The following is a 144,179-nucleotide window of genomic DNA, read 5'->3' as shown; positions in this document are numbered from 1 at the left end:
ATCACCTGGCCAGACCACTGCCTCCCCTTCTACTTCTTCATCCTCTTCTTCAATAAACTAACATCTAGTATTATTATCTCCTATCAAAATACAATAGGCTTGCGTATTGAATTCTTATGGCCTTTCCATTGCATCCTATACCATTGTGTTCACAGAGACTTGATTAAAGCCAGAGATACTTAACTGTGAAGTTTTTCCAGGTATGTACATAATATAAAGACACGATCGTCCCTCCAGGTTGGGATTTGGAGTCTTAATTGCTGTTAAGAATGGAGGCGTTTATACGGACAGACAGACGGATTGACGGACATGGCCAGATCAACACGGCTATCGATCCTGATCAAGAATATATATACTTTATATGGTCGGAAACGATTCCTTCTGAATGTTACATAGTTTTCACAAAATATAGTTCACCATTTTACTCTACGAGTAAAGGATATAAAGACACAATGGTCACAAGACCATTCGTTTTGAAGTCAGAAGACTAGCTTTTATTTGCAATGTCTAGCAGAATTACTATTTGAACTTGGTAAATATCAATCAAATAGCTCAAAATAATAACCCTCAAAGCTAGTACATAATATAAAAAAATTACATATTTATTTAATATGTAATAATTGCTGTTAAGAATGGAAACGGTTATACGGACAGACGGACGGATTGACAGATATGGCCAGATCAACTCGGCTATTGATCCTGATCAAGAATATATATACTTTATATGGTCGGAAACGTTTCCTTCTGAATGTTACATACTTTTCACAAAATATAGTTCACCATTTTACTCTACGAGTAACGGATATAAAGACACAATGGTCACAAGACCATTCGCTTTGAAGTCGGAAGACTCTTTTACTTGCAATGTCTAACAGAATTACTATTTGCACTTATGAAAATATCAATCAAAGAGCTCAAAATAATAACCCGCAAAGCTGGTACATAATATAAAAAAATGACATATTTATTTAATAAATATTAAGCAGCTAATTGACTTTATGGAGTCACCAAAGAACTTTTATTTTTTATTTTTTTGTCGCAGCTGCTAGCTCTCTAATTTTGTGTATTATTCCAACCAAATTCTGTGTGGCGAACCACCAGTTGGAAAACGGTCTGTCTCACCGCTTATGTCACAGGACTTGAAACAAGCCCTCTGCCATCTCTTTCACCCAACCTGCCACGGTGGCAGCCTCGATTTTGGCGTCTGTGGCGTGGCGAGCTAGTGAGCAGAACGCGGAACGATAAATAGTTCATAACAGAACATAAGAACACTTGTGGATATAGCAGAGGAATCCCATATTCGACAGAGCGTGGTAGTTCTTGTCTTTAGTTTTACCATTTGCTCGCTTCATGGTCTAGCTTTGTACCTTGATGTGGATGCCCATTTTATATTCTCCACTATCTGTTACGTCTGCTTATTTGTTAAGTAACTGGCAGAAGGCAGTCATTTGGAGGAATTTTCTAGCTCCTCCTAATTTATACCAAGTAGCACTGTTTGCCACTATATACTGTAACTCCGAATATTAAACTAGTTAAATAGGACTTTATCCCGTCCTGATACTGGATGCTTAATTAACGATTTTATCACATATGCTTTTAATTATAATCTATATTTTTAATTATTATACTTTGACTATTAAAATGTTATGATTCCAACAAAGTTTTAAATATTTTTCTTACCCTTATAATAGATATGCGATCATTTTTCTGTATGTGACGACGTTACAATAACTGTAGAGGTTCGTCGATTGGAAATGGATGGTTCAGATAACACTGTAAAAGGAGCCCTATCTCAGGCACGGCATTGGCTTGAATATGCAGATTGGCAAAAAGCTTTCTTATTATTATATCAAGTAGCGAAGTTAATAAAGTCAAAAAAATCTCAATCCTGTCTAAACATTGATAACTTTAGAAATAGACTTGAACAAATGTCCACTCTAAAACCTCAAGGTTTAGAGTATATTAATAACTGGTTACATGCTCATTGGAAGTTAAGCAGCTGTCTATTTTATATGGGAATGGGCACAGCACGCCGTCTTCATCCTGAGGAAGGTCCAAAACTAATAGAGCGATCAACTTTTACTATGCGTATGGAAAGTTTTGACTTAGACCAAGATAGAAACATAGAATTTGAATCTGCCGACTCTATGCATACGCTTGTTTTTACTGACAAACTTCTTGAAGAATTAAAACGACGACTTCGAACTGACGAAGTTCTTATTTCTATACGAAGTCACAAGCAGAGCCCATATTGGTGGTATCCAGAGCAGGAGTCCCACACTCAAGTACTCGTAGTTAATGCATATACAATAAATAATATTTGGAAAAAATCTGAAGAGGTTGCCGAACCATTTCAATATATTTCAAAATTGAAAATGAATTTTTCGGCAGGTGATCTATTAAATGAGGAGCCATCACGACAGTTCTCTAATCGTGAAATAGACTTTGACGACCCTGAGGAAGATGTCGAAAACGTCATTCATGATTGTGTGTATACTCCATTAGAAGTTCGTATGTATCGAACTGAGCTATATGGACATTCAGTTCTCGGAGTTACTTTTACCCAAGCGGATATAGATTATTGCGTACTAATACGGATGACTAATATACCAAAATTAATTGATATGGAAAGAGAAGGCTCTACTTGTCTAGTGAGAGCTAGAGTTCTACAACCAACCACTTTATTGTTAAGGAATCGCTGTGAGAAATCTCGACCGGTGTATATTTATCTTCGCGCTGCTAATTTATCTGAACCTTGGGATAACTTTTACCACTCTGGAGCTTTTTTTACTTTTACCACATACGTAGTTGTCGAATTTGGAATTATGATCGACCTGAACCAAGTTGGCAAAACTTTGCTTGCATGCCTGAAATGAACAAAAGTTTATATTTTGGAATACATTGTCGTTGCAATTATATCAGTGACTTTGATGCAGATGCTATGCCAATAATTGCAGTCCCAATGAATTTAAAATGCCACTTGGAACGGCATATCTTGGCACATAGTTATCAAACAATAATATTCTTTTTCTCTTTATCATCATTTGGAATAATATATATATTTCATAGCATGCAAGCCACTTTTCATTGGGATAAAAAGTTATATACTGAACTATATCCAATAGGTGGAAAATGTTACCGAGGTGATCTTATTTTAAGGTGTACTTTCGGGGGAAGATAAAACGCTGGCTCATTAGCTAATATTATATTTTCCTTTAAATTTTCAAAAACAAACAAGGCATATATTAGTATTTCAAGACCCAGTCTAGAACATTCAACAGGAATAGTACAATATCTATTCGATTACAACAAAAACCTTTCTGTATACCAACTGCAATTGCAATTCGGCACGATAATTCAGGAATTTATCCAAATTTTTTTTGTAGAAATGTTTTGGTATGCGATTTGCATACTAATGAAGTGCAATTCGCATCAATTCAGCAATGGGTTCAAGGTTATAAAGTGCATACTGTTTATAAAACGGGAAAAACATTTTCTCTGACAAATACCGATGAAAAAAATTTCAGACCGGCAAGCTTCGTTTCTTAAACGCTATGGAAAATTATATGGGAAACTGGTATCTATTTCAACCAATTATTGGACCATGGCGTTTTGGGACAGAGAGGATGGCGTTTTGAAGATGGGAAAGAAGTTGCATTTTTATAGGAAAACTTTTTGTTGCTATTACCTTTGTAGTAATATTTTTCGAACGCACTGAACCAATAACATGCGATCCCAATCCAAAAAAAAAAAAAAAAGACTTCGACGTAGTATTTTGGCTCTACTATATTGTTATATACTAGATAGTATATATAGTATATAGTTATACAAGCTTTCTTGGAAACAGCGTTTAGAGTGATTGGAGCTTACGATTTTATTTAAATATAATCCTTAAAACGTCGTGAACATTTCCCTCTAGTTTTTTATTTTGTGTAACTAGGCAATAATTTAATATATTTAAAAGGCGTGATTGTTCTTAAGGCCTGGAAGTTTGCATACTGCTTTCCCAATGCACTAAGGGCATTAAATTCTAGAGAATCTACGACGGTCAGACAAGGAGCACTTAGCTTGATGCAGTACTACAACAAGGTAGAATAACGGTTGACACTAGTGACAAATAAAATCATTATGACATACGAACCGGACAGCGCTGCTCTGTTCAATACTGGGGTCAGAAATTATGCACTCTATGCGTTCATTTCCGATATCATGAAACCGTTGAGAGCCAGCTCAAGGGAAGGATTTGCCCTCAGCCTTGGCATTGGCTAGGGAATCCAAGGCGAGCATGGAGCGCACCGCATTTGCGGCTACGTACAATGTATGCTGTGGAAGAAAAGGCATTCACCTCCTGGCAGCGAAATCACCAAAACCGTTCGCAGGAAAATCAGGGAAGAAATAGCAGGCCGAAGAAGGCCAAGGAAAAAAAATATGTTCCCACAAAATAATGCGGTCCATAACGATGGCCCTACCCTGTCACCTGAGCCCATGGAGGCTCCACTAGGGCACATTACAGGCAGCCCACCGCCTTCGGAAGCGGTCAGTATGCCTATGCCAGGGGCGAAATGGCATGGATCTGCACGCGTGACGGATCAAAGACGTCAAAGAGTGCAGAACCGCCGAAATAGATAACGAATCCGACGATAATGATCAGATATATTTTTTAGGGAACGCTTCCGGCTGCCGTTCATTGAACGCCAGTGGCATGGGAGGCAATTACAAATTTTAATAGACACGACGAAAAACTACATCAAGCCCGTAAAGGAGCTTAAAAATGTGTTTTTTTTTTAAATGAAGAAGACCATACTAGGCACATAGATTGGGTTTTAAAGAGCCTATGTGATGCCAACATGAGTCACACTATGCCACGAACGAAAGACATTGTTGGCCATAGTGTGGGCGTTAGGGAAATTGCAGAACTATCTGTACGGCACTCGCGATATCAACATTTATACAGACCACCAACCTTTACTGTGTCTGATCGGAATCCGAATTCGAAGATAAGAAGATGGAAAGTGTATATCAACGGTCATAACTCAAAAATCCACTATAAGCCTTACAAAGGGAGCCACAGTCTGACGCTGCGACTGTTCAGGGTGAGCTTTCGCTGACATACACGGGCGAGGTGACAGAGCAACCATTAAACTGCTTCAGAAATCAGATTGTTCTAGAAGATGCACGTTTCAAACGTAATCGAAGCTTAGTGTTGTTTCGTAGCAAAACCCACCACATGATCAGTTTCGCTGACAAGAGCAATATTCTAAAAGTGCTTAAAGAGGTCGTAAAAATTGAAGTAATGTAAGCGATACGCTGCGACTTGCCCACTCGGGCAAGCTTCCAAAATAAACTGATTGTTTAATAAAATAGGACAGCTTAACGAAAGAGCTGGTTGTAAATTGCAGGGTTTGTACCAAGGCGAAGTATGGCAAGCACCCAAAAAAGCAAGAGCTCGGGGAAACGCCCATGCCTACTTACATAGGCTAGATGTGGCACGTTGATATTTTTTCGACCGATAAGAAGAAATTCCAAACGTGTATCGACAAGTTCTCTAAATTCGCAGTGGTATTACCAGTGCAATCTAGAACGATCGATAATGGATATCTAGGGCCTTTGCTTTAACTAGTAAACTTGTTCCCAAAAATCAGAACAATATATTGCGACAATAAAGCGCCTTCAATTCTGAGACCATCACCTCTTTACTAAGAAATAACTACAAAATTAAAATCGCTCATCAAATGGTCAGGTGGAGCGTTGTCTCACGGTACTTTAAAATATACAAGAAAATCAGAGATACGGTAGAGTTGGTTCTAAGGGCAACGGTAGAGTAAAACAAGACTCTACACTCGGTCACTCGAAAGAAACCGATTAAGGTTCTTCACGCGGGGACCGAAGAACGCTGCCTGGACATTAGGCAAAAGTTAAAAACAGCCCAAAAAAAACTAATTTCCTACGGCTCAAAAAATGTTTATTTTATTAAAATCAACAGAATTATTTTTTAGTGAAACCTTTGTCAACTTTCATTCTATTTCCTGCGCAACGTAATTTCGTTGTCTCGAAAGCCGACCAATTCTCAAGGAGTTGGGAAAGTGAATATAGAAATATCAAAGTCGAATACGATAGTGACTAAAGTGCTGGGATTAGTGGTGGGATTTAGAAACACAAGGCTTTCCTCCTACTACGACAGATAACACTACAGACAAGAAATTATATCTGGAGCCGTAGCCCAGACCATAGCCCAGCAATAAGCTAGATTGGCACAGGTGAAACGACAGATGCAATGCTTGTACGTGGAAGCACCACAAGTTGAATAACAAGAATAACCATATACCCAAACATTCGATGTGAAGTTTGACATTGCTAAAACCATGCCAGATCTTACAAGAGAACAAGGTAACTATATGTCATGGCGACACGGCCGTAGAAGGATGCGAAATTTTCAAACCATATCATGCTAGCGAGGCACGCTACCAAGCCATTTCGATTATCACAAATAAAATCAGGTGATCTGTAAGAAGTCTATTAACACAGTCTTGAATTTTGATACCATTATTGCTCGATTAGACTTGTCTTACGCTGGGACTTGAGCATTTAGGCACGGAGAACTTAGCCTAATGCAATACTACGACGACGTAGAAAAGCGATTAATGTTAGTAACAAATACGATTATTATGACACACGAACCGGACAGTGCTATTCTATTACTAATGAGGTTAGAGAAGATGCCTTCCATGAGTTTATTGCTGGTCTTAAGAAACTGTTTAGGGCAATAGTCCTGCCAGCGCAGCCCAAGGACTTGCCCTCAGCTTTATCTTTAGTTAGGAAATCCGAAGCTACCATAGAACGCACTACCTTTGCTGCCACATATGCAAAGGCTTTGGAGGATTGGTCACTCACGCATGAGCAGCGAAGAAATCAAAACCGCTCACAGGAGCCACAGGGAAAAAATAGCAGGGCCAAATATGGCCAGGGGAAAAACCATCATTTCTATAAAAAACAAAATAGGCCCCAACAGAATAATTCTGCCAATAATACTAACAACTACCGTAATCAGGCACCTGAGCCTAAGGAGTTAGGCTCCACAACATAGACAACCGTCTTCCTTCGGAAGCAGTCAACCTACAAATGCCAAGAGAGTATTCGGAGCCATAAAAGATTTGGTTCCACACGCATGACAGGTCAAAGGCGTCAGAGATTGCCAAATACCATACAAAATCACAGCGAATACGAAAGCGCGGCCGCTGCGGCTGTTATTGAAATAGGCGACGAATCTGACGATAATGATCAGATAAATTTAGGGAGCGAATCACAGCGAATACGAAAGCGCGGCCGCTGCGGCTGTTATTGAAATAGGCGACGAATCTGACGATAATGATCAGATAAATTTAGGGAGAGCTCCCGACTGCCGTTCATTGAACGCCACTTGCAAGGGAGGTAACTAAAAAATTCTAATCGACATAGGGGCGGCAAAAAACTACATCAAGTCCGTAAAGGAGCTTAAAAATGTGGTGCCGGTTGACTCCCCTTTCACAGTTAGTTCCTTTCATGGTTCTAACAGGGTTCGCCAGAAATGTTTAATTGACATTTGTGGGAACATCTGCCTTCTTTCTTTTAGACGCGCTGACTCCTTTTTATGGTATTATAGGGTTTGACCTTCTAGTTCAACCGTTTGACTTGACTAGTTTGAATTAGGGTTATGTTTCTGAAAAGCTGCAGCATCACAATTGCGACAATATAAATTTTACTGACATAAGTGACATCGCCGTACCAGAATCTGTAAAAGTTGAATTTCAAAACATGATCACAAACAGATCTAAAGTATTTTCAGACTATAACGAGGCACTGATATTTAAAAATTTTGTTGTTGCCACAATTCGCACAAGCGATGATAAGCCGGTATACTCCAAACTTTACCCGCATCCCATGGGTGTATCTGAGTTTGTTAAGCGAGAAATCGTAGATTTATTGCACCAAGGCATTATTAGAACTCCAAGGTCGCCGTACAACATCCCAACATGGGTTGCAGACAAGAAGGACATGATGATCTAGGGAATAAGAAAAGCGTTTGGTCATAGACTTTAGGAAACTTAACGAAAAAACTATCGCTGACAAGTACCCACTTCCAAACATTCCCATGGTACTGGCAAGTTTAGGAAAAGCTAAATACATTATAACGCTAAAGTCCGGCTATCACCAGTCATACTTGGCCGAGCATGACCGCGAGAAGACATCTTCCTCGGTAAATTGCGGAAAGTATGAGTTTTGTCGATTACCGTTCGGTTTGAAGAGTGCGGGAAGCATCTTCCAAAGAGCGATCGACGACGTCTTACGAGAACAAATTACGCTGCCCTGGTGGCTATGATCAAACATGTTACAATTGTGATGCTTCCCAATATGTATACAATGGTGAAGTTCGTAGTCGATACTTTTTTCAAATATATTATTTCGTTTTGATCTTGAATTGTTTGTAGATTAAGTTTGTGTAAATTTAAATCATCAATATTATCTGTTACATTAATACTCTGTATGCGGGTGAAACTTAACTTAGTTTTTTCCTCTTTGGTGTACAACTGTTTCTCGTAGTTTATTCCATTAATGTACAGTGTAAAATTCTTGACCACTACGATTGCTGATCCTTTTATGATTATAGGTGCTGAACAATTTGATTCAATCGTTGCCGACAGCCTTACTTAGACAATGAGCAGTTTTGTTATTTAGAATATCCGTTAGACAAGTGGGTTCAAATTATTTTAGCTAAGTTTTTGCAGAAAAATAGATTTTGTATTCTTAAGCATCTCTTGCCAAAGTTCTTAAAATTATTTGGGTGGTGGTCTTTTATTAACAGGTAGAGGGATAATGTGTAAAAAGTCGTAATGAAATTTGCTGAAGAGTGTTATTTTACCTTTAAATATAATCTTTTTGTTCTGTATAAACGTTTCAAGTTCTATTAGTTTAATTATTTCTTCATTATTCATATTTTAAATTTATATTTCTGTTTTAATTAATTCAACTTCCTGTGTTGATAGAATGGATTTAGGTGTAATTCTTAATTTTGATATGAGAACGCTTTCTTCTATATTATTTAAAAAATTAGAAAGAATGTCAATGTTCATACTTATTCTAGATACATATGGTAGAAGGTGTATTTGTTTAAATTCGGTGTTTATTGTCTTAAAAAGCGTGCTTTCATATTTATTTATAAACGTATTAATGCTTTATTGTTCTTCTCGCAATAACTTTGTTATTGAATGCCATTTGTTTATTCGAGTTATCTACCAGCTCTTTTTTGTTTTCTTTAATAACTTTGAAATTATCTTCGATTCGTTGACCATCTGATTCAGCAATTTTTCCCGTAACTGTTTTTATTATACTTCCAAAACCATTTATCAGAATATTTACTCTATATTAGTTTATTTAATTTTAGAAATAGACTACCTAACGCCTCTCTGGAATAAGATATTTCTTTTAGATCATGCATGGCTCTATCGAATTTTTCTATTGTATCTTTGATTTTTTCAATTTGATGATTCAAGCGTTTGATGGTTAAGCGTTTCGTGTTGACGAAACTATGGTTATTTTTTGTTATTTTTGGCTGAGTTTTGGTCTTCTATTGTTGTAATGTCACTAAATATAAGCTTGCATCTAATCACTGTGTACGTATTCAGATTTTTAAAATATTTTTACTTGGAAGATCTCCTCAGAGGCTAGAATTGCAAATGTTTTATGGTTGTAAAAAGTTTTTAATGATTTTTATGACGTTACCCAAATTGAAGTTCTGTTCAGATATAGTTCTTCTGATCCGATTTTTGAATAAAATTGCGACTTTAGTTTTACTTTGATCACCTAGTTCGAATATATATTTTAGTTTAAACTCGTTAATAGGTCTATCTGAAGTGATTATAGTTTTTGGAATTTTTTGCCTATGGGTTGTGTTAGTTAGTGTGTACATTTTGTTGTCCTTTCTTGTATACAACGTCATAGTCGTATTCTAGAAGTATTTGGAATTTGGTTCCTTAAAATTCATCAACCATTCATTATTTAAAATTTGTTATCAAACAAATAAGGGAGAAAGTATTTTGTTGCCCAGATAATGGCTAACATTTCTTTTTCCGCTGTAGAATAATTTGTCTCCCTATCTTACAGTGTTCTGCTAGCAAGTGCCACAGGTCGGTCAGTTCGTAAAGTACCTTGCGATAGCACAGCACCAAATGCTACATTACTAACGTCGGTGGTTAAGATGAATGGTTTTTAATGCCAGGGTATTTTAATATCGGATCATTGCAAAAGTGGGTTTTGGCATAATTCGAAAGTATTTTTGGTCACCATCACCTGTAGTGATGGTGAGAAAATGATGTCATCTAAATATAGTAAACAGCATTTGGGGTTAAGATCTGCCAGTACATTGTCCATTTCTTTTTTGAATGTCGCTGGTGCGTTTCTCAGACCGAATGACACTCTAAGAAACTCATAATGCCCGTTTTGTGCCATAAAAGCCGTTTTTGAAATTGCATCCTTGGGTTGCATTTCTATTTGGTGATACCCACTCGCAAGGTTTAAAGCTGTAAAATTCGCCCCGCTCTAAGCATGAATACGGCTCATTCGTCTGTAATGTTAATTTCATGTTTGACTTGATTTGAAAACGATAATTCGTTCCCATCCTTAAAAATGATTTGTGAAAATTATTTAAGTAACTTGAATAATTCTTTCTTTTCTTCTTTGCTTAGATGTTCGGTATATAATTTTGTTCAGATTCAAGATTGTGAATCAACACTTTAATAAGTTCATAAAATTCCGTAAAATAAGTTCACTAAATTCTGTAACATTTAATTTTGAATCGAGAAAACCTTTTGACCCTTTGTGGAGAAATTATTAATTTCTAAGAGACTGAAATTATTATTTGCGTTATAAATTCCGGAGGTTATGAATAAATCAATATTTAGTACAATTTGGGGACAAAAGAATGGGCCATTTTTAACAGGGACTGGTAAATTTATTAGCGATTTGGATTCTTCTTGAACCGAATTAATTGCAGAGGATGAATTTGAAATTCATTTTTGGTGTACAAAATAACCCTCTGCCCCTGTGTCCACTAGAAATTTTTATTTTGATTGGTCTGTAAGGCACACCGTAATGTAAGGTAGCATAGACCCTAAATTAAATTTACTCATGTATCCTGTTTGTTATGAAGTTCGGGAATGTTGTTATTGTTTTTAACTGTAAAATACCTTCTGTCAAATATGTTATAAGGACGATTATATCTTTCGTTTTGGTATTAATCCATTCTTTTGGTTTGGCCTGCTTGCGTTCTCCGAGAAATAGGTATTACGTCCCTTTATTGCCAAATCGTATGCTTCTTCCAAATTTTCTGGTCTCATAGCCCTGACTGTACTCCCTAGCGTTCCCCCAATTCCGGTGAGGAACGATTTTAGACGGGCCTGCGAGATTGGCCTCATTTTAACCCTCATCTCAATTAATTCTGTTTCCTCTGAGTCATCCAGCCTAAATAGAGTGAGTTTAGTTATCATATAATTTCTGCAAGGGCAGTCTCTTTTGAGGTAAATTAAATAAATCAGCCATCAAAGTAACCTCATCTCTTTTACGTCGGCAATGTACAATTAAAGCTTTTTTAATTTCATCCCAGTTCAAAGATGCTTCTATTATAACTGCCTCATTATAACTCATCATTATAATTTACCCTCAATTTTTTGACGAATTGCCCTCAGTAACATTTGTCCATATGGTGTTTGATCTGTTCCCCAGATTAATAATACAATCTTCTCCACACTGATGATGAATCATTTAAAGTGAAGGAAGCTTAGGAATCATGACGACTTCGGCGCGTTTCCATGACGATGGGAAGTGGCCCATCAGCAAGCACTTGTTGATTATGCTCGTGATTAGCGCCTTGCTGACGGGTGGTAGGAGTTTAAGAGCAAATGCATTGATGCCATCATCGCCTGGTACCTTACTCTTACCCATTGCCGCTATAAGGTTGGTGATCTCCCCTTCGGTGACCTGGGCTATCGGCTAGGAGTCTGCGAGTGGTTCAGTCAAGAGCCTGGCGGTTTCAGTAGCGACATAGAGGGAACACCGATTGATTGTCGTGAAGACTTCCTCCAAGTGCTCGGCGAAGGCGTTGGCTCTATCGATCTCTGTTGTGCATCATGTGTTATCCGTCTTTTTAATAGGTGGAATCCTCTTCAGTGGCCTCTTTATGCGCTGTAACAAAGCCACAGGTTATGGAGAGAGTCACCCGGTGCTAGATTTCCTACGAAGCTATCGATGGCCTCATTCCTCAGCCTAGCCAGAGTTTCCTTGTCCCTAGAGAGAGAGAGAGCTGTCTTGTCCCTAGGGTTCCTAGACAGAAACCAAACTCATCGGAGACGCCTTTTTTCTGTCTTGAGCTGGACCACCTGCGGATTCCAGAAGTGGACGTCCCTCCTGTAGTCTCTCGGCTGGCTGCGGAGCCTTGGCGTAGCATGTGTTGCTGCCTCTTCTCTTGAATTTGCGTTGTGAGATTGCCTACGGCCGCATCGACTTCTTCAGGGGTCGTCGTATTATTACTAGTTATGGTATCGGCTGATGTCGGACATTTTGTAGATCAGCCTTTTGCGGGCGGATCGTAGCATGGCTGAGGGATAGACGGAGACGAGAGAAGATCTTCTACCTCTCCGGTTTCAATTCTTGACTGATCCAGGCCGCCGGATATTGCAAAGTCCAAGACGACTGGGATTTTAGCTGGATCGGTGGGCTAATAGGTCGGTGTTCCAGTGCCGTGGCAATTGAAGTTGTGGTATAGAACTTGCCTGCATAGCGCTTTCCCCTTTGGGTTGCACAGTCTGGACCCTACCAGGTGTGCTTGGCGTTGTAGTCTGCACCAATAATAAATTTGGTGCCAAGGCTATCAAGAAGAGTGCAGAAATCCTCCTCCGTGGCTCTGTGCCTGGGAGGGCAGTAGGCAGCGGCTAGAGTGATGTCGCCGTGGGTGGTGTTGACCGAGATTCGGGCGCATTGCATCCATTCCTCCTGGATGGGCGGTTGAGGCACGAACTTTATGCTGCTGCGAATATGAATGGCGGCTCCGCCGTGGGCTGAACCATTGGGGTAGTTGGCTGTGATAAGGTCATACCCCCTTAATGTGCGGTAAGACCTGTCTGAGATATGAGAGGATGAGTAGGATGAGAGGATGATATGAGTAGGATGTCGGCTTAGTTGGTCTTGCAGTATAGCTCGACCTCAGGCCTGTTGTTAATCAGGCCGTTTGCTTTCCAAATGGTAATATCTAATCCCGTTTGCATAATGACATACGGTGGTAGAAAACGGATTACATCCGGGATACGCATAGAATTAAATAAATCAAATGGATTTACGCTCGGATTTTAAGAATGTGTCGGTGAACCACACATTACTGTCTTAGTACTGGTGGATATTGTTGACGTATTTGGTCGTAGAGAAATTAGATTAGAAGATTCTTCGTTGATATCCGATTGTGCATATCCGAGTGGCGCTGTTTCGGGATGTTAGATATAATCATGACGACTCCCTTAACTCGATTCGCAAACATGCACAAAAATCAATGCAAAAGCAACACCAGCGAAATGAAAATACTTACAACTTCCATAGACGCGAAGAATCATTTCATGTGGGACAGGAAGTGTTTAGGCGAAATCATCAACTAAGTAATTTTGCTAAAGAATTCCCGCATTCACATTCACATTCAAAAAAGCCAGAATTAGAAAGAAGGTTGGAAATAACTGTTACGATCTTGAGGATATGCAAGGAAATTTCATTGGAAAATACTAATGCCAAGGAAATTAAACGTTGATCACCTTGGGAAACACTCTGCGCTCTAAGCATTTAACACCCATGACTAAAAGCATGCATATAATTCCCCTGTAGGGAACTGCGCACGGGTATTACATAAAGCTTTAGGTACGATTAATTAGTAGCTGAAAATAAAAAAAACCGTAGAAAGGCCCAACAAGAACCGGAATACTCCCAGAGGGTATATAAGACCCACCGCAGCATGCAGAACCGGCAGCACCACCAGCTGCATCAATAGCAGTTGCCACCGCCTTTCAAGCAGAAGCCCCATTGCAGCAGCAACCCCATCAGCAGCTCCAGCAGCGGAAGCATCACCAGAAGCAAGATCAGCAGCAGCATCTCCAGCAGCAGAAACATCAGCAGCAGCAAGATCAGCAGCAAAAACGGCTGCCATGAGCAGCGGCAGCCGCAACAGCAGAATCAACATATATTTTTTATTTTTGTGAGTCAGGGAAAGAGACCCATAAACAAGCAATTGCAGAAATCGTAATTTTGCAGAGTACAAACGAATTTAAAAAGTGTTTAAAAACGAATTTAAAAAATAATAGACGGCCCAAAATTATAAACTGAAAATGCCTTAATAATTTTTATAATTATTGCTAGTCTCATTTGAATTTTCCCGAGAACTAAGAACAATTTAATATATAAAATGAAGCAAATTCTCTATGGAGCTCTTATCTTTAAATTGTATTTTGAAATCGAACCTTAAAACTAGTATTAGTTTTCTACGTTAATTATAATTAAATTTAGCTAGTTATTTAAAATAGAAGATCAGAAGATCAGTTTTTAGTCTAATCTAGATAAATAGTAATAGCCTAATGCAGGGGAAAAGCTTCCATTCTTTTGGTATCTGTTTCCAGATTTATTTGCAGAAAACGTAGACATCGCTTGCTGCTTGGCGCGTGGGAGTTGCATCCCAGTGAGTTATTTAACTAATTTGAATCAGAGTTCAGGTAATAAATAAAAGCTTAACGTAATGGAATTTTGTCTGCCAAGCAGCATTTGTTAATTTTTTAAATATCTCGTAACTTTTACATTTAACTGAATCTACAGTTAAAATACCGAGTATTATAGATTGACCACTTGTTCATCACTCGCAGCCAATTCTTGAAAGTTACAACTTAAAGTAAAGACAAAAGGTAAAGGAAATTGGTTCAATCAAATCGATCAAGCAGGTCTGTTTCACTATTTCTAACAGAAAGAAAGGGAGAGTAAGTTGCAAAGTCGGCATTGAAATAAGCCGATTCGCGAAGTAACAAAGCAAAAGTAGAAGGTTCATGCAATTTTGAACAGCAGAAAAAATGTAAGATGAAATAAAGCACAATTTGAGCAGCACCCTCAGAAAAATCTTTTATTCTTTTTGCAACCATCAAGGGACATTACTAGTTCAAGAAGGAAGACTACTCAAAGAAATCGATGGTGGTCAAGGAAGGAAAAATTCCAACCATGAAATTTGCATGCAACAAGCGAACAACTGCAGCTCTTACCTGCTGCCTCAGCTTAGCAACAATAGATGCGGAATGGGGAACGCCTTTCATTAAATTTCTGCCAAACACATATGCAAGCTAATTTATTCGGAAATGTTTGAGCAGCGCAAATAAACGAGCGAAGCTACACGACAACAATTTAATGAAATTCCCAGGCTAATTAAATAACCACGCCCACTTCAGCGCACCTCGAGCGTAACCTTTGCCATGCCACGCCCCCCTGCGGATATTTCCACCCACTGACCTGCCAGGGAATGGTTAACTTTATAACTCGGGCTAACTTATTTTTTGCTACTCGAACGCTTTGCTTTGGCTTCGAGCACCTGGCCAAAAAAATCCTAAACCCACTTGAGTTCGAAACTTTACATCTCGTAACGAGCGGTGTCCAGTAGGATATTTGAACTTTAATGGGGACTAATTTTTAGCGAAAATAGTTTTCAATTGTTTTGATGGGGGCGAAATGTAAAGTTTAAATGTTAAGTTGAATTAACTTCATGTAAATTAGTTAACGCTAGCACTTTGTTAAAAAACTTACGCCATGGTAGGATCATATTTAAATGTAGTCCTGATTAATTGTTAGAAACAAGTTAATATAATTATTTGTTCAAATCTAATTAATAAAATGTCTCAGATACTGTTTCCTATGGACAATCAAATGCCTCAACTTTTCATTCCGAATACCTGACAGCCCATTAAGCATCACCTGTCTGAGTATTATAGATATAAATATATATGAGTAGTAAATATCTCCACTCTAAAATTATATTGTTTAAATTATAATCTGATAGACCCTTTTAGAATTGTTCGCATTGACGAAAAAAAAACTTTGAATATTTTTATTTGTAAAATAAATTAAGGAATTTGAAAATGGAATAAACAATTAAAATTGTTTGAATCCAGAAGTATTGCAATGCCATGGCCCAATTAGGCTTAACCTTTCGGGGGATTTCTGATTGTTTTCGGTCGAGCAGAGATCTAGGCAGTGTGGGGGCGATTTCTTCAAAGTTATGCGAAAACAGTAGGAAGGTTTCCCGATGTCAACGTAGTTCCGTTTCTTTATCGCCAGCTTCCTCATTATGCTGACGTGAATAGTAAAGCCTAGTCCTCCCCTCCATTTTCCACAGTTTTATTTTAAATAATTATTTTTATCGCTGGAGAGCTTAGCTAGCTGAACTTAACCTCACAGCCATACAGCCGGAAATGCAAGCGTCCACCTGCATGTCCACCATGTTGTCTCTGAAACTCTCGCGATGTCGCTTTCCTTTGCCTGACCTGCTTCGCCAGCTTTGTCATGAAGCCTCTGGGCAGGAAGAATTCCTGGAAGCTCTGTATGAACTCTGACGATGTCTCCCAGAACCTTTTGTTGACAGGAAACCATTTCAAGTCCCTGCCTTTCAGCAGTTCTGGCATAGCTCTTGGGATTAGGTTGATGTCCAGTCCATATGTCATCGCCGACCATTCCGCCTTTTCCAGGAATTCCAACGGCTTTTCGGGCCCGTTGTAACCTCCCGGCTGGCCTCCTGCCTCTCCTTCCTTTCGCGGCTGCTTTCCGGTCGTTCCTGTCAGAACTCCTGCCTCTCGGATCTGCTCCCGCTGCCCTCCATCATGCTAGCAAAGTCGAATCTCCTCACCAGGCCTGTCATCTACGGATGATCTTCCGTATTTCTTCTCTAACGCGACCGTATCGGGCCCCTTGTGGTCTGTTCGATGAATTCGGACTGCGTTCTTCTCATTTCTTCCAATCCCTCCAGCTTGATCCCTAGGTCAAGCTGTATAGCCATGACTTCCCCATATTTTTCTGTTCTTTTGGTCAAGACAATCACATTTGGCGCCAGATCTAACGCACTGTTTTTCTTGGTTCTGCTCGCTACGAATTGCAACGGCTAGCTCAGAGAGTTTGTTTTTTCGTCAACAAAATGTATGATTTGTGGGAGGAAACAAGGATCCAGATTAAGTTAGCCTTATTGTTGCACCACTCGTTAATGGACTCCTATAGTGCTTCCCGTCTGATGAGCGCCGTTGCTCCTTCGTCGTCATTCCCTTGCGCTCGACAAATTTCCCGTGCCGACGCGACTGGTCTAAAGATATTATGGTGAGGACGTATCTCGTCCGTAGGTAGAGTCAACGCTCTTCTCCGAACCACCGTTGCCGACCAATGACTTCACTGTCTCTTCTGATCGCGCCAGGTCCTTGCGCACTGACTGATGTCCTTCGTCGTCCTGCGGTGTCCTGCTGCGCTTGCGCTGTCCCTTCATAAACCACGGGGATCGCGTTATTTCCCCTTTTGCGCACGACCTGTTGGGGTACAAGGTCCAACCAATGACACTAGTATAATGGAGCAAAAAATGAGCGAGGGTAAAACCAAGTACAATAAGATAATAAGATGCGTAAGGCCATACTATTTTTTTGCACACGATTTTTTCGTGCTGGCTCTAGAGCTGGCTCCAGGCTATCTCGAATTTTCGTTCAAGAGCCAGAGAGAGTTCTAGAGCCAGCAGATCTCTTGTACGCATACAGCGATAGTCGATCACTGCATGTGTTCACATAGAGTTTCAATGTAAAAAAATCTAGTTATTATAATTATTATAATATTAATAGGTGAATGTATAATAGGTGTATTAATAGGTGGAAGTATACATAATAATAACTAATTCATTTCATATATTTGAAGTTAGTGATTCTTAGGTGCGCTGGACCTGCCTCAAGAATTCAATTTTGTAATAAACAGGATGCTTAAGAAGTTTTTTAACTATTTAGTATATTTATTAGTAAAAATTATATGTATATTTATGTAAATGACCAATTTTCAGTATTTGAAATACAAATATTTTGTTGAATGTTTTTGTTATATTCTAATTTTATATTTTTAAAAACCGCCAAATTTTAAGTGGGTAAAGAGACGGGCAAAAATTATTGTTTCTTTTTTATGCTCTCAAAGAGTGTGCACTTATTTATACAAAGTGGCGCTCTGCTGCCCAGCGGCCACGCGGCCAGTGGCAGCCAACCGCAGCCAAAAAAGGGCGACGGGAGAGCTACTACAGCATCCGATGGACACCAACACCAACACCGAAGCCATCCTCAAGTCGATGAGTGATAGCATCAACTCCCTCCGGGCGTTCCAAGAAAAACAGATGGAGATAATTATGATGTTTCTAAAGCAGCAGCAACAACAGAAACAGCAGTAGGGGCAGATATTTTAATCTGCTCACTGTCCTCCATGCACAGCAAGCCTCATAATGATGCCGATGCGAATCCTAAAGAGGTCTTGCACTAGCGAATCTCGTCCTAAACTCGGAGGTAAACTTGCTAGCAACAGGAGGACCAACAAGATACCCGTACGGCAGTAGAGGCTCTCCAGGCTATATTGATTTTGCGCTGAAAAGGGGTGTGCTGGGCATCCACGCTAGCATAAGTTCGGTTGTTGAGCTTAGCTCTGACCACCTGCTTCTGATAATTACGCTAGATGCGGGGGCAATATGCTACCATAAAATAGAGGTGCAAATCACTAGGCGCACAAGCCTAGAGGTATTCAAATCGGAACTGTAGTCCAATCTGCCCCTTAACACTGCCATAAACTCCGATCAGGACGTTGATGATGCAATTGATCTGTTCACCAACAACATATAGACAGCAGCTGGATTGGCAACTCGCAGCATATCTCGGCAGCCCGCGGCAGATCGAAACCCAATAACCAGGGAGATCCTGCTGCTCATATCTGAGAAGAGGCGCTTATGCACTAGGTTGATGTCTTCTTGCCACCCGCTGGACAAGACGGAATGGAATCGAGCGAGGAGTAGGCTATTTTTCGCGTTGGTCCTGCACAAATCCACATGGTTGGACGAAAGGCTTTCAAACACTGGAGTCGAGAGAGAAGCGACGCATTCACTCTGGAAGACCACGCGCGAGTTACCACCCCACTCCCTAAACCTCCACACCTCTAACTCTGGCGGACACCGAACCGGGAAGACGAACAACTGGAACACCGCATCCGGCCCAGTGCTGACTTCACGTACAAAGTTGCACAGCAACATTGTGTGCGAGGGACCCGGCCAGCCGAATGCTGAAGCGGCACAAAATATTATGTCTATGTTTACATTAAAAACCTATGTACTCTTAAGAACGTCACACTTATGTATAAACTCGAAAACAGAGTAACGGAGACCTAGAGGAAACTTCTCTGAGGCAATAAACACCACTCTGGTTTTAAACTCGAAAGAGCTCAGTCGCATATTTTTATTCATCGTCGAAATTCAACCTCACCAGCTTCCCCCTTTGGACATACCGATAACTATATCCAAACTCATCAGCTTCCCCCTTGGACACACTGATAGCTGGCGCAGCCGGTAGGATGTACTAAACTAAACTATTAAAACTACTAACACACACCATTAACGGTACAATAACCCTAAAGAAAATCATAATTCTAAAACCAAGTAAGCTTTGCCCTACTAAACAAGTTTTTTATATTCATAATTTTTCGAAAATTACGATATGATATTAGGTACAGGGTTCCTAGAAGACGCCAACGCCCAAATAAACTTTGGCAAAAGAAGTGTAGTTTTAAACAAAAACAGTTTCTTAATGGACTACCTACCAGAACGAGAAGGTAGCCTAGAAGACAACCCTGACTATTTGAATGTTTTACAGCCACTGATGATGAAGCCACAAATTATGCAATAGGAAACGAGATAAGGGAATCAAATGAATTCAGGCTTGACCATCTAAATAAAGAAGAGTCAAATGCCCTTACTAAAATTCTTCAAGAATTTAGGGACATACAATACAGAGAAGGTGAAAATTTGACCTTCACAAGTACTGTAAAGCATTTCATCAAAACTAAACATGAAGACCCAATCTATAGGAAACCTTACAAAGGCCCCAGGCCTACGACAAAGAAGTCGAGGTACAAATCAAAGAAATTATTCAACAAGGCATTGTTCGAAAATCGAACTCACCCTACTGTTCTCCTATCTGGATAATACCGAAAAAAAGCGATGCTTCTGGTAAAACAAAGTTCAGGATAGTAATCGACTATCGCAAACTAAACGAAATTATTATTGATGATAAATACCCAATTCCTGTCCTGGATGAAATACTAGATAAGCTAGGTAGGTCTCAATATTTCACTACCATAGATTTAGCAAAAGGTTTTCATCAGATCCAAATGGATGAAAGCTCGATTCAAAAAACAGCTTTTTCCACAAAAAATGGACATTACGAGTTTCATGTTTGGTTCCTTGATATTATCGAGCCAAACTAAAGGTTGATGATCAACTAAATTAAACTAAATGAGTTTGATTACCATATAAAATATGTACCAGGAAAAGAAAACTATGTCGCCGACGCACTTTCACGTGTAAAAATAGAAAACTTCTACGGCGAATCTCCCACTTCAGCTGCTACCATACATAGTAGCCATGAAGATAACCAAAAATACTTTTCCTTTACGGAAAGACCAATAAACTACTATAATAGACAAATAGAATTTGTCAAAGACGACAATAACAATACAGAAATAAGAAAATATTTTCATAAAGTTATGAGAGCAACCAGTAAATTAATAGATATTGAAACATATTCAGAATTTAAAGAAGTAATAATAAAAACCCACAGAGAACTCTAACAACCAGGTATAGAAAAACAAACCACAATTTTTAAAGAAAAATATTACTACCCAGACTATCAAAAGTTAATACAGAACATTATCAACGAATGTGAAGTATGTAACATGTGCAAAACAAAACATAGAGACACTAAATTAAATTACGAGTTAACGCTAGAAATTTTCAATCCTAGAGAAAAATATGTTATCGATTTTTATTTAATCGATAATAAAACATTCCTGTCATGTATTGACGTTTATTCCAAATATGCCGCCCTAATTGAAGTCAGCTCTAGTGATTGGCTCGAAGCAATAAGAGCTCTACTTAATGAAATGGGAAAACCGTCCGAAATAAAAGCCGATGAAGACAGCATTTATGTGTGCTGCATTACATTTATGGCTAAAGTCCGAAAATGTTCACATTAACGTCACAAGTAAAAATGGAATTTCTGACATTGAGAGATTTCATAAAACTGTCAACGAAAAGTTAAGAATTATAAGCACTGAGTCCGACCCAGAGAATAAAATAACAAAATTTGAAACCCTACTCTATGTTTATAACCATAAAATTAAACATAATACAACAGGTAAACACCAGCAGATATTTTTATATATGCAGGAACTCCTGCACATGACACCCAGCAAGAGAAAATTAATAGAATAAATAAATTAAACGAAAATAGACATAGTTATGAAGTAGATACCAGATATAGACAAGCACCATTAGTGAAATCAAAGACAACAAACCCATATAAAAAGACAGGAGAAATTACACAGATTGACGAAAAACATTATGAAGAGAAAAACAGAGGCAGGAAAATAACACATTATAAATCAAAATATAAAAAGAAAAAGAAATTTAATGAAACTAAATATAACAATAATTCCAGCACAACCCAAAACGACCAAGGCAATCCAACATAATTACACAATTTTGATGATCCTTTACTATTTTCTATTATGTTTTATCCAACATGTCCAAGGACAAAATCTTGAAGTTAACCCAATTCATGCCAAAAATGGCTACCTTATATTTAATACTGGATCAATAAGTTTACCAATCAATTACGAGTATCACTACTTATCTGTAAATATTACAAAAATAGAACAAACATATGATAACTTAGTAAAACAATCAGAAGAATATGAAACTTTATCCCAAGTTCAATATTTAGTAGAGAAATTAAAAAGAGAAATGAATGGCATTAGAATAGCAAAGCGCAGCAAACGCGGCTTAGCTAATTTTATGGGCACAATTTATAAATACCTTTTTGGAACCTTAGATCAAGCAGATAAAGAAGAGCTAGAATATAAAATTCAAAATTTGTCCGAAAACAGCGTCCAAGCTAATGAACTCAACGAAGTCATAAAAACAGTAAATGAAGGCATAAAATTAATAAATTTGTTAAGTGCATTACATGAAAGCGATCAAAGATTAAACATTTTATTATTTAATTTACAACAGTTTACTGAGTATGTAGAAGATATTGAACTTGGCATTTTTAATCCTAAATTACTAAAACATGATTATCTAACAAATAAACAAATAATTAAAAACAAAACAAATAAATAAATTAAAACTTCCACTTGGCTGAAAACGGATACAAATGAAATTCTAATATTTTCCCATATTCCAAAAGAAATAATTAAAACCCCAGTCTTTACAATAATTCCATATCCAGATAGTAATCAAAACATTTTAATAGAAAATGTACAAAATAAATTTTATGCAAAATAATCAAACTTATTTGGCATCTTCAAAAACTTTAATAATAAACAAATGCTTAACGGGCATACTTAACCAATTTAATACAGAATGCAGATATGTAAAAACTCGTATTGAATTTGAAATCAATTATGTCGAACCTAATATAATATTAACTTGGAACTTACCAAAAACCATACTTAACCAAAATTGCATAAATAGAGATATAATAATAGAGGGAGACAACATAATAAAAGCTTTTAACTGTTCCATACAAATCGAAGACATCTCAATATCAAACACTATGTTAGATTACACACAAACGATTTATGTTAACAACAATATCACTAAATTAAAAGCCCTTTCTTATATATAAGCTAAAGATATTTTTGAAATCCATAATAAAGCAAATAATAAATTTCAAATAATTACATTTACTTTTTTAATAGTTGTCATAATAATATTCTATTATATCTACAAATATAAGAATATACCTAAAAAAATTATAATCAAATTCAAAAGATAAGTACCCACTCCTATTGAATCAAATATTATAAACAATGATGTAACAGAAATAGAAAATAATGTAAATCCTGTCTTGTATTCTAAATTATCCGCCTGAGGACAGGCTAATTTCTTAAGGATGGGGAAGTAGCATATGTACCATAGTATAACACTTTGTCACACACACACACCACACACACACAGTACATATGTACCACTTGATCACACCCACCCAATCCATTTACCCCAACACATAAGTCAGATCCCAAGCTCTTGGCGACAATAACAATTTCGGCCGCGTTAACATAAACAATTGATTCATAGACATAAACATCCGCCGATGCCGAAATTCGTTATTCCCACTAAGCAACCAAATAGCTTACGCTGCACAAATCCTGGTAATTTTCCATGCGCAACTCTCTTAACGAGCGCAACCCATTTGAATAAAGAGGAGAGCCTTCAAGCTCATATAAACAAAGTCGAGCAAGGGTTTGCTAAGCGTTCAACTCACACTCCAGATTTAGTTCTAATTCATCCGCTATACCATTAAGACGTGAATTGACTCCGATTCAAAGTTGTATTTTTATCTTGAAATAAAAACTTATATTTTTTTTCAATACATTAGGACACATAATATCAAATATGACACAACGTACTCATGCACCACGTTCCCGCGTCAGTGGGGAATCAAACGCTGATCACCACACTGACGACGAGTACATATGCATGCAAAGTGGTTTATCATATTTCGAAACAAACAAAGTCTCATTCGACGTATTATGGTAACAACAAAGCTGCATGTGTGACTGCAAACCCATGTCCAGGGAGTCGAAACAAAGAGTGAATGCTTGAGTATCGTCAAGATATCTCGCCTTTTCGCTCCCTTGCGAAGTGCCGCTATAATTATGAAACCACACTCCAAATAGTAAAAACAAAAAAAAAAAAAAAGGGGGTCGACATACAATTATACTTTGTTCTTTTCGTAATATAATTTTACATATAAACAAATATTAATACTCATAACATTGCAGAGCATAGAGAAAAAGGGACGTAATACAAACGTACACACAAATCAGTAAATACATACAAAATTCAAAGTACTTACCCATACACAAGTGGAAATATATCATTACATGTAAAAAAATTTTAAAATAAGCACACCATCTACGTTTAAACACTCTATATACACATACACCCACTCTTAAATAAGAACACAAATTACATCTAAATACACTATATACACACACATACTTAAATAAGTACACAATACTTGAGATACATTATAGGCATACTCACGTATTTCCCTGAGGTAGACAACTTGTTCATTGTTTTCCGTTCATATACGATAAATCGAGAGACTTAAAATTTAATGTCAAAAAAGCCGGTCTATAATCTTAGGAAGACTACGCGTTCCGTTGTCGGGGCTTCACCAACCACTAATAAGCTTCTGCACCCTACTAAACGTTCTGATCCTCTTCCTCGGATTTCAGAAGAACCCAGATCAATTCCCCTCCAAAAACCTACAATGGACTCAGGTAATGGTTCTAACCACCCCACTCCACCTCCCTTAACACCCACTGTCAGTGGATTTGGCTCGGTAATCTCAACGACTTTCAAGCCTAAAGACATTATGGCTTTCGTTGAGCATTTGCCAACTTTTGACGGCACTCCCCGTCAACTAGACAGATTTATTACTAGCGTAGAAGAAATTCTAATGCTAATAAGGGGGCGGATCAAACGCCATATGGCCTACTTACCCTGAGGACCATTAGAAACAAAATAATCGATAGAGCCGACGAAGCTCTAGAGCTCGCAAATACTCCCTTGGTTTGGGACGAGATAAAAAACAATCTCATCCGACTCTATTCGAGCAAGAAAAGCGAGGCCAACTTGCTAAGTGAGCTTAGCACATTTTCTGACAACCAGACTTTGGGCCAACTGTTCTTTGGAATATCAAAAGTGAGAAGCCAACTCTTCTCCATACTCAAGAACAGCGAGCACAAGAACACCGTTATAGACGCCAAGAAAGTTGTCTATAACGAAGTGTGTCTCAACGCTTTTATCACAGGTTTGAGAGAACCTCTCAAGACGTTCGTCAGGCTTAAGTCCCCTTATACTCTCGAACAGGCATACGAGCAATGCCAAATAGAGCAGACCTAGTATAGGGCACAAAACAATCAGCCCAATAGAACAGAACAGAGATCCAATGAATCGGACGGTAGAAATCTACGAAATAATAACGACAATAACAACCGCAATGGACGAAACGACCGTAGAGTACCATATTCTAATTCTAATCAGAACAGATCATCTAACTCGTACAACCGTACACCTCAATCCGGTAATAACAATAACCAAGCCAGTACTTCCAAACCCCTTCCGAACATAGTCGCATAGTCTGAACAACATAGAGGAGAACCCTCAACCCAACCCAAATTTTCAGAAACCCGCCGGAAACCAACAGGGTACATAAAGCCGGCCACACACAGTCCCTCTCTTCCTTTCATTAGAATCAAACTACCCCATACAAACCCCCTGAAATTCTTGATTGACACAGGCTCTACACACTCCTTTATCGACCCAAAATACGTAGATTCTCAAAACTGTGCGACCTTACAAATGCCTATAATACTTAAAACGGCCATAAATAATTTTACAATCCACCAACATGTACCGTTCCCACCCGAATTTCAAACCACGGGCGAAATGACCGTCCTTCCTTTCAAATTCCACTCCTACTTTGACGGCTTGATAGGAATGGACGTATTATCTTACTTAAAAACAGAAATAGATTTGCCTAACTTAAAACTAAAAACCCCAAGTACCACTATACCCTTATGGATCCATAGTAACTTAACTTCGAACATATTTAATATCTCTGGGCACACAAAAGTTGTTTTGCCACTACGCGTAGAAATCAAACAGGGCGATTTCTACATCAACTCAATTTCAATCAATGATGATTTAATAATATCAGACGGCATTTATAACTCCCAAGATAATACTGCCAATTTCGTTATCACAAACTACAGCGATGTAGATCAGTTGTTGTACCTCGAAACCCCGATAGAAAATACGCCGTACTCCACAGCTGATAGCATCGAACTTTTCAATATCAGTTTAGATCCCCTACAACCCCAGGATTCCGCAACATCTCTACAAGCCCTTTATACCGAAAACCTATCCCCTGAAGAGAAACAAGGGTTACTTTCACTTTGCAAGAAGTATTTAGATATCTTCTACAACGAAGACAAACCACTTACCTTCACCAACAAAATTACACACGCCATCAAAACTACATACGAGATCCCCATTCATACAAAATCCTATAGGTACCCCTACATCCATAAAGAGGAAGTTAAAAAGCAAATAGAATCGATGCTAAATCAAGATATCATCAAATCTAGCTATTATCCGTGAAGCGCCCATGTTTGGGTCGTTCCTAAAAAACTCACTCCTACGGGAGAACAAAAAAGGCGTCTTGTTATCGATTATAGAAAACTCAATGAGAAAACCATATCTGACATTGCAGGCATTTTAGACAGATTGGGCAAAGCTAGATACTTTTCTACACTTGATGTGTGCAAGTGGATTTCACCAGATAGAAATGAACCCTGATGACATACCCAAAACTGCATTTATAGTAGGAGGAGGTCATTACGAGTTCGTTAGAATGCCGTTTGGCCTCAAAAATGCTCCAGCCACCTTCCAAAGGGTGATGGACAATATTTTCGGGGACCTCATCGGAACCATCTGCCTAGTCTATTTAGACGATATCATAATCTTCTCAAGTTCTTTACAAGAACACCTTGTACACTTGAAACCTATTTTTGGAAGACCGCTAACTTTAAAGTACAACTAACCAAGTCCAATTTACTCAGGAAGGAGACGGAATTCCTTGACCATATCGTCTCACAAGAAGGTGTGAAACCTAACCCCAATAAAATTGAAGCCATAAAGAATTTTCCATTTCCTCATAGCAAAAAAACAATTAAGTCTTTTCTCGGTTTGTTAGGCTATTACAGGAAATTCATTAGGGATTTCGCAAGACCTACCCAACCCATGACGAAAAAGTTAAAAGGCAACAATAAATCAATCATAATAGATGACGAGTTTAAAGAAACCTTCGAATCATGTAAAACCCTACTTTCTAATGACCCAATCCTCCAATACCCGGACTTTACTAAACCTTTCACATTGACCACAGGCGCAAGTAATTTAGAAATAGGAGCTGTCTTATCACAGGGTCCCGTAAACAGTGATAAACCCGTATGTTTTGCTAGCAGAACCTTGTCAGCTGCGGAAAAACTATTCCACAATCGAGAAGTAAATGCTGGCCATTATATGGGCGGTCCAATACTTCAGACCTTACCTCTTGGGCAAAAGATTTACTATAGTCTCCGATCATAAACCATTGACCTGTTTAATGAACTTCAAACAACCCAATTCAAAAATAATTCGGTGGAGACTCCAGCTTCAAGAGTACGATTTTGAAGTTGTCTATAAAAAGGCCCTCAGCCGACCAGAGGTTTCTATCAACCATTCCGAAGTATTACCGACCTCCCAAACTGTTTGCCCTATATCAGAAAAGCCTCTTAATGATTTTAACATTCAGCTCCTTTTCAAAATAACCCCAGATACAAACTATATCACATTGACCCCGTTTAAACCATAAACTTAGGAGAGAATTTTGTAGACCCGACTTTCAATACGACGACATAGTTAACATTCTAAAACCAAACAAAACATGTGCGACATTTGCCCCCGACCACGTATTTCTAATGGTGGAACAAGCCTACCAGACCTATTTCTCTACGAACAGTACATTCACACTTATTAGATGTTTGAGTTTCCTCCCTGAAATAACTGACAGCACAGAAATCGAGAAAATTATAACTGACTATCATGTTAATAGTAATCATCGTGGGGTCGATGAAACATACTTACACTTAAAACGCCATCAATTCTTCCCTCATATGAAGGAGAAAATTACTCGGTTGATCAGGGAATGTGAGACATGTCTGAAATTGAAATACGACAGACAACCCCAAAGGACTTTGTATCAAATACCGGAAATACCCTCAAAACCATTGGACATTTTACATATAGACATCTATACGATTAACAAAAATTACAACCTTACCATTATGGACAAATTTTCCAAATTTGCATCTGCATACCCTATAGCTAATAGGAACTGTATTAACGTAGTTAAAGCGTTAAAACATTTTATTTCCCAATTTGGTATTCCTAAACAACTAGTCTATGACCAGGGAGCAGAATTCGCTAGCGACATGTTCAACAAATTCTGTACTCAATTTAATATTGATCTACATGTTACGTCTTTCCAACAATCTTCTAGTAACTAGTAACTAACTGAACGGCTACACTCAACTCTAACTGAAATCTATAGAATAGTACTTGACACCAGAAAACAACAGAAACTCAACTCCGAACATGACGAGATAATGTTTGAAGTTCTAATTACATATAATAACGAAATTCCTTCTGCGACTAAACATACCCCCTTTGAACTTTTTAACTTGACAAAGTTAAACGAATTCCGAGAAAAATTGTACCCTATCGTTGCAGAAAAACTTTCAAACGACGTAACTAGGAGAACCTTAAAACTAAACGAAATTAGAACCCTTCAACCCGACACCCTAAAAAACAGAAGAAAACAGACGGAACAAAATTACACCTAGGTTTTCCATACACAAAGTTAAACGCGACAAAGGTAGTAGTGTAGTGATTACTGCAAAAAATCAAAAACTGCACAAATCTAAAATTCGTAAGATTGTCCTGAGAAAAGAAAAAAGTAAAAATTTATCTAACACTGACGACAATTGACCCCATGCCCTCTTAATTTACCATTTCAGATTCACCTTCGGGTCGATTAATGCAATCACTATCCGTCACCTAAATGATAACACCCCTATAGCCAGATTTGTACTAGGTAAAGCTTTACTAGTTGACAGATATAAAATGATCAGTCATGTTAATAATTTACAAGACTATGACAAATGCATGGAGCAATTCTACTTGACTATTAATTTCACCTCGACACTAATTTGGTGGACTCTGTCACTATCCTAAAGGCCAAATTAACCCAAGCTCAGGCCAAGCTCAAAGCCTTAACGCCGGTTATTAGAAACAAACGTAGTTTGGTTAACGGACTAGGCAGTCTTGTTAAGGTTGTGACCAGAAACATGGATGCCAGTGACGACAAAGAGATCCATGATGAATTAGACCATATAAAGAAAAATTCTAGAATCATTAATGATAATTTCCTAAACCAAGAACTGTTTAATAATGAAATTCTTACACGGTTTGAGAACATTACGAATCATATAAACAATGAACAAATTCTTTTTCTTGAAAACTCTCAAAATAAGATTTATAAACAATTAAACATACATGATTCCCTTCTGGAAGAAATGCAGTACTTGAACAGGATTAATTATAACGTAGAACTATTTATCAATCACTTGAATGACATAACGGAAAGTATGTTATTAGCAAAACTAAATATAATTCCCAAGTTCATCCTAAATGAACAAGAAATAGACAAAATAAAAAACATTTTGGAAAAACAAAATATTACAATAAAGAATGAACAAAATATATACAACTACCTACAAATTAACACGCTAAGCTACGAACAAAAAATAATTTTTAATATCAAAGTACCAATATTTAAACAGCCTGACTATGCCCTTGCAAGACTAGTTCCATTACCCATAAATAACACTTATTTTATCTTTTATTTTATTTTTAAGAAATATCATATGACACGGAAATGCCCTAAGCTGGATGACACATTCTTGTGCGACGAAGATCTTTTTATCGACACACCGCAAAATAATACATGCCTGACCAATCTTTTAAACGGCGAAAACAGTTCCTGCAATGTGCGAGAAACCGGCCCTATAACCGATGTCTTCGAAGCAGAGACAGGTTACATCTTCGTGTTCAATGTAAACAACATGAAAATATCACTAACTTATGGCTCTGAGCTTTCCATAACGGGGTCAGCCATCATCAGATATACAAATGAAACGATACAAATTAACGGTATCGATTACGACAGCACGGCTGAGACCTTTCCCGAACAACTGGATTTTGCCCTCCCCCCTATGCGCGAAATAACCAGGAATACCACCATTATGGTACTGGAGAAACTTCATCTCGAAGCCGCTTAAACGAGGAGTAAAATCCTGGCCGCCCATTACAATACCATACGGCACACCTGGACACTCTATATTCTGCTCGGACTGGTAACATGCTTGGCAATAATCTTATGGCTACACCGACGAACGAAGCACATCGTCCACGTCCACGAAGATCATCGGCCGCCAATCTACGCGCCGTCCATACCTTCGCTATGGCCATCGCTTCGAATTGGGAGGGAGGAGTTACCACCCCACCCCCTAAACATCCACGCCTCTAACTCTGGCGGACACCGAACCGGGAAGACGAACAACTGGAACACCGCATCCGGCCAAGTGCTGACTTCACGTACAAAGTTGCACAGCAACATTGTCTGCGAGGGACCCGGCCAGCCGAATGCTGAAGGCACAAAATATGATGTCTATGTTTACATTAAAAACCTATGTACTCTTAAGAACGACACACTTGTGTAAGTTAACAACAGCGATACATTAAATTACTAGTACTTTGCTTGCAAGAATTGTGCAACAAAGTATTCTAAGAAAACAAGAGTTCAAAATCCTAAAACAACAATATTGTAAGCATCCGCCGCGACGAACCCACGCAACGCCGAAATTGCAGAGATTGCAATTCGATCCAGTTCAACCAAGTTCAAACCACTCCAATTCTTCGCCTAGCTGCCGATCACGCCATCAGAGTCGACGCCAATGTTCTGCCGACGCCGCTGCCAGCACGAACAACTAGCCGAAATCATTCGCCAGATTCTGGCTGAACAACTCCCAACTCTCTTGCAGCAAAGTCAAAATTCTAGCTTCGATTTCGCAAATGTAGAGAGCCAGGGTATTAACCCAGAACACCTAAATAATTTACAAGATTTAGACAAAGTCCCCGATATTGTAAAATCTTTGCATGATTTTTCCGGTGACCCAGCTGAATTCGGTTCCTGGAAAAAGAGCGTAGATAGAATAGATACTAGAAACTTATGCTCACACCATAGGTACAGCAAAGTATTTTGGTATTTTGCACACAATTCGAAATAAGATAAAAGGCAACGCTGACATTGCCCTTGATTCTTACAATGTCCCGTTGAACTGGGCAGCAATCTCAAAGTGTTTAACACTACATTATGCAGACAAACGGAGATCTTGCCACTTTGGAATATCAAATGACAACAATATTCCAAAAGCCCAATCAGACAGTTGAAGAATTCCATCAAGTCGTTTACAGACGTTTATCTTTAATACTCAATAAAATAAGTTGCATGGAATTGGGCAGGGAATCAGAATTGCTTATGACCAAGTTGTACAGGGATAAAGCCTTAGATACCTTTTTCCGGGTCTCCGGGGCGACCTCCCACGTTTGCTGGGCATAAAAGAACCCACCGACTTGCCATCTGCTTTGCACCTGTGCTTGAAGTTAGAAAACCAGACTTACCGTACCCATCACGCTTCAGCCAAACTTCAACAGAACATCTTTAGAAGCACACCTCAAGGGCCGCTTCCACGACCACTACCTATACCCAATAATATGGGTTACCAAACCAGACCAATGCTACCCCCCAGAACCATACCAGTAGGAGTGTCTAATGCTAACTTTGGACACCCACAATACCGACCAGCACCGAATAATCTTGGGCAACAATTTCGACAAGCCCCATCGCACCAACCGTATCCACCACCTCGTCCGATCGCAACAAAACCCCAACCACGACCAGAACCAATGGACGTGGACAGAAGCCTTCAGTCTAGACAAATTAACTACATGAACAGACCTCAACGACCCCCAATACCTATCACAGATCCAACCAAAAGGCAAAGAAATTTTAATATCCAAACAGAAATCGAACAACAAACTGGGGCAGAACAAGAAGCACCGATAATGACCGAATACGAACAGACTTTGTCAGAACAAGATGAACAAACGGACTGTGAACAAACACTCGGTGAATACACAGAAGCGGTTGACAGCAATGACCAAGAACCACAACCTGACTATTCCTATCTGAGGAGCGGAGAAATCTTAAAAATATTAATTGACACCGGCTCTAATCGAAATTATATTCAACCAAGTCTCAAACCCGTTACCAAACAAAACCATATTCAATGCTGTCTCTGTAGGTGGCGATATAAAAATAACTCATCACAAAAACACAAATTTGTTTAATGATCTAAATACAATAGTTAAATTTTTCCTATTACCAACTCTTAAAACTTTTGACGCGATATTAGGCAATGACAGTTTAAGGGAATTAGGCGCAGTCATTGACACAAAAAATAAAATAATGCACTTAAAAAATGGCACAAATATTCCCATTAAAGAAAAAAAATTTGAATCAGTCAATGTAATAATACCAAGGTCGGATCACCTTACACACAATCAGCGAATCGAATTAAGTCGCTTACTCAAAAATTACCCAAACTTATTTGCCGAACCGGATGACAAACTGACCTACCTCACAAACGTGAAAGCCGAAATACTAATAACTACTGAGACACCTGTTTATTCTAAATTTTATCAGTACCCAATAAGTAAAAGCTGAGGTTGACAAACAGGTTAAAGACCTTTTAGAAAATAACATAATACGACCATCACGTTCCCCATACAATTCACTTGGGTGGTGCTCCCAATGTAAAAAAATATAGAATGGTCATTGATTATAGAAAACTGAATAGTGTAACAATACCCGACAAATACCCTATACCTGACATAAACGGAGTCATTGCACAGTTAGGTAATAACAAGCTTTTTTCCGTTTTAGACCTTAAAAGCGGATTTCACCAAATTCCATTAAAGGAAAAAGATATAGAAAAAACAGCATTTTCCGTAAACAATGGCAAGTACGAGTTTACCAGGCTCCCCTTTGGTTTAAAAAATGCCCCTTCAATATTCCAACGCGCCCTTGACGACATCCTTAGGGAACACATAGGAAACATTTGCTACATTTATATCGATGACATTATCGTTTTTAGCAAAGACGAAGAGTCTCATTGCAAAAATCTGAAAACAATTTTTGAAACACTAAGTGCAGCAAACGTTAAATGCCAACTAGACAAGTGCGAGTTCTTTAAGAACAAATAGAATTCTTAGGATTCGTTATATCGGATAAAGGAATAGAGACTAACCCAACAAAGGTGGAAGCCATAGCTAACTATCCAAGACCAAAGACCTTAAAGGAATTAAGATCCTTTCTTGGGTTATCAGGATACTACAGGAGATTTATACTGGGCTATGCTACAATGGCCAATCCACTGACTGATTTGCTTAGAGGGGAAGACGGACGCATTTCAAAAAGAATGTCGTCAAAAAAATTGATTCACCGAGACGATAAAGCAATAAGAGCATTCGAACAGTTGCGCAGTACACTAATATCCAAAGACGTAATACTCCAATACCCAGACTTTGATAAAGAATTCACACTAACCACAGACGCCTCTGACTATGCGATAGGAGCAGTATTATCACAATCCAACAGACCAATTGCATTTATATCTAGATCACTTTCTAAAACTGAAGAACAATACGAAACGGCAAAGAAAGAAATGTTAGCCATACATTGGGCTGTTAATTTCTTTAAGGGATATCTTTACGGTGGTTCAAAGGTAAAAATCTATACCGATCACGAACCACTCACACACGATTGCAATTGGAAAGGCGGGATAGCTATTAGAAGGTGGAAGTCTTATTTATATGAATATAATAAAGAATTGCTCTACAAGCCAGGGAAAGAAGACGTAGTAGCAGATGCACTATCGAGAGCACCAAGGCAAGTTGAAATTAATTCATTGACAGCAACTCAACACAGCGCTCAAAGTTCTAGCCACAATCTGATATCAAGTGTTGAATCTCCGATTAATGGTTTTAAAAACCAAATTTTTATACTTAAAGAAGAACCACCTGACTACAAATTTACCCTTCCATTTCCCACATTCCATAGGCATACAATTACTCAGCTGACATATTCGGACGACGATATAATACAAATTTTAAGAAAACACCTTTACCCCAAAGTCATTAATGGCATTCATACAACAGAAGATATAATGGGTCAAATACAAAGAATTTACCCAGACAATTTTACATCTTTTAAAGTCAGATTTAGCAGAAAACAAGTAGAAGATATAACTAATCAAACAGAACAAGACGAGCTTATTCTAAAAACTCACAGTAAGGCACATAGAAATGCTGAAGAGAATAAAATTCAGTTAGCCGAAAAATGCTACTTTCCCAAAATGAAATCTAAAATTGTAACCTTAGTAAAACAATGTCAAGTGTGCAAGGAAGGAAAATATGATAGGCATCCCACAAACCCAGAAATAATGGAAACCCCAATTCCTGAGTTTCCGGGACACACAATTCATATAGATATTTTCTCTACAGAAAAAAAACTGCTACTTACGGCAATTGACAAATTTTCGAAACTTGCGCAAGCAAAATAAATAAATTCAAAATCAATAGAAGACATAAGAAAACCTTTACATGACATCTTATTCTATTTTGGCGTACCAAAATACGTCGTAATGGATAATGAAAAATCTTTTAATTCCGCTACAATAGCTTTTATGATGAGAGACCAGCTGGGCATACAAATTTTTAAAGCACCCCCTTATAAAAGTTCTGTAAACGGACAAATAGAACGGTTTCATTCCACCCTCGCCGAAATTATGAGATGCTTAAAAACCAAACAGGTACACCGAACTTTTGAAGAACTATTAGAATCAGCTGTCTACGAATACAACTTCACAATTCACTCTGTAACAAAAAAACGACCATTAGAAATATTTTTTGGTAGAAATATAGCCACTGACCCAGAAAACTATGACGAAAGCAGACAAGACAACATCGAAAAACTGAAATCAAAACAGGCAATATACTTAAGAAACCATAACGAAAAACGCAATAAGATCAAGGAATTTTATAAACAAAACACAAGACTAGGTTCTAAACTGTCCCCACGGTACAAGAAAGAAACAGTAAAAGAAAATAGACATACAACTATTATCACAGAAATAGGTAGAATTGTTCACAAGAGTAACATAAAACAAGAGTAATAATAACATTTTTTTTCTAGTCCGATACTGCCTAGGGAACATGTCCATATTCGTCTGAAGTAAGAAACATAAAATGAAATGAAAATTTTATACAAACTATCCTCTAACTCACAATTGTTGTCCGCGTGCGGGTATCGATCCGATCGTGAGGGATCGACCCATACCCTCAAAAAAACTAATTCGTTCACCGAATAAATGATTGTTTTTTCTTCCTCTCCTCCCTTTCCCCACTACAGGATTTTCTTAATTTTAATGCTTCTGCCATTATCATTGGCAAATATGGAAATCACTAATTACACAGATGCTCAAACCATCTCAGTGTACAAAGGATTAGGAAAACTACAAATATCATCAACTAAACTAATCCATATAATAGACCTAGAACAGCTAGAAACAGAATTGTATAAAATACGAGAACACACAATTAATGACTTAAAGAAAAGCTATCTCTACCATACACTAACACACGAAATAGTTCAGGCATTTTCCGCACTAAGTACTCTGACCTCAAAATATCGCAAAGTTCGATCAATCAATTGGATTGGTTCAGCCTGGAAATATGTGGCAGGAAACCCAGATCATGACGACTTAATTATGATCGAGAATAATTTAAATAACCTTATAACTAACAATAAATAAACAACTGCAAAATAGAATCAATAATTTAACAACAATTTTACAAACAAAAAAAAGATAACAATTTTAATAACGAAATAGCAACAAGTCTGCAAATTCAGGTCAGATTGATAAAAGAAGAAATTGTAAATATTAAATATGCAATTCAATGGGCTAAAATTAACGTAATTAACACACTCCTTTTAAATGAATTTGAATTAAATGAAGTAAATAAAATTTTTCAAAAAAACAACATAACCCCTTTATCAATCGAGGAAATGCTAGAATTTGTTGATGTTTCAGTATTACACAATAAAACAGCAAATATCTATATCATCAAAATACCAGAACTAGACCCCACTACTTACAAAGATATGTTAATAACACCCGTTTTAAAAAATAACTCCATTGTACACTTAGAAACGAACGAAATATTTGTAAGACAAAACGAAATTATTAATGTACCTAAAAATTGTAAAATATCTAATTACTTAAAAATATGTAAAAAAGAAAACACTGTTAATCTTAAACAAACAGAATGTATTGCTAAGTTAGTTGAGGGAAAGGAAGCGCTGTGTGACTTCAGTAATGCAGAACATATTCAGGAAATAGAGGAGATCGATGGCAGCTTAATATCACTTAACAACTACACCGGCAATTTAATACACAACAACATAACCTACAAGCTAAAAGGGACATATCTGGTCCATTTCTGGAACGATACCGTCCAAATAAAAAACAAACAATTTAATAATAAAGGAAAAACTATACTAAAACCAGGAACACCAATAATCCAAATGTCACCCATAGAAGTGGAAAGATTAAAAATTTTATCATTAGAATCACTGGAGGCCCTCAACATCAAGAACACAAAGCACCTAAACAACATAACAACACATTTTACCATTAACCGCATCGCAATCTTGTGCTTACTGGCCACTATTATACTTTTTTCAATAATCTCCAAAATTTGTTTTATGTCCAGAGACAAAGTAACCCTTCAAATTCAACAAGAGCTTCCCACGCTTAATAACAAACTTAAACTAAATAATTTAAAGCCAACGCCGATACAACCCGAGTTCAACAATATTCCATATTTCTAACACCCACTTGAGGACAAGTAGGATTCTGAGGGGGAGAGTTAACAACAGAAACTCTTGTTACTCCCCTCGACCGATACAATAAATTACTAGTACTTTGCTTGCAAGAATTGTGCAACAAAGTATTCTAAGAAAACAAGAGTTCAAAATCCTAAAACAACAATATTGTAAGCATCCGCCGCGACGAACCCACGCAACGCCGAAATTGCAGAGATTTCAATTCGATCCAGTTCAACCAAGTTCAAACCACTCCAATTCTTCGCCTAGCTGCCGCTAACGCCATCAGAGTCGACGCCAACGTTCTGCCGACGCCGCTGCCAGACACCCACAGCTAGCTCAGGACTTACTTTAAAATTCAATGTTTAGTTCTTATTTTGAATCCGGAATAAAAGGTCATCTTTCGCAAAATAAAACATTAACTTGTATAAACTCGAAAACGGAGTAACGGAGACCTAGAGGAAACTTCTCCGAGACAATAAACACCACTCTGGTTTTAAACTCGAAAGTACTCAGTCGGATATTTTTATTCATCGTCGAAATTCAACCTCACCAGCTTCCCCCTTTGGACATACCGATAACTATATCCAAACTCATCAGCTTCCCCCATGTACACACTGATAACTCGCGCTATCAGAAAGCGTTGCACGAGAAAGGCGCCTTTAGTCGATGGTGTCGGACCGACTTCGGATAAGCGGAGGTATTCGCTGCGCACCTCGACGAGCCATTTCAACCATTCTATCTTGCCAGCCTGCAACAGGTTGAAGAAACTCAGGACCAGTTGACCCAAGCGCTCCAAATTTACAAATCACGCCGTTTTAACCTTGCGAGATAGCCGATGTCATTGCGAGCCAGAGTTTCGGTTTTCGTGCTGGCCACTGTACTGTCGAGCAGGCCCATCGGGTCGTCGAGCAAATTCTGACTGCTTACGACAATAAGGAATATTGCAACAGCCTCTTCTTGAATATTCCAGAAGCGTTTGATCGAGTATCAAACAGTATGGTAAAATGAAACAGACGCTACCTGCTTCATATTTCGGGTTGCTAAATCATACCTGGAAGGAAGGTTCGCTGTGCCTTTTCATTCAGCACTTTCCACCGAACATAATATGGCAGCTGGAGTTCCATAAGTTAGTGTCCTCGGCCCCTGCTTTACTGCCTGTATAGCCACGACATGACGCAGCCAGATGTAAGCCTATACAGGAAATCTATCACCTACAGGTCCCGATGCGAGACCTACGCAGCAGTTTTTGCAAACAAAATAATATACAAAAGCCAACAATTTGTGATTTCTGCCAAAATGCCTACAGAAGGGTATAAACAAAAATTTCGCGATTTCTGGCTTGACCAAGTAAATAAAATAACCTTTTTGCCTGATAAGTCCGATGAAGTGTGTATCCAGGAAACCAGGAAACACCTATAAAATGCCCGAAACGTATTGGTACAATGGCAACGTATGAATCAAACGTTGAGGACGAATGCGTCGTGGACGAAACATTTAAAAAATTAAATTAAAAGTTAACTAAATAAATAATAATCATAAAGAAAATCTGTTCTTTGAAATTTTCAGCCTTTTTTCCCGTTTTTTTTCTCAATCTGTCCTTTTTTTCTGAAAAATATTGGCATCACTGGTATAGAGTATAGAGAGCACGACAGCAGTAGAACAGTAAGCGTACCAAGCTGGACTTTGGACAAGCAAACGGTAAAACCGTGGACATCGGACCGAGATCCTGGAGACGTCGAGGAATAACGGTTAAAGGAGGCCTATATGAGCGCTGGAAGCGGGACAGTCAAGGAGATCGAGAATGCGGGGAAACTGAATCCGTGAGGGTAAGCAAGGAGCAAGATGGCTACGTCGAGACGATCGGGACGAGGCAAGTGTGAGACACAGGTAGCTGAGGTCCATTAAGACAAAGCTAGGCTTTGGGTTTATGGGTTTTTGTCCCTGTATGAAGAAGAAAAATTTGAATATCTAGTGTAAGTTAGTTTAAGGGAAAATTCGCCCCGACTTTACCAACCTTCTTTAAGCTAGGCTCTAAGTATGATCGTGTGAAAAAAAAGTTATGTTAAAAATGGAAATCGTCCAGCGAACACGCATTCTTTATCGTCACCATGTAATAAATTAATTGTTCTTGCCACCAAGTTCTCGGTAAACGAATAAAAAACACCAGATAGAATGTTATAGTCGAGTTCCCCGACTATCAGATACCCGTTACTCAGCTACTGGAATATCGGGATAATTATAATTTTCTAGAATATCGGTAAGAATTGCAAATTAAATTAAAAAATGAACAAAAAAATTATAAAAAATTATAAAAAATTTAAAAAGTGAAAAAATATTACATTTTTTAAGTGTGGGCATGACAGTGTTGGTCGGTTTGTTGGCGTTTGAGTGGGCGTGGCCAAAAAGTCTTTTTTGAAAAGTCTTTAGAAATTTACAGAATATATAACAAAATGAAAAAATGTCACATTTTTCAAAAGTGTGGCCGTGGCAGCTTTGTGCGGTTTGTGGGCGTTAGAGAAACTTGCGTCTATGTCTCTGGAAGCTGCATGCTTAATTGCAAAATTCTAGATTTTGTAGTTTCTGAGATCGAGGCGTTTATATGGACAGACGGGCATGGCCACTCGGCTATTGATCCTGATCAAGAATATATTTACTTTATATGGTCGGAATCGTTTCCTTTTGTCTGTAACAAACTTTTCAACGAATCTTACTCTACAAGTAACGGGTATAAATACACCCCGCAAAAAAACCCACTTTTTTGGTTAAATAAATTTAGAATTATTGATTCGAAGGGTATTAATGTTTGTTGTCGGTCTGATTTGAGAAAATGTAGTTTCGGGCATAATAATTTTTATTAAATAAAAATTAAAATAATTAGTAAAAAATGAGCCAAGGAACAGAAAATACATCTTTCCTGGAAGAGCTAAACACCAAGCTTTAAGTCAGAACCATTCGCCGATTAAACGAGTGACTAGGCCAGGGGCTTCTCCGATTTTAGAGGAATTAAAATGTCGACTCGAAAACTTAAATGCTTCAATTCATAAGGTAAATCAATTACAAGAACAGATATAAGACATAGATTGTGGCGATGAATTTGGCGACGAGTTGGAAGAACTTCGTATAGTGGCCAAGGCAAAAATAATGTCTCTGTTATCTGCCTAGAAGATAATAAGCGTCAGCGAAACTTCGCGATCAGCTTCTGTAGCCCGAACTCGTGCGCGACTTTCGAATTTGGTATTGCCAAAATCTAGTGGAGTTCTAAAATTGTATCAGCCTTTTCGAAACTTTGGTTCAGAAGCATTCCAGTTCTCGAACAATTTAACCATTTCATTTTTGTCTCTCTGATGAACTTTTTGTCCTTGAGAGCAATTACGAAAAGCAGTGACCAGTTTAAAAAAAGGTTTACGATAACGAATATCTAATCTTTCAACATTGTTTAGTCTTCTTAAAATAGCGCATCAGTCCGCATCCTCCTTAAAAAACCCTATTGATACTGTTTCGTCGATTTGTGGTTCTCTGTTATCGATAGGAGACGATACAAAAATTTCGAATGTAATGTTCATTTATGTTCTATTTATTTATAGAGTCAAGCCAGTGACCAAACTAAAATGGGAAAACAGTTCGATTATGAGACTTTTCCGCTTTGGTCAGATTTCGAGAAAATCTTAAAGCGATAATATCACCATTTATCAGCTGAAGAATCGACAAAGCCTTCGATTGTCGGCAAGCCACGGATTCATAGCTCATTTTTGTGTTCCTCCTCCAACAGCAGGCCTCAGTAAACTTGTAACTAATGCAATGCTGCAGATCATTTACTACAGTTTGGCCGTCTCTCTGTAATGCAAAGGTCCCAGATTTGTAAAGTCTACCTCCTTATGTATTAATTGTCTACAAAAAGGTCATACTGTTTTAAAATGCAAAGGTACCGCCCACACCACATTCTTCTACATATACACAGAGTGCCTGAAAACAGTTAAGCGTTGTCACCCCCCAAGAGAGCATTTCTCATCCTTTTAACCCAGATCAGCCTTTCACGTCACATGTTATGCATGCGAAAAAACAAATTTTTGCCCAAACCAACGCCCACAAACCGACCAAAACTGTCACGCCCACATTTTTGAAAAATGTTTTAGTCTTGTAAATTTCTATCGCTTTGCCACGCTCACTGTAAAAAAAACTTTAACGACCACAAGTTGGAAAAAATTTAAAATTTTTTAAAATTTTGTTCCGCATTTTTTATTAATATTCTCGTTGCACTTTCACTAGCTGAGTAAAGGGTATCTGGTAGTCGGAGAACTCGTTTATAGCATTCTATCTTGCTTTAAAATCTATTTCCTTCTTATAGCTTCATAGTTTCCCAAGCTTGAATTTAAAAATCCGACTTTATATTTTCTTGTAGCATTGATTTTAATGCTATGCGTAAATGCGATATAAAATTGTTTATTGACTTGTAAATAAATAACTGTATGTAATATTTAGATAAATTATGGAACACTACAGGAAGGGAAAGATCACTTATTTTAAGAGCTATGTATTCTCCAGAAAGTTGTTCAAAAAATTTGTACATATGGAATTAAAAAAAAGTGAGAATATCTTCTTATATCATTGATTTTAAATGTATGCGTAAGTGCGATATAAAGTTTGTAAATGAATAACTGTATGTCATATTTAGAAAATTAAAGGAAGGGAAAGATCACTGATTCTAAGACCGAGGACCTATGTATTCTCAAAAATATTGGTAGAAGAATTTGTACAGATCGCTCGCATTAATCACCTTGTCACAGGCGCAACAATTACCTGTTCATCTATTAAGTCACCACTTGGTTTCTTAGGGTTGTACCAATATTTGTAGAATAGACTCTTTTCATTAAGAGTTTGTACAAAATGTACAAAATTATGGGCAATATAAAAAAATACTGGACATTTTTTCGATGCGAAATTTAATTCCCAAAAAATTAAAATAATGTACAATAATTTCATCATTAGTAATGTGTAAGCTTTACGGTTTTGTTATTCTTTCTCTCGAATATTTCCTTTCCTGCGCGGATTTAAAAGTACTATACTCATGTATTTTATTAGCTATAAAGCTAGTATGCACCACTTGAAGAATAAAAAGGAAGGATTCTGCACATTTATAAGCGTATTTGGAAACTTGAGCTGCTCTGTAAGCTGCATGCTTAATCTCAACATTCTAGCTTTTGTAGTTCCTGACATCGAGGCGTTCATACGAACAGACGGACGGACAGTCGAGCATGGCCAGATCGACTCGGCTATGGATCCTGATCAAGAATATATATACTTTATATGGTCGGAAACGTTTTCGTCTGTCCTTTCAACGAATGTAGTATACCCTTTTACTCAACGAGTAACGGATATAAAAAGTCGGATGGTGCTAGTTTAATGACATAATATTTAATGAACATTTTTGGTTTTTCTCCTGAGCGATACATGGTCACCGATCGTTGACAGCTAGATTGTCGTCGATCGGTGGAAGCTTGGTAGAGTGCGTCACCCTCCTTAAGTCTATTTGCATTTTTTTTTGGCCATTAGATATTTCCTTATCATTTTCCATCCTCATTCGTTCTAAATCCTTAGCTGAAGTCAAAGTTTGGTCTTATAGATCAGTTTGTTGATCATCTACCCTATTCCTACTATGGAGGAGACTAATTTTTTCGTTTCGAAAAATTGTTAGATAATTAATTGAAAGGAAATACTAGCTTTAACGTTTCCGATACTAAGGCAATCTAGTTCACTACATAAAATTATGTAAGTAATTTATAATTCCGGCTTTAAAGGCACAAAATCGGTTGAAAGACATATATTGCTGCCATAGGAACAGTTTTTTTACCATAGTTTCTGTTGAATATATTAATTTATGATTACTCATTTGATGCGGATTTGGTTTATACTCACACCTTCAACAGTATCAATTAAATTATTTCCAAGGCTGATAATTACAAGCTTGTTTAACATATCGATATTCTCAATAGCTTCAATTTTGTTGTTAAATAACGACAGAACTTCCAAATTTACTAATGTATCAAGATTTTCAATCTTTTCAATAAAATTAAAGCTTAGATTTAAGTCTTTAAGGTTTGTTAACATATCAATATTTTCAATCGTCTCTATTTTGTTACAATTAAGGCAAAGCTTGGTCAGATTAGGTAATATCCATAAGTGATCAATACGTAAAATATCTGTAAAAAAAAAAATTATGTTATTTTAGAATTAAAATTAATAAAAGTGTCTTACGTAACAGGTAGATGAAATGGGTTTCGACCCATTTAAATGTATATTATCTTCAACCAAGGGAGAATGCTAACCTGTTACTCACTTACGCGTTAGTGTGGGCGTTCAAAAAGTTTTTAGACAAATCGATAGAAATGTTTAAGACTGACAAATAAAATTAACAAATATGAAAACATTCTTCAAAAGTAAGGGGGTTTCTGTTTTGGGCAGTTGTGGGCGTGACAAAAAATGTTTGGCAAATCGACAGAAATTTAAAAGACTAATAAAGAAATGGAAAAATAGTAAAATTATATTATATTAATATTAATTTTCGGGCGGCTTGTAGGTGTTAGAGTGGCATGCCAACAGCATTTAACAACTTTGGGCTGCGTGTATGTCAGCATGCCTAATCGTAACTCACTAGATTTTAAAGTTCCTGAAATCTCGTTGTTCATACGGACGGACAGACGGACATGGCCAGATCGACTCGGCAGTCGACATATTCACTCTTCATATAAACAGCTATAGCCATTCTTTTCGAAAGCTTCAGTCTTCAAAAGCCTCATAAATAACATTCGCTTAAGACACCAAACACTTAACGGTAACAACTTAATGATCCGGTAAGCTTGACATATAAATCTAAGTAGAACTTATAAGGCTTATATTAATCCTCTGTAAAAGGTTTTCTGGGCCGAAAGAATACATTTGTAAATTAGTTCATAACTGTCCTCTAGTGAAACTTATCCAATAAGAAGAAAAATATATATTTTTTGTATTAAATCTATCACCTAAAAAGTTTATTGGCGCAGTTGGTAGCAACTGAAAAAAGTCCTAGTAAACTCGTTATCCTTTGACAATCTAGTGAAAAGAGGAAACTTGTAACCTTTTCTGATTGTACCCGCGAATTGGCCGCAACAAAGTGATTTGGGTTCAGTTAAAGTGACTAAAATCGGTATCCGCACAAGTCTCGACATTCTGTAGCAGTCTGTGAACAAGAACAGAAACTAACTTATAAAGAAAATAACTTATAAATTATAAATGGCGTTAACTGCGGAAAATCTTTCTCAATTACTTCGGCAAATACGCCAAGTACCGCAATTCTCTGGAGACCCATCAAATCTCAACTCGTTTATCAGAAGTATCGAATACCTGTTGAACGTTTACCCTTCGAACGACATTCGAAGGCAATCATATTTGGAGCCATCGAACTTCAAATTGTCGGAGATGCGGAAAAGGTTTCCCAATTTGGAATGCACAACGAATGGACAACTTTAAAAGACGCCCTAATCACGGAATTTAAGACTCAGACGCTTCTGGAGGAACTACTAGGAAGGTTGTACTGCACACCATTTAGAGGTAACTTACGTCTATTTTGCGAACAATTAGAAGATAAGGCAACTGTTATAAATAAGTTAGTATTAGAAAATGACCGAAATAATATAGCGGTTTATACACAAGCAATGGCAACTACTATAAAAAATACAATTCAACGCTCACCCCCCGATAGGTTAGCGATAAGGCATCCCCGATGCCTTAGCGAGGCATGACATTTCAACCGTTCAAAAATTAAGACAAACCGTCCAACAAGAAGGTCTATACGGTCTATAAAATCCGATAGTCAGCCAAGACTTAACTCAAATTCACTTAACACCTATAAACTTACAAACAATAATAAAATCAAAAACACTCACCCCAACCAACAATTCATTCGTCCCTTCATTCCATTAACATGGGTCCACACAGACCCAAAACACTAACGTAAACAATCAAATTCCTTTTAAACAACCTCCTCCAACCAGACAACAGCAATTTGATCAGATCAGAAATTAATGCAATGAATTCAGACTTACTTCATAACCGTCAAAACGCCACCCGAAACTACTATCAAAAAAATACTAATGGAAAATATCGGTTTAGTAGACAACTTTCGGAACGAAACAATAATTAACGAAAAAAGATTCATTCACAAAGAACTAAATCCATGTATTGGGAACTCTTCAAAAATGTTTAATGCTCTCTTAGAAGAAAACAAATTTACATCAGAAAGAAACAAATTGAGTAGATTTTAAGACAAGGTATTATACGCGAAAGTGACTCCCCTGAATGCAGTCTAATATGGATTGTTCCCAAATTCAGGTTGGTCGTGGACTAACGAAATCTAAATGAAAAACCAATAAATGATAAATTTCCGATTCCTAATATGGACGAAATACCAAATTAGATAAATAGGCAAATTAGAAAAATGTCAGTATTTTACTACGATTGACTTAGCAAAAGGCTTTCACCAAATCGAAATGGACCCTAAGTCTATACCAAAAACGGCGTTTTCGACCAAACGTGGTCACTATGAGTACACTCGCATGCCATTTGGCTTAAAAAATGTTCCTGCAACCTTCCAACGCTGCATGAATTACGTCCTAAAAGATCTCATTAACAAGAATTGCCTTGTTTATTTAGATGATGGGATCATCTATTCAACATCTCTGAACGAACAACTAGACTCACTGAGAAAGGTTTTTGAGAAACTTAAAGAAGCCAATCTTAAACTCATATTGGACAAATGCGAATTTTTAAAAAAGCAAACAAATTTCTTAAAGCAATTTCTTATAATTTATATATTTCTTATAATAAGTCCCAATTAAAGAGAAAGTTAAAGCAATCAAAAAACACTCTCTCACACAGACAACAAAAGAAATTAAATCTTTCTTAGGCTTACGCGGATACTACCGTGGTCTCATTCTAGATTTTGCAAAGATTGCAAAACCTCTGACAATATTTCTAAAAAAAGGAGCTGAAAAATACAATATATCATTTAAAAAATTGAAAACACTCATAATGAACGACCCAATTTTGATTTGCCCTTATTTCACAAAAACATTCCAAGTCACTACTGACGCTAGCAAGAAAATAAACCGGTAAGCTTTGCAAGCAGAAAATTAAATGATCATGAACAAAATTATAGCGCTATTGAAAAAGAACTACTAGCAATCGTTTGGGCAACCAAATATTTCCGCCCATATCTATATGGAGTCCCCTTTCAGATTTTGAGCAATCACAAACTACTTGCTTGGCTAAATAATATTAAAGAACCTAACATGAAACTACAACGTTGGTGAACTAGACTTAGTGAATATAATTTCAAAATCAAATATTTAGAAGATAAACTTAACCATGTAGCAGACGCTTTATCTCGCGGCAATATTGAAGAAAACATGGTAGGCGAAAAAGAAAATATTTCAACAGCAGCAACAATACACAGTTCATCAGAAAGCAACAAAACCTACATTGAAATTACATATAAACCAATAAACTATTTTGCAAGACAAATTGAATTTATTAAAGATAGCGTTGAGCAAGTAGAGAAAACGAAATACTTTTCCAAAACAAAACTGACCATTAAATACACTGACATGACCCTGACAAAGACAATAGACATCCTTTTTAAATACTTCTTAAGTAATAACAATGTTATTTACCTGGGAACGATAAAGACTTTTTAGTTTTTCAAAAAGAATATCGAGAAACCATTAACCCACACAGTACCATGAAAATTCTGAAAAGTATCATAAAGTTAAAAGACATAATCTTATCCTGAATTTAAAGAATTTATTATTACTCAAACTTCTAAATTGTAACACCCTGGTATTGAAAAATGATACGATTATTTAAAGAAACTAACTATTCTTCGGATTATTATAAACTAATTCAAAACATTATCTATGATTGAGAAATCGGTAACCTTGCAAAGACAGAACATAGACCAACAAAACTAGTTTTCGAAATAACTCACTAAATTCACTTATTAAAAAAACAGTAGAGATTGGTTAGAGGCAAAACGAACTCTTACTAGAATTTTTAACGACATGGGAAAATCAAAGAAAAGTAAACCAGACAAAGACCGCGCTTAAAAGCACTTCTTTAAAAATTTGGCTAAACATCGGAGACATACAAATAGATATTACCACAAGTAAAACAGGAATAGCTGACAGAACGCCTTTATAAAACCATAAATGAAGAAATTAGAATTATCAAAACTGAGAATAGACTAATACGAATAAGACTAATCATAACACAACCGGTCAACCACCGTCTAAAATCCTTCTTTACCCAGATGATTAAAGAAACTAAAAAGTTTATTATATATATACATATATACGTGTACACACTTCGTGTTCCAAAGGAGATCTACGACGAGATTAAGCAGATCGGAGAAGAGTGCAGCACTGCTCAGAGGCGAGCCATAAAAGCCAACGCCAGAGCTCATAGCTTGGAAAGGTGGCAGCGTCGGTGGCAGCAGTCGACGAAGGGGCGATGGACCCACAGGATAATCCCGGATGTGACCAGATGGACTCTAAGACGTCATGGCGAGGTTAACTTCTGGCTGACCCGGATCCTAAGCGGTCATGGGTGTTTTAGAAGTTACCTAACCAGGTTCGGCCACGATGATGACCGCAACTGCCCAGAATGCGGCGTCGAGGAAACTTCCGAGCACATTATTTTTAATTGCCGGAGATTCGACCGCGTCCGGTAAGGCTTAATGGAGAATATAATGGAGCTGTCGACCCTAGGGGAGCGTATGATCTCGGAACAGTGCTTCTGGAGCCAGTTCAGCAATGCGGACTCTATGAAGCGGAATACGTCCACCGGAGTAACACAGAGCGCACCCTGGCCCTGCGAAGCATAGCCTAGCGATAGTACCGCAGGGATTCCAGGATCTATCTTGTTCCTTTTATTCCAAACAACCCTAACCCCAAGCATTGAAGTAGCCAGGGGTGCGGACCGGAGTGCAGCCTCAAACATCCGACACCATACAGTCTACTGCCTGGCTGAATTCGCTTAAGGTCAGGCAGGGGCTAGTTATAAGCTGTACACCCACCAACTGCTCAAATTTGCTCTAACAAACCCGTTGTCCGCTAGCACATGGGTTATGTGTTGAGCTACGCTGCGGCACCTCCAGATCGCAGCTTTCCTGGTGCGGTCGAATGCCCACTCTGGGCTAGCCTCTGTCCGGTAGGGCTCAATAAGTAACGCAAGATCTGCCCTGCATTCTCGCACCGTCTGCACTAGCAGGCCTTGGGCTGGCTGGAACCCAGGTTGGCTGGAAATGCTACTACAGCAACCTTTCGTCCATTGTGCGTTGCCCGAAGGTTCTTAATCGTCACCGCGTGCGCTGGGATATTCGCCAGGGCGTTCCTTAGTTCCTCTGAGGTAACCTCTTCGAGGTCACGAATCAAGAACACTTTGGATTGGGTCACCGGGCGAGAGCTGGCACGGTCTCCGAGCACTGCTCCCATGTCCACCTTGAGCTAATGCGTTCGGTCTTGTGACGAGGCGCATAGCTCAAGTAGCAGGTCACCTTTGGCCGTCCTCTTGACCCTGGTTACACTTTCACCAATGGGTCTCGCGTCTTGCCCTATTGTGACCAACCATAGGACTTCGCTGTACGGTAGCCCTGCTGTTGGGGTGATAATCAGCGCATCAGGCCTCTCTCTCGGCGGTCGCTTTTTCCCGAAACTGTGGCGTATAGCTCTGGGTAGGCGCTGAGGGTCCACAGGCTTCCTCTGCGTTAAGCGCTGGGCTTTTAGCGCGGACTGTTCCGTGCGATCCTCTGACATGGTACCGGCGTTGCTCGCACACGGTTCCTGACAGCCTTGGGGGGTTGTCTGCTGGCTAGTATCCACCGTTGAGGTGCGTTCGGCTTGCACAGATTCCGTAGAGTCCGGCAGCCTGACACGCAGCTTCAGTTGGAGCTCCTTAAGTCTGGCGAAAGCGTTCTTCGTCGCCAGGTTTATACTCCTCAAACCATTATGGTTGACCTTCGTCAAAAGGTCGTCAAAAGGACGCAGTCGCTTTGATTCAGGGGAAACACGTTGGTTCAATCATGGACTTTAAATTGTGCTCAATAAAAGTGTGCTCAGAACGAAAGTAATATTTTTTAATTTTTTTTTTTTTTTCATATATAAGTATATTTAACAATAATGAACACAAATATTTTGTTAATAATATTAACTACAAAAAATTAACATAATTTTTGGCGCTTGGAAAAATTAATAGAAACAAAATTCGTAAAACTAAGAAAAACTTCAGTTTTATGAATTATCTGAAAAAAAATAGTTGTTATATTAATACTTAGTGGTATTTCTATTATTTTGTATAACTGCTGAGCATCGACGAGGAACTAAATTGAAGCAAATTTGGGGGTTAATGGCATACCACTCTGACTTCACTTTTTCCCACAGCTCTTCCTTATTTTTTTATTTAAAACCTCCAATTAAATAGTTACGATTTAAGTCCGGGGATTGGGCCGGGATTGGGCTCCCATTTTAAGGGCATTTTCTCCACGGCATATGGTTTGATAACATTCTCCAATATTTTAACGTAGTCGGGAGTACACATTTTATCTTTTATCCGGAATATCGGACCAACTCCAGACGTGGAAAAGCATCCCCATATCATGATGTTACCTCAACCATGTTTTACTGTTTTTTTTTTGTGTGCTTAGTATCAAATGCGTTTTTTTTGGTCATCTAACGATCGCTTTGCAAAAGACAGTCTGTTAGCGATATTTATTTTTCCTAAGCAGTGGAACTTTCCTAGCCTTCAAATTCTTTTCAATTATTCTATTTCTTATTTTTCGACTTGGAATACTGGAAAGTATTTTTAATGTCCGTCGACGACAAAAAAAGATTTTTTTTTTATTTTCGAACCAAAAGTTCGAAGAACTGCTCGGTTCGTGCCCCGTTTCTCCTTGGTATCTTTATGTGAAACGCGGAAAACACTCAGAAATTTTTCTTATTGATTTTCCATCGTTTTCCACTTTTTTTATAATATCCCTTTCCACAGCTGAACAGTGCACTCCGCGCCCCATTCTGCATATAAAATCCGATTTAAACCATTTTTTTTTTACAAAATCACTTTTTATGAGCTAAACATAAATGAATAAATTTAATATATTGATTCTCTTAGGAAATTAACAGGTAAAAGTTTGACCAGGATAACTACTTGATTAGGTACATTAACATATAAGTTTTGTTTTATTTTGTTATATAGTTTTTGTTTATAAGTTTTGTTTTTTAAACACCATCAATGAACGACCACAAAATAAAATTAATGTTAAAGGCTCTTTTTTGTATGGGCTGGATCATAGCTTGACTATATTCACTGTTATGCAAATATCGGCAAAAAACTGTGCATTTTTTTAATAATAAAAGGTGGTCTTGCGTGCATTGTGGAACACGCTCGCAAGTTGAGATATTTCTTAGAAATAGAGGAACCGATTTTTCTGTGGCATTTTTTATAAACTTTCTTGAGCCCTATAAACGTAGGTCGTACATAGATAGTTATATCTTTCGTTGCTGAACATATTGCATTTTTATATTTTCAAATTCTCCAAATAATGAAACAATAAATGAATAAAAACATTTTCATGTTTAAATTCCACCGAATTCCATTGAATTCCATTCATGAATTATAAATTGATGCACACAAATGTTATACCGTTTCGTTATTAAAGGAAGTACAAAAAGGTCCTAACCACACGTTCCAGAAATTATACCATTTGATCCTAGTTCGATACAAATTAGTTGTTAAAGTGCGACCGTATTGGTCTTAGAATAAGACCGACTGTTCTTAAAATTTGAGATCAGTTTGTTCTTGATACCAAACGGAATAAAACTTTTCTAAGACTCAAATAAGCACGATTTAAGACACATTCAGAACCGTTTTTTCCCCTGAGTGGACTATATATGAAAAACGTTATCATCTGTTACTTTTCAAAGAATATAATGTAACCCTAAATCTACGATTAGGAGTATAAAAGTCGAGATCCTAGACTACCAGATACCCGTTACTCAGCTAGTGAGTCTGTCCGTCCGTATGAACGTTGAGATCTCAGGAACTGTAGAAGCTAGAAAGTTGAGAAAAGGAATGCACACTTTAACACCCACAAACCGATAAAAACTGTCACGCCCACTCCAACACCCACAAACCGCCCAAAACTGTCACTGTCACAGTTCAATCAGAGTTTAATATATAGGTTGGGCATGAAAGGCAACGTAATGCATTTTTATTTGGTCTTAAGAGAAATATCTTTGGTTTGCCATGATTTGTGACATTTTTTTTTTGAGTAACCACAATAACAGATAAATTTCGGTTGTATAAACTTTAGTATAGAGTTCACAGACATTGCTAAAGTCTTCCATCATCAAATCGGCCATTTTCCAAAGAATAGTATTAAAAACCTTTTTAAAGAATTCATATTAAAATTAGACTTAGCACTCTCCTCCCCATAACAGCAAATAATACGATCAAACGAAACATTAAAAAGATAATTTTTTCTTGGTGATCAAATTTTTTAGAAATGTTGTTTTTCCCTATCCGGAAAGTCCTTAAATGTTTAATAAATAAATTGTGTAAACGTTATTAAATGTATATTATTCGATTTTTTGAATTTAGATATACTATAAGATAAATATTTTTTTCTTTATTATACCTGTTACTCGTTGACTAAAAGTATGTTACAGGCAGAAGGAAACGTTTCCGAGCATATAAAGTATATATAATATACTTTTTAGGCGATAGATTTAATTAAAAAAAAATATATTTTTCTTCTTATGATCTTTATTGGATAAGTTTCACCAGAGCTCAGTTATGAACTAATTTACAAATGTATTCTTTCGGCCTAGCAAACCTTTTACAGAGGATTAACATAAGCCTTATAAGTTCTACTTAGCTTTATATGTCAAGCTTATCGGATCATTAAGTTGTTACCATTAAGCGGTTGGTGTCTTGGGAGAATGTTATTTATGAGGCTATTGAAGAGTGAAGCTTTCCAAAAGATCAGCTTTAGCTTTTTATATGAAGAGTGAATATGTCACTCCCCCACCTTTTAGATATTAGCTTGTCCTCAGCGATTATTTCTGGATATAAGTGTGGTACTGGATTTTCAATTTCAACTATTTCTGTATTTGATTCGGTTTCTTTTTCTATATTTTCGAGAATTTGCCTTCAATTGTCGGGGGCAAGGTGCAATTATGAAAGTTGGTTGTATTCATAGAAATGTGGGACAATAGAAATATTTCATTAGTATCTACGTTATACCAGGTGGAAGTTTTAATGTTTATCATATTTTTGTAATTAACGTTGCCAATATAGTCGTGTTAGTTTTGAACCCATTTCAATGTCCTCAATATATTCGGTAAAATGTTCAATGTTAAATATTAATAGATTACTTTTGTTCTTTTTTCAAAGAATTTTAATGGGTTTTAATTATTGAGACTGACAAAAACGTGATTTAGAGTGCTGACCTGTACTGTGTCTTGTTGTTCAATATGTTGTCTGTCGTCTTCGTCTAGTGTGCCAAAAGATATTTTAATGTGAAACCTACAAAGTTAACCAATCCTCGTTTGTTTTGTTTTGAGATGTGTATGCCATTCATTTCTCTTTCCATTTTCTCGGTTAAATATTTAATTTGTATAACGTTTTTAAATTATTGACATTGTTTATTTATACTATTAAATATTTCCTCAACTTCTGTAATATTTATTGTAAGACAGTGATGCATAAAGGTTATGGGGATTTCTTCTGATTCAGATTCAAACAAGATAAAGCCTTAATTGTTTTCTATTGGGTTGATTTCGAGTGTTCCTGCTGTAGTTTGTGTCCCAGTACAAGTTATTCTGGTGATTAAGAGTCCGATGATTGGGAGGTGTCGGTTTGCTGCTAGTATTTGCTGTCATTAACTTTCTTTTTCTTTTTAAATTTGCTTTTATAATGAATAACGTTTTGCCTCTATTATTTTCGATATAATGTTTTTCGTCTAATTGTTCTATTCTGCCTGTTTTTCTTTCATTTTTCGCGCGTTAAGGGTGTTTGTCTAAAATTTGTGTCGATTTCGAAATCCTGTCTTTTTTTGTTAAGTTTTTTGATTTTAATTTCTTTAATTATCTGGGTATAATAAATAGGTGTGCCTGCGTAAAGAAGGATGTTGGCCGGTGTCTGTCCGGTTGTGTTATGTTTAGTCTTGTTTATTATCTAGATTCGAATTTCTTTATTTTCTCTATTGTTCTTAGTATTAATAATTCTGATTTTTCATTTATTGTTTTATGAAGGAGTTCTATGTCTGCTTTTCCTGTTTTACTTGTGGTAATAACTATTTGTATGTCTTCGTTGTTTAGCCAATTTTTTAAAGAAGTGCTTATAAACGCGGAGTCTTTGTCTGCTTTAATTTTCTTTGGTTTTTCCATGTCGTTAAAAATTCTAGTAAGGGTTCCTTTTGCCTCTAACCAATTTCTGTTTGTTTTAATAAGTAATAAAAATAAGACATAAAAATATGTCTATTAAATATACGTCTATAGAAGACGATCGTTGTCGATTGCATAAAAATCAATAACATAAATTTCGCGTGGTTTATTTGTCTCTGGAGTTATTTCGAAAACTAGTTTTGTTGGTCTATGTTCTGTCTTTGCAAGGTTACCGATTTCGCAATCATAGATAATGTTTTGAATTAGTTTTTAATAATCCGAAAAATAGTTAGTTTCTTTAAATAATCGTATAATTTTGTCTAGTATTGGGAGTAACAATTTAGAATGTTGAGTAATAATGATTTCCTTAAATTCAGGATAAGATTTTGCCTTTTAACTTTATGATACTTTTCAGAATTTTCACGTTACTGTGTGGGTTAATTGTTTGTCGATATGCTTTTTGAATAACTAAAAAGTCTTTATCGTTTTCCAGGTAAATAACACTTTTATAATTTAAGAAGTATTTAATGGGGATATCTGGGGATATCCCTTTGTCAGGGTCATGTCAGTTTGATGGTCAGTTTTGTTTTGGAAAAGTATTTCGATGTCTTTACTTGCTCTACGGTATCTTTAATAAATTCAATTTGTCTTGCAAAATAGATTATTGATTTTTCTGTAATTTCAATGTAGGTTTCGTTGCTTTCTAATGAACTGTGTATTGATCACATCATCTAAATAAAAAAAATTTAAATAAAATTTACTTCCTTAAAGTGGGTGCTCAGATAGAATTATATCGGTTGTTGAACACCACTATGCTGCCCCAACGCATGCAGCATCATGGTTAAATTTGGGTCACTTGCATGATTTTTACAAGTTCAGCCAATTTTCGATTTTGCATTTCGACAACTGAACGCCACTGCTCCTCAGAAATGCTGTCGGGTTATTTATATCAGGAGCCTCGTCGTCCGTCCGTCCGTCCATATCGGTGTCACTCATAATGATTTACACTACGCAATTTGTACAGCTGTGCGCCTTCAACGAGTCCAATTACTTCTGCTTTGGCCTCTCAACGATGTATGTGCAGTTCAAAACCGGGAAATCGAATTGCTGAATGTCGAAGTAAAATGCGACAAGATAGAGTTGCCGCAGTAGTTGAGCTACTTGAAAGCACTCGACTTCATTTACCAATGGGATACCTCATACTCGAGTAAATACAGGCGAAATGAAAATCCGTTTAATTCATCCAACTAAAACTGTCCAGCTCCGACCTTACAGACTTGGCCCCGAGAGAAGTAGTGCGTATGCAGGTGAGCGAATTGATGAGGTGCAATATGGTTCGCCCAAGTTGTTCTCCCTTTGCTAGTCCCATGCCGAATATACTGCATTTGTGACCCCAGAAGGTCAAAATGAATTTATTACAATGCCTTTTGGCCTCAAAAATGCGCCATCTGTTTTCCAGTCATAAATACAATTGCTAATTCGTTTGCTAATTATTAATTATTTTACATGGACGATATAATGGTAGTATCGCCAACAAAGGAATTGGCTTTGGAAAGGCTAACAACTTTTTTGGATGTTCTTACAAAGGCTGGTTTTACCTTTAATCTTGCTAAATGTAGTTTTCTCAAAACAACGGTCCAGTATTTGGGCTATGAAGTGCGAGCTGGATAGATTCGCTGAATGGGCAAAAGATAGCTTCATTAAGCTCCTTGCCTCCTTTTCAAACTGTCTCCGCCGTTAGACAATTCATTGGCCTGGCCTCGTCACTTTCGTCTGGTAACGGCAAGAATACATGGAGCGCGTTCTGGTCATTTTCGACCCGCAATATTCTATTGAGTTGCACACTGGTGCAAGTTCCTGTGGATATGGAGCGATACAATAAATCCGAGCACATTCTGTCAATAAACAAGATTCCCGAAAAACGAGTAAATCTGTCCGAAATTTCAAGTGTCCGAAGACTTTTTTCTGAGCAACAGTTAGACCCCGAGATAATAGAAATTGTTAACAAATTTGAGTCAGATGAGTTGGCCGAAAACCTGGCCAAAACGTATGATCTGCGAAAAGGCGTATTATATCGCAAGGTACAAAGACTAGGTAGAACAAGTTATTTACCAGTTGTACCCAGAGCTTTCAAATGGTCAGTAATTAACCAGGTACACGAGTCAATAATGCATTTAGTCTGGCAAAAGACACTTGATAAAGTGTACCAGTATTATTGGTTCGCTAAAATGAACAAGTATGTCCGAAAATTTGTTTCAAACTGTATAACTTGTCGATCCCTGAATTCATCTTCCGGGAAGGTTCAGGCGGAACTTCATTCCGGTAAGAAGACAAGTATACCGTGGCACAACATTTATATAGATATAACGGGGAAATTAAGTGGCAAGAGCGATTTGAAGGAATATGTCATTGTTCAGATCGATGCCTATGCAAAGTTTGTTTATCTGTATCACACCTTAAAGATAGATGCCGAAAGCTGTGTCAACGCTATGAAATTGGAGTATTGAAGTAACAGATCGCATTATCACCGACCAGGGTAGATGTTTCACAAGCTCTCAAAGTTTTGCGCATCACAGGAAGATCCGCTTCACTTCACTGTGCAAATGGACAAGTGGAACGTGTGATGAGCATACTGAAAAATTTGTTGTCAGTGGTAGAATCAAATGAATAAAGACACAAAACCAAGTTAGATCCGAAATTCAGAGGACCGTTTTTGGTAACTGAAGTATTAGAATGTGACAGGTATACGCTAAAGTCGTTAACGAGTAACCAATCGTTCAAGTATTGCCATGAAGATATACGGAAAATGATAATATGGAGAAATAGCTGAAATATAGAAATAGTGGAATGAAGAGAAAAGCCAGCCTATGAGTTTTTTTGTGAACGAGAGATATCTAGGTGAGACGATGGATTTCGAGTTATCCGTCTAGGTGAGACGAAGAGATATCTGTGTCTCCTGTTGTTTGTAACAAGAGAGATCCGTCTAGGAGAGACGATGACTTTGTATAGAATCTATAATCAAGGTGTGTGAAATGACGGAAGATCGATACTAGCAATCGATAAACGATAATGATAAGATAAGTTGTAAGCATCATTACTAATCGATGAAACTGAATATGAAAATAGAATAGGTTATCTCAGCAACAATAAAATGTAAGTTGTTTTGCTTCTTCACAGAATTAAGATTTAAGAAATACACCTAATAATGTCAAATTAATGATATGAAATGGTATTGAGTAGTGATGAAAGTATGTGATCTTGATACCCTGGTATCTCGGTATCAAAAGGACGAGGACGTGTAAATGTCAGAATGGCCGTGTCGGTGCGAAAATAATGGGTATGCGTATAGTCGCTATTTACTTCTTCTCCATGTTCGTTTTGGTATTATGCGTGTTCCAATTTATAGTCAATGTGTGAGGATGATTAGATGAATTATCTATGAATGGTACTCTATGATAGAGCTGTTGCTGAACGCGGCCATTTGAGCTGCTTGGTTAGAGTGAGAAAGCGACATAATGAAAGGGGAATGCCAAAATTGATCAAAGGCTAGAACTTTTAATATTCAATTATTCAATTTGACATATTTCACGGAAATGAAGACATAGACATATGAAGACATAGAACTCGGTATGCAACTTTCAAGACTAGGCATTTTTAACCCAAAATTATTGAAAGACTAAGGGGCGACATTTAAATTCTGAAAAATAGTTGAAAATTAACTCTTCGACCTGGTTGAAGTCGGATTCAAATACTTTGTTTGTTTCTATGAAGAACTCGCAGAGCTGACGGCAGACGCGCTGGTGACACAGCTGAAGACCGTGTGCGACTCCAGAATGAAATCAAGCAGGACCCGTAGCCGACGCAGGGCTCCGGTCTACTGGTGAAACCAGGAGATAGAGACGTCTCGGCGTGACTGCTTCCTCAACAGACGACGCTATCAACGCTCCGGAGGTTTGGAGTCATTTGCCGAACGCCAATAATACCTAATTAATTTCATAAATTACTTTATACTAGAAAATGTGTCGTTAGAGTATTCAGCTTCCGACGTGCGTTTGAAGTTAGTAATCTTGCCTGAAGAATTCAATTTTGCAATAAACAGGTGGCATATGAAGTTTTTTAACTATTTAGTATATTTATTTGTACATATTACTAGTATACAAGTAACAAAAAATTCATACATTGTGAATGATCAATGTTCAATATTTGAAATGCGAATATTATTTTGTTGAATGTTTTTTTTATGTTCTAATTTGATATTTTTGATAAAAACCCCAAATTTGGGTGGGTAGAAATCAAATAGCGCGCCAAATTTGTTGTTTCTTCTATTAGTTCCTCTTAATCCGTTCGCTTAAAGCTGACGAATAAATAGACCTCTTCGTTTGCTACTATTTTTCTAAATTTATATTCAATAAAGGTTGCTTTTCTGGTTTATTAAAGCACACTAATATACGTACGATAAGCTATGTAGTGCAAGCAAAATAAATGAAATTTTAGAAGTGTACTAATTTTCATCACTTTGCGCGCCTTTATAACGAATATTACTAACGAATATAAAAATATCTTCTTAAAAAAATAATAGTCACGGCATATTACAACGAAATTGACCAAAACAATAATCAAATTCGTTTCTTAGATCAAAATTGATTTCGGACCGGAAATCGTCTTCTAGCACAACTACGCACAGATGCACACTTTTTTGCTTACTGATTTCACTCACACAAGGAAGTGAATTCTATTTTTAGATTTTTATGCTCACAATTTTAGGTAAGCGGGGAGACAGCAATTATTGCCGCCACCAAAAAAGTTTTGCATAGTGCAAAACCAATGTATGGCCGTTACGCATCTTATTATTCTAGGGTCTTTGGTAGAGGCCTCTCCTCCAGTGCGAAGAGGATAGTATGGGCTGAAGGAAGGCAGCGAACCCTGAAGACCTGGCAACACAGGTGGTGCAGCGACCACGAGGCGATCCAGGTCGAAATCGGCATAAATCCACTCGCCAGCAGGGTACCACCCACCAATCATCGGCATAACGTCAGGATACCATGAACCAGGAGAAGTTTCCCGGCAGACTCTACAACGTGGCGGTCGACGAGGAGCCCTGCGCGAACGCAGTAGCGGAAAAAATGGCTGAGAGGGTGAAGGAGGCCTGCTACGGTCGCATGCAAAAGAGGAAGAAGTACCGAAGGCACCACACCTCCTCTTTCTGGTGGAGGTGAATATTGCCGCACTGCGCGGCACCTGCCTACGCGCTAGGAAACTCGTTCAGAGACCTCGAGGCACCATGCGCCTGGACGCATGCAGCGCGGAGTAAAAGGTCGGAAGAAGGGCACACAAGAAGGCGATTAGAGCCAGAAAGTGCGAGTGCTTCCTCAAACTATGCGACGAAGCTGAAAATGACCAGAGGGGTAGGGCCTACAGGATGGTAGTCTACAGGATGCCCTGCCGGCATCCAAGCCCCATACCACTCAACTGCGCTGGAAAATATCGTCCACGCCCTGTTCCTCAGAGGTCAGCGTGCTGTCCCGATGCAGGTATTGGCTTGTGGTGACTGCCCCCTGTCAATGAGTCCGAAATCCAAGATCCGGCGAGGACCGAACCAAAACCAAAAAGGCAAAGGGATCCTGATCGGATCCCAAACAATAAAGCTGCAATAAAGTCTACCCGAAGGAGACCGCCGATCTGTTCAAAAAGTGCTTAAGCGAGGGAACGTTTCCGGACAGATGGAAACGCCAAAAACTCCTGCTTCTGGCCAAGCCTAACAAGCCCCCCGGCGAACCTCCTCGTACAGACCCATCTGTCTGCTGGACATGATTGGCAAGGTCTTCGAGAAGGTGATCGCAACTAGGCTCGACGATGAAATAACGGCTGCTTGGGGACTATCTCCGAACGGTTTCAGGATCTCAGTGGATCTCTACGGTCACCAACACGGCTGTCAGAGCCATTTCAGGCTCCAGGAAGGGTGGTACCAAGAAGTACTGCCTGGTGAGGACACTAACATCCGGAATGCAGTCATTCACAGCATTCATGGGCATGGACGCTAGAGTCTCTGAGGGCCTTTAAGGTCCCATGCTACCTGCTGCAGGTCGTCAGTAGCTACTTCAGCAAACGGGTGCTCGTCCTCAAATGGTCATCGGGCTCCAGAGAGTTTGAGGTCAAGGCCGGGGCTCCCACAAGACTCTGTCCTAAGACCTCTGCTCTGGAACACCATGAGTCTGGAACACCTAGAGTACGGCCAAAAAATGACCAGCGAAGTGGCAGGATCCCTATCACTGATACTACTGAACACGAGAGGTTCAAAGCAAGCCACTTTACTGACGGGCGTGGTAACAGCTCAGCTGCCCTACGCAGCTCCCATGTGGGCCGATGCTGCTGTAATCAAGTCGTACATTAGAGGCGTCAAAACCGACTACCGGCTGTGCGCGGTGAGAACAGCCTGCGCCTTCCTGACAATCCCGGACGTCGCAGCCATAGTCATCGTCGGCCTATCCCGCTCGATGATCTGGTGCGGTAAGTAAAGGAGCTCCACCCACAAATGTCAGCACAAGAACGATGGCAAAAAAGAACACCAGAAGACGAAGCCTTGCCAACTGGCAAGCCAGGTGGGACAACTTTCCCAAAGGACGCTGGACCCACAGGCTGATCCCAAAAGTGGAGCCAACGACTAGAGATTTTTGTTCGTCCCACCAAATTTATGATGTGTGATTGCCCGACCAAATAGAAGACAAAGTTTTATATTAAAACAGCCTTATCGACAGACTAATTTTTCAACGATATACTCCTACAGTCCTCGCCGACGGCTCCGCCGTGTCGCTCCTTTGCCGTTCCTTCCTTATCAATGTACAGTATTTGAAATGCAAATATTATTTTGTTGAATGTTTTTGTTATATTCTAATTTTATAATTTACGAAATCGCGCAATTTTTGGTGGGTAGAATAGCTCGCTAAATTTATTTTTTCTTCTTTTTGTTCTTCTTAATCCGTTTGCTACTATTTTTCGAAATAATAATATATCCGCATTTATATTCAATAAAAGTTGATTTCCTGATTTAGTAAAGCACAATAATATAAGTAAGTATAGTCTACTTCCATTCATGTTGCAGGGGGAGGTGGAATGGCGGTCAACTGCTTTGCCGTGGCGGTAACACCCGAGCTCAGAAGAGCCGAGAGAGCCAGGAGGGAACATGAGTGAGCCGATCCAGCATGTCCTCCTACAACTATTGTTATGAAAGTTATATTATGGTTAGTTAAAAAAAAAAAAAAAAAAAAAACATATATACATGACCTACAGTGAGGTCTTGGCTTTAATCACGAGGTGAAGCGACGGACAACTGCTGGAGCTGGGAAAGAGCGTTCACAATGTTCGCTGCACAGCGAGCGGCAAAATTATGCTCGAGCTCAACAGGGATGGGGGCAAAAGTGCATCGTTTATGAAGAGCGATCTGGAAGCGGTGCTGTCAGAGGACTCAGGATGAAGTTCCTTTCGATTAGCGACTTGGACCCACAAGACCTATTTGCGGACCAAGTGCGGATAACCCGGGGCATAAGATCGCTAGCTGCACACTAGAGGCCATGCATCAGTGCCAGGATAGCCGACGCTAAGCTTATTGCGGGCAGTAGAAGCTGTCCTATGAGCAACAAGCCGCCGAGAAAATTAAGATTATCAAAATCAGCCCCAACCACTCACTGCACCAACTGTTGAGTCAAACCATGCGCGACACTCAAGCTGACGTCGCGATTGCTAGCGAGCCGTATAAAAGGCTGTCTTTGAAACCGTTTCTGGATCCATTTCCATCTGGTGGAAACCCTTTGCAGTCTATAGTTGTGAAGTAATTACATCTGCCTAATTTTCCTAAGATTTCGTCCTTGTTTAGGATTGGGTTTCCATCTCTGTAATTTCTTTTAGTTTTCGCTAGTCTATTACAATTCTAAATTTCTGTTTGCTTGATGCATTTTGTTTCTTTGGAACCACCCAGATGGGGCTATTAAAAGGTGATTTTTTGGTACGTCTAATACCCTGATTTAGAATATCTTGTATTTGGTTTTCGACCTCTTGTTCATAAGCCTGTGGTTAACTGTATTGGGTAGATTGTACTTCGTATCGATGGTATGTTTAGTTTTTAGTAGGAAATCACCTTTAGTAGTATCACCTTCATTGTACTGTATGTCATGGTATTGCAGGAGTGCAGGAGTGAGCACAATCTTTGTTTTTCTTGGTTATTTAAATCGTAATTCAGATCGTAGTACACAGAGAAAGGGTGTAATAATAATTCGTTTGTTGTTGGGAACAAAATCTTTGAAGGTATGGTTATTTATACTTTATTTGACAATGAGCGGTCCATTGCTGGTATGAATAAGAATATTAGTATTCTGGATTGGTAAGTCAAATATTGTTACAGCTCATGTTAACTGTTCATCCGGTAAGGCATTTCAAATTATTTTCTTTGTATATTTAATTGTTATATATTGGGGTTTTCCAAGGCTCGTGGCTGAAAATTTTCGGCTTGTTTAACATTGGGTTCTTCATTGTCATTGTTCGTCTCGTCTGTACTAATCTGCTGTGATGTGCTAAACTGTTGTGTTGTTTGTAAATTTTGGGTTGTCTTCGTCATCAGTTTGATATTGATTCTCCGAATAATATTCCGAATGGTCGTAAGTTGGATAGTAAAAATAGTGATAAAAAGCGTCCTCTTGATATAATAATATAATAATTCGTCAACACTCATCCCAGTTGTTGTTCAGACAACAGGTTGTCGAGGTGTAAAGTTTGTACATTGGCTTGGCTGAAAAACAACCTTGTTTATCTGGCTTGTATAGAATAACGAATGATTTGTAGTGCCTCTAAGGAGAGCGGCATCGCTTACTCCGGATGTGGTTGTTTATATTTAATGTGGATTGCGTGGGATCGCCCACTCAGCATATTCTAATATATTCTAACAGTACTAGATATGTGAATATGTCACTATATATATAGGAGCATATGTACCATAGTATAACACTTGGTTACACATACACACACAGTACCACTTGATCACACCCACTCAATCACACCAATATCAAATGATACATTTGCCCAGCAACACTCTTAAACTTATAAACTAAACACATAAGTCAGACACCAAACTCTTGGTGACAATAACAATTTCGGAAGCGTTAACATAAACAATTGATTCATAGACATAAACATCCGCCGATGCCGAATTCGTTATTCCCGATAAGCAACCAAATGACTAACGCAGCACAAATCCTGGTAATTTTCCATGCGCAACTCTCTTAAAGAGCGCAACCCGTTTGAACAAAGAAGAGAGCCACTCAAGGTCATATAAACAAAGTCCACCAAGGGTTTGCTAAGCGTTCAACTCACACTCCACATTTCGATTTAATTAGTTTACTCAATACTTAAGACGTGAATTGTTTCCGCTTCCGCAATTGTACATTTATTTGAATAAAGAATTTATATTTTTTTTCTAAATAAATTACCGTGTATTCGTTATTGGCGCAGTCGATGGTCCTAAACTTATAGTGACCAACATAGTACGTTCGTGTGTGATTCAACTTGAACTTTGTGGCTAATCAAGAAGTGACTATCCGCCATTCGTACAGTGCTTAATAATTAAAATCGATTCAACTTGGTAGGCTACCATAGAGGTGTGACCGCTACTAGAAGTGAAAAAATTACATAAGTCCTTCAAAGACAAGACCACTAAAGGCTAACTGAAGCCCCAGGTTTTGCATATTAACCAAAGGCATATTAACCGCAATACAAAAAGCGTGACCGCTACGAGGAGTGAAAAATAAAATGAAATCAACAACAACAACAAAAACAACAAGAAAAACAACAATGGCACTCAAAATACCCAAAATAAAAATAAGTACAGCCCAAAATATAACAACACTTCAAATAATCAAAATAGAAATAAATATTATAATCAAACATCAACTAGCCAAATAAAACATCAATATATGAACAAAAAAAAATAACAGCCATAACCAGCCTTTTGAATACCGAAGCACAGACACAAAATTATCAAGAAAATTCTTCCAACTAGCAACAAAATCCAGTTCATCCACTCCGAATCCGGCAACAAAAAGGCAAGACCTAGTACCAGCGGCCAAATATGGATACGTTCGAAAATCCACTAAACAAGTTTTTTATATTCAACATTTTTCTGAAAATTATGATATGATATTAGGTAAAAGCTTTCTAGAAGACACCAACGCTCAAATACATTTGGCGAAAGAGGCGTAGATTTAAACAACAACAGTTTCTTAATCGACTACATACCAGAATGTATACACCAGATTGTACATACCAGGTCGCCTAGAAGACAACCCCGACTGTTTGAGTGCTTTACAGTCATCATTATCCACTGACGATGAAGCCACAAATCATGCAATAGGAAACGAAATAAGGGAATCAAATGAATTCAGGCTCGACCAATAGAGAATAATAAAGAAGAGTACTTATTAAAATTTTTCACGAATTTAGGGACATACAATACAGAGAAGGTGAAAATTTGATCTTCACAATTACTGAAAAGCATGTCATCACCCTACTGTTCTCCTATCTGGATAATACCGAAAGAAAGCGATTCTTCCGGTAAAACAAAGTTTAGGTTAGTAATCGACTATCGCAAACTAAACGAAATTACTATTGGTGATAAGTAACCAATTCCTTTCATGGATGAAACACTAGATAAGCTCGGTAGGTCTCAATATTTCACTACCATAGATTTAGCAAAAGGTTTTCATCAGATCAAAATGGATGAAAGCTCGATGTAAAAACAGCTTTTTCCACAAAAAATGGACATTACGAGTACACGCGAATGCCATTGGACAGAAGAATGCACTTGAAACATTTCAACGGTTTATTAACAATCTATTAGAAGACCTAATTTACAAAGATTGTTTAGTTTATATGGACGATAATAGTTTTTTCAACTTCCATACAAAAATTCCCATTACCTAAAACTAATAAAGAAATAAAATTATTTTTAGGATTTTGCGGTTACTACCGTAAATTTATCCCTAACTTTGCAAAAAATTGCTAAACCCATTACACAAATACTAAAAAAAAGGTTCTGTTATAAATTCTAAAGTTACCTATTATATATCAGCCTTCGAAAAATTAAAATTTTTAATTGTGTCCGAACCAATATTAATTTACCCAAATTTCGAAAAAACATTCTCATTAACCACAGATCCAAGCTCTAGGTGCTGAATTATCACAGGATCATAAACCTGTTTGTCACGCTAGCCGTTCTCTCAATGAACATGAACTTAATTATTCAGCAATAGAAAAAATACTTTTAGCTATTGTCTGCACCACTGAATACTTCATACTTCGTTTTGGTCATAAATTTCAGATCCTTAGTGATCATCAACCTTTAGTTTGGCTTGTTAATATCAAGGAACCAAACATGAAACTCCAAAGATGGAAAATAAGACTAAATGAGTTTAAACCATGCCGCCGATGCACTTTCAAGTGTAAAAATAGAAAACTTCTACGGCCAATTTCCCATTTCAGCTGATACCCTACATAGTAGCCATGAATATAACAAAAATTGCATTTCCTTTACGGAGAGACCAATAAACTACTATAATAGACAAAAAATAGAATTTGTTAAAGACGACAATAACAATACAGAAATATGAAAATATTTTCATAAAACAAAACCTAAAATCCGTTATTAAGAAATGACAAGTGCGTATGCAAAAGATTTAATAAAAGAATATTTGTGTACAAAAAATAGCGTAATTTATTTTGCTGTCATGTATTGACGTTTATTAAAAATATGCCGACTTAATTGAAATGCGTATGAAATGGGAAAACCCGTCCGAAATAAATGCCGATAAAGATTCAGCATTTAAGTGTGCTGCATTACATTTATGGCTAAAGTCCGAAAATGTGAACATTAACGTCACAACAAGTAAAAATTGCATTTCTGACATTAAGAGATTTCATTAAACTGTCAACGAAAAGATAAAAATTATAAATACTGAGTCCGACCCGGGGAATATAATAACCAAATTTGAAATCCTACTCTATGTTTATAACCATAAAATTAAACATAAATCAACAGGTAAAATACCAGCAGATATTACTATATATGCAGGAACACCTGCATATGACACCCAGTAAGAGAAAACTAATAAAATTAATAAATTAAATGAAAATAGACATAGTTGTGAAGTAGACACTAGATAGACAAGAACTATTAGTAAAATCTAAGACAACAAACCCATATAAATAGACAGGAAAAATTACTCAGATACTCATACTCTTCTTACGAAGAGAAAAACAGAGGAAGTTATTTTGGATCTGATGAAAACCTTTTGCTAAATCTATGGTAGTGAAATATTGAAACCTATCTAGCTTCTCTAGAATTTCATCCATGACAGGAATTGGGTACTTATCATCAATAGTAATTTCGTTTAGTTTGCGATAGTCGATTACTAACCTAAACTTTGTTTTACCGGAAACATCGCATTTTTTCGGTATTATCCAGATGAAGAACAGTAGGGTGAGATTAGATGGTCACGCCTGAACTCGTTTGATTCCCTTATTTCGTTTACTATTGCATAATTTGTGGCTTCATCATCAGTGGATATTGATGGTTGTAAACCACTCAAACAGTCGAAGTTGTCTTCTAGGCTACCTTCTCGTTCTCCTATGTAGTCCATTAAGAAATTGTTGTTGTTTAAATCTACGCTTTTTTCGCCAAAATTTCTTTGGGCGTTTGCGTCTTCTAGAAAGCTTGTACCTAATATACCTAATTTTCAGCAAAATTATGAATATAAAAAACTTGTTTAGTGGGGCAAGGCATGTAGATGAAAATTTTCAGACGTATCTAGGTCTTTTTGTTGCCGGATTCGGAGCCGATGTAGACACTGGATTTTGTTCATAGTTGGTAGAATTTTGTTGATAATTTAAAGGATTTTGTGGCTGTCCTTTGTCGAGTTTTTGCCTAAATTCTTGGATTAATTTTCTATTTTCTATCTTGGATTCTATTTGAAAGACTGGTCATGGCTGTTATTATTTTTGTTCATATATTGACTTTTATTTTGGCTTGTTGATTTTTGATTATAATTTTGATTTCTATTTTGATTATTTGAAATGTTGTTATATTTGGGCTGTACTGATTTTTATTTTGGGTATTTTGGGTGTTTTGGGATTTTGGGCGATCGGACCATGTAAAAAGCCTCCTGTTGTACAATTTGTTTTAATTTCAGTAAATTGGGAGTAAATTGTCAGTAAATTGGGAGTTTTTTAATAATTACATTTTTACTGTATTGTTCATTGCATTTGTATAAATATGATTATGTAGATCATTATTTTCTTAAGCTAGCTTATTTGTTATTACAAAGCATTTTGCTTCAAGCTCTTCTATGAACTTACGAACTGATCCATTGAATTGGGTGTTATCTAGTCGTCTCAAAAGCTCTTCAAATGGTGTCTGGGTCTTGAACTCGGCGATTAGGGCTTCCTTCAATTCCGGATATGTATTAGCTGCACTGAGCTGGGATACTCGTTGGGCGTCGCCTCCAATTTGCATTTCGATTGCATTGAAGAGGACGTGTAACTGGCGGACTTCAGTTGATGGATATAGTTGAAGTATGAAGTACCACAACAACAAGTGCAACTACTCTCCGAAAATATCTGATCCAGGCTCTTGGTCAGATTCGGCAGGTACCAACATTTACCGGTACGACATTGGAACTGAGCTCGTTCATAAGAAGAATCGAGTTCATACTTCAACTTCCGTTCCGTCATACTTCAACGTCCGTCAGTTACACGTCCTCTTCAGTGCAATTGAAATGCAAATTGGAGGCGACGCCCAACGAGTATCCCAGCTCAGTGCAGCTAATACATGGCCGGAATTCAAGGAAACCCTAATCGCCGAGTTTAAGACCCAGACACCATTTGAAAAGCTTTAGAGACGATTATATAAATAAGCTAGCTTAAGAAAATAATGATCTACATAATCATATTTATACAAATGCAATGAACAATACAGTAAAAATGTAATTATTAAAAAACTCCCAATTTACTGACAATTTACTCCCAATTTACTGAAATTAAAACAAATTGTACAACAGGAGGCTTTTTACATGGTCCGATCGCCCAAAATCCCAAAACACCCAAAATACCCAAAATAAAAATCAGTACAGCCCAAACTATAACAACACTTCAAATAATCAAAATAGAAATTAAAATTATAATCAAACATCAATTAGCCAAAATAAAAATCAATATATGAACAAAAACAATAACAGCCATGACCAGCCTTTCGAATACCTATTCCAAGAATTTAAGCAAAAACTCAACCAAGCACAGACACAAAATCCTTTAAACTATTCCCCCAACTATCAACAAAATCCAGTTTCTTCATCCGCTCCGAATCCGGCAACAAAAAGGCAAACCTAGTACCAGCGGCCATTAAAAATGGATACGTCCGAAAATTTTCATCTACATGCCTCGGACGAAGAAGAAGACACAATTCCTTCATAAATATTGTTTTAAACAATATACCGCTCCGATGTGTTATAGACACTGGGTCTACAATAAACATCATAAGAGCAAACATTTTTAATTTCCCAGTTAAAACTACTAATTTACAAACACACACCATTAACGGTACAATAACCCTAAAGAAAATCATAATTCTAAAACCAAGTAAGCTTTTCCCTACTAAACAAGTTTTTTATATTCATAATTTTTCCGAAAATTACGATATGATATTAGGTACAGGGTTCCTAGAAGAAGCCAACGCCCAAATAAACTTTGGCAAAAGAAGTGTAGTTTTAAGCAACAACAGTTTCCTAATGGACTACCTACCAGAACGAGAAGGTAGCCTAGAAGACAACCCCGACTATTTGAATGTTTTACATTATCCACTGATGATGAAGCCATAAATTATGCAATAGGAAACGAGATAAGGGAATCAAATGAATTAAGGCTTGACCATCTAAATAAAGAAGAGTCAAATGCCCTTACTAAAATTCTTCAAGAATTTAGGGACATACAATACAGAGAAGGTGAAAATTTGACCTTCACAAGTACTGTAAAGCATGTCATCAAAACTAAACATGAAGACCCAATCTATAGGAAACCTTACAAATACCCCCAGGCCTACGACAAAGAAGTCGAGGTACAAATCAAAGAAATGATTCAACAAGGCATTGTTCGAAAATCGAACTCACCCTACTGTTCTCCTATCTGGATAATACCGAAAAAAAGCGATGCTTCTGGTAAAACAAAGTTCAGGATAGTAATCGACTATCGCAAACTAAACGAAATTACTATTAATGATAAATACCCAATTCCTGTCATGGATGAAATACTAGAAATGCGACGTAGGTCGCAATATTTCACTACCATAGATTCAGCAAAAGGTTTTCATCAGATCCAAATGGATGAAAGCTCGATTCAAAAAACAGCTTTTTCCACAAAAAATGGACATTACGAGTACACTCGAATGCCGTTTGGACTGAAGAACGCACCTGCAACATTTCAACGTTGTTTTAACAATCTATTAGAAGACCTAATTTACAAAGATTGTTTAGTTTACATGGACGATATAATAGTTTTTTCCACTTCATTGGAAGAACACTTGTTATCTCTACGTAAAGTATTTGCTAAATTACAAGAAGCTAATCTAAAGTTACAACTTGACAAATGTGAATTTATGAAAAGAGAAACAGAGTTCTTAGGACACATTGTAACTACTGAAGGCATAAAGCCCAATCATTTTTAGGACTTTGCGGTTTCTACCGTAAATTTATCCCTAACTTTGCAAAAATTGCTAAACCCATAACACAAAAACTAAAAAAAGGGTCCGTTATAAATTCTAAAGATACCACCGAGTATATATCAGCCTTCGAAAAATTAAAATTTTTAATTATGTCAGAACCAATATTAATTTACCCAAATTTCGAAAAAACATTCTCATTAACTACAGATGCAAGCAATGCCGCTCTAGATGCTGTATTATCACAGGATCGTAAACCCGTTTGTTACGCTAGCCGCACTCTCAATGAACATGAACTTAATTATTCAGCAATAGAAAAAGAACTTTTAGCTATTGTCTGGGCCACTAAATACTTCAGGTCCTATCTTTTTGGTCGTAAATTTCAGATCCTTAGTGATCATCAACCTTTAGTTTGGCTCGATAATATCAAGGAACCAAACATGAAACTCCAAAGATGGAAATCAAACTAAATGAGTTTGATTACCATATAAAATATGTACCAGGAAAAGAAAACCATGTCGCCGACGCACTTTCACTTGTAAAAATAGAAAACTTCTACGGCGAATCTCCCACTTCAGCTGCTACCATACATAGTAGCCATGAAGATAACCAAAATTACATTTCCTTTACGGAAAGACCAATAAACTACTATAATAGACAAATAGAATTTGTCAAAGACGACAATAACAATACAGAAATAAGAAAATATTTTCATAAAATACAACTAAAAATCCATTATAAAGAAATGACAAGCGCATATGCAAAAGAATTAATAAAAGTCCATATGTCATCGCCGACCATTCCGCCTCTTCCAGGAATTCCAACGGCTTTTCGGGCCCGTTGTAACCTCCCGGCTGGCCTCCTGCCTCTCCTTCCTTTCGCGGCTGCTTTCCGGTCGTTCCTGTCAGAACTCCTGCCTCTCGGATCTGCTCCCGCTGCCCTCCATCATGCTAGCAAAGTCGAATCTCCTCACCAGGCCTGTCATCTACGGATGATCTTCCGTATTTCTTCTCTAACGCGACCGTATCGGGCCCCTTGTGGTCTGTTCGATGAATTCGGACTGCGTTCTTCTCATTTCTTCCAATCCCTCCAGCTTGATCCCTAGGTCAAGCTGTATAGCCATGACTTCCCCATATTTTTCTGTTCTTTTGGTCAAGACAATCACATTTGGCGCCAGATCTAACGCACTGTTTTTCTTGGTTCTGCTCGCTACGAATTGCAACGGCTAGCTCAGAGAGTTTGTTTTTTCGTCAACAAAATGTATGATTTGTGGGAGGAAACAAGGATCCAGATTAAGTTAGCCTTATTGTTGCACCACTCGTTAATGGACTCCTATAGTGCTTCCCGTCTGATGAGCGCCGTTGCTCCTTCGTCGTCATTCCCTTGCGCTCGACAGATTACCCGTGCCGACGCGACTGGTCTAAAGATATTATGGTGAGGACGTATCTCGTCCGTAGGTAGAGTCAACGCTCTTCTCCGAACCACCGTTGCCGACCAATGACTTCACTGTCTCTTCTGATCGCGCCAGGTCCTTGCGCACTGACTGATGTCCTTCGTCGTCCTGCGGTGTCCTGCTGCGCTTGCGCTGTCCCTTCATAAACCACGAGGATCGCGTTATTTCCCCTTTTGCGCACGACCTATTGGGGTACAAGGTCCAACCAATGACACTAGTATAATGGAGCAAAAAATGAGCGAGGGTAAAATCAAGTACAATAAGATAATAAGATGCGTAAGGCCATACGATTTTTTTGCACACGATTTTTTCGTGCTGGTCTAGAGCTCTCGAATTTTCGTTCAAGAGCCAGAGAGAGTTCTAGAGCCAGCAGATCTCTTGTACGCATACAGCGATAGTCACATAGAGTTTCAATGTAAAAAAATCTAGTTATAATTATTATAATATTAATAGGTGAATGTATAATAGGTGTATTAATAGGTGAAAGTATACATAATAATAACTAATTCATTTCATATAATAGGTTGGAAAATATCTCCCTTCCGCTTTTTTGCCCCCCTCCTTATTTGCGAAGAACTCGGACAGCCACTTTTCACAAGCCTCTTTTGAGTTCAACTTTACACCACCAAGGGCATTCGCTATGGACAGGAACAGGTGGTAATCACTTGGCGCTATGTCCGGGCTATATGGTGGATGCTATAAAACCTCCCATCCGAGCTCCCTTAGCTTCTGACGAGTCATCAACGAAGTGTGTGGTCTGGCGTTGTCCTGGTGGAACACTACACCCTTCCTGTTGGCCAATTCTGGACGCTTCTGGTCGATCGCCTGCTTCAAGCGGTCCAGTTGTTCGCAGTAGATGGTAGAATTAAGCGTCTGGCCATATGGGAGCAGCTCATAGTGGATGATTCCCTTCCAATCCCACCAAACACACAGCAAAACCTTCCTGGCCGTCAATCCCGGCTTGGCCACTGTTTGGGACGATTCACCGGCGTTCGACCACGACCGTTTTCGCTTGATATTGTCGTATGTGATCCATTTTTCGTCGCCAGTCACCATCCGCTTCAAGAATGGGTCGAGTTCGTTCCGTTTCAGCAGCATATCGCAGGCGTCGATTCAGTCCAGAAGGTTTTTTTGCGTCAAATCATGCGGCACCCAAACATCAAGCTTTTTTTTGTATCCAGCCTTCTGCAGATGGTTTAAAATGGTTTGGTGACTAACTCCCATCTCCTGGGCGATGTCACGAGATGCCACATGCCGGTCTAACTCGATGTATTCCATGATTTGATCGGTATTTGTCGTCACAGGTCTTCCGCCGGCTGGCTTATCCATGGTGTCGTTTTCACCGGCTCTGAATCGTCGAAACCATTCCTCCGCGGTTCGAAGTGATAGAGTACCATCCCCCAAAACACCATTAATCTCACGGATCGTTTCTCTGGCGGATTTGCCTTTAACGAAGGAAAACTTTAAAATAGCGCGAATTTCGGCGTTAGTGAACTCCATGTTTACACGTCTATAACTGTTGAACGCAATATCCAAACTAATCATGCATAGCGTCGTTTTGTAGGTTATGGCAAGACCTTTCAAATTATGTATAGTATTGCCAGATACGAGCTCTGTAGCGCTTTGTACATAGCCGCGAAATTCAAAAGACAAAAAGGCGGAAGGGAGATATTTGCCAAACTAATATTTGAAGTTAGTGATTCTTAGGTGCGCTGGACCTGCCTCAAGAATTCAATTTTGTAATAAACAGGATGCTTAAGAAGTTTTTTAACTATTTAGTATATTTATTAGTAAAAATTATATGTATATTTATGTAAATGACCAATTTTCAGTATTTGAAATACAAATATTATTTTGTTGAATGTTTTTGTTATATTCTAATTTTATATTTTTAAAAACCGCCAAATATTAAGTGGGTAAAGAGACGCGCAAAAATTATTGTTTCTTTTTTAAGTTCCTCTTAATCCGTTTGCTTAAAGCTGACAAATATATAGAGCTCATCATTTACTATTTTTCCAAAATTTAATAATAATAACAAGCCGAATGCTGAAGCGGCACAAAATATTATGTCTATGTTTACATTAAAAACCTATGTACTCTTAAGAACGTCACACTTATGTATAAACTCGAAAACAGAGTAACGGAGACCTAGAGGAAACTTCTCTGAGGCAATAAACACCACTCTGGTTTTAAACTCGAAAGAGCTCAGTCGCATATTTTTATTCATCGTCGAAATTCAACCTCACCAGCTTCCCCCTTTGGACATACCGATAACTATATCCAAACTCATCAGCTTCCCCCTTGGACACACTGATAGCTGGCGCAGCCGGTAGGATGTACTAAACTAAACTACTAAAACTACTAATTTACAAACACACACCATTAACGGTACAATAACCCTAAAGAAAATCATAATTCTAAAACCAAGTAAACTTTGCCCCACTAAACAAGATTTTTATATTCATAATTTTTCGAAAATTACGATATGATATTAAGTACAGGGTTCCTAGAAGACGCCAACGCCCAAATAAACTTTGGCAAAAGAAGTGTAGTTTTAAACAACAAAAGTTTCCTAATGGACTACCTACCAGAACGAGAAGGTAGCCTAGAAGACTATTTGAATGTTTTACAGCCATCATTATCCACTGATGATGAAGCCACAAATTATGCAATAGGAAACGAGATAAGGGAATCAAATGAATTCAGGCTTGACCATCTAAATAAAGAAGAGTCAAATGCCCTTACTAAAATTCTTCAAGAATTTAGGGACATACAATACAGAGAAGGTGAAAATTTGACCTTCACAAGTACTGTAAAGCATGTCATCAAAACTAAACATGAAGACCCAATCTATAGGAAACCTTACAAATACCCCCAGGCCTACGACAAAGAAGTCGAGGTACAAATCAAAGAAATGATTCAACAAGGCATTGTTCGAAAATCGAACTCACCCTACTGTTCTCCTATCTGGATAATACCGAAAAAAAGCGATGCTTCTGATAAAACAAAGTTCAGGATATTAATCGACTATCGCAAACTAAACGAAATTACTATTGATGATAAATACCCAATTCCTGTCATGGATGAAATACTAGATAAGCTAGGTAGGTCTCAGTATTTCACTACCATAGATTTAGCAAAAGGTTTTCATCAGATCCAAATGGATGAAAGCTCGATTCAAAAAACAGCTTTTTCCACAAAAAATGGACATTACGAGTTTCATGTTTGGTTCCTTGATATTATCGAGCCAAACTAAAGGTTGATGATCAACTAAATTAAACTAAATGAGTTTGATTACCATATAAAATATGTACCAGGAAAAGAAAACCATGTCGCCGACGCACTTTCACGTGTAAAAATAGAAAACTACTACGGCGAATCTCCCACTTCAGCTGCTACCATACATAGTAGCCATGAAGATAACCAAAAATACATTTCCTTTACGGAAATACCAATAAACTACTATAATAGATACAAATAATAGCGTAATTTATTTTCATAATGAAATAGATTTCCTTACATTTCAAAACGCCTTCTTAGAAATTGTCAGTCCGAACAACATAACTAAAGTTATGAGAGCAACCAGTAAATTAATAGATATTGAAACATATTCAGAATTTAAAGAAGTAATAATAAAACCCACAGAGAACTCTTACAACCAGGTATAGAAAAACAAACCACAATTTTTAAAGAAAAATATTACTACCCAGACTATCAAAAGTTAATACAGAACATTATCAACGAATGTGAAGTATGTAACTTGTGCAAAACAGAACATAGAGACACTAAATTAAATTACGAGTTAACGCCAGAAACTTTCAATCCTAGAGAAAAATATGTTATCGATTTTTATTTAATCGATAATAAAACACTCCTGTCATGTATTGACGTTTATTCCAAATATGCCGCCTTAATTGAAGTCAGCTCTAGGGATTGGCTCGAAGCAAAAAAGAGCTCTACTTAAAATTTTTAATGAAATGGGAAAACCGTCCGAAATAAAAGCCGATGAAGACTCAGCATTTATGTGTGCTGCATTACATTTATGGCTAAAGTCCGAAAATGTTCACATTAACGTCACAAGTAAAAATGGAATTTCTGACATTGAGAGATTTCATAAAACTGTCAACGAAAAGTTAAGAATTATAAGCACTGAGTCCGACCCAGAGAATAAAATAACAAAATTTGAAACCCTACTCTATGTTTATAACCATAAAATTAAACATAATACAACAGGTAAACACCAGCAGATATTTTTATATATGCAGGAACTCCTGCACATGATACCCAGCAAGAGAAAATTAATAGAATAAATAAATTAAACGAAAATAGACATAGTTATGAAGTAGATACCAGATATAGACAAGCACCATTAGTGAAATCAAAGACAACAAACCCATATAAAAAGACAGGAGAAATTACACAGATTGACGAAAAACATTATGAAGAGAAAAACAGAGGCAGGAAAATAACACATTATAAATCAAAATATAAAAAGAAAAAGAAATTTAATGAAACTAAATATAACAATAATTCCAGCACAACCCAAAACGACCAAGGCAATCCAACATAATTACACAATTTTGATGATCCTTTACTATTTTCTATTATGTTTTATCCAACATGTCCAAGGACAAAATCTTGAAGTTAACCCAATTCATGCCAAAAATGGCTACCTTATATTTAATACTGGATCAATAAGTTTACCAATCAATTACAAGTATCACTACTTATCTGTAAATATTACGAAAATAGAAAAAGCATTCGATTACTTAATAAAACAATCAGAAGAATATGAAACTTTATCCCAAATTCAATATTTAGTAAAGAAATTTAAGCAAACGCGGCTTAGCTAATTTTATGGAAACCATTTATAAATACCTTTTTGGAACCTTAGATCAAGCAGATAAAGAAGAGCTAGAATATAAAATTCAAAATTTGTCCGAAAACAACGTCCAAGCTAATGAACAACGAAGTTATAAAAACAGTAAATGAAGGCATAAAATTATTGAGTGCGCTACATGAAAGCGATCAAAGATAAAACATTTTGTTATTTAATTTACAACAGTTTACTGAGTATGTAGAAGATATTGGACTTGGAATGCAGTTAACAAGACTTGGCGTTTTTAATCCTAAATTACTAAAACAGGATTATCAAACACATATAAACTCAGAAAAACTTTTACATATTAAAACTTCCACCTGGCTGAAAACGGATACAAATGAAATTCTAATATTTTCCCATATTCCAAAAGAAATAATTAAAACCCCAAAATTTACCACAAACATTTTAAAACATTTAAAAACCAAAACATTTTAATAGAAAATGTACAAAATAAATTTTATGTTCAAAATAATCAAACTTATTTGGCATCTTCAAAAACTTCAGATAGTAATCAAAACATTTTAATAGAAAATGTACAAAATAAATTTTATGTTCAAAATAATCAAACTTATTTGGCATCTTCAAAAACTTTAATAATAAACAAATGCTTAACGGGCATAACCAATTTAATACAGAATGTAGATATGTAAAAACGCATAAAGAATTTGAAATCAGTTATTTCGAACCTAACTTGGAACTTACCAAAAACCATACTTAAGAAAAATTGCATAAATAGAGATATAATAATAGAGGGAGACAACATAATAAAAGCTTTTAACTGTTCCATACAAATCGAAGACATCTCAATATCAAACACTATGTTAGATTACACACAAACGATTTATGTCAACAACAATATCACTAAATTAAAATACCTCTTTTATGTACAAGCTAAAGATATTTTTGAAATCCATAAATAAAAATAATAAATTTCAAATTAAATAAATTGAATTAAATAAAATAAATTTCAGGCTAATTTCTAAAGGATGGGGAAGTAGCATATGTACCATAGTATAACACTTTGTTACACATACTCATACACACACAATCACCACACACACACAGTACATATGTAGCACTTGATCACATCCACTCAATCCATGTGCCCAGCTACATACTTAAACTTACAACCCTAACACATAAGTCAGATCCCAAGCTCTTGGTGACCATAACAATTTCGGCCGCGTTTACATAAACAATTGATTCATAGACATAAACATCCGCCGATGCCGAATTCGTTTTTTCCCACTAAGCAACCAAATAGCTTACGCAGTAATTCTAAAATAGGCATAAGAAACGAAAAATACAATAAATCATTTGAAAAATTGAAAACATTCATAATGAACGACCCCATTTTGATTTGCCCTGATTTCACAAAACCATTTCAAGTCACTACTGACGCTAGCAATTTCGCCATAGGAGCCGTTTTATCGCAAGACAATAAACCAGTAAGCTTTGCAAGCAGAAAATTAAATGATCATGAACAATATTATAGCACTATTGCAAAAGAACTACTAGCAATCATTTGGGCCACCAAATATTTCCGCCCTTATCTATATGGAGTCCCCTTTGAGATTTTTAGCGATCACAAACCACTTGTTTGGCTAAATAATATTAAAGAACCTAACATGAAACTAAAACGTTGGCGAATTAGACTTAGTGAATATAATTACAAATTAAAGATTTAGAAGGTAAACTTAACCATGTAGCAGACGCTTTATCTCGCGGCAATATTGAAGAACACAATGTAGGCGAAGAAGAAAATATTTCAACAGCAGCAACAATACACAGTTCATCAGAAAGCAACGAAACCTACATTGAAATTACAGAAAAACCAATAAACTATTTAAATCGACACAAAATTTAGAACAGCACCCTTAACGCGTCCAAAATCAAAGAATCCCCTTAGAAAAACAGGCAGAATAGAACAATTAGACGAAAAACATTATAACGAAAATAATAGAGGCCAAAACATTATTCATTATAAAAGCAAATTCATAAAGAAAAATATAGAAAAAGACAAAAATGATAGCAAATACTGACAGCAAACCGACACCTCCCAATCATCGGACTCATAATCACCATAATAACTTGTACTGCCACACAAACTACAGCAGGAACACTCGAAATCAACCCAATAGAAAACAATCAAGGATTTATCTTGTTTGAATCTGGAATAATACAAATACCCATCACCTTTATGCATCACTGTCTCACAATAAATATTACAGAAGTTAAAGAAACATTTAATAGTATAATTAAACAATGTCAAGAATTTAAAAACGTTACACAATTTTAATATTTAACCGAGAAAATTGAAAGGGAAATGAATGGCGTACCCATCTCAAAACGAAACAAACGAGGACAGATTTACTTTGTTGGTCCCACATTAAAATATCTTTTTGGCACACTAGACGAAGACGACAGACAACGTATTGAACAACAAATTTCGACTCTATCACAAGACACAGTACAGGTCAGCACTCTAAACCTTGTTGTTGACAGTCTCAATAATGGCATAGAAATAATTAGCACCCAGTCCAATTCTTTGAAAAGAGAACAAAAAATTAATTTATTAATATTTAACATTGACCATTTTACCGAATATATCGAGGAAATTGAAATGGGTTCGCAACTAACACGACTAGGAATATTTATCCCTAAACTACTAAAACATGACAATATTGGCAACGTTAATTACAAAAATCTGATAGACATAAAAACTTCCGCCTGGTATAACGTAGCTACTAATTAAATATTCCTAATGGCCCACATTCCTATGAATTCAATTGAACAACCAACTTTCATAAGTGCACCTTACCAAGACAATAATGGCCAATTATTTAGGAAAATATTGAAGGCAATTCTACTCACATAACAACTATGTTCTAAATACACCAACAAAAAATATTGTCAAGTACCATTGCATAGCTAACATAATAAAATCCTAAACTCCAATTTGTACTTTTCAAAAATATCGTAAACAATCCTATATTTAATACATTAAATCTAATATACTTATAACCTGGAATATGACAAGAGAAAAACTTTATCACAATTGTAACGGTCAAGAGATTTATATTGAAAATAATAAAATTATAAAAATATCCAACTGCACAGCAGAATTAAAACAAATTACAATATCTAATAGTTTTCAACAATACACAAATGTAATAATATATTTACTGAACACAATGTAACCAAAGTCGAACCAATGTAACACACACATAGAAATTAATGAAATGATTTTGTTAAACAATACGAATAACATAATTTACAGAAACATACTAATAGTCTTCATATCTGTTTTGGTTTTAATTTACATATTTAACATGTATATGATATGTAAAACAGCGCCACTCAATATTATCTCTTACCTAAAACAAAGTAAAACCGCTAACAAATATATCGTGAAAGAAACGGAATCAAAAACAGAAATAGTTGAAATTGAAAATCCAGTACCGCAATTATATCCAGAAATGATCGCTTGAGGACAAGCTAAACAGCTAAAGCCTATCTTTTGGAAAGCTTCTTCAAAAGCCTCATAAATAACATGTTTCATTATTCAGTATCAGATAATTTAATTGTCGTCACTTCGTATAGTCATAATTTTTATTATGGGTATCCCCATAAAATTATTAGTTTAATACTAATTATACATTATAATATTTGTTTAATATTAATTATACATATTAAATTAAAATATTAAAATTTTTCTCAAAGGGTATTATTTGTTTTATACATTATTAAATATATTATTTATACATATTACTTTAAATATAACTATTAATTATACATTATTTATCTTCAAATTGTGCGCAAAAAATAAATAGCAGTGTATTTTTAAATACTAAAGGTTATGAGTATATCGCTTATCTTATTATTTTTTTATGAGATCGTAAGACTTTATAGATTTACACATAAAACAGCATAGAATCTGAAGATTGGAGTGGAGACCCAGTGGGGAGGGGTAAAACTAAAAAGTGTCAGTCCAACTGCAACAATCGTTCACATGAAAATGATACTTCAGTAATTGGTAACGATCATCCGTCGGGCACTAAAGGAAATTGTGCCTAAAATTTAGTTTTTATATATTAGCCAACTTTGGAGACACAATTCATGTTGACGGCACCTCTACTGTGCGACAATTTTTCGTTATCAATGCATAGAATTTGCTTGCACGTTCTGAAATTAAGTCGCTCATATTCATTAGCTTTCGTAACTCATGCATATGCGCATAGAACTCGATAAATAAATCGTCGTTTCATTTCTAAAAAAAACAGCTAATAACTAAGCTAATTAGCATAAGATTTGGTTCGGGGTCGAGATTTGTGAATAAATAATATCTGTTTAAAGGTTTAACTTAATTATGAATAAATTTTGTTTTGTTGCAATATTGCAGTGAGCAATAATAGGAATTCAATTAAATTAACTTATTATCCGTGTTATTGTGGCATCCACTCTGGGCACCGACTCTGCCCTCTGCTTCGCTGCATGAATTGATCTGTATCTTCTGCAATGCTTCTGGGAACTCAATATATGTATTATTGCCAGAGCTTTAAACACCCCACCGTGGCACACTCTCCTTCATCTGATAAGAAGAAACGCTTTCCTCTGACCCTCTGCATTGCCTCTTCTAGCACAGGATATTAGTAAAGATGTTGTGCTTCCAGCCACTGCCACTGTATTAGTGAGAAACAGTTCAGGCACATTTGTTCCTTGCCGTGCTCTTCTCGACTCGGGTTCTCAACTGCACCTTATAAAATCCCCATTCGCAAATCACCTTCAAGTTAAGACCGCTTGTTTTATCCGAATAGTTATAAGGTTACTAGTTATAAGGTCCGTCGACGGAACTCGGTCGACCTCTAATATTACCGTAAGTGCGGCTGTAACATACTCCAAAACCTTAAGCTCACGGACCCAGATCTTCATCGTCCTCAACGCATCGAAATATTGATTGGCCCCAGCCTCTTCTACGAACTGCTGTGCATTAGTCAAGTCAAACTTCTACCCGGATTGCCCCTAATTCAAAAGACGCGCTTAGGCTGGATTGTTTCTGGAGGTCGTTCGCGCTCATATCGTGGAGATAGAATCGTCTGTCGAAGCGGTCAAATCCAATAAGGAAGCTCATAGGCCGTCGTATCGTTTTAGCTCCATAACTGATTGGCCACCTACGACATTAACGTAGAAGCCAGTACTGGAAAATCTCTGAACACTAACGGATTAGGACAGTGTGTGATTCACATGTTTTGCAACGAATGTTATGTATTACTTGCTGTAGGTGGTTGTGAAACAGCGTCACCACAAGGTTGACACCGGCGGTAGCCATTTGGTCATACACATTTATACTTTTATCAGCATATGTATGTCGGGCTGACCGCCGGTGAACAAGAACTGTAATTGATTTACAAAAACGTACATACACATGAATTTTCAGAAATATCATAATCATAATCTTAAATATCATGTCATAAAATAAGAAAAACTGAAACAGTCACGCCAACACTTTAAAAAAAATGTTTTGAAATTTTTAATTTTGTTATTAGTCTTGTAAATTTGTAGTCCGACTCTAACGCCCACAAACCGCAAAAGACTCTCACTCACACACATTAAAAAAAATTTTCTAGTTTTATTTAATTTCTACCAATATTGCAGATAATTTTTTATTTTTAAATATATCTTGTAAATTTCTACAGATTTTCCAAAAAACTTTTTGCAACGTCCACTCTAACGCACACAAAACTTACACCCCCACACTTTTGAAATATGTTTTTATATTTTTTAATTTTATTATTAGTCTTGTAAATTTATATCGATGACAAAAATATTTTTTCCACGCCCACTATACCGCCCACAAACAACCGAAAACTTGAAATTATTCATTTCATTATTAGTCTTGTAAATTTCTACTGATTTGCCACATAATCATTTTACCCTGCCAATTCCACAGCCCAAAACTGCCAAGTCCACATATTTGAAATATGTGATATTCTACCATTTTTTATATATTTTGCCTTTTTGACACGCCCACTGCAACGGTCACGCCCACACTTTTAAAATATTAAATAAATAAATAAATTTTAAAAATACGCCCACAAACGGTCCAAAACTGTAATTTTTTCATTATTTTATATTTTTATACCCGTTACTCTTACTTTTACTCTTAGATTCGTTGAAAAGCATTTAATAGGCAGTAGGGAGCGTTTCCGAGAATATAAAGTACTTATGTATAGTAACGTATTATATATACAGTATGTACCCCGCACATAAGCATAAACAAAATATTCTTGCACATAAGATAAGTATAAACAAATGGCATTTATAAACACAAAATGGTCACCAGCGCATCACGCACTCAAATTACTTATAAACACAAAACGATCACCAGCGCATCGCGCACTCATATAATGTAAACATAAAATCAAATGCGATTCAGGGTACCAAGCTAAGAAAATGTACAAGTCTTAAACTGGAGCTCGAACGGGGGTGTAATATTTTTAATATTTTATATAGATAATATATTATTTTGTAAATTTCTACAGATTTTCCAAAAAAAATTTTGACACGCCCACTCGTATGCCCACGAACCACCGGATACTGTAAAGCCGTCTTTTGAAAAATGTTTTATTATTTTTTTTTTTTTATTTACAATTTGTCTTAAGCAAGTATGACAATAAGTAAATTTCATAATTAATCTTTAATTAACAGAGGCAGTAGTTATCCATTTAACCCTACTACATACACTATGCATAACATGTTTTAATACTTAATGCCTGCCATGGAGATCTAGCACGTGAAACTTTTAAGTCTTCTGACGTTGTTATTATTTTTAGCCAAACTTAAGGCTAAGTTATTTTCATGGGTTCTTAGTCTGTCTATATATTTTTTACTATGTTTTGCTATTTCTTTTTTAACATAAGGGATTCCTATGTCTTTACGGATACTTGCATTTGAGATATAAAATGGAGCATTAACAATTTGTCTTAATACTTTTGATTGGTAGCGTTGTAGAATCTCAATATTTGGGTTGCTGGCAGTACCCCAGAGCTGACTTATAAACGGACTTTATTCTCCAGAGCGGTTGCAGATTTTCGGTCAAGCAACCAAGTCATCTTCAAACTTTTTAAGTTTAGTTGCTGGCGCTTTGCTTTCATTTATTTTCATTGCTTTTCATTTCATTGCTTTTACTTTATGCAATTACTTTGTGAGATAGCTGATCCATTAAATGAAACTTCTGGGCAGTCACCTCTTCTTAATGCAAAAGTTATTTGCGCAGATTTCAGGGCGTTGACTTTAACTTTCCAAAGAAGGAAATTCAATAAGACGTAGCTCTGCTTGCAGGAGTTGTGAGGCTTCCTCTTTAGATGAGCAGGTAGCTAATATAGCTCTATCATCCGCGTATGCCACAGTGTATTTGTTAGCGGCATATCGGCCGTGTACAGGGTGTATAAGACAGGGCTTATGCAAGGGCTAGTATTCATTTTTTTGTTTCACGTAAAAGTGTCTATTGGTTAATTATGACTTTATTAATAAAAAGTATTGAGCAGGTAACCACTTTTTGATTTTATACAATAAGCCGTCATGCCTGACTCGATCAAACGCTTGTTGAACGTCAAGAAATGTTGCAGTGCAGTATTTTTTGCTCTCAAATGCTGATAAAATTTCATTTATAATCCTGTGACATTGCTCAGGAGTTCATTAGCCTCTTCTGAATCCAAACTGGTATTCGGGTATAATAGGGAATTCGTCCAAGATTGGCAACATTATCTTTAAAAGTATTATATTTTTATATTATATTTAATTATATTTTTTCAAGTACTTTAGAAAATATTGACAACAAACTAATGGGACGGTACGATGTCACTTCATTTTCTGCCTTGTTTGGCATTACGAATGACTAAGCTCTTTTGGCAGGGTGACTCGAGAAAGTTAACTACTTTCTGTATGCGGGTTATCAATATCATTTGGCTTAAATACAGAGTGCAGTTGTTGAGCAAATGCTTTGGCTTGTTCATTATCAGATCTACTCCATTCGACTTTACAGTTTCGGACTACTGTGTTTCTTTTTGCAGGTCGCTTAAGATATTTGGTTGCTCTCCATAAATTATGTTTGTGGATCAAGATTTTAAGATATTCAGCGAGAGATTCATTTCTTAAAGTTGACAGTAGTTTTTTGAGATCAGATGCCTTGTTATACGATCTATTGTCGGCAGGGTAGAGAGTTTCTTGTATTTGCTGTCGGATTTCAGCTGAGAGATAGAGCTGATTTGATTGTGATTTTCTGGTTGGAAGCTTCGTACATATATAGCTTGCTATATGGATCTTGTTTGTGAGAAGCACCACAGCATGGTATATCTCCTCTCCTGATTTTAGAGAGATATCCAGGCTGATAGCAGTTTCCGGATAGCTTTTAAACGCATTGATATCAGTATTTGCAGAAATTAATTTGTATAGTTTTGTCAATATATGAGCTACTCTACTGTATGTCAATATTATTAGAGAATGGTCTGAGCTTAGATCAAAACTTTCCATTATCATGCTACGAAGTCTATTAAGTCTGGTATCTTTTTACGGTCAGTAGGCCAGTATGTAGGCTCCGCACGGATTTTAATATTAGTTATTTTTCCAACAACACGAGCTTTTGACACTACAGCACTTTTAATTTCATTTAAATTTGTAGAAAAATGCAAATTCTTAATAACAATTCTAAATGCTCTGTCTTCCTTAAGCTGATATGTGTGGTACTTCACACAATCATTATTAAGTGTTTTTACTAATTTTCTGAATAATTTTCTTCAATACTTTTAACCACTACTCTTACATGTAAATCACGTTGATATAGCATTGACGTCAGACAGAATGATAGGGTGGAGCTTAGCAGAATCAGTTGCGCTGTCTTCAATTACCATTTCGAGATCTTCGTTTTTGTCATCTTTGTTTCCTCTTTCGTCGGGCATTCCTTCTCTTAACAGAGCGAATTTATTTGCGCTGGTGCTTGATGTGTGTTCGAGAGAATTTTTTTTCTTTGGCCTTGGGGGGAGGCTTGGCTTGGTCTTCTTTTTGGCTTTGATTTTACTCTCTGCCATTTCAAAGCAGTTTGGTTGACAGCCAACAGTTACTCGGTGCTTATCAGCATCCACAAACTAACTCTTGTATTTCACTACTGTAACACATGAAATAAACGAATCCTATGCCCACAAACCGCCGAAAGCTGTCATGCCAACACATTTTAAAAATGTGATAATTTTAAACTTTTTTTATATGTCTTGTCGATTTCTTTATATAGTGACATATTCACTCTTCATATAAACAGCTAAAACTGATGTTTTGGAAAGCTTCACTCTTCAAAACCTCATAAATAACATTCTCCCAAGACACCAACCGCTTAACGGTAACAACTTAATGATCCGGTAAGCTTGACATATAAAGCTAAGTAGAACTTAAACGGCTTTTGTTAATCGTCTGTAAAAGGTTTGCTGGGCCGAAAGAATACATTTGTAAATTACTTCATAACTGACCTCTGGTGAAACCTATCCAATAAAGATTATAAGAAGAAAAATATATTTTTTTTAATTTAATCTATCACCTAAATAGTTTATTAGCACAGTCCGTAGGATACTGAAAAAAAGTCCTAGTAAACTCGTTATCCTTTGACAATCTAGTGAAAAGAGGATACTTGTACGAGCAAGTAACCTTTTCTGATTGTACCCGCGAATTGGCCGCAACAAATTGATTTCGGTTCATTTAAAGTGACTAAAATCGGTATCCGCACAAGAACCTGTGCAATCGGAGTTAATTTAAAGACCTAATTTTGTGGCCTGCTTCGCGAAGTGAGACCGCCATTAAGGTGTAATACAATTTAAAGGTGCGCAGTGCAGTTCATTAAGACATAAGTCTCGACATTCTGTAGCAGTCTGTGAACAAAAACAACAGACCACTAAAATCAAAAGTACGACAGCTACTATTATATAAAAAAACAAAAAGTTAAAACAGTGCAGTTCACTTAAGGCAAAAGTCTCGACATACTGTAGCATTCTGTGAACAAGAACAGAAACTAACTTATAAATAATACTAAAATGGCGTTAACTGCGGAAAATATCTCTCAATTACTTTGGCAAATACCCCAAGTACCGTAATTCTGTGGAGATCAGCTCGTTCATCAGACGTATCGAATTCCTGTTGAACCTATACCCTTCGAACCTCATACGACAGAAGGCAATCATATTTGGAGCCATCGAACTTCAAATTGTCGGAAAAAGTTTCCCAACTTGGAATGCACAACGAATGGACATCTTTAAAAGACGCCCTAATCACGGAATTCAAGACTCAGACGCTCCTGGAGGAACTACTGTATGTATCGCACACCTTTTAGTGGTAACTTACGTCTATTCTGCGAACAATTAGAAGATAAGTCAACTGTAATTATAACTCTCTAACATTAGAGAATCACGGAAATAATATAGCGGCTCATACACAAGGAATGGCAACTACTATAAAAAATACAATTCAACGCTCACTCCACGATAGGTTGTTCATGACCTTAGCGAGGCATGACATTTCAACCGTTCAAAAATTATGACAAACCGCTCAACAAGAAGGTCTATACGAGGACCCAATTGCAAAAGTAATCCAATAGTCAGCCAAGACTTAACTCAAATTCACTTAACACCTATAGACATACAAACATTAACCAAATCAAAAACACTCACCCCAAGCAACGATTCATTTGCCTCTTTTTTCCATTAACAAATCCCACACAGACCCAAAACCCTAACTTAAGCAATCAAACCCCTTTGAACAAACTCCTCCGACCAGACAACAGAAATTTGATCAGGACAGAAATTTATACAATTCAGAACAGACTTACTTCAGAACCGTCAAAAACTACTATCAGCTCCACCAACAACCAAGAGTGCCGAATAAGCGTTTTAAAAAAGGCAGCGGACAATCACGTATCGAGACAGATTACGATAACGAAACTAAAGACTGCAATAATACGACGAACGGTTTCACAAAGATCAATGACAGAATATTCTGAAAGAAATGTTTACAGATCAGCAATATCAAGCTGAAAATTTTCCAATACCAGCCTGGGATCCCACCAATACATAGAAATCATGTTTAATAACCCCAGATACAGATGCATAGTTGATACTGGCTCTTTAATAAACATGATGAGCTCAAAATTTTTTAACCTTCAAGTTAAAGATAAGCAAATAACTGTCCGAGGTATGACAGGCTATTGTAAATTAAAAAAATATGTGGACCTTCCAGCCAACGGTCTTTTTCAACAAACACAAAAATTCTGTATTCATTCATTTTTTCCTTATGACATTCTTTTAGGAAGAAAAATACTAATGTAAAATAACGGTTTAATAGACAACTTTCGGAACGAAACAATAATTAATCATTTTTAATTAATTTTAATTAATAATTTAATGCACTCTTACAAGAACACAACTTTACATCAGAAATAAACTATGCCATGGACAAAAACAAAGACTCAGAACACACATACAGACTAGAACATTTAAATAGTGAGGAAAAATACAGACTTACAAATTTGTTAAAAGAGTTCAGTGACATTCAATATTGCAAAAATGAAAACCTTACATTCACAAGGTTTATACGTCATGATAAAAAAAACCGTTCACGAATACACAGTTTTCAAAAAACCATACTCGTATCCGTTTGCCTACGAAGCAGAAGTAAATAAGCAAATTGAGCAAAATAAAACAAGGTATTATATGCGAAAGTGACTCCCCTTACTGCAGTCCTTTTGTACCCAAAAAGATAGATGCCTCTGGCAAACCGAAATTCAGGTTGGTCGTGGACTATCGATATCTAAATGAAATAACAATAAATGATAAATTTCCGATTCCTAGTATGGACGAAATACTAGGCAAATTAGGAAAATGCCAGTATTTTACGACGATGGACTTAGCAAAAGGCTTTCACCAAATCGAAATGGACCCTAAGTCTATACCAAAAACGGCGTTTTCGACCAAACATGGTCACAATGAGTACACTCGAGTGCTCCTGCAACATTCCAACGGTGCATGAATTACGTCCTAAAAGACCACATTAACAGACTCACTGAGAAACTTAAAGAGGCCAATCCTAAACTCCAATTGGACAAATGGGATTTCTTAAAATGCAAAACAATTTCTTAGGTCATATTATAAGTCCAGAAGACATACGACCTTATAAGGAGAAAGTTAAAGCAATCGAAAAATTTCCTCTCCTAACGACACCAAAAGAAATCAAGTCTTTCTTATTCCAGATTTTGCAAAGATTGCAAAAACCTCTGACAATATTTCTAAAAAAGGGATCTAAAATAGAAACAAGAAACGAAGAATACAATAAATTATTTGAAAATTTAAAAACACTCATAATGAACGACCTAATTTTTATTTGCCCTGATTTCACAAAAACATTTCAAGTCAATACTGACGCTAGCAATTTCGCCATACAAGACAATAAACCAGTAAGCTTTGCAAGCAGAACATTAAATGATCATGATCAAAATTATAGCACTATTGAAAAAGAATCGTTTGGGCAACCAAACTTTTCCCCCCATATCTATATGGAGTCCCCTTTGAGATTTTGAGCGATGAGAAACCACTTGTTTGGCTAAATAATATTAAAGAACCTAACATGAAACTAAAACGTTGGCGAATTAGACTTAGTGAATATAATTACAAATCAAAGATTTAGAAGGTAAACTTAACCATGTAGCAGACGCTTTATCTCGCGGCAATATTGAAGAAAACATGGTAGGCGAAGAAGAAAATATTTCAACAGCAGCAACAATACACAGTTCATCAGAAAGCAACGAAACCTACATTGAAATTACAGAAAAACCAATAAACTATTTTTGATTATTTAAAGAAACTCACTATTCTTCCGATTATAATAAACTAATTCAAAACATTATCAATGATTGCGAAATCTGTAATCTTGAAAAGACAGAACAAAACTAGTTTTTGAAATAACTCCAGAAACAAATAACCCACGAGATTTTTATGAAATTGACAACGAAAAGTATTTATTCTGTATAGAAATTCAAAACCAAAAGCCTTCATAAAACCATAAATGAAAAAATCAGAATTATCAATATTGATAACAATAGAGAAAATAAAGAAACACGAAAGAAGACAATTTTATACATATACAACCACAAGACTAAACATAACACATCCGGACAGACACCGGCTAACATCCTTCTTTACGCAGCCACACCTACTTATGATACCCCGATGATTAAAAAAATTAAAATAAAAAATCTTAAAAAAAAACGACAGGATTTCGAAATTGACATAAAGTTTGGAAAAGCACCCTTAACGCGTGCAAAATCAAAGAATCCCTTTAGAAAAACAGGCAGAATAGAACAATTCGACGAAAAACATTACAACGAAAATAATAGAGGCCAAAACGTTATTCATTATAAAAGCAAATTCAAAAAGAAAAAGACAGAAAAAGACAAAAATGACAGCATATACTGGCAGCAAACCGACACCTCCCAGTCATCAGACTCATAATCACCATAATAACTTGCACTGCAACACAAACTACAGCAGGAACACTCGAAATCAATCACTCGAAACCAATAGAAAACAATCAAGGATTTATCTTGTTTGAATCTGGAACAATACCCATCTGGAGCGTACCCATCTCAACAATACACAAATGTAATAATATATTTACTGAACACAATGTAAACAAAGTCGAACCAATGTAACACACACATAGAAATTAATGAAATGATTTTGTTAAACAATACGAATAACATAATTTACAGAAACATACTAATAGTCTTCAAAGCTGTTTTGGTTTTAATTTACATATTTAACATGTATATGATATGTAAAACAGCGCCACTCAATATTATCTCTTACCTAAAACAAAGTAAAACCGCTAACAAATATATCGTGAAAGAAACGGAATCAAAAACAGAAATAGTTGAAATTGAAAATCCAGTACCGCAATTATATCCAGAAATGATCGCTTGAGGACAAGCTAAACAGCTAAAGCCTATCTTTTGGAAAGCTTCTTCAAAAGCCTCATAAATAACATGTTTCATTATTCAGTATCAGATAATTTAATTGTCGTCACTTCGTATAGTCATAATTTTTATTATGGGTATCCCCATAAAATTATTAGTTTAATACTAATTATACATTATAATATTTGTTTAATATTAATTATACATATTAAATTAAAATATTAAAATTTTTCTCAAAGGGTATTATTTGTTATATACATTATTAAATATATTATTTATACATATTACTTTAAATATAACTATTAATTATACATTATTTATCTTCAAATTGTGCGCAAAAAATAAATAGCAGTGTATTTTTAAATACTAAAGGTTATGAGTATATCGCTTATCTTATTATTTTTTTATGAGATCGTAAGACTTTATAGATTTACACATAAAACAGCATAGAATCTGAAGATTGGAGTGGAGACCCAGTGGAGAGGGGTAAAACTAAAAAGTGTCAGTCCAACTGCAACAATCGTTCACATGAAAATGATACTTCAGTAATTGGTAACGATCATCAGTCGGGCACTAAAGGAAATTGTGCCTAAAATTTAGTTTTTATATATTAGCCAACTTTGGAGACACAATTCATGTTGACGGCACCTCTACTGTGCGACAATTTTTCGTTATCAATGCATAGAATTTGCTTGCACGTTCTGAAATTAAGTCGCTCATATTCATTAGCTTTCGTAACTCATGCATATGCGCATAGAACTCGATAAATAAATCGTCGTTTCATTTCTAAAAAAACAGCTAATAACTAAGCTAATTAGCATAAGATTTGGTTCGGGGTCGAGATTTGTGAATAAATAATATCTGTTTAAAGGTTTAACTTAATTATGAATAAATTTAGTTTTGTTGCAATATTGCAGTGAGCAATAATAGGAATTCAATTAAATTAACTTATTATCCGTGTTATTGTGGCATCCACTCTGGGCACCGACTCTGCCCTCTGCTTCGCTGCATGAATTGATCTGTATCTTCTGCAATGCTTCTGGGAACTCAATATCTGTATTATTGCCAGAGCTTTAAACACCCCACCGTGGCACACTCTCCTTCATCTGATAAGAAGAAACGCTTTCCTCTGACCCTCTGCATTGCCTCTTCTAGCACAGGATATTAGTAAAGATGTTGTGCTTCCAGCCACTGCCACTGTATTAGTGAGAAACAGTTCAGGCACATTTGTTCCTTGCCGTGCTCTTCTCGACTCGGGTTCTCAACTGCACCTTATAAAATCCCCATTCGCAAATCACCTTCAAGTTAAGACCGCTTGTTTTATCCGAATAGTTATAAGGTTACTAGTTATAAGGTCCGTCGACGGAACACGGTCGACCTCTAATATTACCGTAAGTGCGGCTGTAACATACTCCAAAACCTTAAGCTCGCGGACCCAGATCTTCATCGTCCTCAACGCATCGAAATATTGATTGGCCCCAGCCTCTTCTACGAACTGCTGTGCATTAGTCAAGTCAAACTTCTACCGGGATTGCCCCTAATTCAAAAGACGCGCTTAGGCTGGATTGTTTCTGGAGGTCGTTGGCGCTCATATCGTGGAGATAGAATCGTCTGTCGAAGCGGTCAAATCCAATAAGGAAGCTCATAGGCCGTCGTCTCGTTTTAGCTTCATAACTGATTGGCCACCTACGACATTAACGTAGAAGCCAGTACTGGAAAATCTCTGAACACTAACGGATTAGGACAGCCATCGAGATCATGTTCTCACGACGTGATTCACATGTTTTGCAACGAATGTTATGTATTACTTGCTGTAGGTGGTTGCGAAACAGCGTCACCACAAGGTTGACACCGGCGGTAGCCATTTGGTCATACGCATTTATACTTTTATCAGTATGTCGGGCTGACCGCCGGTGAACAAGAACTGTAATTGATTTACAAAAACAAACATACACATGAATTTTCAGAAATATCATAATCATAATCTTAAATACCATGTCATAAAATAAGAAAAACTGAAACAGTCACGCCCACACTTTAAAAAAAAATGTTTTGAAATTTTTCATTTTGTTATTAGTCTTGTAAATTTGTGGTCCGACTCTAACGCCCACAAACCGCAAAAGACTCTCACTCACACACATTAAAAAAAATTTTCTAGTTTTATTTAATTTCTACCGAAATATATATCTTATATATAATATATCTTGTAAATTTCTACAGATTTTCCAAAAAACTTTTTGCAACGTGCGCTCTAACGCACACAAAACTTACACCCCCACACTATTGAAATATGTTTTTATATTTTTTAATTTTTTTATTAGTCTTGTAAATTTATATCGATGACAAAAATATTTTTCCACGCCCACTATACCGCCCACAAACAACCGAAAACTTGAAATTATTCATTTCATTATTAGTCTTGTAAATTTCTACTGATTTGCCACATAATCATTTTGCCACGCCCACTCCACCGCCCAAAACTGCCACGCCCACATATTTGAACTATTAGCTTGGCAAATATTTCCCTTCCGCCTTTTTGTCTTTTGAATTTCGCGGCTATGTACAAAGCGCTACAGCTCGTATCTGGCAATATTATACATAATTTGAAAGGTCTTGACATAACCTACAAAACGACGCTATGCATGATTAGTTTGGATATTGCGTAAAACAGTTATAGACGTGTAAACATGGAGTTCACTAACGCCGAAATTCGCGCTATTTTAAAGTTTTCCTTCGTTAAAGGCAAATCCGCCAGAGAAACGTTCCGTGAGATTAATGGTGTTTTGGGGGATGGTACTCTATCACTTCGAACCGCGGAGGAATGGTTTCGACGATTCAGAGCCGGTGAAAACGACACCATGGATAAGCCAGCCGGCGGAAGACCTGTGACGACAAATACCGATCAAATCATGGAATACATCGAGTTAGACCGGCATGTGGCATCTCAGGACATCGCCCAGGAGATGGGAGTTAGTCACCAAACCATTTTAAACCATCTGCAGAAGGCTGGATACAAAAAAAAGCTTGATGTTTGGGTGCCGCATGATTTGACGCAAAAAAACCTTCTGGACCGAATCAACGCCTGCGATATGCTGCTGAAACGGAACGAACTCGAACCATTCTTGAAGCGGATGGTGACTGGCGACGAAAAATGGATCACATACGACAATATCAAGCGAAAACGGTCGTGGTCGAAGGCCGGTGAATCGTCCCAAACAGTGGCCAAGCCGGGATTGACGGCCAGGAAGGTTTTGCTGTGTGTTTGGTGGGATTGGAAGGGAATCATCCACTATGAGCTGCTCCCATATGGCCAGACGCTTAATTCTATCATCTACTGCGAACAACTGGACCGCTTGAAGCAGGCGATCGACCAGAAGCGTCCGGAATTGGCCAACAGGAAGGGTGTAGTGTTCCACCAGGACAACGCCAGACCACACACTTCGTGTATGACTCGTCAGAAGCTACGGGAGCTCGGATGGGAGGTTTTATCGCATCCACCATATAGCCCGGACATAGCGCCAAGTGATTACCACCTGTTCCTGTCCATGGCGAATGCCCTTGGTGGTGTAAAGTTGAACTCAAAAGAGGCTTGTGAAAAGTGGCTGTCCGAGTTCTTCGCAAATAAGGAGGGGGGCTTCTACGAGGGAGGTATTATGAAGTTGCCATCTAGATGGAAACAGATTATCGAACAAAACGGCGCATATTTGAACTAAATCCGATCACTGTAACACTTTTTATAAGGCATTGAATAAAGAGCAAAAAAGCGGAAGGGAGATATTTTCCAACCTATTATTTGATATTCAACGATTTTTTATATATTTTGTAAGTTTCTACAGATTTTCCAAAAATACTTTTTGACACGCCCACTGCAACGGTCACGCCCACACTTTTAAAATATTGTGATATTTTAAATAAATAAATTTTAAAAAATAAACGTTTTGCCCACTTGCTCGCCCACAAACCGTCCAAAACTGTAATTTTTTCATTATTTTATATTTTTATACCCGTTACTCTTACTTTTACTCTTAGATTCGTTGAAAAGTATTTAATAGGCAGTAGGAAGCGTTTCCGAGCATATAAAGTACTTATGTATAGTAACGTATTATATATACAGTATGTACCCCGCACATAAGCATAAACAAAATATTCTTGCACATAAGATAAGTATAAACAAATGGCATTTATAAACACAAAATGGTCACCAGCGCATCACGCACTCAAATAACTACTTATATACACAAAACGGTCACCAGCGCATCGCGCACTCATATAATGTAAGCATAAAATCAAATGCGATTCAGGGTACCAAGCTAAGAAAATGTACAAGTCTTAAACTGGATCTCGAACGGGGGTGTAATATTTTTAATTTTTTATATATAGTAACATATCCATTATTACACCCACAACTCCCCATAAGATAATTATAAGCAACATACACTAGTATAAGCTCATATACACACATTAATTTATAAACACAAAATATCTAAGTCTAAGCACAAAATGTAATCAAAGAACGAGAGCCCTTCGATTAACCTTGGACACAGCGTCATGTTCCAAAGCCATCCTTTCTCACAGATCGGAAATCATAAACATAGACACTTGACGCCTTATCATAAACATAGACACTTGCCGCCTTTAAAAACACAGACTCTCGTCCCCTAATCATTTGCATTCGACCACTTGGCGAGCAAACTGAAATAATAAACTTTCGCGATCGGCGCCTACGCCTACGCACTTGTCCCAGGATTCTCCAATTACCCCTATTCTTCAGAAGACTCTCTTCCAACAGGAAAATAGAGGTTTACAACCCAACTCTCTTAAACTTCGCTCTTTGGCTTCCCCAAATTGCCTAACAGCAAGCATGCCTCCAATCAGCAGTACTCAGTACTGCTGAGTACGTTATCAACCGCGATAACACAGCTTAGTGATAATCAAATGGCTCTAGTTCTTTCCATAAATGGAATTAATAAAAAGGTTTAATAAAATATAAAACTCAATCGTGTGTTTTTTTTATCAAACCCTCGGTCTGAATTCGTAATTGGCGCAGTCGGTAGGATAAAAAGAAAAACGTTGTACGACTTGTTTACAAATATCAATCTAGTGACAAAAGATCCTTGTACGACCAAGCGTATCTTTTAATGATTGAACCACGCGAATCGGCGGTAAATGAACGTAAATCGTAATACAATAAACTCTATTTATCCGCAAAAGAACTACGTATAATCGGTGGTTGTCACACAATAGTCAACCTACTGCATACGATTAATAAAAGTGTAAAAACAAAAAGCAAAAGACTCTACAGAAACAAAAATCAACCATGGCAACCGAACAAATCCAACTATTATCAGAATCCCACTTGAATCAAGCCTTAAATCAAATTAGGCAAATACCTTCATTCAGTGGAGACACCCAAGAGCTCAGTGCCTTTATACGAAGGATAGAGTTCATACTCCAACTGTATCCAACAACGGACCCCAGATAAAAACATGTATTCTTCAGCGCAATAGAGATGCAGCTTGCAGGAGATGTCCAACGAGTGTCACAATTATCTGGAGCAACAACCTGGCCCACTCTAATGAACGCACTCATCAGCGAATATAAAACACAAACACCATGTGAAGAATTACTCCGTCGCCTCTACAATACACCCTTCAACGGAAGTATGCGTAAGTTCGTCGAAGAATTAGACCCCAAATCATTCACAATATCAAATAAGCTTATGTTAGAAAATAACGTTAACAACACCTTATTATACACAAATGCATTAATCAACACAGTTAAAGATGTGATTATGAGAAAATTGCCCGATAGGTTATTTATGACCCTTGCTAGCCATGACATAAAGACAGTACCTAAACTCAAACAAATAGCACAACAAGAAGGAGTATACGAAATAACCTTCAATGACCGAAGAAACACCAAAATAACTCCAATCCTAACACAAATCCACCCCAAACTTCTAAGAATAAAGGAAATTATCGAAATTTCGCGAATAATGTTATGCGCAACACAAATAAATCAAATCCCAACAATAATTCAAAACCTATTGTATCAAACCAGCAGGTTATGCATGAATTTAAGCAAAAGCTAAAATTAAAATTTAAATTTAAATTACCCACAACAAAAAAGTAAGGCACCAAACCCTCTCGTCAAACGGCAGAAAGAGCTAGTGACCAAAACAAAATGGACACAACCGAAAATTTTCTTCAACCAGCCTCGGAATCAGATAGCGATCCAGAGGAGTAGGTAATCCATTCCTAAAAATTAAACTAAATAATATTACTCTCAAATGCCTAGTAGAAACTGGTTCGTCTATCAATATTATGACACAAAATTTCTTTAATTTCCCAATAAAATTCTCTAAAATGAAAGTCCACACTATAAATGGCAGTATAGTATTGAACCAAAGCGTTTCAATGCATTCAAGCAAACTTTGTCCGACTAAACAAACATTCTTTATTCACAATTTCTCAGAAAAATATGATCTACTATTAGGCAGAAACTATTTAGAGTCAACCAATACTCAAATTAACTATTCAACACAAACAGTCAACATAAATGGCTACCCATTTAAAATGTGGTACGATCACATCCAAAAAGATGAGTCAAAAGTTACCAATGAGTACCCCAAGTCATCTAACCCAGAGGAAACCCCTCTACATACCACAAAAAAGGAAAACTCCCTCCGTAAAATTAAGCGGAAACCCCACTTAAAACCAGATGAGCCAAAGCCATCCAATCCAGAAGAATCCAAGACTACCAATGAGTGTCCCAAATCTTCTGAATCTGAGGAAAACCCTCTTATTACCCCTTATATAGAAGAAGGCCTTCTAGTAACATCCCCTAACTACGCCTTAAACGACGAGTTAAGAGAATCCAACTTATTCAGATTAGAACATCTAAATACGTAAGAAAGGGAACAACTTTCACTCGTTTTGCTCGAATACTGTGATATTCAGTACAAAGAAGGTGAAAATTTGACCTTCACAAGTACGATTAAAAACTCTATTCATACAAAGCACGAAGACCCTATCTACAAAAAACCATATAAATACCCCCAAGCATTTAACCAAGAAGTTAATAAACAAATCAACGAAATGATAGAACAAAAAATAATTAGGAAATCAAAATCCCCCTATTGTTCTCCAATTTGGATTGTCCCAAAGAAAAGCGATGCAAAATTTCGATTAGTCTTAGACTATCGTAGCCTCAATGAAATAACCATTGACGACAAATTTCCTATCCCTGTAAAGGACGAAATATTAGACAATATTGGACGCTGTCAATACTTCACAACCATTGATCTAGCTAAAGGTTTCCATCAAATTCAAATAGACCAACAGTCAATACCCAAAACCGCATTCTCAACAAAACATGGACATTACGAATATACTCGGTTTGAAAAATGCACCAGCAACCTTTCAATGTTCAATGTCATTGAAAAGGGTATTTGATAAGCTACGGTCAGCAAATCTAAAATTGCAACTTGATAAATGTGAATTTCTAAAGAAAGAAACAGAATTTCTCCGTCACATTATCACGACAGACGGTATAAAACCAAACCCCAACAAAATAAATGCAATTCTTAACTTTCCTATCCCAAAAACTACAAAAGGAATAAAATCTTTCCTTGGACTCTTCGGATTCTACCGTCAGTTCATTCCCAATTTTGCAAAAATAGCAAAACCCATGACACTTAATTTGAAAAAAGGAGCAACAATTAACACAAAAGATAATGACTACATGTCCGCCTTCGAGAAACTTAAAGTACTCATTACGTCCGATCCAATCCTAATATATCCTAACTTCGAAAAGAAATTCTCATTAACGACAGACGCAAGTAATATAGCTACAGGCGCCGTATTATCTCAAGAACACAAACCTATTTGTTATGCAAGCAGAACTCTAAACGAACACGAACTTAATTATTCAGCAATAAAAAAAGAACTATTAGCTATATTATGGGCAACAAAATATTTTAGATCTTACCTATTCGGTAGAAAATTCGACATATTAAGCGATCATAGCCCACTTGTATAGCTAAACAATATAAAAGACCCTAACATGAAGTTACAGAGATGGAAGATAAAACTTAACGAATACGATTATAATATCCAATATAATACCTGGTAATGAAAATCATGTCGCGGATGCTCTATCCAGAATTCAAATTCAAGAAAACTTCCTAGGAGAAGATAATCTAATCTCCCTTCCCACAGCAGCTACTATACATAGTGCATCAGAAGATAACCGAAATCACATTCCAATAACAGAAAGGCCGCTTAATTATTATAACAGACAATTCGAATTCATAAAAGACAATTTTGACGACGTCCAGATAATAAAATATTTCCACAAAACTAGAATAAAAATCAGTTATAAAGAAATGACCGACACCCTTGCTAAAGATTTAATTAAAGAATACTTCTGTAATAAGAAAGGCAAGTAATTCCCTAATGAAATCGAGTTTCAGATATTTCAAAATGCTTATATTCAAATCATTAGTCCCGACAATTTCACAAAAACCATGAAAACCAGTAACAATTTAATAGACATTCAAACATATGCCCAATTCAAAGAAATCATTCTTAAAACACATAAAGAATATTTACACCCTGGCATAGAAAAACTAACACAAAGATCTTTATTATTACCCCAATTACCAAAAGCTTATCCAAAACATGATAAACGAATGTGAAATCTGTAACATCGCTAGAACCGAACATAGCAACACAAAATTAGTTATTGAAACAACCCCATAAACCTTCAACCCCACATATAAATATGTCATGGATTTCTACTTAATAAATAATAAACAATTCCTATCATGTATTAACATTTATTCTAAATACGCCTCCCTGATAGAAGATAGAGACTGGCTTGAAGCTAAAAGAGCTATTTTACGTATATTCAACGACATGGGTTAACCCATAGAAATAAAAGCCGAAAAAGACTCCGCTTTCATGTGCATTGCACTTAAACTCTGGTTAGATTCAGAAAGAGTAACCTTAAATATAACGACAAGTAAAAATGGAATTTCTGACATCGAGAGATTTCATAAAACCGTTAATGAAAGAATAATATCAAGCGAAAATGAACCCGAAAACCAATTCACAAAATTCGAGAAAATATTTTACGTATACAATCACAAAACACAACACAACTGGTCGAACACCAGCAGACATTTTTATTTTTGCAGGAACCCCTTCCTATAACACACAAGAAAATAAAGTGAACAATATTAACAAACTCAATGAAACTAGACAAGACTAGTATAGACACCAATTTCAGAGAATCCCCTCTAGTTAGATCAAAAACGACTAACCCATTCAAAAAGACAGGAAATTTAAGACAAATAGACGAAAAACATTTTGAAGAAACAAATAGATTTAATGTACAAATAAATAATGTACATCTAAAAATAATGTACAAGTAAGCGAACTCAACCACGTAATAGAAGCCATTAATAAAGGAATTGAATTGACAAATCATCTAAATAGTAACTTTGAAGGAGAACAAATGTTAGCCTTAGTAATTTTCAACCTATAACAATTCACCGAATACATAGAAGACATAGAACTTGGTTTGCAACTGACACGCTTAGGTATCTTTAATCCAAAACTTTTGAAACACGATTCATTAAAACACGTCAATTCTGAAAAAATTCTTAATATCAAAACTTCTGCTTGGCTTAAATCTGATACGAACGAAATTCTGATAATATCCTTCATTCCGAGAGAAATAATTAAAACACCAGTTTTTGAAATAATACCATACCCAGACGAAAACAGTAACATACTGACTGAAACAATACATGACAAATATTTTTTACACAATAATCAAACTTACACAGCAAGTTCCCAAAGCTTGGTCATAAATAAATGTATAACAGGTATACTAAACCAACTCTCAACACAATGTAGATACAGTAAAACACATTCTGATTTTGAAATAAAATATGTTGAACCTAATATAATTACAACTTGGAACCTTCCAAAGACTATTTTAAACCAAAATTGTATTAATAGAGAAATTATAATAGAAGGTAACAATATGATAAAAACATTTAATTGGTCCGTTCAATTAGAAGATATATTAATTAGCAACAAAATGTTAGATTACACTCAAACTATCTATGTAAATAATAACGTAACAAAACTTGAACCACTAGAATACATTCACACAAAAGAAATAATCGAACAACACAATCAGACGAATAATATCTTTCAAATAATAACACTTACAGCATTATAAGTTATAATTGTTGCATTGTACTTTATTTATAAATATAAAACTATACCCCAAAAATTAATTGTAAAATTCAAAAATCAAACCCCAGAAAACGATACTATTATACACCCTGAAACAGAAAACGTTGTACCCCCTGTATTGTACCCTAAAATAAGCGCCTGAGGACAGGCTTTTTTCTTAAGGATGGGGAAGTAACATATCCATTATTACACCCACAACTCCCCATAAGATGTATAAACACAAAATATCTAAGTCTAAGCACAAAATGTAATCAAAGAACGAGAGCCCTTCGATTAACCTTGGACAGCGTCATGTTCCAAAGCCACCCTTTCTCACAGATCGCAAATCATAAACATAGACACTTGTCGCCTTATCATAAACATAGGCACTTGCCGCCTTTATAAACACAGACTCTCGTCCCCTAATCATTTGCATTCGACCACTTGGCCTGCCAACTGAAATAATAAACTTTCGCGATCGGCGCCTACGCCTACGCACTTGTCCCAGGATTCTCCAATTACCCCTATTCTTCAGAAGACTCTCTTCCAACAGGAAAATAGAGGTTTACAACCCAACTCTCTTAAACTTCGCTCTTTGGCTTCCCCAAATTGCCTTTAAAACAGCAAGCATACCTCCATGCAGCAGTTCAGTACTGAGTACGTTATCAACCGCAATAACACCGCTTAAGCCAATTTAACTTCGTGATAATCAAATGGCTCTAGTTCTTTCCATAAATGGAATTAATAAAAAGGTTTAATAAAATATAAAACTCAATCGTGTGTTTTTTTTATCAAACCCTCGGTCTGAGTTCTGTCTTAAGCTAGTATGACAATAAGTAAATTTTATAATTAATCTTTAATTAACAGAGGCAGTAGTTATCCATTAAACCCTACTACATACACTACGCATAACATGTTTTAATACTTAATGCCTGCCAGGGAGATCTAGCACGTGAAATCTTTTAAGTCTTCTGACGTTGTTATTATTATTAGCCAAACTTAAGGCTAAGTTATTTTCATGGGTTCTTAGTCTGTCTATATATTTTTTACTATGTTTTGCTATTTCTTCTTTAACATAAGGGATTCCTATGTCTTTACGGATACTTGCATTTGAGATATAAAATGGAGCATTAACAATTTGTCTTAATACTTTTGATTGGTAGCGTTGTAGAATCTCAATATTTGGGTTGCTGGCAGTACCCCAGAGCTGACTTATGGCAGTCCACACGGGCTTTAGTATAGCTTTGTATAAACGGACTTTATTCTCCAGAGCGGTTGCAGATTTTCGGTCAAGCAACCAAGTCATCTTCAAACTTTTTAAGTTTAGTTGCTGGCGCTTTGCTTTCATGTGGTTTTTCCACGGTAGTCTGCGATCGAGGTGCAAGCCAAGGTACTTTATGCAATTACTTTGTGAGATTGCTGATCCATTAAATGAAACTTCTGGCAGTCACCTCTTCTTAATGCAAAATTTATTTGCTCAGTTTTCAGGGCGTTGACTTTAACTTTCCAAAGAAGGAACCAGCATTTAATAAGACGTAGCTCTGCTTGCAGGAGTTGTGAGGCGTCCTCTTTAGATGAGCAGGTAGCTAATATAGCTCTATCATCCGCGTATGTTGCCACAGTGTATTTGTTAGCGGCATATCGGCCGTGTACAGGGTGTATAAGACAGGGCTTATGCAAGGCCTAGTATTCAATTTTTTGTTTCACGTAAAAGTGTCTATTGGTTAATTATGACTTTATTAATAAAAAGTATTGAGCAGGTAACCACTTTTTGATTTTATACAATAAGCCGTCATGCCTGACTCGATCAAACGCTTGTTGAACGTCAAGAAATGTTGCAGTGCAGTATTTTTTGCTCTCAAATGCTGATAAAATTTCATTTATAATCCTGTGACATTGCTCAGGAGTTCATTAGCCTCTTCTGAATCCAAAAGTGGTATTCGGGTATAATAGGGAATTCGTCCAAGATTGGCAACATTCTCTTTAAAAGTATTATATTTTTATGTTATATTTTTTTATATTTTTTCAAGGACTTTAGAAAATATTGACAACAAACTAATGGGACGGTACGATGTCACTTCATTTTCTGCCTTGTTTGGCATTACGAATGACTAAGCTCTTTTGGCAGGGTGACTCGAGAAAGTTATCTACTTTCTGTATGCGGGTTATCAATATCATTTGGCTTAAATACAGAGTGCAGTTGTTGAGCAAATGCTTTGGCTTGTTCATTATCAGATCTACTCCATTCGACTTTACAGTTTCGGACTACTGTGTTTCTTTTTGCAGGTCGCTTAAGATATTTGGTTGCTCTCCATAAATTATGTTTGTGGATCAAGATTTTAAGATATTCAGCGAGAGATTCATTTCTTAAAGTTGACAGTAGTTTTTTGAGATCAGATGCCTTGTTATACGATCTATTGTCGGCAGGGTAGAGAGTTTCTTGTATTTGCTGTCGGATTTCAGCTGAGAGATAGAGCTGATTTGATTGTAATTTTCTGGTTGGAAGCTTCGTACATATATAGCTTGATATATGGATCTTGTTTGTGAGAAGCACCACAGCATGGTATATCTCCTCTCCTGATTTTAGAGAGATATCCAGGCTGATAGCAGTTTCCGGATAGCTTTTAAACGCATTGATATCAGTATTTGCAGAAATTAATTTGTATAGTTTTGTCAATATACAGGGTGAAAGTAATGCGCATGGTATCATTGTCACGTAACTACGTCGTAACACGCTCGGACCTGTCTGAAAATTTTGGGCGGAGTCTCTTCTTTCCAACGCGCTCGGTCTCAGTTCGCTCTGAGCAATAGAAGTGGTAGGACGTGTCGTAGAGCGAAGTCATTTTTCCTGTTGTGTCACGGTGCGATGGAGCGTTCGCTGGAACAGCGGTACGCCATAAAGTTTTGTGTGCGACTTGGCAAAAATGCATCGGAAACTTATCAAATGCTTCGAGAGGCCATTAAGGAGGAGTGCATTTCGAGATCTCAGTGTGGAAGGTGGCACAAGGCCTTAAAGGAGGGTCGAGAGGAGGTCACCGACGATCCACGTTCCGGACGTCCAACAACAGCACGAATTGATGAAAACGTTCGCCGTGTGCGAGAAACTTTGAGTTCAGACCGTCCATGTACCGCAAATGTTGACAAGTTTAGGATGTTAGCGATTGACCGGATGCTTAACCGACGGTCTGAGCTCAAAGTTCATGAGCTACTCTACTGTATGTCACTATTATTGGAGAATGGTCTGAGCTTAGATCAAAACTTTCCATTATCATGTTACGAAGTCTATTAAGTCTGGTATCTTTCTACGGTCAGTAGGCCAGTATGTAGGCTCGGCTCAATATCTACATAGAACATGTTCAGTGGCGTTTTGGTCGCACGGCTTTTAATATTACTTATGTTTCCAACAACACGACTTTTTGACTCTATAGCACTTTTATTTTCATTTAAATTTGTAGAAAAATGCAAATTCTTAATAACAACTCTAAATGCTCTGTCTTCCTTAAGCTGATATGTGTGGTACTTCACACAATCATTATTAAGTGTTTTTACTAATTTTCTGAATTCTTCAATACTTTTAACCATTACTCTTACATGTCCATCACGTTGAGTCCAAGTAACGACCAAGTAACCTTTTCTGATTGTACCCGCGAATTGGCCGCAACAAAGTGATGTCGGTTCATTTAAAGTGACTAAAATCGGAATCCGCAAAAGAACCTGTGCGATCGGACTTCATTTAAAGACCTAATTTTGTGGCGTGCTTCTTGAAGTGAAACCGTCACTAAGGTGTAATCCAATTAAATGGTGCACAGTGCAGTTCACTAAGACAGTGCAGGTCAGGACCGTCCAAACGACACCCGAAACTACTATAGTCCCCCCAACAACCAAGAGTGCCGAATAGGCGTTTTAAAGAAGACAGCGGACAATCACGTATGCAGACTGATGAAATTCATCACCGGTACGAAGAATTAGATTACGATAACGAAACTAAACATTACATTAATAACGACGAACGGTTCCACGAAGATCAATTACAGAATACTCAGACAGAAATGTTTTCAGATCAGAAATATCAAGCTGAAAATTTTCCAATGCCAGCTTGGGATCCCACCAATACATAGAGATTATGTTTATAAACCACAGATATAGATGCATAGTTGATACTGGCTCTTCAATAAACATGATGAGCTCAAACTTTTTCAACCTTCAAGTTAAAGATAAGCAAATAACTGTCCAAAGTATAATAGCCTATTCTAAATAAAATAAATAAGTATACCTTCCAGCCAACGGTCTTTTTCAACAAACACAAAATTCTATACTCATTCATTTTCACCTTATTATGACATTCTATTACGAAGAAAAATACTAATGGAAAATAACGGTTTACTTTTGGAACGAAACAATAATTAACGAAAAAAGATTCATTCACAAAGAACTAAATCCATGTATTAGGAACTCTTCAAAAATTTTTAATGCACTCTTACAAGAAAACAAATTTACATCAGAAATAAACTATGCCATGGACAACAACGTAGACTCAGAACACACATACAGACTAGAACATTTAAATAGTGAGGATAAATACAGTTGGTGGACTAACGAAATCTAAATGAAAAACCAATAAATGATGAATTTCCGATTCCTAATATGGACGAAATACCAGGCAAATTAGGAAAATGCCAGTATTTTACTACGATAGACTTAGCAAAAGGCTTTCACCAAATCGAAATGGACCCTAAGTCTATACCAAAAACGGCGTTTTCGACCAAACATGGTCACTATGCCATTTGGCTTAAAAAATGCTCCTGCAACCTTCCAACGGTGCATGAATTACGTCCTAAAAGATTTCATTAACAAGCATGGCCTTGTTTATTTAGATGATGGGATCATCTATTCAACACCTAGACTCACTGAGAAAGGTTTTTGAGAAACTTAAAGAAGCCAATCTTAAACTCCAATTGGACAAATGCGAATTTTTAAAAAAGCAAACAAATTTCTTAAGGCATATTATAAGTCCCAAATAAAGAGAAAGTTAAAGCAACCATAAAAACACTCTCTCACAAAGACAACAAAAGAAATTAAATCTGTCTTAGGCTTACGCGGATACTACCGTAGGCTCATTCCAGATTTTGCAAAGATTGCAAAACCTCTGACAATATTTCTAAAAAATATACGATAAATCATTTAAAAAATTTAAAACACTCATAATGAACGAGCCAATTTTGATTTGCCCCGATTTCACAAAAACATTTCAAGTCACTACTGACGCTAGCAATTTCGGCATAGTAACCGTGTTATCGCAAGACAATAAACCAGTAAGCTTTGCAAGCAGAAAATGATCATGAACAAAATTATAGCACTATTGAAAAAGAACTACTAGCAATCGTTTGGGCAACCAAATATTTCCACCCATTTCTATATGGATTCCCCTTTTAGATTTTGAGCGATCAGAAACCACTTCCTTGGATAAATAATATTAAAGAACCTAACATGAAACTACAACGTTGGCGAATTTGACTTAGTGAATATAATTTCAAAATCAAATATTTAGAAGATAAACTTAACCATGTAGCAGACGCTTTATCTCGCGGCAATATTGAAGAAAACATGGTAGGCGAAGAAGAAAATATTTCAACAGCAGCAACAATACACAGTTCATCAGAAAGCACAATTGAAATTACAGAAAAACCAATAAACTATAAGGTTGTCAAATTTGTTGTCTTTTGAATTTCGCGGCTATGTACAAACCGCTACAGAGCTCGTATCTGGCAATACTAAACATAATTTGAACTAAATCCGATCGCTGTAACACTTTTTATAAAGCATTGAATAAAGAGCAAAAAAAGCGGAAGGGAGATATTATTTTGCAAGACAAATTGAATTTATTAAAGATAGCGTTGAGCAAGTAGTCAACGAAATACTTTTCCAAAACAAAACTGACCATTAAATACACTGACATGACCCTGACAAAGGCAACAGACATCCTCATTAAATACTTCTTAAATAATAATAGTGTTACTTACCTCCGCAACTTGAATTACATTCGTCAAACGAAGTAATAAAAATGTACAAGAATCAGACGAGTTTAATACCAGGCGCAGCGTATTTACAGAAAACGATAGAAAGCGAAGTAGAAGAGATCATACGCAGTTATGATGGCACTAAAACTACTCCAGTCAAAATATGGATATAAGAATTTTAAGAACATGCGACGACGACATTCCAGAAGTTGTGAAATTATTTTAAGCGATACATGTTTAAACTTGTGGAATTCTCCAAATAGCATTGCTAACCGAATTTAAGTCGAGTGTAAGCAGCAAGCTAGTTCACGATGAACTCGCGCAAACGAGACGTATGAACAATATGTACTTTTATAGAATGAAATGTATTGATCTCGAGGAAACTGACGAAAAAAGTGTAAACAAAACAATATTATATGGTCCGAAGAAAATGAGTCAATTTATAGAAAAACTAAAGAGTACTAAAACTTAAGCGTACTGTGTGTGCGGCTGCGGGACAAAGAAGCGATGTGAGGACGTATCGACAAATTATAATTATTATATTCTACATATATTATTTCTTTTAAGATATGAAAAAAAGTAATACTATTATAATAAATGAATACATGAATTTGATATATTTATTTAAGGAAGGTATTTGCAAGCTAGTTTTAAAATCATAATTACGCTCTCTCATTAAAATATCTACTAAAAATGGTAAGTAAAGAATTTAAAATATGAATTAGGGTTCTTTAAAGGGTTTTTTATTGAATATAATTCTCTAAACCATATTATAATAGTCGAAACAGATTTGTTATGCATTGATATTATTATGGATTTTCGTGTTATATACATGAATAATAAATAAAGAAAGTCTACATTTATACTTACTATTAAACTCCAAGCGCAAAGTTCGAATTTTTTCCAACACAACAGGCTCCAATTGATGTAATCTTCTACCCTCACCACGATGGACATCTTTTAGATATGAGCTTTCAATCAAGGCACGGTTAATTATTCCAGGCTCGATGTCTGGGTAAATAACTTCATCCACAAGGGGCTTCTGCACTTCGGAATTATTCATTTGATCCCCTTCCATACCAACTGTAGTTTTTAAAGAAAAATATATATAGTTAGGTATTAATTTTGAAAATCTATTCTGTTTTGATGTATAACTCTATGTGTTCTAGGACTCAGTATAATAAAAACAAAAATCTAAGAAGTTGGAAACTTTGCAGGTGGAGTAGCAGAATCTGACTAGACTGAAACTTATTCACTATTTATTTGCTTATGATTACATTTCGTTGTAATATCTACGTACAGTTATTGGGATTTTATAGTGGAGTCTTTGTTGGTTGGTAGTCGAGTTTCTCGACTATTAGATACCCGTTACCAGATATTGGCAGGGCGAACGAGAAAATATATTCCCCATTTCGGCATATCAATAAAAAATTTTAAAAAAACATTTGATAAAATAAAAAAAAAAACAAGACTAATGATAAAATGAAAAAGTTTCAACACACTTTTTTAAAACTGTTGGCGTGTTAGATTTTCATTTCTTTGGCAGCAAACCTACGACGCGTCTATGTCTCCGGAATCTGCTTATTTTTTTTTCCCAATTCCTACCGATATTCCAAACAATTTTGAAATTTCTCATCTCGTTTTTAATAGGTTTATTTATTTGTGTTTTTATTAAAATCCTGACTTCTTTAGTTTGTGTTGTTTATTGTCTTTCGGCTTCTAGCCAATCTCTTCTATTTGTTATTATAAGGGATTGGGAAACTCGCCAGCGTGAACGAGAAGACTCTTGGGCTACCGCCTCGGGCATTGGTGCGAGTCCACGCACGTATCATCCGGCGAGCCGCACATCGACCGGCACGGCAGGACGACCACGGGGCCGAACGGCATTCATACTGTATAGTTTCCTCATCTTTTCCTATGGGACCGGGTCGGAGTTTCTTACAGCAACCCACCTAATCAAATATAAATTCCTGAGACGAATCTGGACCATTCCTGAATCATCCGAGGGACTGACAGACAGATCGACACATCGTTATAATGTTTTTCATCGCATTGTTCTGCGTGTTTTCTTATAGGAATCTATATTTTGTGTCAATTTCATAGTTTTGTCGGTTTTCATAAAGTTTCTTAATTTTGCTTTTAATAATAACATGGAAATCATAGGTGGGTGTGCCTGCATAAAGTAGCATCTAAGCTGGTATCTGTATGGTTGAATGTGTACAAGATTGTTTCTATTCCTGCTTCCCTCTTTTCTTTATTATTTTTAGTATTGATAATTGTGTGAAGGTGTTCTACATCTGCTATTCAGGCAAACGTATGGGCGCCGACTCTTTGTCTGCTTTAATTTCCTGTGGTTTTCCCATGATGTAAATATTCTTGTTAGGGCTCTTTAGGTTTCTAGCCAATCTCTACTATTTGTTATTATAAAGGATGCAAATTTTGAAAAACGGATTAACATAAACCTTTTAAGTTCTACTTAGTTAACTTAAGTTTTATATGTCAAGAATACCCGATAATTAAGTTGTTACCGTGAAGCGATTTGTGACTTGGGAGAATGTTACTTATGAGTGAAGCTTTCCAAAAGATCGGGTTTAGCTTTTTATATGAAGAGTGAATATGTCACTCTCCCACCTTTTAGATATTAGCTTGTCCTCAAGCGATTATTTCTGAATATAATTGTGGTACTGCATTTTCAATTGAACCATATCTGTTTTTGATTCTGTTTTTTTTTCGATATTTTTGTTAGCGGTTTTACTTGGTTTTAGGTAAGAGATAATAATTTTGTGTTGCGCTGTTTGAAGTGTACGTAGTTCGACAGATTTTAACTAGCTGGTCTTTTAATAGTGGTTGGTAATTACTAATAAAGAGGACCTTGTACTTCCTTCGCCAGCTCGCCGTAGGTCGGGGTTATTTTAGCTTAGCCTTAGCTTAACGCTAGTACATTTAATAAGTGCGTCTTATTCAAAAACAATATTCAAAACTGGACTATCGATTAATAAAAGAAATGGCTTTATATTGATACTACGGATACACGCCGACACGTGTGAATATAAGCTAAAGATTCTGATAAGTATTGGGTATTTTGGATGTTAATAATTCCCTAAGTCTTTACCCTCCCTACCATGACAATGCTACTCAAAATATTTACATTGTCCCTTGGCCTAGTTCAAAATAACTCTACCACATATTTAAGAAAGTGTTCAACATAAGTACTCGACAAACCACTATTCACAATTCATTCTTTTTCAATATATCTTCAATTATAATTCCATTTATATAAATTCAGTTTAGTAAGCTGTTCCATTAAATCTCTTTTACAAACTAACAAATGTTAACCTACGCATAATTACCCTATTCAGTCTCTAACTCTTCATTTTCGTTTATATTTAGTGAGTTGTTACGAGGACTGACTGGTTTGACAGCCCTTTTTAATAATTAATATCAAATTAGTACAAACGATATTGTATAATTCTTATTTCATTTATTAACGATTTCGTTTATTATACATACAGCATTAGTTAAGTGCGCTTGGTATGTAAGTGTCGCGAGAGACAGATTAGAACAACCGAAGAACGACTTACGACTGACTTGAAGAGTCCAAAGCAAAAACGTAAGAAGCTGAGCATGCGCAAAAGCTCGTTAAAGAAGAAAGCGATAATAACATAGTGAGATAATTGAAAGCTAATATGTGCAAGAAGTGACCGATTACAGTGGGCAAGAAAGATTATTTGAAAATGTAATTTACGTTAAAGTTTAAATTGGCAAAAGTATAAATGTTTTAGAGAAATTAAATAGATCGCTAGTTCTGCTCCCGACATGAGTAAAATAAAGTATATAAAAGTAAAGTATAAAGCAAATAGATATAAGTAATTGAATATAAAATTAGCAAATATAGTTATATAATATTTAGCCAAATGCAGATCTTATTTTATTTATACGTTCGAGTGGCATTTTGTAGAATTTTAATATAGGTAATTCATAATAATGTTTTTTATCATTGTTGTTTTGTAGTACTCACGACCTTAAATATCCACTCCATTATGTGCGTAAAGTTGGGCCCAAGTTCACGTTGACATTGTCGAGCTGTAGGTCAAACTTTAAAGGTTCTAAGTTAAATTCCTATTCAAATGCCAAAAGTTCCGTCAATCTGCGAGTATTTAATTCATTATTCATTGCAATACAAAAGAAAATCAAGAATCAAAACGAAAAAAAAGGGTGTAGAGCAACCAAATGTCCTCATATAGGCCTTGGCCTTCCTTACGCCTTGGGGTCGAATCCCTTTCACACAGATCACACACGGAAATTTATTGAAATATTCCACTCTTGCTTTTATTAGATTGGACATATATTATATTTCCACGTGTATGTGAAGTTTAATTGGGCAGCGTCAAAAATTGTGAGCGTTCGCCAAGAGGTTTTATCCGATAATCAATTAAGCTCTGGGAAGTAACTGTACAATCGTACGATCATATTCTGCTCTAAATGGTCTAAGACAATTCTCTCACTTTTTGGGTTAAGCTGTTATAATTTTGGGTGAGGGTATCTTGAAGAGTTATTGCAGTGTAAAGTTTAAGTTGGTAACGAGACTATTTCAAGGAAGCCTAATCTGAAGAAACTCCTTGTTTTCTAGCTTGTATATCCTTCAAATTGAATACTCCTAATTTCTTTCCTCTCTCATCCTCTTTCTTATAAACTTTAGCTGGGATAAATACGAGTGCCAATTTACTACTGAATTTCTTTACGGCTTTACTTTGTTTTTTTGGTAGGCGTTGAAGTGGGCGTGGCAAAAAGGTTTTAGGCGAATCTTTAGAAATTTCTAACATATATTAAAAAGTGAGAAAATATTACAACATTTTTCATGGCAGCTTTGGACCGTGTGTGGGTATTAGAGTGGGCGTGGTAAAAAGTAGTTTGGCAAATCTATAGAAATTTCTAAGATATATTAAAAAGTGAAAAAATATAACAACATTTCCCAGAAGTGTGGGCATGACACTTTGTGCGGTTTTTGGGCGTTGCAGTAGGCGTGGCAAAAGGTTGTAGGCACATTTATAGAAATTTCTAAAATATATTAAAAAAAGAAAAAATATCACAACATTTTTCAGAAGTTTGGGCATGTCAATTTTGGACGGTTTTTGGGCGTTGCAGTAGGCGTTGCAAAAAGGTTTTAGGCACATTTATAGAAATTTCTAAGATATATTAAAAAGTGAAAAAATATAACAACATTTTTCAGAAGTGTGGGCATGACAGTTTTGTGCGGTTTTTGGGCGTTGCAGTAGGCGAGGCAAAAGGTTTTAGGCACATTTATAGAAATTTCTAAGATATATTAAAAATAGAAAAAATATCAAAACATATTTCAGAAGTGTTGGCATGACAGTTTAGGGCGGTTTGTGGGCGTTGCAGTGGGCGTGGCAAAACGGGCTTAGACACATTTATAGACATTTCTAAGATATATTAAAAAGTGAAAAAATATCACAACATTTTTCAAAAGTGTGGGCGTGACAGATTCGGCGGCTTGTCAGTAGGCGTTGAAGTGGGCATGGCAAAAAGGTTTTAGGCGAATCTTTAGAAATTTCTAACATATATTAAAAAGTGAGAAAATATTACAACATTTTTCATGGCAGCTTTGGTCGGTGTGTGGCTATTAGAGTGGGCGTGTGTAAAAAGTAGTTTGGCAAATCTATAGAAATTTCTAAGATATATTAAAAAGTGAAAAAATATAACAACATTTTCCAGAAGTGTGGGCATGACACTTTGTGCGGTTTTTGGGCGTTGCAGTAGGCGTGGCAAAAGGTTTTAGGCACATTTATAGAAATTTCTAAAATATATTAAAAAAAGAAAAAATATCACAACATTTTTCAGAAGTGTGGGCAAGACTGTTTTGGGCGGTTTTTCGGCGTTGCAGTAGGCGTGGCAAAAAGATTTTAGGCACATTTATAGAAATACATCTAAGGTATATTAAAGGCTGAAAAAATATCAAATTTTACAAAAGTGTGGGCGTGACAGTTTCGGAGGTGCGTTGCAGTGGGCGTGGCAAAAAGGTTATAGGCGAATCTATAGAAATTTCTAAAATATATTAAAAAGTGAGAATATATTACATTTTTCAAAAGTGCGGTCATTGCAGTTTTGGCGTTTTGTGGGCATTAGAGTTGGCGTGGCCAAAAAGAGTTCGGCAAATTTATAGAAATTTCTAAGATATAATAAAAAGTGTGAAAGTATTACATTTTTCAAAAGTGTGGGCGTCACAGTTTTTGGGCGGCTTGTGGGCGTTGCAGTGGGCGTGACTACATTTACACACACATTACACATATTTTTCAGAAGGGTGGGCGTGACAGTTGTGGGCGGTTTTTCGGCGTTGCAGTAGGCGTGGCAAAAATGTTTTATTCACATTTATAGAAATACATCTAACATATATAAAAGAGTGAACAAATATCAAATTTTACAAAAGTGTGGGCGTGACAGTTTCGGAGGTGCGTTGCAGTGGGCGTGGCAAAAAGGTTATAGGCGAATCTATAGACATTTCTACGATATATGTAAAACTGAAAAAGTACTACATTTTTCAAAAGTGTGGGTGTGACAGTTTTTGGGCGGCTTGTGGGCGTTGCAGTGGGCGTGACTAAAAGGTTTTAGACAAATCTGTTTTGGGCGTTGCAGTAGGCGTGGCAAAAGGTTTTAGGCACATTTATAGAAATTTCTAAGATATATTAAAAAAAGAAAAAATAACACATTTTTCAGAAGTGTTGGCATGACAGGGTTGGGCGTTGCAGTAGGCGTTGCAAAAAGGTTTTAGGCACATTTATAGAAATTTCTAAGATATATTAAAAAGTGAAAAATATCACATTTTTCAAAAGTGTGGGCGCGACAGTTTTCGTCGGTTTGATTCCGTTGCATTGAGCATTGCAGTGGGCGTTGCAGTACGCGTTCAAGTGGGCGTGGCAAAAAGGTTTTAGGAACATTTATGGAAATTTCTAAGATATATTAAAAAGTGAAAAAGGTTTTGGAAGGGTTTTGGGCGTTGCAGTAGGCGTTGCAAAAAGGTTTTAGGCATATTTATAGAAATTGCTAAGATATATTAAAAAGTGAAAAAATATCACATTTTTCAACAGTGTGGTCGCGACAGTTTTCGCCGGTTTGATTCCGTTGCATTGAGCATTGCAGTGGGCGTTGCAGTACGCGTTGCAGTGGGCGTGGCAAACAGGTTTTAGGAACATTTATAGAAATTTCTAAGATATATTAATAAGTGAAAAAATATAACATTTTTTGAAGTGTGGGCGTGACAGTTTTTGGGCGGCTTGTGGACGTTGTAGTGGGCGTGACTAAAAGGTTTTAGTAAAATCTATAGAAATTTCTAAGATATATTAAAAAGTGAGAAAATATTACATTTTTTAAAGGTGTATTCATGGCAGCTTTGGACGGTTTGTGGGTATTAGAGTGGGCGTGGCAAAAAGTAGTTTGGCAAATCTATAGAAATTTCTAAAATATATTAAAAAGTGAAAAAAATATCACATTTTTCAGAAGTGTGGGCATGACAGTTTTGTGCGGTTTTTTGGCGTTGCAGTAGGCGTGGCAAAAAGGTTTTAGACTGTAAAATCCCAAATGAGAAGACTTTACTCGTTGAGTTTTTGTAAGAAACTGATTTTATTTGGAAATATCTTCAGTTTAAATAGGTGACATGAGAATCGAATCTTAGAGTAAATGGCCTACGCAGAGGCCTAAGTAGGTAGTCCCCGCCTTATCGAGGTCCCACGCTCCGGCACATCTGCCTATCTTGAGCGGCGAGGACCTTATCTGTGGTCTCCCACTAAGGGACTATTTTAGGAGGCGGGGAACGATCTCAAGTGACTGACTCAGGTAGTGTGCACTTAGATTACATGTTTTTGAGCACTGCACCCATGTCGCCTTAGATAACAAAATCCTAAATATAAATTATAGCTCTCGATTCATTTACATAAGATATGAACGGAGCCCAAAATTGTAAGTCTTTAAATATATTCGTGTTCATGTGTGAACATTCTGCCAAAGGGCCAGCAAAGCTGAGATGTACATTTGTATATTAGTTGCATTTATAACAGTAGTGGACTGTATTTATTTGATATACGTTCATTTATTTTGCAACTAAGATTTCAATGGCCCTAGTTTTCATGGCTTTTAATTTTATTGGATTACAATTATGGTTTTTATTATTTTTAATTCAACAATTTGTACTCAATTACCTTATTTTAAACATTTTGCCTTTTCTATGTAGAAACACATGTACATTTTCTCTTAAACAACGATATAGTGGACTGTATATTTTTTTTTTTTTGTTATATACGTATAGTTTTATTTTTTATGTACTATTGATATTTATAGTACTGGCAACGGACCTGCAAAGGTTATTGCTTGCATTCTTTGTTGCACAGCACATTTCCGTATGAAATATATTATTAATACTACCATTATTATTAAAGCAATAATTAATCCAGAATGTTCGGAAATATGATGGAAATCTAAATCTTTCAATTTTTGATGGTTCTCTTTCATAAATTTAATTTCATTATTCAATCGTTCAAATTCCTCAGAATGATTTAATATTGGTAGTTTCAGCGGATCCCAAATAATCTTCGGTACGTCACTAACTTCTCCTATATAAGGTGTTGATAATAAATCTTCACTTTCGGACTGAATGTTATGGTGGGCAACTAGAATTTTATCGTCGGTTCTTGCCGTACAATATGGCGCAATGCTTAAAACTCCTTGCTGAGGCAAATCAAACAATTCAATTTGAGAGCCAGTACATTGCAGACGGACTTTTGAACTCACAGGAGCCTTAAACAACCAACTACTTTTCTTTTCTAACTCTACCCAGTAACTTTTAGAGTCGACTACTGTTTTATAGATGCAGTTCGCCACTTTATTTGGCTTTAGAGGCTGAATCTCACATGCATTATCATTGGCAGAATTCCAGGGCCAACTTCCTTTGCATATTCTCTTATTTAGTTGCCATTTCTGACATTGATTTAATGTGGCTTCCGTCATTATGTGATAGGAATCTATCTCAAAATTATAAATTAAATATTCGGACGTTGTATGCACCATTATTATCCGATCTTCATTTCGAATTGGCACTGGACTAAGCCTGAACAATTTGGATGGATGCCTGCTAAACAGAGACAGTTTTGCACTAATGATCAATTTATCGTCGATGAATAAACCCCTGGCTGTTAACAGTGTATACACCTTCTTAAGTTCCGTACCTGACCGTTTTCCTGGAATTACTAGGTTCTCCGATTCTCTGCTGAATTTTGGCAATTTCTTTTTTAAGCTGATTTGACCTGAGAATATTTGTATTTAGCCTACCGTGATTACTATCAATCAACAGGCTTATAATGCCTGCTTGAATTTTTTTTTTTTTTTCGCCTTCTTCAATCAATAAGTGTAGCTGTTTCGTAATCATAAAGAATTTTATTGATTCCTTATAAACATAATAATTTTCTTTAAGAACTTCTGTCAAGTTCTCAATTCTTATTTGCATACTTCCAAAATTTGAGTTAACAAGGCACATTTATAGAAATACATCTAAGGTATATTAAAGACTGAAAAAATATCAAATTTTACAAAAGTGTGGGCGTGACAGTTTCGGAGGTGCGTTGCAGTGGGCGTTGCAGTGGGCGTGGCACAAAGGTTTTAGGCGAATCTATAGAAATTTCTAAAATATATTAAAAAGTGAGAATATATTAATTTTTCAAATGTGCGGTCATTGCAGTTTTGGCGGTTTGTGGGCATTAGAGTGGGCGTGGCCAAAAAGAGTTTGGTAAATTTATAGAAATTTCTAAGATGCAGTGGGCGTGGCAAAAAGGTTTTAGGCACATTAATAGAAATTTCTAAGATATATTAAAAAGTTAAAAAATATCACATTTTTCAAAAGTGTGGGCGCGACAGTTTTCGTCGGTTTGATTCCGTTGCATTGAGCATTGCAGTGGGCGTTGCAGTACGCGTTCAAGTTGGCGTGGCAAAAAGGTTTTAAGAACATTTATAGAAATTTCTAAGATATATTAAAAAGTGCAAAAGGTTTTGGGATGGTTTTGGGCGTTGCAGTGGGCGTGGCAAAAAGGTTTTAGGCACATTTATAGAAATTTCTAAGATATATTAAAAAGAGAAAATATATAACATTTTTCAAAATTGTGGTCATGGCAGCTTTGAACGGTTTGTGAGCATTAGAGTGGGCGTGGAAAAAATTAGTTTGGCATTTTTATAGAAATTTCTAAGATATATTAAAAAGTGAGAAAGTATTACATTTTTCAAAAGTGTAGGCATGACAGTTTTGGGCGGTTTTTGGGCGTTGCAGTAGGCATGGCAAAAGGGTTTAGGCAAATCTATAGAAATTTCTAAAATATATTGAAGTGAGAAAATATTACAATATTTTTCAAAGGTGTGAGCGTGACAGTTTTTGGGAGGTTTGTGGGCGTTGCAGTGGGCGTGGCAAAAAGGTTTTATGCCAATCTCTTGAAATTTCTAAAATATATTAAAGTGAGAAAATATTACAATATTTTTCAAAGGTGTGAGCGTGACAGTTTTTGGGAGGTTTGTGGGCGTTGCAGTGGGCGTGACTAAAAGGTTTTAGGCACACTTATAGAAATTTCTAAGATATAGTTTGTGGGTATTAGAGTAGGCGTTGCAAAAAGTTTTTAGGCAAATCTATAAAATATATAGGATATATTAAAGAGTGAAAAAATATCACATATTTCAAAATTGTGGGCATGGCAGCTTTGGGCGGTTTGTGGGTAGTGGGCGTGGCAAAACGGTTTTAGGCACATTTAAAGAAATTTCTAAGATATATTAAAAAGTGAAAAAATATCACATTTTTTAAAAGTGTGGGCATGGCAGTTTTGGCGGTTTGTGGGCATTAGAGTGGGCGTGGAAAAAATTAGTTTGGCAACTTTTTAGAAATTTCTAAGATATATTAAAAAGTGAAAAAATATCACATTTTTCAGAAGTGTGGGCGTGACTGTTTTGGAAGGTTTTAAATCGTTGCAGTAGGCGTGGCAAAAAGGTTTTAGACAAATCTATTGAAATTTCTAAAATATATTAAAGTGAGCAAATATTACAATATTTTTCAAAGGTGTAAGCGTGACAGTTTTTGGGCGGTTTGTGGGTGTTGCAGTGGGCGTGACTAAAGGGCTTTAGTCAAATCTATAGAAATTTCTAAGATATATTAAAAAGTAGGAAAAAGTTACATTTTTCAAAAGTGTGATCGTGGCAGTTTTGGCGGTTTGTGGGCATTAGAGTGGGCGTGGCAATAAGTTGTTTAGCAAATTTATAGAAATTTCTAAGACATATTAAAAAGTGAAAAACGTTTTAGGAGGGTTTTGGGTGTTGCAGTAGGCGTGTCAAAAAGATTTTAGGCACATTTATAGAAATTTCTAAGATATGTTAAAAAGTGAAAAAATATAACCTTTTTCAAAATTGTGGGCATGGCAGTATTGGCGGTTTGTGGGCATTAGAGTGGGCGTACAAAAAGTAGTTTAGCAAATCATTAGGCAAATCTATAGAAATTTCTAAAATATAGTAAAATGTGAAAAAAAATTTTGGGAGGGTTTTGGGCGTTGCAAAAAGGTTTTAGGCACATTTATAGAAATTTCTAAGATATATTAAAAGGTGAAAAAATATCACATTTTTTAAAAGTGTGGGCATGGCAGTTTTGGCGTTTGTGGGCATTAGAGTGAGCGTGGCAATAAGTTGTTTGGCAAATTTATAAAAATTTCTAAGATATATTAAAAAGGGAAAAAGGTTTTGGGAGGGTTTTGGGCGTTGCAGTAGGCGTGGCAAAAAGGTTTTAGGCACATCTATAGAAATTTCTAAGATATATTAAAAAGTGAAAAAATATCACAACATTTTTCACAAGTGTGGGCGCGAAAGTTTTCAGGGGTTTGATTCCATTGCAGTGAGCATTACAGTGGGCGTTGCAGTACGCGTTGCAGTGGGCGTGGCAAAAAGGATTTATGCACATTTATAGAAATTTCTAAGATATATTAAAAAATGAAAAAATATCACAACATTTTTCACAGGTGTGGGAGCGACAGTTTTCGGCGGTTTGATTCCTTTGCAGTGAGCATTGCAAAGGGGGTTGCAGTACGCGTTGCAGTGGGCGTGGCAAAAAGGCTTTAGGCACATTTATAAAAATTTCTAAGATATATTAAAAAGTGAAAAAATATCACATTTTTTAAAAGTGAGGGCATGGCAGTATTTCCGGTTTGTGGACATTAGAGTGTGTAGTGTACGTAGTTCGATCGATTTTTAACTAGTGGGTCTTTTAATAGTGGGTGATAATTACTAATAAAGAGGACCTTGTACTTCCTTCGCTAGGGATGCGCACTCTTGCTATGCTCGGGTCTAGCTCGCCGTAGGTCGGGGTTCTTTTAGCTTAGGATAGTACGAACGCTACTACATTTTAATAAGTGCGTCTTACTCATAAACAATATTCAAAACTGGATTATCGATTAACAAAAAGAAACGGCTTTATATTGACACTAATGATACACGCCGACACGTGTGAAGATAAGCTACAGATTCTGATAAGTATTGGGAATTTCGGATATTAATGATTCCCTAAGTCTTTACCCTCCCTACCATGACAATGCTACTTAAAATATTTACATTGTCCCTTGGCCAAGTTCAAAATAACTCTACCACATATTTAAGAAAGTGTTCAACATAAGTACTCGACAAACCATTAAATCTATTTATTCACAATTCATTATTTTTCCAATATATCTTCAATCATAAGTCCATTTATACAAATTCAGTTTAATAAACGGTTTCATTAAATCTCTTTTACAAACTAACAATATTTTTATCTACGCATAATTATCCTAGTCGTTCTCTAACTCTTCATTTTTGTTTATATTCCGTAAGTAAAATAAAGTATATAAAAGTAAAGTATAAAGCAAATATATATAAGTAATTGAATATAAAATTAGCAAATATAGTTACATAATCTTTAGTCAAATGCAGATATTATTTTAATTAGACGTTCGAGTGGCATTTTGTTAGAATTTTAATATAGGGGATTCATAATAATGTATTTATCATTGTTGTTGTAGTACTCACGACCTTAAATATCCACTCCATGATGTGCGTAAAGTTGGGCCCAAGTTCACGTTGACATTGTCGAGCTGTAGGTCAAACTTTAAAGGTTCTAATTTAAATTCCTATTCAAATGCCAAAAGTTCCGTCAATCTGCGAGTATTTAATTCATTATAAATCGCAATACAAAAAAAATCGAGAATCAAAACAAAACACGAAATATAACTGCAGTATTGCAGCGATAAGACCTTAGTAAACCGCTGGCTGCTACGCTGCGTTGCGATAAGACGAAATCACAAAGTTGGACCTCCGTTGGTCATAGGCGATGATCTTCACTGCGTGACGATGATGATGTTCAAATGTAATTAAATCTGCTCCGGTCGTCTAAACTTCTGCATAGTTGAATAATCTGGACGAGCTCTAGCCTTCCAATACATTTGGTTATCATTCGGCAGGTGGCCGGTTGCGTAATTTGATGCTGAAGGTTATGTCGCCTCGTGGCCTCTTCTTGGAGCGACGGGGTTTAAACCATAAGCTGATGCGGGGGTCGACGAGACGGGGGGGTAGTCGGCTGTAGAGCAATCACATGCTCTTATATATAGGCCTGGTCTTCCTTACGCCTTGGGGTCGAATCTCGTTGCCACTTTCACACACAAATCGAACACGGAAATTTATTGAAATATACCAACTCTTGTTTTATGAGATTGGATATATATATAACTAATTATATTTCCACGTGTATGTGAAGTTAAATGGGCAGCGTCAAAAATGTATGAGCGTTCGCCACGAAGATTTATCCGATAATGCTCTAAGCTCTGGGGAAGCTGCATGCTGGTGGTCGCTGTTATAGCTTTTGTTTCCCTAACTGTATAATCGTACGATCATATTCTGTTCTGATTGGCCTAAGACAATTCTCTCGCTTTTTCTTTTACACCAAAGCTGCTATAATTTAGGGCGAGGGTGTCTTGAAGAGTTTTTGCAGTGTAAAGTTAAGTTGGTCCCTACACCACAGATAAGGGTAACGAGACTATTTCAAGGAAGCCTTATCTGAAGAAACTCCTTGTTTTCTAGCTTGTATATCCTTCAAATGGAATACTCCTAATTTCCTTCCTCTCTCATCCTCTAATTCATAGTAGTACGAGCTACGTTTCTTATAAACTTTAGCTGGTATAAATACGGGTGCCAATTTACTACTGAATTTCTTTACTGCATTACTTTGTGTAAAGTTTCTAGCATAAACGAAATCGCCGTTTTTAAATTCTATCTGCCGTGTGCGTAGGTTGTATCTATTCGCGTTTTCTTCATGTGATCGGTTTAGGTTCAGTTTAGCTTGCCGTCTCTGCAGTTCTAAAGCCTCCGTTTTAGATAACCGAGTGTCGTCCGCTAACATATTTAGAGTACGCAGGAGACTATAGTCCTTGCCGTTAAGGATCATATTTTGTCCAAATGTCAGAAAGTAAGGTTATCCATGAGTTGAGCCTGTTGTTGGCTAACAGTAAACTGTATAAAGTTCATCAACTCTGGTTGAGTACTAAGAGCCATACTGGAATTCGTTGGAGGTTCTGTTAAGATCCTATCCAACTTTCCTCTGTAAGTATTTCTGGTAGACACTCCTCGTCTAGGAGGTGTACCTCGGATCCTGCCTGATCTGGTATTTCTCCTTAATGGGAAAATATCATTATTATCTTGACATTCGCTTACGCCGGATGTGCCAGCTGTTGCAGCATCTAATTCAGCGAACAGAGTGTTATTAGAGTGAGATAAATTCGATTCGTTGCAATCTGCATTGCAAATTGGACATGTTTGTGTACTTTTTAAGTGGTTTATAATGCACTTTTTATGAAATGTATGCCTGCACGATGTTGTTGCTGACAAAACGGTTGGTGCTAAGATTTCTTTACATATGACACAGCTATTTTCAACGCCTTGTGAAACTTCAACTGCATTACCTGCACTATTCTTCGCTGCCATATTATTGTTGTTAAGATATGTTGTAATTATTTGGTTTGTCTTTCTTTATGTCGATCACTTCTATCAGAATCTTAGTTGTATCTCTATTTGTTAGTGGATTGTAGCTGGTCTATTGCCTCATGCTTTTATTCACTTGAAAATCGGACAATATACGGACTTATTGAAGTGTAAGTATAATGTATTCCAGAAAAATCAAATTGTAAATAAAGTTGAGTAAAGAAACGTATGGTGATGAGCTCCTGTGGATTCGAAACAGTTCCACTTGGTCGATCAATTCTCTTTCAAATTGAATCGCATGTTCCTAAGTTTTACTATCCCTTCCAAATAGATACTCTCAATCCAATATGTTAATTTATTGGAATTAGTTATATTGTGTTTTAACTGTGGATGGATTACTTTAGAGCTTAGTGTGCTATGACAAGTTACGGACTTTTCGAGCTTCACATCTGAGCCAAAAATGTATAGTACTTGTCGAGCTCCACTCGTAGGGCTTCAAAAATGTGTAGTGTATTTTCTCGGGCCCCACGTTGGGCGCCAAAAATGTGTAGTGTACGTAGTTCGATCGATTTTTAACTAGTGGGTCTTTTAATAGTGGGTGATAATTACTAATAAAGAGGACCTTGTACTTCCTTCGCTAGGGATGCGCACTCTTGCTATGCTCGGGTCTAGCTCGCCGTAGGTCGGGGTTCTTTTAGCTTAGGATAGTACGAACGCTACTACATTTTAATAAGTGCGTCTTACTCATAAACAATATTCAAAACTGGATTATCGATTAACAAAAAGAAACGGCTTTATATTGACACTAATGATACACGCCGACACGTGTGAAGATAAGCTACAGATTCTGATAAGTATTGGGAATTTCGGATGTTAATGATTCCCTAAGTCTTTACCCTCCCTACCATGACAATGCTACTTAAAATATTTACATTGTCCCTTGGCCAAGTTCAAAATAACTCTACCACATATTTAAGAAAGTGTTCAACATAAGTACTCGACAAACCATTAAATCTATTTATTCACAATTCATTATTTTTCCAATATATCTTCAATCATAAGTCCATTTATACAAATTCAGTTTAATAAACGGTTTCATTAAATCTCTTTTACAAACTAACAATATTTTTATCTACGCATAATTATCCTAGTCGTTCTCTAACTCTTCATTTTTGTTTATATTCCGTAAGTAAAATAAAGTATATAAAAGTAAAGTATAAAGCAAATATATATAAGTAATTGAATATAAAATTAGCAAATATAGTTACATAATCTTTAGTCAAATGCAGATATTATTTTAATTAGACGTTCGAGTGGCATTTTGTTAGAATTTTAATATAGGGGATTCATAATAATGTATTTATCATTGTTGTTGTAGTACTCACGACCTTAAATATCCACTCCATGATGTGCGTAAAGTTGGGCCCAAGTTCACGTTGACATTGTCGAGCTGTAGGTCAAACTTTAAAGGTTCTAATTTAAATTCCTATTCAAATGCCAAAAGTTCCGTCAATCTGCGAGTATTTAATTCATTATAAATCGCAATACAAAAGAAAATCGAGAATCAAAACAAAACACGAAATATAACTGCAGTATTGCAGCGATAAGACCTTAGTAAACCGCTGGCTGCTACGCTGCGTTGCGATAAGACGAAATCACAAAGTTGGACCTCCGTTGGTCATAGGCGATGATCTTCACTGCGTGACGATGATGATGTTCAAATGTAATTAAATCTGCTCCGGTCGTCTAAACTTCTGCATAGTTGAATAATCTGGACGAGCTCTAGCCTTCCAATACATTTGGTTATCATTCGGCAGGTGGCCGGTTGCGTAATTTGATGCTGAAGGTTATGTCGCCTCGTGGCCTCTTCTTGGAGCGACGGGGTTTAAACCATAAGCTGATGCGGGGGTCGACGAGACGGGGGGGTAGTCGGCTGTAGAGCAATCACATGCTCTTATATATAGGCCTGGTCTTCCTTACGCCTTGGGGTCGAATCTCGTTGCCACTTTCACACACAAATCGAACACGGAAATTTATTGAAATATACCAACTCTTGTTTTATGAGATTGGATATATATATAACTAATTATATTTCCACGTGTATGTGAAGTTAAATGGGCAGCGTCAAAAATGTATGAGCGTTCGCCACGAAGATTTATCCGATAATGCTCTAAGCTCTGGGGAAGCTGCATGCTGGTGGTCGCTGTTATAGCTTTTGTTTCCCTAACTGTATAATCGTACGATCATATTCTGTTCTGATTGGCCTAAGACAATTCTCTCGCTTTTTCTTTTACACCAAAGCTGCTATAATTTAGGGCGAGGGTGTCTTGAAGAGTTTTTGCAGTGTAAAGTTAAGTTGGTCCCTACAAGTGGGCGTGGCAATAAGTTGTTTGGCAAATTTATAGAAATTTCTAAGATATAATAAAAAGTTTGAAAGTATTACATTTTTCAAAAGTGTGGGCGTCACAGTTTTTGGGCGGCTTGTGGGCGTTGCAGTGGGCGTGACTAAAAGGTTTTAGGCAGATCTATAGAAATTTTTAAGATATATTAAAAAGTGAAAAAATTATAAAAATTTCTAAGATATATTAAAAAGTTAAAAAATATCACATTTTTCAAAAGTGTGGGCGCGACAGTCTTCGTCGGTTTGATTCCGTTGCATTGAGCATTGCAGTGGGCGTTGCAGTACGCGTTCAACTGGGCGTGGCAAACAGGTTTTAGGAACATTTATAGAAATTTCTAAGATATATTAAAAAGTGAAAAAAATTCACATTTTTCAAAAGTGTTTGTGGGCGGTTTGTGGGCATTAGACTGGGCGTGGCAATAAGTTGTTTGGCAAATTTAGAGACATTTCTAAGATATATTAAAAAGTGAAAAATATAACAACATTTTTCAGTAGTGTGGGCATGACAGTTTTGGGCGGTTTGTGGGTAGTGGGTGTGGCAAAAAGTATTTTGGCAAATCTATAGAAATTTCTAAGATATACTAAAAAGTGAAAAAATATGACAATATTTTTCAGAAGTGTGGGCGTGACAGTTTTGGGCGGTTTGTGAGCGGTGCAGTGGGCGGGGAAAAAAGGTTTTAGAAAAATCTATAGAAATTTCTAAGATATATTAAAAAGTGAAAAAATATGACAACATTTTTCAGAAGTGTGCGCGTGACAGTTTTGGGCGTGACAGTTTATGGGTGTGACAGTTTTTTGGCGGTTTGTGGGCGTTGAAATAGAAATTTATAGAAATTTCTAAGATATATTAAAAAGTGAGAAAATATTACACCATTTTTCATGGCAGCTTTGGACGGTTTGTGGGTATTAGAGTGGGCATGACAAAAAATAATTTGGCAAATCTATAGCAATTTCTAAGATATATTAAAAAGTGAGTAAATATTACAACATTTTTCATGGCAGCTTGGACGGTTTGTGGGTAATAAAATATAAAAATAATAATTTAAAAAATAAAAATATTTCCAAATTTGGGGCATGGCAGTTTTAGGCGGTTTGTGGGAAGCGGGCGTGGCAATAAGTTGTTTGGCAAATCCATAGAAATTTCTAAGATATATTAACTTTTCAGAAGTGTGGGCGTGACAGTTTTGTGCGGTTTTTGGGCATTGCAGTAGGCAAAAAGGTTTTAGGCAAATCTATAGAAATTTCTAAAATATATTAAAAAAAGAAAAAATATCACAAAATTTTTCAGAAGTTTTGGCATGACAGTTTTGGTTGGTTTTTGGGCGTTGCAGTAGGCGTGGCAAAAAGGTTTTACGCGAATCTATAGAAATTTCTTACATATATTAAAAAGTTAAAGAATATCATAACATTTTTCAGAAGTGTGGGCGTGACAGTTTTGGGCGGTTTGTGGGCGTTGGAGTAGGCGTTGCAAAAAGTTTTTAGGCAGATCTATAGAAATTTCTAAGATTTATTATATTAAAAAGTGAGAAAATATTACAACATTTTTCATGGCAGCTTGGACGGTTTGTGGGTAATAAAATCTAAAAATAATAATAAAAAAATAAAAATATTTCAAAATTTGGGGCATGGCAGTTTTGGGCGGTTTGTGGGTAGTGGGCGTGGCAATAAGTTGTTTGGCAAATCTATAGAAATTTCTAAGATATATTAAATAGTGAAATAATATCACAATATTTTTAGAAGTGTGGGGGTGACAGTTTTTGGGCGGTTTTTGGGCGTTGCAGTAGGCGTGGCAAAAGGGTTTAGGCACATTTATAGAAATTTCTAAGATATATTAAAAAGAAAAAATATCACAAAATTTTTCAGAAGTTTTGGCATGACAGTTTTGGTTGGTTTTTGGGCGTTGCAGTAGGCGTGGCAAAAAGGTTTTATGCCAATCTCTTGAAATTTCTAAAATATATTAAAGTGAGAAAATATTACAATATTTGTCAAAGGTGTGGGCGTGACAGTTTTGGGCGGTTTGTGGGCGTTGGAGTAGGCGTTGCAAAAAGTTTTTAGGCGAATCTATAAAATATATTAAGGATATATTAAAAAGTGAAATATTATCACATTTTTCAAAATTGGGGGCATGGCAGTTTTGGGCGGTTTGTGGGTAGTGGGCGTGGCAAAAAGTATTTTGGCAAATCTATAGAAATTTCTAAGATATACTAAAAAGTGAAAAAATATGACAATATTTTTCAGAAGTGTGGGCGTGACAGTTTTGGGCGGTTTGTGAGCGGTGCAGTGGGCGGGGCAAAAAGGTTTTAGACAAATTTATAGAAATTTCTAAGATATATTAAAAAGTGAAAGAATATCACAACATTTTTCAGAAGTGTGCGCGTGACAGTTTTGGGTGTGACAGTTTTTGGGCGGTTTGTGGGCGTTGCAGTGGGCGTGGCAAAAAGGTTTTAGGCAAATCTATAGAAATTTCTAAAATATATTGAAGTGAGAAAATATTACAATATTTTTCAAAGGTGTGAGCGTGACAGTTTTTGGGAGGTTTGTGGGCGTTGCAGTGGGCGTGACTAAAAGGTTTTAGGCAAATCTATAGAAATTTCTAAGATATAGTTTGTGGGTATTAGAGTAGGCGTTGCAAAAAGTTTTTAGGCAAATCTATAAAATAATATAGGATATATTAAAGAGTGAAAAAATATCACATATTTTAAAATTGTGGGCATGGCAGTTTTTGGCGGTTTTGTGGGTAGTGGGCGTGGCAAAACGGTTTTAGGCACATTTAAAGAAATTTCTAAGATATATTAAAAAGTGAAAAATATCACATTTTTCAGAAGTGTGGGCGTGACTGTTTTGGAAGGTTTTTGGGCGATGCAGTAGGCGTGGCAAAAAGGTTTTAGACAAATCTATTGAAACTTCTAAAATATATTTAAGTGAGCAAATATTACAATATTTTTCAAAGGTGTAAGCGTGACAGTTTTTGGGCGGTTTGTGGGTGTTGCAGTGGGCGTGACTAAAGGGTTTTAGTCAAGTCTATAGAAATTTCTAAGATATATTAAAAAGTAGGAAAAAATTACATTTTTCAAAAGTGTGATCGTGGCAGTTTTGGCGGTTTTGTGGGCATTAGAGTGGGCGTGGCAAAAAGTAGTTTGGCAAATTTAAAGAAATTTTTAAGATATATTAAAAAGTAAAAGAATATCACAACATTTTTCAGAAGTGTGGGTCTGACAGTTTTGGAAGGTTTTTGGGCGTTGCAGTAGGCGTGGCAAAAAGGTTTTACGCGAATCTATAGAAATTTCTTACATATATTAAAAAGTGAGAAAATATTACATTTATTAAAAGTGTGGTCGTGGCAGTTTTGGCGGTTTGTGGGTATTAGAGTGGGCGTGAAAAAAAGTAGTTTGGTAAATTTATAGAAATTTTTAAGATATATTAAAAAGTGAAAGAATATCACAACATTTTTCAGAAGTGTGGGCGTGACAGTAGGCGTGGCAATAAGTTGTATGGCAAATTTATAGAATGTCTAAGATATATTAAAAAGGGAAAAAGTTTTTGGAGGGCGTGACTAAAGGGTTTTAGTCAAATCTATAGAAATTTCTAAGATATATTAAAAAGTAGGAAAAAATTACATTTTTCAATAGTGTGATCGTGGCAGTTTTGGCGGTTTTGTGGGCATTAGAGTGGGCGTGGCAAAAAGTAGTTTGGCAAATTTATAGAAATTTTTAAGATATATTAAAAAGTGAAAGAATATCACAACATTTTTCAGAAGTGTGGGCGTGACAGTTTTGGGCGTTTTTTGGAGTTGCAGTAGGCGTGGCAAAAAGGTTTTAGACAAATCTATTGAAATTTCTAAAATATATTAAAGTGAGCAAATATTAGAATATTTTTCAAAGGTGTAATGTGACAGTTTTTGGGCGGTTTGTGGGTGTTGCAGTGGGCGTGACTAAAGGGTTTTAGTCAAATCTATAGAAATTTCTAAGATATATTAAAAAGTAGGAAAATATTACATTTTTTAAAAGTGTGGTCGTGGCAGTTTTGGCGGTTTGTGGGTATTAGAGTGGGCGTGAAAAAAAGTAGTTTGGTAAATTTATAGAAATTTTTAAGATATATTAAAAAGTGAAAAAATATCACAACATTTTTCAGAAGTGTGGGCGTGTCAGTTTTGGGCGTTTTTTGGGCGTTGCAGAAGGCGTGGCAAAAACGTTTTAGACAAATCTATTGAAATTTCTAAAATGCATTAAGGTGAGAAAATATTACAATATTTTTCAAAAGTGTGGGCGTGACTGTTTTGGGCGGTTTGTGGGCGTTGCAGTAGGCGTTGCAAAAAGGTTTTAGGCAAAACTATAGAAATTTCTAAGATATATTATAAAGTGAAAGTATATCACATTTTTCAGAAGTGTGGGCGTGACAGTAGGCGTGGCAATAAGTTGTTTGGCAAATTTATAGAAATTTCTAAGATATATTAAAAGGTGAGAAAATATTACAACATTTTTCATGGCAGCTTTGGACGGTTTGTGCGTATTAGAGTGGGCGTAGCAAAAAGGATTTAGGCACCTTTATATTATAAAGTGAAAGAATATCACATTTTTCAGAAGTGTGGGCGTGACAGTAGGCGTGGCAATAAGTTGTATGGCAAATTTATAGAATGTCTAAGATATATTAAAAAGGGAAAAAGTTTTTGGAGGGCGTGACTAAAGGGTTTTAGTCAAATCTATAGAAATTTCTAAGATATATTAAAAAGTAGGAAAAAATTACATTTTTCAAAAGTGTGATCGTGGCAGTTTTGGCGGTTTTGTGGGCATTAGAGTGGGCGTGGCAAAAAGTAGTTTGGCAAATTTATAGAAATTTTTAAGATATATTAAAAAGTGAAAGAATATCACAACATTTTTCAGAAGTGTGGGCGTGACAGTTTTGGGCGTTTTTTGGAGTTGCAGTAGGCGTGGCAAAAAGGTTTTAGACAAATCTATTGAAATTTCTAAAATATATTAAAGTGAGCAAATATTACAATATTTTTCAAAGGTGTAAGCGTGACAGTTTTTGGGCGGTTTGTGGGTGTTGCAGTGGGCGTGACTAAAGGGTTTTAGTCAAATCTATAGAAATTTCTAAGATATATTAAAAAGTAGGAAAAAATTACATTTTTCAAAAGTGTGATCGTTGCAGTTTTGGCGGTTTTGTGGGCATTAGAGTGGGCGTAGCAAAAAGTAGTTTGGCAAATTTATAGAAATTTTTTAAGATATATTAAAAAGTAAAAGAATATCACAACATTTTTCAGAAGTTTGGGCGTGACAGTTTTGGGCGTGACAGTTTTTGGGCGGTTTGTGGGCGTTGCAGTAGGCGTGGCAAAAAGGATTTAGGCACATTTATAGAAATTTCTAAGATATATTAAAAGGTAAAAAAATATCACATTTGGCAAAAGTGTGGGCATGGCAGTTTTGGCAGTTTTGACGGTTTGTGGGTATTAGAGTGGGCGTGGCAATAAGTTGTTTAGCAAATTTATAGAAATTACTAAGACATATTAAAGTGAAAAAGGTTTTAGGAGGGTTTTGGGTGTTACAGTAGGAGTGTCAAAAAGGTTTTAGGCACTTTTATAGAAATTTCTAAGATATGTTAAAAAGTGAAAAAATATAACATTTTTCAAAATTGTGGGCATGGCAGTTTTGGCGGTTTGTGGGCACTAGAGTGGGCGTACAAAAAGTAGTTTAGCAAATCATTAGGCAAATCTATAGAAATTTCTAAAATATATTAAAAAGTGAAAAAAATTTTGGAAGGGTTTTGGGCGTTGCAAAAAGGTTTTAGACACATTTATAGAAATTTCTAAGATATATTGAAAAATGAAAAAATATCACAACATTTTTCACAAGTGTGGGTGCAAAAGTTTTCAGCGGTTTGATTCCGTTGCAGTGAGCGTTGCAGTGGGCGTTACAGTACGCGTTGCAGTTGGCTTTGCAGTGGGCGTTGCAATGGGCGTTGCAGTAGGCGTTGCAAAAAGGTATAATTATAGAAATTTCTAAGATATATTAAATAGTGAAAGAATATCACAACATTTTTCAGAAGTGTGGGCGTGACAGTTTTGGGCGGTTTCTGGGCGTTGCAGTAGGCGTGGCAAAAAAATTTTACGCGAATCTATAGAAATTTCTTACATATATTAAAAAGTGAGAAAATATTACATTTTTCAAAAGTGTGGTCGTGGCAGTTTTGGCGGTTTGTGGGCATTAGAGTGGGCCTGACAAAAAGTAGTTTGCTAAATTTATAGAAATTTTTAAGATATATTAAAAAGTGAAAAAGGATTTCAACATATCTATTAAAATTTCTAAAATATATTAAAGTGAGAAAATATTACAATATTTTTCTAAGGTGTGGGCGTGACAGGTTTGCGTGGTTTGTGGGCGTTGCAGTAGGCGTTGCAAAAAGGTTTTAGGCAAATCTATAGAAATTTCTAAGATATATTAAAAAGTGAGAAAATATTAAATTTTGCTGTGGGAATTAGAGTGGGCGTGACAAAAAGTAGTTTGGTAAATTTATAGAAATTTCTAAGATATATTAAAAAGTGAAAGAATATCACAACATTTTTCAGAAGTGTGGGCATGACAGTTTTTGTGCAGTTTGTGGGCGTTGCAGTGGGCGTGACTAAAAGGTTTTAGTCAAATCTATAGAAATTTCTATATACAACAACGCCCTATATTGCTGGTAAAGAAAAAAAATGGTTCGGATAGGCTGTGTGTTGACTATAGGGAGTTAAATTCAAACACAGTCGCTGATAAATACCCTCTGCCACTTATACAGGATCAAATAAGTAGACTTCGAGGAGCTTATTATTTTACATGTTTAGATATGGCTAGTGGTTACTACCAAATTCCCTTAAATGCGGATTCAATTGAGTATACAGCGTTTGTGACACCCGATGGCCAGTATGAGTTTTTATCTATGCCTTTCGGGCTTAAAAATGCGCCGTCGGTATTCCAACGTTTAGTAATGCAAGCGCTCGGGGATCTTGCAAATTCTTATGTTATCGTCTATATACATCATCGTCTATATACATATCGTCTATACATCATGATAACTTCATCAATACAATGTGAGGCGTTAGAAAGATTACAAATTGTTCTAGATGTTCTGACAGAGGCCGGGTTTTCATTCAACATTACGAAGTGTTCCTTCTTGAAAACATCGGTTCAAAATTTAGGCTACAATGTTAGTGCTGGCGAAATTCGACCAAACCCTCAGAAAATTGTTGCGTTGACTGCTCTCCCGCTTAGGCAATTTATTGGATTAGCAACTTATTTCAAACAGTTTATTAAGGTATTTTCACAGTTGATGAAACCGTTATATTTTTTAACATCAGACAGACGTTATTTCTACTCTTACTGATAAACCAGTCCTTGTTATTTTTGACCCAAAATATCCAATTGATATCCAATTATACGGATGCAAGTTGCAGTGGCATTGGTGCAATTTTATTACACAAAATTAACGACAAGCCCCAGGTAATAGAATACTATAGCAAAGCTACTACACCTGCAGAGTCAAGATACCAATCGTACGAGCTGGAAACTTTAGCTTTTGTAAACTCCATCAAATATTTTCGGCATTATTTTTTGGGTAGGAACTTTACTGTTTTCACTGACTGTAACTCTTTAAAGGCGTCAAGAAATAAACAAGATTTGACCCCTAGAGCCCAACGTTGGTGGGCTTATTTACATTTGAAATTCAGAAGGGAAAAGAATGGCACATGTTGACTTTTTGTCAAGAAATCCTATCTCACCGAAGTCTACTAATGCTGTAAAGGTGATTGAAGAGAAGAGAGTTAACTTAACCGAAATTTCAAGCAACTGGCTCATTGCTGAACAGCGTCGAGACTCGGACATAACCGAAATCGTGAGCAAATTAAAAGATTGTTCTCTTGCTGAAGATATTGCGAAAACCTATGAACTAAGGGCAGAAGTTCTTTACCGAAAAATACAGAGAAATGGCAGAGCACGATGTTTACCAGTGATACCTCGTTCCTTCAAATGGTCTGTTATAAACCAGGTGCATGAGTTAATAATGCATTTAGATTGGGAAAGACACTAGATAAAGTTTACGATTTTTATTGGTTTGACAATATGTCAAAATATGTTAGAAAATTTGTTGACAATTGTATCATTTGCGAAATGTCCAAATCAAACTCAGGAAAAATTCAGGCCGAATTGCATCCAATCCCAAAAGTCAATATTCCTTGGCACACTATCCACATCGATATAACACGGAAATTAAGTGGCAAGAGTGACCAGAAGGAGTATGTTATTGTTCAAGTAGATGCTTTTACCAAGTATGTCTATCTAAGTCATAGCCTTAAATTAGACAGTGAGAGTTGCATAAATGCTGTTCAATCGGCCGTTTCGATCGGCTGTTCAGATCAGAAAATAAATTTGCATTTGAGTGCCACCGGGGCTATCCGAGCTAATGGTCAAATTGAACGAACCATGAGCAGCTTGAAAAATATGTTAACGGCGGTTGAAACTGGAACGCAGTCTTGGCAGGACGTGTTAGGGGAGGTGCAGTTGGCAATCAATTGTACAACTAACCGTGTGACGAAGGCAAGTCCTCTTGAAATGTTATTGGGAAAGGTAGCACGCCAATTAGGATTACTTCCACCTGGTGACATAGAAAATTATGTTGATCTGTCAAATGTAAGAGCACAAGCTGAAAAGAATGTTTTAGCCACGGCAGTTTATGACAAAGAACGATTTGATAAAAATAAGGCAAAAGTTCTTAGACACAAAGTAGGAGATTTTGTGCTACTTAAAAGCGAAGAGAGGCATCAAACCAAGTTGAGTCCAAAATTCAAGGGGCCTTTTGAAATAATACAGGTTCTGGAGGGTGACAGGTACACTTTAAAGTCCTTAACCAATAAAAGAAATTATAAGTATGAAGATTTGAGAAAAATGCCAGAGGGGCAAGTGCCCGAGGAGTTGAATGTGTGTGAAGAGAGAGAAAATGAAAATGTTGAAGCCACTGAAGAAAGTGAAGCACACCAATAAAGGTGATGAAAGATTTACTGCTGGCCAAAAAAAAATGGCAGAGTAACAAGACCAGATAAATAATGCAAGCACAAGTGCAAAACAAACTGATGTTTGTTTTGATCATGGCGTGTGGGTCATTGAGTTTGTAATGTTGAATGAATAAGAATAATTGATTTTGTTAAAAATTACATTATAGTAAGAATTATTTAAAGATACTGGTTAAGAAGGCTTGATACTGTTTTGTGAAATTAACTTGATAAGGAAATATTAAATCTTTTGTTTATAAAAAAAAAAAAACAAATAAATAATAATAAAATTATAAAAAAGACAATTGAATGGAACACGAGGTCGAGTTAGAGTCAGGATGGCCGTGTCGGAGTATAAAGATTATGCATGAACTTGAATTATTTCATCATATTATGTTTTGCGTCTTTGCATTGTGGTTGTCCGTCGTTTTCTGCAAGTACCGTTGGAGCGGGGCGACAACGACGCGTCGCCTGCCTAGTTGCACGACGATGCGTCGCGACGTTGCCGCCGAGTGTGGTTCGAGTTTTCGTATAGGCTGTTAGAAAACGAGTGATGCTTGAGTGATCGCCTGTGAATAGTTCGAAACGCGCTGCGCTCTAATGGGAGACGAAGAGAATTCGACATATATTACATATAAAAAATATCAAATTTTTTCAGAATTATGGGCGTGACAGTTATGGAAGGTTTTTAGGCGTTGCAGTAGGCGTGGCAAAAAGGTTTTAGGCACATTTATAGAAATTTCTAAGATATATTAAAAAATGAAAAAATATCTAATTTTTCAAAAATGTCGTGGCAAAAAGGAACATTTATAGAAATTTCTAAGATATATTAAAAAATGAAAAAATATAACATTTTTCAGAAGTGTGGGCATGACAGTTTTGGGCGGTTTTTGTCATGGCAGTTTTGGCGGTTTGTGGTCATTAAATCGCGTGGCCATTAGTTGTTTGGCAAATTTATAGAAATTTCTAAGATATATTAAAAAGTGAAGAAGGTTTTGGGAGGGTTTTGCAGTAGGCGTGGCAAAAAGGTTTTAGGCACATTTATAGAAATTTCTAAGATATATTAAAAAGTTAAAAAATATCACAACATATTTCACAGTTTTCGGCGGTTTGATTCCGTTGCAGTGAGCATTGCAGTGGGCATTGCAGTACGCGTTGCAGTGGGCGTTGCAAAAAGGTTTTAGGCACATTTATAGAAATTTCTATTAAAAAAATATCTCATTTTTAAAAAGTGTGGTCGTGAGAGTTTTGGCGGTTTGTGGCCATTAGAGTGGGCGTGACAAAATTGAGATTGGCAAATTTATAGAAACTTTTAAAATATATTAAAATGTGAAAAAATATTACAACATTTTTCAGAAGTGTGGGCGTGACAGGTTTGGCCGTTTTTTTGGCCGTTGCTGTAGGCGTTGCAAAAAGTTTTTAGGCACATCTATAAAATTTTCTAAGATATATTCAAAAGTGTGGGCGTGAAAGTTTTGGGCGGTTTGTTTGCGTTACAGTGAGCGGTGCAGTGGCCGTGGCAAAAAGTTTTTAGGCACATCTTTAACAATTTCTAAGATATATTAAAAAATGAAACAATTTTCAAAAGTGTGAGCGTGACAGTTTTGGGCGGTTTATGGGCGTTGCAGTGGTCGTGTCAGAAAACTTTTAGGCACATCTATAAAAAATTATTAAAAAGTGAACAAATATCACAAAATTTTCAAAAGTGTGAGCGTGACAGTTTTGGGCGCTGCAGTGGGCGTGGCAAAAAGTTTTTAGGCACATCTTTAACAATTTCTAAGATTTATTAATAAGTGAAATAATATCACAACATTTTCAAAAGTGTGGGCATGGCAGTTTTGGGCGGTTTGTGGGCGTTAGAGTGCTCGAGGCAAAGAGTTGTTTGGCGAATCTATAGAAATTTTTAAGATTCAAAAATGGAAGAAAATCACAGCATTTTTTAAAAGTGTGGGCGTGAAAGCTTGGGCGGTTTGTGAGCGTAGGAGTGGTCGTGTCAAAAAGAGTTATTGCAAATCGATAGAAATTTACAAGACTAATAAAAAAATTAAAAAATATTACAACTTTTTTCAGATATCTGAGCGTGACAGTTTTGTGCGGTTTTTCGGCGTTGCAGTGGGCGTGGCAAAAAGTCTTTAGGTAAATCTATAGAAATTTCTAAAATATATTAAAAAGTGAAAAAATATCACAAAATTTTTCAAAAATTTTGGCCGTGACAGTTTTGGGCGGTTTATGGGCGTTGAAGTGGGCATGGCAAAAATTTTTTAGGTAAATCTATACAAATTTCTAAGATATATTAAAAATAAAAAATATCACATTTTCAAAAGTATGGGCGTGGCAAAAAGTTTTTAGCCACATCTATAACAATTTCTAAGATTTATTACCAAATGAAATAATATCACAACATTTTTCAAAAATTTTGGGCGTGAAAGTTTTGGGCGGTTTGTTTGCTTTACAAGGAGCGGTGCAGTGGCCGTGCAAAAAGGTTTTAGGCACATCTATAAAAATTTCTTAGAATCATTGAAAAGTGAACAAGTATCACAACATTTTTAAAAGTGTGGGCGTAACAGTTTTGTGTGGTTTATGGGCGTTGCAGTATGGCTATGTGAAAAGTTTTTAGGCAAATTATGCAAACTTCTATGATATATTAAAAAGTGAAAACTATAAAAAACATGTTTCAAAAGTGCGGTAGTGACATTTATCAAAAGTGTGGCCATGGCAGTTTTGGGCGGTTTGTGGATGTTAGAGTGCTCGAGGCAAAGAGTTGTTTGGCGAATCTATAGAAATTTTTAGGATTAAAAAATAAAAAAAAAACACCGCATTTTTCAATATTGTGGGTGTGACAGCTTGGGCGGTTTGTGGGCGTAGGAGTGTTGTTAGGCACATCTTGTTTGTCGGCGTTGCAGTGGGCGTGGCAAAAAGTTGCCTAAGATATATATCTTAGCCATTTCTATAGATGTGCCTAAAAACTTTTTGCCACGCCCACTGCAACGCCCAAAAATTTTAAAAAATTTTGTGATGTTATTTAATTTTTTAATAAATCTTAGAAATTGGTATAGATGTGCCTGCAACGCACATGAAGAATGTTGTAATATTTTTTAATTTTTTTATTAGTCTTGTAAATTTCTATCGATTTGCAAAAAATCTATTTGTCACGACCACTCTAACGTCCACAAACCTCCCATAACTGTCAAAATGTTGTGATAGCTTTTCACTTTTTAATAAATCTTAGAAATTGTTATAGATGGGCTTAAAAATGTTTTGCCACGCCCACTGCAACGCCCATAAACCGCCCAAAACTGTCACGCCTGCACTTTTGAAAATTTTGTGATATTTTTTCACTTTTTAATATATTTTAGAAATTTCTATAGATTTACCTAAAGACTTTTTGCCACGCCCACTGCAACGCCGAAAAACCGCACAAAACTTTCACGCTCAGATATCTGAAAAATTTAATATTTTTTAATTTTTTTATTAGTCTTGTAAATTTCTATCGATTTGCAAAAAATCTTTTTGTCACGACCACTCTAACGTCCACAAGCCTTCCATAACTGTCACGCCCACACTTATAAAAAATGTTTTAATATTTTTTCCCTATTTTATTTGTCTTAAGAATTTCTATAGATGTGCCTAAAAACTTTTTGCCACGCCCATACTTTTGTGTTATAATGTGATATTAATGATATATTAATGTGATATTTTTTCATTTTTAATATATCTTAGAAATTTGTATAGATTTACCTAAAAAATTTCTGCCATGCCCATTTCAACGCCCATAAACCGCCCAAAACTGTCACGGCCACACTTTTGAAAATGTTGTGATATTTTTAATATATCTTAGAAATTTGAATAGATGTGCCTAAAAACTTTTGGCACGCCCACTGCAACGCCCACTGCAACGCTCACTGCAACGCTCACTGCTACGCAAACAAACCGACCAAAACTACCATGCCCACACATTTGAAATATATTTTGATATTTTTAATTTTTTGTATTAGTCTTGTAAATTTCTTTCGATTTGCAAAAACTCTTTTTGACACGACCACTCCTACGCCCACAAACCGTCCAAGCTGTCACACCCACACTATTGAAAAATGCTGTGATTTTCTTTCATTTTTGAATCCTAAAAATTTCTATAGATTCGCCAAACAACTCTTTGCCTCGAGCACTCTAACGTCCACAAACCGCCCAAAACTGCCATGCCCACACTTTTGACTATGTTGTGATAGCTTTTCACTTTTTAATATATCTTAGAAATTCCTATAGATGTGCCTAACAACTTTTTGAAACGCCCACTGCAACGACCGTAAACCGCCCAGAACTTTCACCCCATACTTTTGAAAATTTTGTGTTATCTTTTTTTACTTTTTAATATATCCTAGAAATTGTTATAGATATACCTAAAAACTTTTTGCCTAATGTAACCTAATGTAACACTCACGGCAACGCTCTCTGCAACGCAAACAAACCGCCCAAAACTGTCACGACCACACTTTTGAAAAATGTTGTGATATTTTTTCACTTTTTAATATATCTTAGCCATTTTTATAGATGTGCCTAAAAACTTATTGCCACGCCCACAAAACAGCCATACTTTTGAAAATGTGGTGATATTTTTTCACTTTTTAATAAATCTTAGAAATTTTTATAGATGTGCCTAAAAAATTTTTGCCACGCCCACTGCAACGCTCTCTGCTACCAAAACTACTTTTTATTAGTCTTGTAAATTTCTATCGATATGCATCATTTTGACACGACCACTCCAACGCCCACAAACCGCCCAAAACTGCCATGCCCACACTTTTGAAATATGTCACTACCACACTTTTGAAACATGTTGTTATAGTTTTTCACTTTTTAATATATCTTAGAAGTTTGCATAGATTTGCCTAAAAACTTTTCACATACCCATACTGCAACGCCCATTAACCACTCAAAACTGTTACGCCCACACTTTTAAAAATGTTGTGATATTTTTTCACTTTTTAAATTTTATTTTAGAAATTTGTATAGATATGACTAAAAACTTTTGGCCACGCCCACTGCAACGCCGCCAAACCGCCTAAAACTGTCACGCTCAGATTTCTAAAAAATGTTGTAATATTTTTTATATTTTTTTAGTCTTGTAAATTTTTTCTATTTGCAAAAATTCTGTTTGTCACGACCACTCTAACGTCCACAAACCTCCCATAACTGTCACGCCCACAATTTTAAAAAATGTGATATTTGTTCAATTTTCAATAATTCTTAGAAATGTTTATAGATGTACCTAAAAGCTTTTTGCCACGGCCACTGCACCGCTCACTGTAACGCAAACAAACCGCCCAAAACTGTCACGACCACACTTTTGAAAAATGTGATATTTTTTCAATTTTTAATAATAGGTTGTCAAATATCTCCCTTTTTTGCTCCGCTTTTTTGCTCTTTATTCAATGCTTTATAAAAAGTGTTACAGTGATCGGATTTAGTTCAAATATGCGCCGTTTTGTTCGATAATCTGTTTCCATCTAGACGGCAACTTCATAATACCTCCGTCGTAGAAGCCCCCCTCCTTATTTGCGAAGAACTCGGACAGCCACTTTTCACAAGCCTCTTTTGAGTTCAACTTTACACCACCAAGGGCATTCGCCATGGACAGGAACAGGTGGTAATCATTTGGCGCTATGTCCGGGCTATATGGTGGATGCGATAAAACCACCCATCCGAGCTCCCGTAGCTTCTGACGAGTCATCAACGAAGTGTGTGGTTTGGCGTTGTCCTGGTGGAGCACTACACCCTTCCTGTTGGCCAATTCTGGACGCTTCTGGTCGATCGCCTGCTTCAAGCGGTCCAGTTGTTCGCAGTAGATGGTAGAATTAAGCGTCTGGCCATATGGGAGCAGCTTATAGTGGATGATTCCCTTCCAATCCCACCAAACACAGCAAAACCTTCCTGGCCGTCAGTCCCGGCTTGGCCACTGTTTGGGACGATTCACCGGCTATTCGTTCCGTTTCATCAGCATATCGCAGGCGTTGATTCGATCCAGAAGGTTTTTTTGTCAAATCATACGGCACCCAAACATCAAGCTTTTTTTTGTATCCAGCCTTCTGCAGATGGTTTAAAATGGTTTGGTGACTAACTCCCATCTCCTGGGCGATGTCACGAGATGTCACATGCCGGTCTAACTCGATGTATTCCATGATTTGATCGGTACTTGTCGTCACAGGTCTTCCGCCGGCTGGCTTATCCATGGTGTCGTTTTCACCGGCTCTGAATCGTCGAAACCATTCCTCCGCGGTTCGAAGTGATAGAGTACCATCCCCCAAAACACAATTAATCTCACGGAACGTTTCTCTAGCGGATTTGCCTTTAACGAAGTAAAACTTTAAAATAGCGCGAATTTCGGCATTAGTGAACTCCATGTTTACACGTCTATAACTGTTGAACGCATAGCGTCGTTTTGTAGGTTATGTCAAAACCTTTCAAATTATGTATAGTATTGCCAGATACGAGCTCTGTAGCGCTTTGTACATAGCCGCGAAATTCAAAAGACAACAAATTTGACAACCTTATAGTTTATTGGTTTTTCTGTAATTTCAATGTTGCTTTCTGATGAACTGTGTATTGTTGCTGCTGTTGAAATATTTTCTTCTTCGCCTACCATGTTTTCTTCAATATTGCCGCTAGATAAAGCGTCTGCTACATGGTTAAGTTTACCTTCTAAATATTTGATTTTGAAATTATATTCACTAAGTCTAATTCACCAACGTTGTAGTTTCATGTTATTAATATTATTTAGCCAAACAAGTGGTTTCTGATCGCTCAAAATCTGAAAGGGGACTCCATATAGATATGGGCGGAAATATTTGGTTGCCCAAACGATTGCTAGTAGTTATTTATATATTTCAATAGTGCTATAATTTTGTTCATGATCATTTTCTGCTTGTAAAGCTTACTGGTTTATTGTCTTGCGATAACACGGTTACTATGGCGAAATTGCTAGCGTCAGTAGTGACTTGAAATGTTTTTGTGAAATCAGGGCAAATCAAAATTGGGTCGTTCATTATGAGTGTTTTCAGTTTTTTAATTGATTTATCGTATATTTTTTAGAAATATTGTCAGAGGTTTTGCAATCTTTGCAAAATCTGGAATGAGCCTACGGGCTGTATCCGCGTAAGCCTAAGACAGATTTAATTTCTTTTGTTGTCTTTGTGAGAGAGTGTTTTTATTGCTTTAACTTTCTCTTTACTTGGGACTTATTATATTCCTTAAGAAATTTGTTTGCTTTTTTAAAAATTCGCATTTGTCCAATTGGAGTTTAAGATTGGCTTCTTTAAGTTTCTCAAAAACCTTTCTCAGTGAGTCTAGGTGTTCGTTCAGAGATGTTGAATAGATGATCCCATCATCTAAATAAACAAGACGTAATTCATGCACCTTTTGCTGATTGCAGGACCATTTTTTAAGCCAAATGGCATGCGAGTGTACTCATAGTGACCATGTTTGGTCGAAAACGCCGTTTTTGGTATAGACTTAGGGTCCATTTCGATTTGGTGAAAGCCTTTTGCCAAGTCAATCGTAGTAAAATACTGACATTTTCCTAATTTGCCTGGTATTTCGTCCATATTAGGAATCGGAAATTTATCATTTATTGGTTTTTCATTTAGATTTCGTTAGTCTACGACCGACCAACTGTATTTTTCCTCACTATTTAAATGTTCTAGTCTGTATGTGTGTTCTGAGACTACGTTGTTGTCCATGGCATAGTTTATTTCTGATGTAAATTTGTTTTCTTGTAAGAGTGCATTAAAAATTTTTGAAGAGTTCCTAATACATGGATTTAGTTCTTTGTGAATGAATCTTTTTTCGTTAATTATTGTTTCGTTCCAAAAGTAGTCTATTAAACCGTTATTTTCCATTAGTATTTTTCTTCCTAATAGAATGTCATAATAAGGTGAAAATGAATAAGTATAGAATTTTTGTGTTTGTTGAAAAAGACCGTTGGCTGGAAGGTATACTTATTTATTTTATTTAGAATAGGCTATAATACTTCGTACAGTTATTTGCTTATCTTTAACTTGAAGGTTGAAACAGTATGAGCTCATCATGTTTATTGAAGAGCCAGTATCAATTATGCATCTATATCTGTGGTTATTAAACGTAATCTCTATGTATTGGTGGGATCCCAGGCTGGCATTGGAAAATTTTCAGCTTGATATTTCTGATCTGAAAACATTTCTGTCTGAGTATTCTGTAATTGATCTTCGTGGAACCGTTCGTCGTGCACCATTTAATTGTATTACACCTTAGTGGCGGTTTCACTTCAAGAAGCACGCCACAAAATTAGGTCTTTAAATGAAGTCCGATCGCACAGGTTCTTGTGCGGATTCCGATTTTAGTAACTTTAAATGAACCGACATCACTTTGTTGCGGCCAATTTGCGGGTACAATCAGAAAAGGTTACTTGGACAACGTGATGGACATGTAAGAGTAATGGTTAAAAGTATTGAAGAATTCAGAAAATTAGTCAAAACACTTAATAATGATTGTGTGAAGTACCACACATATCACACATAAGGAAGACAGAGCATTTAGAGTTGTTCTTAAGAATTTGCATTTTTCTACAAATTTAAATGAAATTAAAGTGCTGTAGTGTCAAAAGGTCGTGTTGTTGCCGTAAAAGCCGTGCGACCAAAACGCCACTGAACATGTTCTATGTAGATATTGAGCCGAGCCTACATACTGGCCTACTGACCGTAGAAAGATACCAGACTTTCGTAGCATGATAATGGAAAGTTTTGATCTAAGCTCAGACCATTCTCCAATAATATTGACATACAGTAGAGTAGCTCATATATTGACAAAACTATACAAATTAATTTCTGCGTTTAAAAGCTATACGGAAACTGCTATCAGCCTGGATATCTCTCTAAAATCAGGAGAGGAGATATACCATGCTGTGGTGCTTCTCACAAACAAGATCCATATAGCAAGCTATATATGTACGAAGCTTCCAGCCAGAAAATCACAATCAAATCAGCTCTATCTCTCAGCTGAAATCCGACAGCAAATACTCTCTACCCTGCCGACAATAGATCGTATAACAAGGCATCTGATCTCAAAAAACTACTGTCAACTTTAAGAAATGAATCTCTCGCTGAATATCTTAAAAATCTAGATCCATATTCTTGTAAATACAAACATAATTTATGGAGAGCAACCAAATATCTTAAGCGACCTGCGAAAAGAAACACAGTAGTCCGAAACTGTAAAGGCGAATGGTGTAGATCTGATGATGAACAAGCCAAAGCATTTGATCAACACCTGCACTCTGTATTTAAGCCAAATGATAATGATAACCCGCAAACAGAAAGGGAAGTAGATAACTTTCTCGAGTCACCCTGCCAAAAGAGCTTAGTCATTCGTAATGCCAAACAAGGCAGAAAATGAAGTGACATCGTACCGTCCCATTAGTTTGTTGTCAAAATGTTCTAAAGTACTTAAAAAAAATACTTTTAAAAAGAATGTTGCCAATCTTGGACGAATTCCCTATTATACCCAAACACCAGTTTGGATTCAGAAGAGGCCACTGAACCCCTGGGCAATGTCACTGGATTATAAATGAAATTTTATCAGCATTTGAGATCAAAAAATACTGCACTGCAACATTTCTTGACGTTCAACAAGCGTTTGATCGAGTCAGGCATGACGGCTTATTGTAAAAAATCAAAAAGTGGTTACCTGCTCAATACTTTTTATTATTAAAGTCATACTTAACCAATAGACACTTACGTGCAACAAAAAAATGAATACTAGCCCTTGCATAAGCCCTGTCTTATACACCCAGTACACGGCCGATATGCCGCTAACAAATACACTGTGGCAACATATGCGGATGATAGAGCTATATTAGCTAACTGCTCATTTAAAGAGGAAGCCTCACAACTCCTGCAAGCAGAGCTACGCCTTATTGAATGCTGGTTCCTTCTTTGGAAAGTTAAAGTCAACGCCCTGAAATCTGCGCAAATAACTTTTGCATTAAGAAGAGGTGACTGCCCAGAAGTGTCATTTAATGGATCAGCTATCTCACAAAGTAATTGCATAAAGTACCTTGGCTTGCACCTCGATCGCAGTCTAACGTGGAAAAACCACATGAAAGCAAAGCGCCAGCAACTAAACTTAAAAAGTTTGAAGATGACCGAAAATCTTCACCGAAAATCTGCAACCACTCTGGAAAATAAAGTCCGTTTATACAAAGCTATACTAAAGGCCGTGTGGACTGCCATAAGTCAGCTCTGGGGTACTGCCAGCAACCCAAATATTGAGATTCTACAACGCTACCAATCAAAAGTATTAAGACAAATTGTTAATGCTCCATTTTATATCTCAAATGCAAGTATCCGTAAAGACATAGGAATCCCTTATGTTAAAAAAGAAATAGCAAAACATAGTAAAAAATATATAGACAGACTAAGAACCCATGAAAATAACTTAGCCTTAAGTTTGGCTAAAAATAATAACAACGTCAGAAGACTTAAAAGTTTCACGTGCTAGATCTCCATGGCAGGCATTAAGTATTAAAACATGTTATGCATAGTGTATGTAGTAGGGTTAAATGGATAACTACTGCCTCTGTTAATTAAAGATTAATTATAAAATTTACTTATTGTCATACTTGCTTAAGACAAATTGTAAATAAAAAAAAAAAAATAATAAAACATTTTTCAAAAGACGGCTTTACAGTATCCGGTGGTTCGTGGGCATACGAGTGGGCGTGTCAAAATTTTTTTTGGAAAATCTGTAGAAATTTACAAAATAATATATTATCTATATAAAATATTAAAAATATTACACCCCCGTTCGAGCTCCAGTTTAAGACTTGTACATTTTCTTAGCTTGGTACCCTGAATCGCATTTGATTTTATGTTTACATTATATGAGTGCGCGATGCGCTGGTGATCGTTTTGTGTTTATAAGTAATTTGAGTGCGTGATGCGCTGGTGACCATTTTGTGTTTATAAATGCCATTTGTTTATACTTATCTTATGTGCAAGAATATTTTGTTTATGCTTATGTGCGGGGTACATACTGTATATATAATACGTTACTATACATAAGTACTTTATATTCTCGGAAACGCTCCCTACTGCCTATTAAATGCTTTTCAACGAATCTAAGAGTAAAAGTAAGAGTAACGGGTATAAAAATATAAAATAATGAAAAAATTACAGTTTTGGACCGTTTGTGGGCGTATTTTTAAAATTTATTTATTTATTTAATATTTTAAAAGTGTGGGCGTGACCGTTGCAGTGGGCGTGTCAAAAAGGCAAAATATATAAAAAATGGTAGAATATCACATATTTCAAATATGTGGACTTGGCAGTTTTGGGCTGTGGAATTGGCAGGGTAAAATGATTATGTGGCAAATCAGTAGAAATTTACAAGACTAATAATGAAATGAATAATTTCAAGTTTTCGGTTGTTTGTGGGCGGTATAGTGGGCGTGGAAAAAATATTTTTGTCATCGATATAAATTTACAAGACTAATAATAAAATTAAAAAATATAAAAACATATTTCAAAAGTGTGGGGGTGTAAGTTTTGTGTGCGTTAGAGTGGACGTTGCAAAAAGTTTTTTGGAAAATCTGTAGAAATTTACAAGATATATTATATATAAGATATATATTTCGGTAGAAATTAAATAAAACTAGAAAATTTTTTTTAATGTGTGTGAGTGAGAGTCTTTTGCGGTTTGTGGGCGTTAGAGTCGGACCACAAATTTACAAGACTAATAACAAAATGAAAAATTTCAAAACATTTTTTTTTAAAGTGTGGGCGTGACTGTTTCAGTTTTTCTTATTTTATGACATGGTATTTAAGATTATGA

General features: G+C 36.5%; 1 protein-coding gene and 1 pseudogene across 1 annotated transcript; one reads left to right on the top strand and one right to left on the bottom strand.

Annotated features, from left to right (window-relative positions):
• Window positions 1–1,754: 1,754 nt before the first annotated feature.
• LOC26526413 lies at window positions 1,755–3,803 on the top strand (annotated as a pseudogene).
• Window positions 3,804–42,932: 39,129 nt separating this feature from the next.
• LOC113564759 (dynein regulatory complex subunit 3-like) lies at window positions 42,933–107,027 on the bottom strand. Its single transcript, XM_026983586.1, has 2 exons — window positions 106,744–107,027; window positions 42,933–43,246 (listed from the first exon to the last, which is right to left on the bottom strand). The coding sequence occupies exons 1-2, from the start codon at window positions 106,949–106,951 to the stop codon at window positions 42,933–42,935; spliced, it is 522 nt and encodes a 173-aa protein (XP_026839387.1). The 5' UTR covers window positions 106,952–107,027.
• Window positions 107,028–144,179: the final 37,152 nt, after the last annotated feature.

Source organism: Drosophila erecta, unplaced genomic scaffold (assembly GCF_003286155.1).
Source record: "Drosophila erecta strain 14021-0224.00,06,07 unplaced genomic scaffold, DereRS2 tig00000439-arrow-arrow-pilon, whole genome shotgun sequence".
In the NCBI taxonomy this organism is placed as follows: Eukaryota; Metazoa; Arthropoda; class Insecta; order Diptera; family Drosophilidae; genus Drosophila; species Drosophila erecta.
Note: the sequence above shows the minus strand (reverse complement) of the source record. Positions and strands in the feature narration are given on the sequence as shown.

Excerpts from the sequence above, each read along its gene's own strand:
- LOC113564759 (XM_026983586.1), bottom strand. The coding sequence starts at position 106,951 with ATGGAAGGGGATCAAATGAATAATTCCGAAGTGCAGAAGCCCCTTGTG. Across the intron at positions 43,247-106,743 it reads TTTGCGCTTGGAGTTTAATA|ATATTTTACGTATTGATCAC; the intron begins GTAAGTATAAAT and ends TTTTTTTTACAG.